The sequence below is a fragment of the Pleuronectes platessa genome, chromosome 12 (genome assembly GCF_947347685.1).
Source record: "Pleuronectes platessa chromosome 12, fPlePla1.1, whole genome shotgun sequence".
NCBI classification, from domain to species: Eukaryota; Metazoa; Chordata; class Actinopteri; order Pleuronectiformes; family Pleuronectidae; genus Pleuronectes; species Pleuronectes platessa.
The window spans coordinates 14,622,494-14,744,389 of NC_070637.1; the positions used below are offsets into that span (position 1 = coordinate 14,622,494).

Sequence of the window (121,896 nt, forward strand, 5' to 3'; positions counted from 1 at the left end):
CTAATGTGAGAAATTATTTGACACAGAATTATGATAGGTATGCTATTCCAGAAAACCAAAATCAACCCATCTTTAATACTAGTAGAGACAAAAGTATGTGCACGCAGGAAACAGGTCAGAGAAAACAATTTATGCCGGTTCCAAAAGGACGCGATATGCAAAGTCTCCAGCCACTACAAGTCACAACGACGATTGGAGATAATGTGCACAAATATGCATTATCTAATCCTGACAATGCAGCTGCATCCACCATCGCATTAAACCAAGTGAAGGATAAACAGTTGGCTGAGGTCAATGCTGGACAGGCCACAGCAGAAATCTCCAAAGTGGAGCTGGCAAAGGTTCAGCACCGGGCTCAAGTGGAGCCACCCAAAGCAGAGTCGGCCAGGTTAAATTTAGCAGGGCAGACTGGTTCAGAGAAAGTCAAAGCCCAACAGGCCAAAGCAGAGCTGACAGAGCGCGAGAGAGACAATCCGGCTAAAATGGAGGAGAAGAAAAAAGGAGAACAGAGAGAAAAACCAAGAGAAAAACATCCAGAGCATGCAAGGGAGGAGCAGAGGATGGCCAGAGAACAAAAGATAACAGAAGAGCCAAGAAATAAAAAAGAGGAAGCAGTGGCCATGCACATGAAAGAGGAGCAGGTCAAAGCTGATCAAGCCCGAGCAGAAAGGCTAAAAGAAGAACACATAAAAACTGAACTGGCACCGACAGAGCAATTAAGAATACAAAAAACTCCACAGGTCAGAAGAGAAGAGGCAGAACAGGTAAAAGCAGAACAAATTGAAAGAGAGCGGAGAGAGACCGAACGAACCAGAACAGAAACGATTAAAGGAGAACAAGCTAAATCCGAACAGGAGAAAATAAAGGTAGTTGAGTTGCAAAAGTTCAAAGCAGACCACATTAAAGTTAAGGATGTCAAACAAGAGAAATTGAAGATGGATTTGATTAAAGCTCGTGTAAATTCAGAACAAACGATCCCAGCGTTAAATAAGGCCAAAGAGCAAACAAAAGTAAAGCTAGCTAAAGCAGAGCCAACAAAAACAGAGGATCTGCAGGAAAGGCTAGTTAAACCTGGATCGAAACTAGCAGCGATACAAACAGTCAAAAGTGAGCCGGATAAAGTTGAAAAAGTTAAGACAGAGTTAGCGAAAGCCAAAGCAGAACTTGCCAAAATAACAGAGAAAATGAAAGGAGAACAAAAAGAGAAAGTCAGAAAAAATAACATCGTAATGGAAAAGGACATTGCAAGGAAAGATGTTGATTTAAACATTAATATGAATAAAAATGAGGATTATAAAAACCAGGATGGAGCAACACAAATGCATCAACTGAATGAAAACTCACTTGACAGAGGGGCTGATGATTTCAACAGTTTGAGAGGAAAATATGGTTTCACTAATGCACTTACAACAAACAGAAAAGAGGAGTTAACTGCAAAAAATTATTCTTCGAATGATGACAAAGAAACAACAACTATATCTCCTGCCACAGCTGAGACAGTGAATAACAACAAATCAAATGACAAACAGAGTCCTGCAAGTGTACTTGCAAAAGCTAACACAGAAAATAAGGACGAAAGCGAAAGCCTTAAATCAAAAGAGGAAACAGAGGGTCACTATGTTTACAGTGAGTCATCCAAAGAATTCAAATTATCCAGTTCTGATAACCTACCCACCCATGTAGATAACAGAGCAAATTGTGACACTGTTACGGATAAAGTGAAGGATGAAAGTGTTGAAACGTTGGAAAAATGTGAAGCTGCGAAACTCACTGATGTATCACATCAAAGAGATTCTGATTTGATGAAACTCCTGCCTCATGAACGGAAACCTAAGTCAGTTGAGAACAGTGTAGGTCCAGGTAAAGATGTGCATGTCACCCCTCCCAGAGCATTGACACATAAAGAGAGAGCACAGACCAAGCAGGAGATACTGACTTCCAGGATAAAAGCTCACGCTGAAAAAGAGATTTCAGCAATAAAAGAAAAGGGTTTTGCCATAAGAGATGGGTTTATATCCAAAAACCCTACGAAGCTATTAGTGGGTGGTCAGAGTCTTAACATACGACAAAGGCCGCCATCACAGGAAGTGTCTAAAAAGCATGAAATCACTATGTCCAGTAATATTACACCAAAGCACGAGATGGAGCAATCAGGAGTACAGACGGAGACAGTCAAGTCTGTGAAAACCCCCAGTTCTGCTACAATACCAGTAAAGTCTGCAGTAACCACTGGTCAGTCGGTAGACCATTTACAGAAGCAGGCTACCAAAGAACCAGTGAAAAGCAATGACAGTGTGCAAGAACCTACCAAAGATGCAAAACTGACAGGATGTGATCCTAAAATCACAAACAATGGCTTGATAGAAAAACAGAAGAAAGAAATTCAATCTGGAGTTAAATCACTTGTGCAAAGTGAAGAGCAGGCCCCTGTGGACAAGCGTGGAAAGCAGAAATCCAATCATGGAACCAGTCCCGGAAAACAGAAAGATGGGGTTAAAGACAATCTTGCCATAAGCACCGGCCAACAGAACAAGGAGAAAGAGGATCTATCAAAAGCTACATCTCTGGTCAAAGCCGAAAGCACAAAACCCATGACTTCAGAAAAACCAGAGGGTAAACATGAAGAACTTCATGAGGACTCAGCACCTTCAATAAATCCTTTCTCTCAAGAGCAGAACAAAAACCCTGTGGCTGATGACAGCTTGCAGATCATGGGAATCATGGTAATTGTACGAGAAAGAAAGCCATCCGAGAGTGATAACACCGACCAGGAGCAAATAAATACAAAAGACAAAGAACACAGTAATTCAGAGCTAGATAAATGCCATCCCAGCTCAAGTTTAGAAGTAAGTACAGGAAAGGATTCTCCCAAGGAAAATAGCATTGCAAAGGAAAAAGAGAGAGTTGCGCAGGAACTTCTTCCCACAGTTGGTGTGATTAATCATTCTGAAAATGTTTCTGAGAATGTCCCTGTAAAAAAGACTGATCTTCAGAAGAGTATTTCTATAGAAGCTAAACCTCAAAGGGAAATGCGACTTCAAGAACCACTGGCTGAAAAAGACGTGCCATCCACAGTCACTGCAAAAAATAAAGTATTGGCTGACACTCAACACCCTTCCGACAAGCAAGACATGAAAGACAAGGGACAGAATGACTACTCAAACAAAAAGCCCAAACAGAACCTGGCAAAGGACACGTGGAAAGATGAAGTAAAGAATAATATAGGAGAAACAAATGATCAAAAAACACCAACAACACATACCGATGACAACTTCAAGGCTAAAGTGGAAAACACAGGAGCCAAGAATGATTCCAACAAAGCTGATGCAGACACTCTGGTAAAACCTAATGTCCCGCAATCATCGACAGCAGATGATGGCGAGTGTGCGCCCCCAATGGAAGAAAAGAGAAATGACCCAACGCCACTCAAGCCATTCAACAACACCACTCCATCTCAGCATTTACCTGAAAACCAACTCAACCCTGTATCCCCAAGATTCGAGACACACGCTCAAGTGGAGGATGTTGTGCATATAGACAGCATTGCCATCAGAGTTGTCCCAACGTGTGCAGCAACTAAGAATGACAACCTGAATACAGCAGGAAAGAATGCTGCCACAGTTGTCCCAGCCGATGTGCTTGAATCTACTGAACAGAAAGAAGTTGCATCATCAAGTTCCACTTCAGTGAACACCTCAACCAACAAAGATAGAATCAAGGACCTCACTCCAGAAGACAAATTTGGAGTACAATACGTGTGTCCACTGTCTGATTCATTGAAAATCTGCAAACAACAGGACAGCATCAAGCTAACCACTGAAAGCCCTCAAGCTGAAAGTCAGAGGTTTGATGACGTAAAGACTAGTAGGAATTCAGTGGATAAATCACAGGAACAAGCCATGGAGGGAGACTACTTTCAATTGCAAGGGGTAGCAGACACAAATAATGACCTCCACAACAGTTCCAATGGTGGAAAGACGTTGGATGGTGTTTCAAACAAAAGAATACCTCCAGCGTCACTAAACAGGACTTCTGTCAATGAGGAAGTAAAAAATGACGCTTTTTCTTTGAATCAAAGTAAGAGGGAAACAATGGAATTGAGCACAGTAGAAGTCCGAAATGCAAATGTGGAAAAGAAAAACAGAGAAACAGAGACTTCGAAACAGAGCGATGGTCCCACAGAGAGACAGGAAGTAGGTCAAGCTAATCATTTGAGAAAATCCAGGTTATCAGCAAGGGAGAGACAGAGCTCAAGAAATGCATATCTAGCAAGGGACAATGCTGTCAAGGAAAAACCCGAAGTTCAACCAAAACCAAAGGAAAAAGTATCCACAATACCTGAAATATCTGCACTTGCAGACTATGCCAGACTAAAAGTAATTGTTTCAGAGGAGGAGGAAAACACCATTCAGGAATTCCCACCCAACAAAAAGGAAGGATTCTTCCCACTAATACAGTCTCGTCACAGCAGACGCCCAGTGTTCACTGATGACCCAAAAGATGTCGCTGTCAAAGAGAAACACATGCCAAATAAGACAGAGATGATTGCCAAAGTGAACAGAGAACCCAAGGCATTCGTATTTGCCATTACAGAGAAAGAACACCAAAGGACAGGGATGTTCAAACTGGGAGATAAAGACAAACAAGAGAAAATGGTCTTAGATGCCCCAGGTGCATCAGATGCTGGAGCAAAGAATACACCATACGTCAAACATGAAAATAAGTCGCTAACAACTCATCTCAAGAACCAGGCAGGAGAAGAGCAAGTTGCTGGAAGTGATACTCAAATAGAGCAAAGGGTTCCTCAGCCAGTCTATCCTCCGTTGCAAACAACAACCTCATCTTCTGCAGTCAACAGGCCAAGAAACACATCTGCACCCCAGCACCTGAAGTCTATTGTGAACTCTGATCCACATGAAAATCATGATGAAATCACAACTCAAACAAAAGAGGAGAAGTTAGAAAATAAAGTGGCTAAGATTGGGGAAGAAAGAAAAGTTGCAACTCAGCATGAAGAAACCACACCAAAACCATCACAGGAAGAACTAATGCCTAGAATAGAAGAAGAGAAACGAACAGAAGATATGAGAATAAAACACATCATGGAGGAGAGTAGAGCTTCTCTGGCTGAAGAAGAGAGGAGAGCCACTCAGAGGGAAGAGGAGAGGAGAGCAAAAGAGAGGGAGGCCATAGCTAGTAGGATCAAGGAGCGGCGGGAAAAACAGAGAGAAGCAGATAAAAAAGAAGAGAAAGAAAGAAAAGCAAATCAGACGAAAGATGACAGAGCACCTCGAACAGAAGAAGAAATAAGAGCCAAGCTAAGAGGAGGAGACAGGACAGAGGGAGAAATTGAGAGGTCAAAGAGTGAAGGCAGGAGAAGAGCCAAATTGAGAGGGGAGGCAGATTTGCTAAAAGACCATGAGGAGTGGAGGATGCCGAAACAGCAAGAGGAGGAAAGAGCTTCTCGAGAGGATCCGCAGAGGAAAGCTTCAGAAGAGGAGCAACAACGAAAAGGTGCACCAGAGGAGCAGCAGAGGGGAGCGGCTCTGATTGAGGAGCAGCAGAGAAGAACTACACCAGAGGAGCAGCAGAGAAGAGCTACACCAGAGGAGCAGCAGAGGAAAGCTGCACAAGAGAAGCAGCAGAGCAGAGCGGCTCTGATTGAGGAGCAGCAGAGAAGGGCTGCACAGGAGGAGCAGCAGAGGAGACCTGCACAAGAAGAGCAACAGAGGAGAGCTGCCCAAGAGGAGAAGCAGAAGAAAGCTGCACAAGAGGAGCAGCAGATGCAAGCTGCAAAAGAGGAACAGCAGAGAAGAGCTGCACAAGAGGAACAGCAGTGGAAAGCTGCAAAAGAGGAGCAGCAGAGCAGAGCGGCTCTGATTGAGGAGCAGCAGAGAAGGGCTGCACAGGAGGAGCAGCAGAGGAGACCTGCACAAGAAGAGCAACAGAGGAGAGCTGCCCATGAGGAGAAGCAGAAGCAAGCTGCACAAGAGGAGCAGCAGATACAAGCTGCAAAAGAGGAACAGCAGAGAAGAGCTGCACAAGAGGAACAGCAGTGGAAAGCTGCAAAAGAGGAGCAGCAGAGGAAAGCTGCAAAGGAAAAGCAGCAGAGGAGAGCAACTCTTATTGAGGAGCAGCAAAGGAAGGCTGCTCAAGAGGAGCAGCAGAGGGAAGCTGCACAAGAGGAGCAGCAGATGAAAGCTGCAAAAGAGGAGCAGCAGAGGAAAGCTGCACTAGAGGAACAGCAGTGGAAAGCTGCAAAGGAAAAGCAGCAGAGGAGAGCAACTCTTATTGAGGAGCAGCAAAGGAAGGCTGCTCAAGAGGAGCAGCAGAGGGAAGCTGCACAAGAGGAGCAGCAGAGGAGAGCTGTAAAAGAGGAACAACAGTGGAAAGCTGCAAAAGAGGAGCAGCAGAGGAGAGCGGGTCTGATTGACAAGCAGCAAAAGAAAGCTGCACAAGAGGAACAGCAGAGAAAAACTGCACAAGAAGAGAAGCAGAGGAAAGCTGCACTAGAGGAACAGCAGTGGAAAGCTGCAAAGGAAAAGCAGCAGAGGAGAGCAACTCTTATTGAGGAGCAGCAAAGGAAGGCTGCTCAAGAGGAGCAGCAGAGGGAAGCTGCACAAGAGGAGCAGCAGAGGAGAGCTGTAAAAGAGGAACAACAGTGGAAAGCTGCAAAAGAGGAGCAGCAGAGGAGAGCGGGTCTGATTGAGGAGCAGCAAAGGATAGCTGCACAAGAAGACCAGCAGAGGAAAGCTGCACAAGAGGAGAAGCAGAGGAAAGCTGCACAAGAGGAGCTGCAGAGGAGAGTTGCACAAGAGGAACAACAGTGGAAAGCTGCAAAAGAGGAGCAGCAGAGGAGAACGGGTCTGATTGAGGAGCAGCAAAGGAAAGCTGCACAAGAGGACCAGCAGAGGAAAGCTGCACAAGAGGAGAAGCAGAGGAAAGCTGCTCAAGAGGAGCAGCAGAGGACAGCTGCTCAAGAGGAGAAGCAGAGGAAAGCTGCACAAGAGGAGAAGCAGAGGAAAGCTGTCCAAGAGGACCAGCAGAGGAAAGCTGCACAAGAAGAGCAGCAAATAACTGCTGCTCTGATTGAGGAGAAGCAAAGAAAAGCTGCACAAGAGGAGCAGCAAAGGATAGCAAAACAGAGAGAGGAGAAGAGAGTCACTCAAATTGAGCAGGAAAATAGAAGAACACAGGGAGAGGAGGAGGACAGGAAAGCTGCTGAAAAAGAGAAACAAATTATGAAACTTAGAGTAGAAAAACAAGCCAAAGAAGAGAGGACTAGATCACTTGAGGAGAGCAAAGCAGAGGAGGGGAGGGGGGAAGCACAAGAACAGATAGCTCAAAGAGAGGATGAGATCATGGCTAAAAGGAGAGAAGAAGAAGAAATGCGTGTGTTTCAGAGAGAAAAAGAGAGAGCTGCTCAGATGGAGGAGCACAAAAGAGCAGCACAAATGAGGGATGCTCTCCAGTACTACGCCATATCCTCAGCAGAACCAGAGCGGAAATCCAAAGAAAGACAAGTACGCTCCCCTTTACCCTCCCAACAAAAACACCATCCATCAGTGCGTGAGTCAACTGAAGACTCAGGATACCCCACTCGGTCTTACAGGCCACCTGGCTCTGCATCTCCAGCTCCTTCTCTGCCCCGCTCCAACAACTCCTCTCCTGCTCTGGGAGGCAAGCTCTCGATGTTCAGGGTGAAGGATAACACGATCAGAAGTTCTCCTTTCACGAAGTCGGTCAAACCACGCTTCCATAAGAATTTTGGAGAGGACCTCCGTGTGGGTTCCCCCATGGAAAGGGTGTCAGAGAGAGAAGAGGAGCAGGGGATAATGAGACATAGTGTTGGAGTTCCCGTCCATTCTGACACAGGGTTAAACAGACATGCTGTTATCAAAGAATCTTCATCACAGGAATACTCTGCCCATCTCACACAACATAGGCCATACTCCAGGAGGAGCATTGTTCTGGATGACGATGACTCCCGCTCGGTCATGAGCAACATGTCAGAGGATGTGGAGAGTTTTGCTACCAGTGCTGCTGACATTGCAGATATACGAGCCTTGTATGACTTTGATAGGCCTGAATCAGCCTGTAGTTTCAGCAGTGATGTGTCTCGTTCAATGGGCAGGCCTCCAGTGGTTCCCCCAAAGAGCGACAAAGCCTTGCGCAGGGCAAAAAGGTTAACTACTCGGAGGATAAAGAAGGAGACGTGCAGAGCAGTAGAAGACGGCCCGGCTGGAGTTGGAAAGCCTCTTCAAGAAGTCCCTCGTCCGTCCTCCTCCACTGAGGTACACTCCTCCAACAAACATGCTGTGGCTTCTCCTCATTTTTCCTCTCCTGTGTCCCTTGCTCATGCTCCAGCAATGGAGTCTGGCTTGCCTTCTTCCCGCACAGAGCGCACATCATCTCACCACGCTGTCCACACTTCCCCTAATGCCTCTGGTCCTGGCTCCCTCCCAGTTGCCTCGCCTTTTGCTACTGCCTCTGTTATCCTCCCCGTTGCCTCACCTCATGCTAATGGCCCTGTGTCCCACACTGCTGCTCCTAAAACGGTTTCTCATGTTTTCTCTTCTCCCACTCTCCATCATGCCAACCATCCAGCTCCGGTGACACAGTACCATGTTGAGTCAAGCTATCCCCAGTCCTACCCACTGACTCAGCGCAAGGTGCTGCAAGACATCGGCTCTGGTCAGTATTTCGTAGTGGACGTACCTGTTCAAGTGAAAACAAAGACTTTCTTTGACCCACAGACGGGAAAGTATGTTCAGCTGAATGTGCGTGAATCTGGCAAGAGCACCTCCCAACCCCAGTCCCAGCAAAACTACTCTCAGCCCCAGCTGCAGACCCAGATGAAGTCGCAACAACAGACCATCTCCCAGGCCTCTCCCACTGGCAAGCCCCTTATGCTTTATCAAGGCTACCAAGGGTATTCCCAGGGATACCAACCAGCAGCGGTCAACTCCATGCCCCCCCACAGCTCATCAGCCCCCATGACTCACCAACAGAACCAACAGTCTGTCAGGGAGAACCACAGCTACGGATATCCAGTCCCTGAAATGAGACAGTACTCTGAAGAGCATCGCTACAGCCCGGAGAAGACACCATACATGGACACAGTTAATGATACAGAGAAAACATATAACACAGTTTACAACACACATGGCTCATATGAGGCGTTCCCAGAGTGTGACACAAACAGCCAGCTTGCAGGAAGCTCTGTGTGTGAAAATGAAAACTCAGCCCACTCACGATGTCAACCCAGAGATATTATACCTATCACTGAACTGGAAGACTTTATGGAAGTGTCTGACTGGTGAGAACACAGACTGATTAATTATGTACAAATAATGTAAAGCAAACAAGAAGCCAAATAAAGTATTTGATCATATAAAGATAAGCAGAAGAAATGAGTGAATGGATTGTTACATCCAGCATTTGAAGTGACTTTTTTTCAAATGAAGGAAGTATCTGAGTGAATAGTTTTTTTGAGATGCTGTTCAATTGCTGCTGTTCAATTGCTGCTGATGATTGTAGAGATTCATTGTCAAGCTATTTATTGTGTTACAGAGAAGTTCACCATTCCATTAACATGAACGTGAGAAGCTGAGATATGTGTATACAGTGTGATCAGTATCACGGAGCCTCGTAAACCTAGAAGGAGGTTCCCATACATTAAACAGCAGAAGAATGTCGACAGTGTTTAGTAGGTTGGAGAAATGTTGATCTCTGCTACAAACACTGACCTATTTAAGTTTCCCTTTTTTTGTTGTTGAAGAAATTCTTCTTTTGGAATTTTTGATGCATGAGATATAAAGATCTTCAGATGGTGTAAAGGATAATTTGTTTACTCAACCCTGTTATTAAGGTTTTGTTTCAGACAGTAGTCCATTTTGGAAAATTGGAAGTTTGAAGGAATGTTTCTGTGTTGCTGTGAAACAGAGTAGTGTGAAATAGACTTGTTCAGCCAATAAAAAACAATCTTAATTCAATGAAACAATTGTTCGTCACAATGACTGTCTAACAGAATCTGCCACGTAAAAGTTACAAATAAACAAAAAGGTAAAATAAAAGATAATTGCTGAGGGAAGATTTTATTTTACTACTCAAAGTCGGTAACAACAATAACTGCCACTGGCATCCTGCTCTTGAAAAGTACCTTAGGTCTGAATGACTCAAAATAAAGACTTGTTTTACTGAGTGCATAACACAATTACGAAGTGTTGTTCAGAGAGCACAATAATATGTCTTGAGAGATTCCAGGAACATAAAAAGGAGAAAATAACATTTTGGTGATGCCTTGTCTTTTATTTCCCTTGATTCACAAGCGCAGATTAAATGTTCATGACATTGCTGAGAAATGCTTGCATACACTCATGTGGTATTGTTGTCCCCCTGAGAAGCAATAGCTTGCTTTGACCACTGCAGGGCAGAGGAGAGTAATCTCTCCTTGGAAGACTTGAACTTCAGACTCGTGGAAAGGAAAACTTGAGGGAAACCCCAAGTGAAAGACACACTTAAGAAGATATATTACTTCTCCAATGACACCAGAATTATTATTTTGGCATTTTTACACATCACCCACAATTGATAAAACATGTACTGCGGCCTGAATTTAATCTGAATGTACAGTACAAATACTTTCTTTTCAAAACAAAGGATTTAGTCAAGGTTAGAAAACGACCGAACCACCTTATCAAAGCAGCCGCACATTTTCCACTGAATCCATCCATTCGACAGAGGTCATATGTAGGAAGGGTTAAATCTGTTGTGTAATTCCATTTGGCTTTGGCAGAGCTCAAAGCGCCAGCAGAAGCCCTGCCTCAGCAGTTTGGGCTGCCCAATAAAGCAGCAGGCTTCATACCACTGGGACAGTTTGACAACCACAGCAGGAGACAGGCCCATGCCACTCTGTCCAGCAACTAGACAGGGAGAGGTCCCAGCACGCACGCACGCACGCATGCACGCACGCACGCACACACGCACACACGCACACGCACACACACACACACATATCCAACTTAAGTATGCAAGCAGAAAAACAGCTTACATATATGAACACCAACATTTCCTCATTGTAAAGATTATTGGGAAATGCAAGATGAGTACTAGTTGATTGTGAGAGTAACTGGGGTAATGGAAATGCATTTTCAGCACTTTGTTGTGTATGCCCCTCAAAATGACACATAATGACAAGGGCATGCACACACACATACAAACATACACACACAAACACACAAGCCACAAGACTTGACCGTCGCTTTAGGAGCCCGGGGGTTTTGGGCCAGGGTCCAAGACTCCTCACAGAAACACAGGAAATGACATTTCCTACATTCTGCAGGACACACAGAAAGAGGGAGAGACGGGCAGAGCGAGAGAGAGAGAGAGAGGGAGAGAGAGAGAGAGCACTGGGAGAGTGAGTGGGAGTTTCTAAGTGGGAACAGAACATTTACTGTTTCATATTACACAAAAAGCAGAGAAAGAGGAGAAGAGTTAATGGTGGGTAAGGGGTAGTGGTGGGTCGTGCGGTCCGGCTCTGTTTTGAATGTAGCTGCTAGTTGAGGTGCTGTGCAGTTGTCTGGGTTTATGGATTCGCTGACTGTGGAAAATGTACTTCTCTATAGTGGTCCTTGTCCTGACTAAGGCTCTGTTCACAGGTAAGTTTACCTTGTCAACAACAATGTAAGAGACAGAGAGCGAGCATGCAAGTAAGAGAGTGTGTCTGATGTTCTAACCTGGTGATCTAACATAAACCACAGTGGAGCCATAATTGTTGCGTTTATTATGAAACTTTGGAATGTATATAATGTCAAAACATCTCCTGATAGTCACTGGTTCTATACAAAAGTTGTAAGCCATTCTTTCATTATGGGAAATATTGACGTAGCAATCACAGCAAATGTGGCTTTGATTAAAAGGAAAGCCGTTGCGGAGTTTGTTCTCTGTGAGAAAACCTCAGTGTAATAATAAGCATTCCATACACTTCCATAAAGTGGACTCACAACTCATATGCCCTGTAATCGTTTGCTTATTTTCAGTTCTCTGTATGTCATGTTAGTTTGAATCCCTTTATGTTGTCACATCAAGCAGCGTAGGAGCCTGAGGGAGATTCCCCACCTCACCCTGCAGGCAAAAAAACAAAAAACAGCAAGAATCCCAGATGGTCCCTGTTATCTTGTCGCTTTTCTCTTTGCTCTGTTTTGGAGAGTAAAGTTCTGAGGATGAATGTTTCCCACCTGTAGATTTTCTCCGCCCGTCTGATCACACATATTGTGTCCAGACCCAGTGTCTCTGCTAGAGACAGACCTGACCTCGCTGGCAGAGGAATCAAACACAACTACCTCCTCCAGGGTTTTTTGCTTTTCTCGCTCTCAGTCCTCATCGTTTCTCTTTGCTATTACCAACTAAATTCCCACTCAGTGACAGAATTACTTTAACTGTAAAAAAGGAGAACTCGAGATAATGTGAGCTGTATAAATCCAAGTGGCCATTGTGGGGGCGCATATAAACTTACTTGCCACAATTATGTGTAATTGAGAGGAAATTAAACATGTTGCAAAAAATGAACTTTTTCCGTGTGTGGCACGCTACCAACTTAAAACGCAGGGAGGAGTCCCTATTGTTTTGTAAAATAGTACTTTATAGTTTGTTTGATTGTATTGTGCCATAAAACATGCAACTTGCAAAAAATAAGGGTGATAAAGTGATAAAGTGGATAGCACGGTTTGCTAACAGCCAGAAGGTTCCCAGTTCGAATCCCTGTTGCTTTCCCTGGGCCTTTCTGTGTGGAGTTTGCCGTCTGTGGGTTTTCCTCCCAAAGTTATATTCTTTGTGTCTTTTGTCCACAGATGTATGTCACGCTCTCAATGTGACACTGACCCCAGGACCTGTTGTGATGGTAACAGAGAAAGACAACGTGACCCTGTCCTGCCTGGTATCTCAGAGGAAGAGGAGCAGCAGCGTTCTCATCCTTCGCTGGTTCTTCTCACCTCTTGCAGCTCCGACTCTCCTCCCTCCTCCATCCTCTCCATCCTCCTCCTCCCCCCCAGCCCTGGACCCCTCCCAATTTCTGATCGTGAAGATGGGCATAAAGAAAATGAAGCTGTACGGTAACTACACCCGTCATTTCCCCCAGCCAAAGTTTCGCCTGTACGAGGAGGCGGAGGGGGAGCTGTATCGGTTGCGGATCTTCAGCGTGGCAGGGGCGGATCAGGGGTTCTACACGTGCAAGGTTCAGGAGATCCGCAAATTCAGAAACACGTGGAGATCCTCGTCCAATGGTACCAGCACCACACAGCTCACAGGTAACTGCAAGTGTGCTGTTACACATCGTGCTCTTCATGTTGCCCGTGGAAAGCTGCAAGGCCACATTTTTGGCCGATGTTGGGGTGGAAATTGAGAGATAGAGGGTTGAGAGTTGACATCAGCTGCTGCTTTTCTATTTTCCTGCTCTTTAAATCAAACCAAGTGCTTGGAAGTCTTAGCCCCTTTCTCAGCAAGTATTCTACGTGTCCTTGAGCAAGACGTTGGATTCTGACTGTCTTCTGATGAAGGACAAGTTAGGCTGTGAAACATCAACACAAATTATGTTAGTATTTCCCAACTTCCAGCATAATTAGGGGTCAGATTGTAATAACCTTTTAGCCTTTTGTCAGATCAAATCCAAGAAAATGTATTAACTCACTTGATTCAAGCAGGACAGAAAAGAAAACGCATAAGACGCTGCATTGTATAACCCACTACACTTAAGATTTTTTCTTGCAACCCTTAGCACTGACAAGAGAGAATCAAAGGAAAAGGGGATTTCTGGTGTTATTACTTTGAACTGTTTTCCATGGAATACTCCTAGCTGTCCAAGGAATTCCCTCACAGCCACACACACACAGCGTGGAGGCTGGTGTCTCCATGCCGTCTGGCAACAGAAATGCCTGAATAAAGGAAGAGCAATAGTTTTTGTTAAAGGATAAAGGGCAAGAAGAAGTGTCTAGCGTGTATTCTTTGACTCTATAGTGCTGTTATTTGCTGTAAGTACAGCCTATATGTGTTTCAGCGTGACCCCAATCCTCTGGCATTTCCATCTCAAAACAATGAGCTCACACATCCAAACCACACTCAACAATATCTCTCTGTGTGTTTGAGTGAGCGTGAGGAGTAAAAGTGTTGCTGAGCTGGCTAAAAAGAAAAAGCTCTAAGAAGCAATAACCTGCTTTCTCTCAGAAAGTCCAAAACTCAGAAAAACATGACGTCAGCACTCTGGGTTCACTTTTATGCAAACCTCAGGAGAACGTTGACTTGAGGATTCAGTTGCACTGGAACTTATTTAAGTCTACATCAAATTTGGATAATAACTGACCTTAATCAGATGCAGTACAATCTTTTGAGATTTGACTGGATTCAATGCAGAGGACACATCTGTCAGTTTGGGATGCACAGGATTTAATAGAGATTAAGGACGGTGCTAGGTGGAGCTACGTTTGAATCATTTGCCCACTTTACCTTTCACTAGTTCTATGCCTGGCACTTTAAGTGAGACGGACCCATCTGGCAACGCCCTGCCCTACATTCAGGGCAACGTCCCTCTAAGGAAGCCACACGACCTCAGGCATCTCCGACATGCATCGACCACCGATCCAGAAAACACAAGAGCTGACATTATGAGGGTAAACAAAGAGAAAACCAAGTTGAACTGTCAGTAAGATCCAGGGAAGCCCTCGGTCTGCAGAGCTCAGAGCAGAAGTTACACCCCACTGAGATCTCTGCACCACTCTCACTACAAATGTGTTTCACAGCGGGAAGATGGTTTGTCCTCTCCCACATCTTTAAATCCCACCTTCGGACCTAATGATGTAACATATGATGGTTCAGGGCTCTTTAAAAAAAAACTGTACCTCTCTTTGTGCAACCGCCTGTGCAGACATCTGTATAATCTGGATGCTATTTAGATACCGACAGCCAACCTGTTCACCTCGGGCTGCACTCGCAGATCAGATGCAGATTTTCTTTGTGGTTACCCACACTGGGCAGATACGTGGTTTTCTCACAGTAACTGTTAACAGCTCACATGTCTGCTACTTAGGGCCTCTGAGTCATCAAATTAGACTCAGGCACAATTTGTATAATTAACATTTTTTTTTTTTTTAGGCTATTATTATTTCTCTTTAAACAGTGGATGGTCAAAACTCAGTAAAAATAGAATCAGTAGAGAGCATTCCTACGTCAAGGCCCAACAGGCTCCTTAAAATTCAATTTTTTGCTTGGATCTGCACAAAAATGAAAATGTTGAAAGCACTCTATCTGTAGATGTTAAAGAAATTTAAATAAAGAGTCTGGATTGGTATTGCTAAATAATAAAAATGCAGACAGAAACATCACCTCTTGGCAGAGATAATTATATATACATATATTTAACATGTTGCCCCCCCAAAAAGCACATAATCACAGGGCTCTCATATGTCATATATGTAAACACCCTGTCTTCTTCTGTAGGTTTTTATTTGGTTAGTGGGAGTCACATGAGCAGACTGGGCTCCATCAATTTTAGCTCACTGACATAAATGGGTGACAACCGCCTCCTGAAGAGGTTTAATAGGCCCCCAGCAGCCCGTACGTATGGGACAGATTGGGGTTAATAATCCCCATTTAATGGCCTGATAATTGCTTAGATTGCTTATATTGAATTGCACATTCGTCAATCTAGTCTTTTAACTCTTATCTCTGGCTGCTAGATACATATTTTAGATAAAAAAAAGGATTATAGTGAATAATACAATTATTGTAAGTCAATGTTTCTGATGTCTGGTCACAATACAAAAAACCTTGCTCCCTGACAATGTGCCGTCTGGAACAGGCCAGAAGTCAATTAGAGTTAATATCTTATCATTTCTTATTAATATGTTTATCAACCTGTGTTTTAAAAGACGTATTAAAATCTCATTAAGGGGAGCGGAGAGACACAGTAATTTATGTACACAGCTTCTCTCCTTGTTAAATAGCCCTGACCTATACACAGCCCATCATTCATCCGCACAAGCTGACGACTTCTTGTTCGCTCTCTTGTCACAGAGACACAGCAAACTGCAACGTTAAACAATAGTGCAGTGACCAACAGAAGGAAGTGGGTTTTCAAAGCAACAGGGAATCTCTAAAAATTCAAGAACAGCAGCATTGTGTGTGTGTGTGTGTGTGTGTGTGTGTGTGTGTGTGTGTGTGTGTGTTTGTGTGTGTGTGTGTGTGTGTGTGTGTGTGTGTGTGTATGTGTGTGTGTGTGTGTGTGTGTGTGTGGTGGGTTTGGCTGATGCTGCAGCAGACTCTCCCTTCTCGACAGCGGTTTTGATATTTCTGGAAACCACTGAGGCCGTCTGCTGTGTTGGGACAGTTCCCTCAGACAACAGCAATTTACAAAGATTTTTTCTTGTCTGGACTTGTCCTGTTTGCTGACTCTGTCTTTAACAATCGTTTCCCCAGTGCACTTCACTCTGGAGGACGGCAGCAATGAAGGACTGTGGCGTTTATTTGCAGGTACGGTTTTCATCTCTGGCTTTACTTCTATTTAGCGTTACAAAATAAAAGTCTGAAGATGCTGCTGATGATCCTTTTCTCACATGATCTCGTCACCTTTTGAAGATGTCTATCTGTGCGCTGTGCTGATCTGCTCACTGGGCCTGTTGTCCATCTTCCTGTTCACTCTGGTTCTCACGTGCCAGTACTTTCACAGACGACACAGGCTCAAAGGTAAATTTCCGTTAAAGTAACTTTATATTTCTATCTTTGTCTATTGTGCTATTAAGAAAACGTGATTTTTCTTCTGCTGTTTTCTCTGCAGCCAGTTACCTGCTGGTCAAGTGTCCAGAAAGCAGGTACATTATGCTCTTTATCATGTATTTCTGGTTAGAGCCAACATTATTAGACAAAGTCACCTTGGGCTTTGACATCTTGTTATGCCATTTTAATGGATCAAATTAATAATTAATGGCTCACAAAAATAATTAGAAGACACATTTGAAAGAAAAGTCCATTGTCAGGCCTATGTACCTTTGTCTTATTGATTAATTGCTAATGAAAGTGTGAGTTTCAGTTGAATTTAGTGGTAAACCTCTGCTCCGTGCAGCTCAGGAGAGACTGTGACCAGCTCCAGCAGCTCCTCCAGCTACTCCCCAAGAGCGCAGAGGAAAGACACCAGACGGAAACCTGACAGAAGAGTCACAGTAACACCACCTAAACTACCTGTAGAGCCTCTACCGCACATACCAGCCAAAGGTAACATGAATATTTGAGAGTAGGAGCCACGAGGTGAATTTTTTATTCCCTATAACCATTTACAAATTAAGTCAATGGTTCTCAAACTGGTAAGCTTGAGACCCAAATGCTATAGTTTCAGAGTGGATGAGAGTTTGGAGAAGTATGGAAGGTTTTTCCATCTAAGATTGTTTTATTTAAAGGATTTCAGGGCTGGGGAGGCAAAAAGGTCCTCAAGTTGGGAACGATTGGGGCTGTAAATATATTTTATGCAGCAAACTAAACAGATTTTATTCTAACATGTACCGGGAAACTATACAGTGGGCACTTTATTTGTTTTTACCAGGGGGGGGGGGGGGGGGTCGTTAACCTGAGTCTTGCCTGCCTGCCGAGGATGGTAAAGTCTTTACAGATGTTTTAACAGCCCCCGATACGGTATAGATAGATAGATGGATAGATTACTTCATTCATCCCCGAAGGGAAATTAAGTCGTCATAGCAGCAGGTATATTTGAATACAATAAAATACAATAGAATAAAATAAAAAATATTGAGGTAGAAAAAAAAAAAAAGAAAAAAAAAAAGACATTTCCCCGTGCTGCTGATGATCACTATATGGGGACAGACAATCAGTCGAAAGAAAATGAGTGAGAGCGCTCCTCCTGATCTTTTCAATGCCATTCAATTTCCACTTTATGAAAATAAACTGCGATTTAGTTACCAGCACTAACTATGAGATGGGCGACTGGCTGAGATGGGATGGCCGTATTGGAAAGGATTTTCCAAGAAATTAATTTTTGGTAATTTGGGTTTAAAGGGGATGGCATCTCCCCTCATCCCACCAACAAATCACCAACTTAATATGAAGGTCAGATGGTGGTTACCACGTATCATGGAGGAGACGGGTTCAGCTTCCAGTGCTTACATATTTTTGCGTTGACTTTCTCTCTCAGGTTCCTCACACACTGAAGGCATTAGAGTCCCATGGAGCTGAGGGAGGCTCCAGGCCCTGAGAAAAAGAAATTAGCGAATAAAGAAAACATGGATTAAATGAAGGTATCCAGCAAATGCAAAAGCAGAAAAGGATATCTTCCGCATAATTCTATTTCCATGACGAAAACATCAGCAGAGATTTGGGCAGAGAACAGACTGATAATAAAACTTAATACTCTGTTGGGGTAAAGTCCCACTGGGTGTATCGCCTGAGGTTAATTCAACACGGACAGAAACATTGAAAATGTCAGAATAAAGCTACTGCACCTCGACTATGTGAAGTATAACACGGCTGTGAAGGATGATTTCGATTTCCATCACACAGCCATATTTGTGAACTCATTCCCCCTGGCTGTTGTTTTGAGTCAATTAAGGTTGTCTCCGTTTTTTAGTGCCTGTTGCTGCAAAGAGACCTCAAAAGCCCAGAAGGTTAAAGACTCAGCCGAGGAGATCTGCCGCTGTAAGTCTCTTTATTATCACCCATCATTGGGGCTCACTTATTCCTATGTCCACCTCTGGCATGACTCTATTTATGAATATGTGCTATTATTTATTATTATTATATTTGTTAATATGTATTTATTAGCGTTTTAACGATTTTCTTTTCTCATTTACAGAGTTGTTATTGAGATTCGTACAAGAGGGAATTTGTCTCAAGACTGCATGATTGTCTACAGGAGTTTATTGCCATCGCTTCATTCAGTTATGAGCTTGATAATTCTATTTAGCTTTATTGCTTCTCAAACACAATTATTTATTTAGATTGCTTCATTGGTTTTATATCTACAATAAAAGTGTCAAACAAGTATATACAGAGGAAAACTGCTCAAACTAAGGATCATCCGCAGCTCCACCGTTGCCCTTCTTGTGATTTTGCATTGAAATCTTGCTACGGAGATGTGAGCATTTCTTCTGCACGCACATACTGATTGAATTAGTGCAACGAGAAGGATCTGGGGATGTTGGATAGGAATCCGGTCGAACCAAATGAGTAAACTGAATGTTCCAAGAGGTCCTGGGAAGCCTGTAAACACATATTTTCTGCAGCTAAGAAGCACCATGGAGATATTTACCACAGACAGTGAAACTATTTTACTGTTCTATGAGAAAGATGTAATGCAGAGAAGATGCATAGAGGGAAAATCAGGAAATGTTTATACTTTAAATACAACAGTTTCCAAGCCTGAGACCACTTTACCATTGAAGTTAATGGGAATGTTTGGACCCCACTGCATTTCAGATTCTATGGGTTTAAGCACCCACAATAATGCCTGGCACCCAGGTGTGCCAGCATATACAGTCCGGGAGTACATATGTATTGATTTTATAAACAGTTGGTGCTACACCTGAGCTCTTAACCCAAACTGCCACTTGGAGCGTCACTCCGGATGATCTAATCTACTACCATGAAGAAATAAAACAATGTAAAGAGAAAGCAAATTCAATTGAACTGGAAGGGCACTCAGGGAGTAACTTCTTCCGCAAAGGCCCAACAGTCCCCTTAAGACACCATGTTTTAATTCACTAGATGCAGATTTTTATTTGGCGGTTTTTAAAAACAAGATCTATAAATTAAATCAAACAAAATCAAATGAAAATGATGCAAAACTGCTGTTCTGGATGCGCACTAAAATGTAATGAGTTCTTTCTAGACTCAAAGTTTCATGGTAATCTTGCTTATTTACAGACAAACAAAACAAAAACATAACCTCCTTGGTGGAGGTAACTATTTAATAGTTCCTGTGGCCTATGGTTTAGGTTAGGGTTTGTGCAGGCAATGGCTCTTGCCTAAGGTTTAGTTGGGGCCCTGATGGTCGGGCATTCAACTGTTGAGACCACCCACTGGCAGTAACATAAGTCGACACCGCTGTAGAAGCAGTTTTTTCCTCTATTACATTATCGAGAGTTTCATTCCACTTCTCTTTTCCCTCCCTCCTTCAGCCCCGGGTATCACAGGAGGACAGTCTGACATATGCAGAACTGGAGCTGGTTCGACCGAGGCCGGAGCCCCAGGCCTCCTCCGGCACACCGGACCCCGACCCCTCAAGCCCGGACACTGTGTACGCTCAGATCTTCTTCCAGGAGAAGCAGCTGTAAACACAGCGGCTCGGTATCTCCTCCGGTGAAGGCAGAGATTTAGCTCTGACTGAGTGGCATCAAAAAGGACTATAGCCTATTTATGAACTATCAATATGGCAATTAGCTTTAGTTTTTTGGCTGCAAGTTCGCTACAGCTGCTGGTAAATGAGGCTTTTGTGTTTCCTCCCGGCAGTTTTTTGGGGTCTTATAATTCAGTTGTTTTGTTTGTTGGCATCGTTGGCCTGTGAGCCAGATGTTTATAAGAATGTTGTTACTGGTAACTATTCTGTATAAACTCAGGAGACTGTGTGGAGGTGTGTGGTGTCCATGCTCCACCTGCAGCGTCATGTCGCCGCGGCCACACTCAGCTTTTTAAATGCATTATAGCACTAATGAACAAAAATGAATAAATGTATGCCTGGGTCTGACATTCAGAGAGTTCCGCCTGTGATTCATACAAACGCTGTTTTAAATCATCTGTTCAAAGAGGTCTGGATTGCACTTTGTCAGATTTTATTTGATGTGACTGGGGTCACAAGCAAATCTGTTTTAGATGAGAGAAAAAAATGACAACATGATATGACAAACAGCTGCAGCTCGTTGTGCGTCTGACTAATGCAGCAGCACAGGCTGAGAAATGAGAAACCAATGACTTCTGTAATCGGTTAAAGAAGAAGAGAACATTTTGGGAAAAAATCTTTTGTTCTTTGGCAGAGTGTTAGATGAGAAGATCTCATTTCTAACTAACAAGTGGAACGCTGCAGGCCGGCGGCTGTTAGCCTAGCTTAGCCTTAAGAATGAAAGCAGTGGGAAACACCTAGCTTGGCTCGGCCTGAAAGTCTGTATATGTATATATAAATTCGTATAAATGTCAATATCGAACCCGTGTGAAAAATAACACACAAATGTATGGAACTTAAATATGCACAAATATATGTAAATACATAATATACTTAAATATATAAATAAAAGAAATGTATTATTTTTAAATGTAAACAGAAATATTTCCTTCACTAGTCTGTAAAATAAAAGTTTTAATTTTGGCAAACGTAAAGGCAGGTACTTCTTTGGCAGGTAAGGGCGGCTGTGGCTGAGGGGTAGAGTGGTCGTCCTCCAACCTGAAGGTCGGCGGTTCGATCCCCAGTCTGAACCATCTGCATGCCGAAGTGTCCTTGGGCAAGATGCTGAACCCTGAATGGCCCCCCATAGAATAACAAAAGTGCTGCAAGTAGATGCACTGTATGAATGTGTGTGTGAATGGGTGAATGTGAAACTGTAATGTAAAGCGCTTTGAGTGGTCATCAAGACTAGAAAAGCGCTATATAAATACAAAACCAAAACCATTACTTGTGTCCGTGAAAGTCTCATACTGATACATTTTCGTCAACCTACTGATAAATCAGTCAGGCTTTACTCCAAGCATAACAAAATGATCACTAGTAAACAAGTTCAATACATTTTTTTTTAAATACATTACAATACAGTAACATCTTTAAGTTGTGGTTTTTCAGGGGTTGACAAATGTCTAAATAAAATACGAGAAGGCACAGAAATGGCACGGGGAGCCTTCTGCTTTGGATTTCAAAGCCTCAGAGGCTCAGACATAAACAGCCAACATGAATCCTGGAAGCAGCAGGCATTACGCTCAAGTACCGGGAAAGGTGAGGGGTGTGGGCCATTTTGTGAAGGTCAGTGCGAGAGAGAAATTGATGAAGACCGAGACGCACACAGAAAGAATGATGCCCATCCACACCCTTCTCTCTGTGAGTGGGAGAGATGGAGAGAGAGACCATCATCCCCCATAGTTCAGACTCACTGACTAGGATGAACCCGCTAATGACTACATTTATTCAAATTAGACTAATTGTAATCATGGTTAATAATTAGCTTTACAGTGCATTATAATTGGGTTAGGCTACAAGATGGTTCTGCCTAGGTGCAATAATTTATTTGATTTAATTATTCTGAGGAACCCAATGGTTTGACATTTCATATCATAAAACCAGTGGTGTAGAGAGAATGGAGATGGCCGTTGCCTTTAGAGAAGGTCATTGCTCGCTCTCTGGGAAAATTATGAGGACTATTTTCCACTCTATTAAGCTACTCCACTTAGCACAATTAGCCGCACACACAAAGGTTAAAGAGAGAGACCTCCTTTATGATAGAGAAGAGTGGTGCATGTGCACAAGGGAGCGAGAGACGCAGAAAGAGAGCAAGCCTCCACATTCTAACATAATTTAAAATGGTAACTTATTTATTGGAACATCAGGGCACTGATGGTGCGTGCCAGCGTTGGACTTTTCCCCCCCGGAAGATTTAAATCAATGTTTAGAAAGTTTCAGTCTCTCTTCAGATGAGTCAGACTTATCCAAGAGTTGTGTTGTTACGGCCCTGCAGTGATTACACAGATTAAACCGTCTGATGTGGGGAAAAAGGCGTATTTGTTTGGCTCAGTTAACTGCAAACATGCGCATGAAAAAGCTGTGACAAGCAAAAAAATGATACAAGACACAAAGACATTTTACATCATCCGCAACACACACACATGACATGATCACAGTTCACATGTGGAGGATAATGACGGTTCACAAAACAGTGAAATACTCATAAATGTCACATAACACAGTAAATTATAAACATGTGGAGGAACTACAAAGGAAGAAACTACTCACAACGAACATCCTGAAGTCTTCACAACACAAAGCAAATTCAAGCATGTTAAATCATCCAGTATCTAAAATCCAAAAATATAACAGTAACTTTTAAGTAAGGCTGTCAAAAATATATGTAGTAAAGTAGAAAATACAATGTTTTTCTCTGAAATGTGTAACAAAAGCAGCATATAATGACACAGACACACACACACACTTATTTGTTCATCTTCTTCCTGTGCTTAGTTTCTCATGGGAATGAACAGGTAATCCAATCCTTACTGTTAATATGATGGTAGTGTGGCCTAGAGGGTAGAGTGGTCGTTCTCTAAAAAGAAAGTTGGTGGTTTAATCCCAACTCTTCCCCATCTGCATGCCGAAGTGTCCTTGGCCAGATACTGAACCCCTAAAATTGGTAGGACTTCAACCACCTATTAATTGCACAATATCTAACTCTATGTAAATAAAAAAAATAATTAAATGAATCATGCCCACAGTTCTCTTCTGCACAGGAAGTGCGCAATTAAATTAAAAACAAAAAAATTATAACTTTCAAATTTTCTACAAATTTAGGTAAGAATTTGAGCATGTTAAAGCCCTCAAAAAGCCAATTCATTTGCCTGAAAAATAATAATAATAATCCTTAAAATTTCAATAGGGCCTCACTGTCTGTCAGTGCCTGTCAGTGCTTGGGCCCTAATAACAAACGCTGACATGTGTTGATGCCACAGTTTAAAAAAACAAACAAAATCTGCGGTTTGATGTCAAATTTGTGAGAAAAAGAATTTACAGCTCTACTATTAGAAATATGTTCTCAGGGAACACTGAGCCAATTTAATCACAGGCTTCTGCTGCGACCCCTGGTTACCTGTGCTGGAGCCGCAAAGGTTAATTTAATTTTATTGAGGGATAGTCAAGCGTTTTTCATTATTTCCCCTCATCGAAATCCACCCAACTGTTCTGGTGATTTGTTCCTTTTATAAATCCCTGATGAAATATATATATTTTTAAATACAATAAAATAAAATAAAAATCCTTGGCTGTCATTGAAATCACTGAAACTCAAAGGATAGGTTTAGACAAATGTCAACAGTTTAATTCAAACAGGCTCAAATTCATTATATACAAAGAAAAATACAGAATTAAATACAAAGGTAGCAGGAACTTATTTTATACTGTCTGAGACTTGAACATGTGAATAATTGTAACACTGTTCTCAGCTTGTGTCAGACCTGAGACACTGATGAATACTCTGTGTCTCTGTCAGAGGAGGAAGCGGTGAAGTGAGATGGAGCCTGGACTCATGATTGTGCTCCAACGTTCCCATCACTCACTGGTCCAGGTGAAAACTCTGCCCCAGGCATCGCCTGCCAACAGAGTAGCATGGCTCCTATAGGAGAAAGTGATGCAAATGTATTTTGTTGTAAAGCATGACATAATACACACACACTCATGTTGGTGAGAATTCAGTAAAATTCTGTGGTGATTAATATCATACTTTTGGCTTTAAAAACACATTTGAATGAATTCTGAAGTGATTCGACACAGACTAATTCCTGCCTCTGAGGCAGTGAGTGGATGCAGGATAGTTACTGTACCTGGACATGGCCAGAGCTGTGATGGCCGGACTTTTTTTGTAGTGGCGTTGAGACACAGCCTGACTTCTGTTCAGCTCTTGACACGACACCAGATGTCTCTCCCAGCCTTTCACCGGACGCGAGCTACTCGCTGTGGACACAGAAAAGATCATCCTCCATCCATTACTCAATCCTGTCTGTGACTCTGGTCCCCTCAGAAAATGTACCTTTAAATTATCGCTGTGTCTATCTGTGGTTAGGATGTAAAAAGGGAGAAAAATCCCTCAAATATAAACGCTCCAGTGGTACGTAGACTTGTCTCAATGTAATTTGCAAAGTATAATACTCCTATGAGGTGATGCGAGGCTGTAGCCAACGTATGCCAAATTGGATCTGGGTATTATTGCTTTCTAAATTATACACGCGCACACACGTCAGCAGAATTACTCATCAGTGTTTACTGCCTCTATGTTTAATAACTTTATAACAACATAATTTCAGCTAGCCCTAACGCTAGTGAGGGATGGGCTGAGCATTACAGTCTCTCATCTGGAAACCACACTGTCTCGCTCTGAGATGAGCAGTTAAAAATGATCTAACACTTAAGGATTCATCTAATTAGATAAATATGATGGGATTCTTTTTGAAACATGCAGGTGCATCTCAGTCCATGTCACAGTTGTGCTACTGTCAGCCACTCCCATCGGCCGTTTTGTTACAAATACAACATGTAGAAGCACATCCGATCCCGCTGCCAGTAACATTACCGTCTCTCTCGGTCTGGTCTTGCCCTGGGGAAACAGGCTCTTCTGGAGGGCCAGGTAATTGTGTTCTGGTGTACTCCGTCTTCCATATCTGTATGAGAGACACATAACGAGTAGCAAAATCAGACATAATTCAACATAATAACAAAGCACACTCACATGCGCAGCTGCAGCACGCGCACACACCCCATAATTCAAGGTAATAATAAAGTAATAATAACGTTTGTGTGTGTGTGTTGTGCGTGTGGCATGGACACCAAGTGAAGCCTAATTTAGAGTATGCAGCTTTGATTGCATAGAGGCAGCATAAGCTTATATTAATCCTGAGCAAAAACAGTCTCACATATGCTGTTATTAATACCATGATGGACAGTGAGGCTAATGCCAAAGTAGTGACTGCCACAGTTGAATACTGTGTATTATACAGCATGAATCATACAAAGAATTACCAGACAGAGACTATACAGACAAAAATTCTCTCACAGATGCAGCAACAACCAGCCATTACCGTCGGGAAAAAACCCTCACCTGTATGATGCCATCTGCTAAGCCAGTAACAATGACATTCCTGGTGTCCCACTCGTGTCGCTGAGTGAAGCTCACGCACAGGATGTCTGCCTGGGGACCGCAGGAAGTGTCAGTGCAGGTCAGCAGCTGACCCTTCATGGTCCACAGGTAGAGCTGAGGTCCTGCACAAGACGCGATCTCACCCTTTGACAGAGAAACATGGTGTTGACACCCAAGTGCACACAAAGTAAATCTGAACACACACAAAGAGGATAAGAGGATATGCATGCTGTCAACTACGAGAATCCTCCCTTCCTCATGCCGTTAGCTGAACCAAGGGGAACAAAATGGCAACAGTGTGCCAAAAACTGCAGAACAAATGAAAAAGCTTTTAGAAGGAGGGTAAGTTGAGAAATACTAAGATGATGAAGAAGAAGATGGCCGTACGGTGAGGTCATTGATAGCCAGGGCAGAGATGCTGGTTGTGTGTCCTGCTAGCTGGGTGATGTAGCTTAACTCCTCCATATCCCACAGGATACAGGTAAGGTCGCTGGAGCCACTGACTATCAGGCTGTGGACCTCCGACACCGCCAGGCATGTCACTGCATCTGTGTGACCGTATAACGGCTATGAAGAGAAACTGGGTCAGTGTGGGTTTATACTGTACGTGAGTTCCAATACACTCTGGCTGTTACTGTCACAGACAAACTAACCTGTCTGAGTCTCATGTGAGTGAGTTTGTCCTTGGTGACTGCTACATCCCACACACACACCACTGTGCTGGTTCCTGCAGTGATGACGGTGGTGGGGTTTGGACAGGCCGCACACAACATCGTGCCCCAGTCACATGACCTCTCACACACTGCAAAGGTCTAGAGATGGACATACAAGAGAAAATCCTCATGACACAATTTGTGTGTGTTGGACCTCAGACACGATGACAAGTGAGTGAGTGTATGGATGGGATACTAGTTTGCTGATGCAGTTTGTGGATTTCCCCAGAACAAACTGAAATGCTTTAGATTTATGTTCAATTTGATTCATTCCACCACCATTGCACCATTTTGCTGCTGTTTAGGATATGTTTACTCAAAAGGTGTGCAACAGGCTTTGAGGTAAGTTTTGCTAGGTTTCGCCTGGGGTGAGATTGAATGTAAACAGGGATTTACTGTTTGACCCCCTGGCATACCTTCTCTGTGGCATAGTTTCCAAAGGCACAGCTGTTGTCAGGGAAGCCCCAGCTGAAGAAGCAGGACGACAGAGGCGACAGGAGGAGACGGTTTCTCTCCAGCACCAACACTTCTTTTTCCAGACACAGGATCTGACCCACTGGGCCCCTCGGCAGCTCTGTGGAATGGTTTTCAGTGGAGAGCGGTGCACCGTGAGTTAAGAGTTGTGAAAGAAAGCAAGGGAGTGATTCTTTGACAGAAGAAAATAAGTTAAACCATATGCACCCACATAAAAGTCATCGGGCTAAAGAAAAGAAAATGTGACCTCATTTTGCCTTTTTTGTACCTGAATAAACTTTCCTGGGCAAATAAAGGTAATGGCTGCTCAAAAACATCACATTAAAGAGTTTGGTATCTCAGTAAACTTTTTCATTAAATTGACCACAGAAAGCCGGGGCAATTAAAAGAGCTATTCCCAGGATACAACAAGCTGAGCAAACCTCTGTTCTACGGGGACACCTGCATGGTGGATAGAATAAGTTGTGCTTGCATGCGTTTGTGTGTGTTTGAGGCAGTAAGAGAGGCTGTAATTGTGCCTATAATTGACCTGTACATGCAGGGGCAGGCAGAAATCATTACATCCTTTCACCATTTCTGCTTTTAAAATCCCCAGGAAGATCTTGTGCCTGCATTAGTCTCAGCGTTCCTCCTCCTATTCATCTCTATCTGCTTATTGATCAGATCAGACACTCTTAGATTTAATATGAAATGTAATATGCAGGAATCTCTCCCTGAGCATTCGCAGATTCATCTCCTCTCCCTCAGTGGGCCTGTAGGGATATTCAGATTATTAAGTAGGGCTCAGCGGAAGAGTCATCTCCATATTGTAGCTCTAACAGATAGCTCCTTCTACCCTTCCACACTGTAAATTAATCTATGGACATTTTCGCTCGGTTTCAACCATTCCCTTGAGACCTGGGCACATCTTGTATATAATAATTGACATCAAACGTTGTAAAATAAAATAAAGGGGGAACAATGCACAGTAGTGCCAAATGCAGCTGACTCTAACTGATTGAGTTTAGTTTACTCAGCAGAAAATGGCTTTGTTGATTCAGTAGTTTGGAAATTTCTGTTGATTATGAAGCTAGATTATGATGCATTAATACTCCTACCTTGGCTAAGAGTATGCTAAATATGAAGCTACAGCCTGCAGCAAGTGAGCTTCGCTGAGCATAGAATAAAGACCAGGGATGTAGAGAGAGCTACAGCCTGGCCTTAAAAAAAAGCCAAAGAGGCGATGGTAGCCGGATTTTTTAACCTTTGGTAAAGCTGTGTGCCCCAGTCTTACTATAAGTTCATTGACCACAGGCTGTAGCTTCATATCTAGTACACAGACATGGGAATTTTATCAATCTTTCATCTAACATTTGTCATTGTCTAGCTGTACCTCTGAATGGTTGTGCAGTGGTCTTCAGTTTGTCAAGTTTGAAGAAAAATGGGGTTGGATGGTGTGTTGACAATCCCTCTTTCTTTGAGCCACAGCGGGGCGGATGTGGTTTGGAAAAAAGCTGCGGAAAAGACGTAAATAACTTACTAAATGATTATTTTCTAAGAATAGTATGATGCACCTACATGCTGGTAGTCATGTACTTTTTCTGCTTCACACACGTTATTTTTACCTGTTTGGGAACCTGGCCAAAGTTGCTAACGTATCCTAAGATCGTGCTCCTAATGAGGGGGTCCTTAGGATTCTGCCGGCCTCTCTGGATGTAGAAGTACGGATGGAACATGTTGACACTTTCTACTGCAGCTGGACCTTGTTGCCGAAACCCAAAAATGAGGTCGATCCACTGGTGGAGGTGGGAACTCACATAGTCGCTTTCCAAGGCCTAGGGCAAAAAAGGTGCAGGAGATTGTTACACAAACTAAGACAACCTATTCAAGTAACAATACAAAACAACATGTATTGTGCAGTGCTCATTGTTATTACGGTTAGACAAGACCATCAGTCAAATTGTTAATATGAGGGTTTAGAAACAAAAAAACTTCTAGGAGAATGCACAGCCAATCAAATTAGTATTATTCATTCTGTATGGTTTCTTCTGAAAGTCAATTTAAAAGTGCAGGAAGCTGCAGAGCTGGGTTATGAGCATATCTTCATGTGAGAAATAAAGAATGATTTCAGTATAATTACCCAGAGATTGGTTTTGAACAGTTAATAAGGAAAAGTGGGCATTATGACCAACCACATCCTTGCACCCAATCTTAATAAACCCATCCTGGAATAACCGAAAACTGAAAAAAGGTATCAAACAAGGAAATATTTTCCTTACGTTAATTTGTCTATGGAGGAAAAAACAATCTTCTGAAGTCACTAATTTTATCAGAATGCTTGGCAATATGAGTAGTTCAGTAGATTACAGAGTGATAACCATCAGAGTTGCCCCAGGAATGAAAAAAAAAATGGAGGGTCACACGATGAAAAAATAAGTCCAACAGAGAGAAAACAGCAGTTACACCCTAACCCAGAGAAAGTGAAGAGGGAGCTGAGAAAAGACGAGAATATTCAGCTCATTAACAGCAGGAAGAAACAAATGGCCCTATGGAGAAGAGAGCGTCTTGTGCCTTCCCTGAATAGCGTTGAATAGACTTGTTGTCCTTCGATGTCTCTCATCTGAACTCAGTTGCCTTTTCGTGCGTTTCCTTGACAAGTCAACAAGTGCTCTTTATATTGGGAAAACAGTCAGTACTAAAAGAACCAAACTCAATTAGACAAGATGGCCTTTAGTGAATGCATCGAATACGACATTTGCAGCTGTGAATAAGATCTGTCTCCTATACAGCAGTAGAAAAAAGGGAGACAAACAGAATGGCCGCACCTAAGTGTGTCAGTTGATACTTGTTTTAGATACTAAAACAGTGCATTTCCGTGTACGTGCAGCAAGCTCGGGGGTCACTGACCTCTCGATGGTTTCGAATGAACTCCTGGGAGTCACCTTTCGCCCATGGAGGCAGCTCCACATCCCCCAGCGCAGTACCATCCTCCATACAGCCTATACAGATATGGACAGTAGATACAGGATTATGGGTCACATCATATCACTGTGAGACATCCTTTCAAGGGGTGTAAAGACACTCCATGAAGGAGTTCTTTCTTTGCCCTCCTACACACTATGAAGTAATGTTTAGATAAGTATTCCCCTGCTCTGTTTCTCTGTCATTTGCATGAGGACACACATGCATTACCTCACACAATACTGGGGTGGAGATTTTTTTTTTAATCTGTGGTAAATCTAAAATATACTGTACCTAAAAGTATTTTTATATGTGGCACAAGGGTATAAACAAGGATTCAGGTAAATGTTTTCACCCCCAGAAAAGTCCCTGGTTGGGGGGGCAGTACTTTCAAAAGTAAGGTGACCTTAGGGATGAGGCTTGCAGTGCTAAACATACCTGACCGGTACAAGAGACAGACTTATATAATGCTGTGTGTTTGAGGACATAACAATTAAAATCGTTTATATAAAGAAAATACTTTAACGGGATATTCAAACTTGTATTCTTTCATTCACATGGGCAGAGGATGGTATATGAGTCTGACCCAGCTGCATGTTGTTGGAGTTCAGCAGGAAGTCAGACAGGTAGAAGAACTCTGGGATCAGCTCTCTGACGTCCCCCATGTTGTCTTTGGAGGCAGACTCCCACTCCTTCTTCACACTGTAAAACATCCGCTCTGCGATGTCAAATCCTCCCTGCGGGGCGACGAGGGACAACACACTTTCAGACCCCCGGCATTGTGTTGAATCAAAATTCCCAACAGGGATATTAATAAAGTAGTCTGATTCAGTGCAGTGAACCATATTTTATATTCTTCAGTGTACTGTGTAAGCAGGAAATATTTGTTACTGTTTGAAGGAAGCTTTTCATCTTTCTGTAAAATTCCATAATCTATGATGGAAATCTCATGAGAGAGAATGTAATTTAGAATAAAACAATTACTTCAATGGATGAAAATAGCAAATATACTGGTAAACTTGGTTAGAGATGTAAATCCAGTTATGGATATTACCACACACCCGTTACACGCTTCAGAAGACAAAAAGACGCTGTAATTCACCAGACTCACATCTTTATTGCTTTATTCTGACTATCAAACACATGCCTTTTCATCCTAATCAATTGGATGCTGCATTGTAAATTGGTTAACATCAGTGGTAATTTACATTGGCTTTCTTTTAGATGCGAATCTTTAATTATTTGCACCTATATTGAAATATCCCTTTAATCTGCTTTAATACTGAAGGCAGCACTGAAACAGGAAGGGAAAATGGCTTGTATTAGAGTCATATTATTAGCAAGATCATGTTTGAAAATAAAAAATAGACAGTAATGAATGTCAATGACTATCTGAAGCACTTAGTTTGCAGTTCAGTTTTTTTTCCTAACATCCTCAATCACACCCACTTGATGCAGTGAGCCATAGCATTTTATGTAATGCCAGCTCATCATTTTTAAGGACATAATATATAATAAAAATAAATTCTCATAAACTCACCTGCAGGGATTTGAAGGTGTGTGAAAACGGCTCTATCCTGACAAGGAAGGAGGCCACGATGATGGCTGAGGAGTAGTGGGTACAGTAGTGGCAACGTGCTGACAAATCTCCTACGGATTGAAACATTGCAATAAGGACATTCAGTGTATCGAATTAAATATGTAATGAATCCGAAAGGTGAGAAGAATGAAAAAGAAACAAGCTGAACCAATACCCTTACCCTCACTGTTCTCCAGTTCTTCGTATCTTTGGATAAACATTTGTTTTCGTTTCTCTGTCTGAGCTCCCATTGGTTTAGACAGATCACGGAAAGTTGCAGGATTTGACAAATCAAGTGTCTGTTGATGATAAAAGAGGATCAGATCATTTATCTATATAGATATAGAGATGTATAATCTATACAGTTTACAAGGGCTTTATTTAATATCCAGGTGTGAACTATGACAAAAGTTATCTCCTGAGATTCTACCTCCGAGTCGTAGTCAGCTAGGACCCAGGGAAACACCGGATACTGCATCAGGTCATTGTATGTCCTCCCAGCAATGGTGTTCAGATGCATCAAGTACTCAAAGTTACTTATTTCCCCTTTCTAAAGCAAAGACAAGAATAGAATAAAAACTGGGTTACTTTTAATGTTGTATCTATTCAAAGATTATTCATTACTTAAGTCAAAGTAAGAGTAAGCACTGAATCTGTAAACACAAACATATGGCATGAAGAGCACTGCTTATAACATTACCTGCCATTTGACAAGGGCTGCCTTCTCAAACACAGGAGCCTTTCTAAAACACAAGAAAAACAAATACCTTGAATTAGCAACAGTGGCTGATCAATGAGCGACCCAAAGTTTCTGCTTCCTGCTCTGTTGCCTGGCAACCACTGTTGGAAATACACACAGCAGTGTTTAGAACATGCTGCAGTTTGGAGGTGAGTGATTTGGGATTCAGAGATAGTGTCTACACAGCTGTAGGAGCAGTTAAAGGGTTGAGGTGAGCTCCAGTATGTGGCATAAATAGTGAGCAGAGCCGTGGAGGACGCAGCACATGGTGCCATCTGAAGGCTGCGAGGAAATATGCTTTGAGTAACTCGTGTGACGAGTCTCCATCAGACGGGTGAGCTAATATTCTGCTTGTACGGTGAGTTTTTAAATGACACTGTATGAGGTTAAGCCTATAAGGAGTAAAACAGGAAAATAGCTTTCCCTCTAGTTTCTGTGACCAGCTAAAAACACAGACCTCTGCTTCACAGCTAAAACAAGCGAGAGTTTCTTCTAGAGCCGTTTGTTCAAAGACTATTGTTAGGTTATATTTAAATAGGCAACCACTCAAATAGGGAAACAGGCTTGAAAGTTGCTCTTTAAACAAACTCCTGAGTACAAAAACTCCTCATTCTACATAGCTTGTTTTCAATTAATCTAGCGGACTGTGTGTTCAGCTAAACAAAACATCCAAACTAAATGACAATGTTACATAAACATTTTATTATGCATTTTTCTCATGGAACACCTTTCTAAACTTGTATAATTTGAATTGGCAAAGCATTCAACTGCTCCTGGAATCTCTTCTCCCTCCGTGGGCCAGTTACATGTCAATAAAGTCCTGGCGCCGAGCACCCCAGTTGCTAAGTAACGCTTTTAAACAAGGGGAACCTTGACTTTCTGTGTTTGGTGTAAGAGAGGCAGGGGAAGTGTGGATATACACTGTAACAGAAATTCATTGTGTATGTATGTCAGCTTGACCGTTCTCACTCTATTCAACCATGAACATGATACAAGCTGATTGCTCTGGCTGCAACTTCTCATTATTTTGGCTAAGATCCACACCCTGGGTTTTTTCTACAGGGGCGAGAGGCTTTGAGCTGAATGGCCAGTTTATACTTAAATTATACTTGATTAATTTCAATTTAGAAAATCAAGGACAAAATCTGCTGAGTGCATATTTTAATTTATGTTGAAAATGTAAAAGTGATTTTTAAACAAGAACACAAAATACAAAACTGAAAAGTGAGGTGCTACTTATAATTTAGTTTTATGACCAATAACTCCTCCCCTTTTCCAACAACTCCTGACCAAATTATTTTGTAAATCTACACTAAATCAATCATTGCATTTGGCCCAGTATATGTGTTATCTAATTGCAGGCAATAATTTCATGCAATAGCTTTCTATAGGAGGTTATAATGGGAACAAGCACCAGTGGATAACCTCTCTCATCCTGAGGATGATGAATGAGGCGAGAGAGGGCCTTGGGGTGTAACACAGACACAAACAGACACACACCTTGCTCTTTTAGACAGGGAGGGGAGCAGAGCGAGGCCCTCATCACACTTCCAAACTATCATTTATCAAAGTCCCGATTTGACTTTTTCTGAACATGTACATACAATGTAGTATAGCGAGTACATGTCTGTGGATGGCCTGTATACTCACACCTCGGCCGAAAGGAGCCAAACAGCTCAATCAGTTGAATGGTGAGGGAGAATCAACACTCATTTGTTTTTGCTGTATTATCCAGTGTTGCCTCTCTCCTATTGTTCCCCTGCATTAGCCTTAATTAGAGAGTCGTGCTCTTAAATACCCCCATGGGCAACACTGGGTGAGCACGCACTAGTGCAGACATAACACTGTGACACACGCACGCACACACACACACCGCTCAGGCTCTCATTCCTTTGAGAGTATGCTTTCCCTCCTGCCCGGGGCCATACATAAGCCCCTTGTCTCTAAATAAATCACATCAGCCTCACACACACACACAAGCACACACACACACACACACAAGCACACACACGATCACACAATCACACAATCACATGCACAGTTGCACGTAAACATACACACAACACATTTATTTATGACAGACTGTGTAGTGGTGTACATTATATAAATAATAGTAAATCAGCCTCTTGGGAGCAACTATCACAAGTGAAATCGAGCTGATATTTTAAACTGAGTTGTTCGGTAATTGTGTGTTACAGTATCATGCCCAAAGGAAAGGAAGCTAAAGGGACTAAGGTCACCCTCAGGGCGGCCAGAAAGGCGATACGGATGACACTAGATGGACGACGCAGACTGACCCTCAGCAACATGGGTATAACCATCTTCCCAAAGTGTCTCCTCAAGCTGACCAACGTAGATGAGTTGGACCTCAGCCGTAACCTGATAAGGAAACTCCCAGACAACTTTGGGAACTTCTCATCACTCAGATGGCTTGATCTGCACAGCAACAAACTGGAGTCTGTGCCAGAGTCAATTGGCAACCTGGTAGCGCTGACTCACCTCAACCTCTCTAACAACCTCCTAACCTCCGCGGGTTTACCCTCCACTCTGGGTTCTCTCACCAGTCTGACGTGTCTCAATCTGGGGATGAACAAGCTGGACAGCGTACCTCCCACTCTGGCGGCTCTAGAAAGTCTCCAAGAGTTAGGCCTGTTTGACAACCTCTTCATCAACCTACCAGACTTTCTGCAGGTCCTAAAACACCTCACCAAATTGAACATGAAACGAAATCCTCTATCGTACATTCAGGAGGATGGTGAGGAGACGCTACAGAGAAAAACTGCACCAGAGGAAGAAGTGCACCTAGTATCTGAGAACAAGCTGTGCAGGCCATGCTTAAGAAGAGTTAAAGACCAGAGGAAAAGGCTTACTGGCTTACTTGTATCAAGCCAACCAGCTGATACAAGTGATATGATTGAGGAGAAAAGGATAAAGACTTATGCAGGACTGATAGTGCCAAACTCAGTAGCTGCAGTCAATCAAGATGTGTGGAGAATCAGAGCGGTGAAGCAAGAGACAATTAAAGGACACAAAGAACTGTTGCAATAATCTTAATCTGAACAAATGGAACAGATTTCAGGAATTTGAAAAAACTTTAGAACATTTAGAATTTCAATAATATTTAGCTATTTGTCACGCAAATATTTTACAGTATTTTTCATTTGAGAAGATGAAATAAAAAGCAGGAATTATTGTTGTTGTGATTTAATGATTGTTCTGACCTGGCGTTAGCAATGATCTCAGTGACCCCTCTGCCTTTCAATGCCGACACCACCATGCACAACCTGGAGAGAGATGAGGTAGAATAAATGTCAGAATGCTGAATATGAAAACACTGACAGGTCCAGTCTAATTTAATGTACCTTTTATATGCAGCGACGTGGTCTTTATTCAGGAATACAAGGAAGGCTGAGTGTCCGTTTTTCATAAAGACCTCGATAGCATTGTCCTAAAAGGAACACTATTGTTACTCAGAGACAATAACATTTTGGTGTAATACATATTTTAATCTATCAAATCACCTTTTAAACCTAGACTTGTTGCCTAATGCCTTAATGTAAACAACGTCAAGAGCAACTAAAATATATTGGATATTGGCTGAATTTGTACTCAGAGACAAACATGTTGATCTAACGTGAATGCATTCAAATGAAATTCTGTACATTCACAATTTGGATATTATATGCATGTTGAATCAAGGCCTGTTTAAGAGCATTTGTTCTCTAACCTCCAAAAGGAAACGCATGAAGCGGGCCTCCCTGATGTCCTCATAGAGCCAGCATCTACAGCTGGCTGATGGCAGCTCTTTACTCAGCATGGTGGACAGGAAGGAATCCTTCACACTGACAGAGAAAGAAAGGGGCAAGAGGTGATGAGGTGACCCAACCGAGTACCTACATCTGTAACTACAGTCAACTGTATGGAATCACACAGGTGTACCTGCTGGGATGGTGATTCCTGCAACAAACATCTCCGGTGGGACTGAGAGTGAATCCCTCGCACAGGAACAGGCTTTCTTTGCCAAACAGCAGCACCCCCTCTGTCACTCTGAGGCCACTCACCATCACTACATACATCTTAGCCTTTACCTACAGTGAGAGATAGAAACAGAGGAAGATACCTTAAGCCCCATGTGAGAGGCATAATACATATCAGCACATTTCTCTCCCGGGACATGACATGGCAGCAACGCAGGCACTTCAGGCTTTACTTGATTGATCATTTTAATCACATATTTTAATCATTATTAAAAAGACACAGTTGAACACTTCATTATCAGAGCTGATTGATGGGGAGGAGAAGACCCGGCTGCTTCTTTTTTTTTTTTTGCAGTGTGACTGTGTTCCATCCAGCGCCAAAGTGGACCCACAAGCTGCTTTCAGCGCTGGTTGCAGCTAATGCTAAACGCATCGTGATAATGTGTAGCTAATTCTATTGTCTCCCCTCATTTCACAGTGAGTGTGTGCACCTGGCTGTCTCCCTGTGTTGGCCCCTCTGCAGGCCCTCTGGGACTTAGCGCCCAAAAACCATATGGGGCCCCAACATACCCGCAGGCCCCTCACAATTTATACTAATCAAATCAGACTCCCTACCCCCAGACACGGAGTCACACACTTGAGGGAGGAGGCGGCTCTGGCCTGACCATTATTAGGAGAATTAATCACTGCCACACACACAATAGGAAACCTGCTAAGTGATCAGAACCTCTTGTCTGAATGCACACAGAGACACACGCCATGATGGATCATATCGCTTGTCATGCGGAAGCAGTTAAAAAAAAGAGTCAAGGTGCGTGAGGCTCAGACACATGGTCTGAAATCTCACGTTGGGATATATCATGGTCTGATTTAGCGACTGTCTCCATCAGCGAGGAACTGGCATCAGGCCTAGAGTCCCAAACAATGACCAGATTTAAAAAAAAAAAAAAATAGTTGAATTTATTGTTATCAAAGATTAAATACATAACAATAAACTTGTTTCCTTATCTCTCTACTGTGCTCTGGACAGAAATGCTTTATCAGTCTGCGGGTGATTTAGCTGATGATGGTAAGAAGGAGAGAAAAGGAGGACTTTTATTGACTGAGAGCCTGATGTCAGGCCATTGATTTCTCCCCATACACATTACTGTCATAATCACACTATTGGCGCTGGCAAGCTAATTATGAGTGGGTCTCCCTTTGTGTGTAACTTTATATACATGTGTGTGTGTGTGTGTGTGTGTGTGTGTGTGTTTGTGCGTGCGCGTGCATTTTTCAGAGCTAATGACTGTGTTCATTTGACAGGAAGCTCAGCAGGACTCACACAATGAACCACTGCAAGACAACAGGACACACAAGCACACATCACACACTTACTAAGCAGATGTAAGACAGCTTGCATCACCTCCTACTGTTTTTATTAATACTTCTGTCAGAAACATTAAAAGCCGCGGCTGGTTGCCGGAGCTATGAGAGTCCCTGTCAACATGTTCTCTGCTTTCTTACTCACTGGAAGAATGAGAAGAGCCGAGCTGGGCCCCGACATTAAAACGTTGCACTAATGAGGAAAGATGAAATTCTGATAGCAGCACTGGGCTACTGGAATCCCTCAGTCTACATCAGATAATTATGATTGTGAATATTAGTAGGATGGAAGGGAGTTGCGCTTGTGTTGAGGCATGTTGTTTTTAGCACAGCACACAAACAAACCCTCTCGTGCTACAGTACCTCCTCTCCAGGGTGCAAGTCCTGCAGGATTATGCGTATGTCGGGGCATTCTTGTCTATGCGAGCAGGGTTCCAGGGTTGAAGGGTCAGGTGAACTCTCAGTGACAGCAGGCGTCTCATTTAGAACAGGGAAGAAGGTCAAGCAATCCTGTCCTCCCTCCTCTGCATCCTCTTTAGCCTCAGCGCCAACTTCAAACAGAATCTTGGGCTCTGTTACAAATCAAACACATTTTTTCACTGAGTTCACATCCAACACCCACATTCTGGTTAGAGTAAATTAAAAAAAATCAACACTTTTCTTAACCTGTGTCACCATCGGTTTTATTTTTGTTCTCCTCACATGTGCCAGTCCTTAAGCCCAGACACAGCGTTCCTTGCACCTGTTGTAACAACATATGGCACTGTTAAAGGTTAGACTGTGCATTATATAACATAACATATGACCCTGCACTGAACTGAAAGGCTGTACCCGTCTGGATCGCCTCAAACTCTTTCTGCGGATGCGAGATTTGGTGCGATTTGGTCCTTCGGCCGCATTTTGCACCCAGTTTCGCGTCAGCAGCACCCCTGGGCCAGGTCCAAATAAAGCTCTCTCCCTCAGCAACTCGGCTTCCACACGCAGCCACTTAGAGCTCGCTCGCTCCCACTCGCTGGCTTGTAACTGGATCGCAGCAAGCAGGCCCGGAATGGAAGGATTAGATGAGAGGGAAAGGGAAATTATTACAGACCTAATTTTGGCTTTTTAATAATATTTGTTTCAGAATATTCACTGTAACGTTTCAGTCAAACCTGTAAGTGGTTCGTCTTCATATTCTGAAACACGCTGTGGCCTCTGTGTCGATGTGACTCCATGCAGGTCAGAAACTCCTACAAGAGAAAGCACAGTAGCCTGATGGGTGCAAATGAAAAGAGCCAGTTGCACAATCACTCTTACTCTAGCCTATATTGTACACACACACAACACATTATGTTCACAGAGATTGTATATTCATAATGGTATTGTTGTTTCCTCATGCAATTACAATGCATTCATAAAATTACATCTGTTCTAAATTGCATTCACTGGGCAAAATAAGCTAGTGGCTACAGTGTTACAATAACCCTGTCTGGAAATGTAATAATTTGTTGGTGTGATCTGATTAAAATAAACATTAATATCACTGAGCCACGCCAGAGTCAAGGGCAAGGTAAGTGTGTGTGTGCATCTACGTTGTGTGCGGGCGAGTGTGCGCGAGTCGATTAAAAGAGAAAGGCGAAGAAAAAAATAGAAAAAGCACAAACAGAGCCGTGTTGACACTGCAGGATGCTCATGTTCAGCAGACACACTGGGATCATATTCTGACTGTTAACTGCTTCATTAAGCCCATCATCACAGCAGTGCTCGCTGAGAGACTAGTGAAACAACATGTGTCCATCCTTACAGCTGACCCAGGAAAACCATTTAATTGACTGAATGAACATGCAGTAACTCTTTATACCGAGTCTTATTTACAGATGTTTTAATTCTGCCTTTCGCAGTAAAACCCCCAAAAATGCAATAGATGATTTCAAGTAAAATAAAAAGGAAACATATTTGTCTCTGAGACGAGAGACTCAAAAATTTCCCATCATTTCAGAAAAGGAATGTGTGCATAAAAGTTGACGGCAAACTTTGACAAGCCCTTGAGAGAATGAAAACTATTTCTCTAAATGAGTGACTGCCTATTGGAATGAAAAGCTGTGAAGAGAAATAAATAAAGGAGTAATTTGAGGGCAGATTATTGAAATATTACAGACAGAAAAGAGAGTAATAATGAAGTTTGCAAGCTAGAGCCGTGTTTTGACAGATAAACAGAACGTCGGCGTCATCATCTCCTAATTTCATTCCTTCATTTGGACAAACATAAGTAATATATAGCATGAATTACCCTATTTAGCAGATAGGAACCTCATTGGCTTTTTAAATGTTGCATTAAATACATAACTCATCTCTTCCCACTGCAATTAACATCAGAACATCACACTCATTTCCATTTTAATGACTTCCCAACAATATGCCACCTTTGATGATAAGGAAACATAATGTCAACTTCATTCTGGGCTGGCAGTGAATGTGTAATGAACTTAACGTGATCATTAGTGCTGTTAATTATCTTTCTAATATGAGGACACAGATATGATTATGGAAACTGCAGTCGCTGATGAAATAAATCTCTGGGATTGTACTGAAGCTTGACTTAGGATGCAGGCTGCCTATCAGTCTCTATATTCTCATTCATTACCTACTGTCGGCTTTAAATTTCTGTTTTGTTCAGTAAAAGTAGATATCTGAGACCCAGAAAGTCTTCTCACTGCTCAGTAAAAATGCAATACTATGGATACAGTGACTGAAAAGACTCCACATAAGCTCATGACTTTCCAAATAAAGGTCATAAGTTGATGATCCAGAAATTAATGGATGACTCACTTGTTTGTTCATGAGGATGAATGGCTAAATGAGCGGACTGGCTGACCATTACTGAAGATCTGAGTATCATTTTTTGAACGCTCGCTGCATGCTGCAACCTACTCAGAGCAAAGTGGTGCAACACACTGCAGAGAGGGAGAAGGCAAATATCCCTCCCTCTTCTTCTCCACCTCTCAGATGGAGAAACAATTCATCACCCATTTTGATAGCCTGTCAAAGACTGATATGATAAAGAATAACATCAAATGAATAATGTTTTCATCAGATTGGTACCAATATAATTGCCAACCCGATTTCTGTGGGCAAGAGATGTGCACAAACAAGAACACACGCACACAGGCACTTTGTGGAGTTGAGACAGACACACAGACGCGGTAATTTCATGCCTGTGTGCCTGAGTAATATGTCCCCGCTTCCTGCTCCAGATGGCTCGACGTCTTAAGCGTTGTGGGGGAACTAATGATGTGGGCCACGTGTTTCGGGGGTAAAAACAACAATAAACGCGTCTTTAACCTTCAGCCGCAAACAGTGTGTTGAAGTGAGTGTTCCCATGGATAGGCCTAACAGATATCAATTACTATGCCCACTCAGGGGCAATCAGCTGTAATAATCCAAATCCATTTAAAGAAATAATCAAACACCCCCACAGGGCTGGACGGCCCATAGCACAAACACAGCAGTGACTTTGGGATTGAGCGTTTGGGTTCAGCGTTCTGGGACAGAGAAGAGCCTGGGAAAAGGTGACCCCACAGTCAACACATCGTCCTGTGTAAAAGAACCAAACACTGGTTTGTATTGTGTAGTATTGTGTTTACCTCGACTGTAACCGACGCTTTGCTTGGTCTGCCCAGAGCTGATCGAACTGCACTGCTGATCAAATCAAACGGATTCTGAGTGCTGCTGTCCAACTTCTTCTTCTGAGATTCTACAAGGATGAACAAAATTGAAATGTCAAGATCATGGGCCCATCATTCAGACATCGTCTCCATTTGCAATTATTAGGATAGTGAGCGCAAACCTATGTGTAGCAGCCAGGCTTTGCTTGCCGTCTCCTCCCAGAGAGGGCTGATATCAGTCATGCTGACAGACCCTTTCTCCGTCCTGTGCGTCGCTGAGATCTCTATCTTATACGTCTCTTCAAGCGTGCGTTGTCTCTCCGCCATGACCTTTGACCAGCAGGCCTCCGCTAAGGACACTAGTTCTCTGCCATCTGTACACACACACAAACCCACGCACGCACATTTGTTCAGAGCTTGTGACCGAGTCAATCTTCATAGAAAATCTACACAAATGGCAGGATAACAAAATGAAGTTAAACAAACCCTTGCAAACAAATGTTTGGTCATCATACCTGTGGAAGTGTCTGCTCGGTGGCTGAGGCCTGCAGAATGTCTTGCTTTGGTAGGAAACAGGTGAAATGATGACCTCCTCTTTTTAACTTTTTGCACAGAACATCCAAATCCATCAGGGTAGCTAAAACATAAGGGTGACTGTGTGAATTAAAAGTGAATGCTGGTTTCATCTGCATGTTTGTCTGTGTGCTTTCGATATTACCTGCCAGATCGTATCAGTAACAGACAATGAAGAAGGCATGTGATAAAGTTCACATTTGCGTTGTAAGTTGCCATGACAACATCCCAGACTTCCATGAAGGTCTGTAATGTCCTTATGACCGCTTGCTTTTCTTCTTGGGAATGACGCGGTTGAGACAAGAAATAAAGCAGGACTTCATTGGTACATGAGTAGAGAGCAGATACCGTCTTCTCTTTCTGAGTTTGGCCTTTCTCCAGAGCCTGGAAATATAAGGCAGAATGTCTGTTGTGAGTTACAACAGAGATGAGACTAATCATAGTTGTGACCTGTGGGCAGCCATTACATTTTCCAGATAATCTGGAGCTCCGATAAGTTAAAAAGGAACAAAGTCCAAATAAAAAAATTAACAGATAACTTTTAAAGTTGTTAACATTTTAAAGATTAACAGAAATTTGATCAAATTTTATGAATTTCCAATGAGAGACTTTTTGGTGAATATAATTTTTCCATATTAAGTTATTATATATAAATTAAGTATTTATATGAGGTGTTTCTAGGTCTGTGACTCACCACCACAATCTGGTCTGTGAGGAAGTTGAGCAAAGTGTCAGAATCTCCCAAGAATGTTCCACTGTAAAGTTTGTGCAGCAGCGTCTTAGTGAAGTGCACCACATTCTCCATCAACGTGCCCATCTGTCCTTCAGGGCTCTGACTCAAGTCTGTAAGATATAAAAACGTCATACATTCACATGAGATTTTAATGGTGGACAACTGGTCAGTTTCGGGTTTGAGGAAACATGCATCACAATCCGACCTTGTGAGTTGAGATGAGTGTTGTTTTCATCGTCTTGGCTGAGCATGTGAATGATGTCCATCATCAACTCCAGCAGCTCCGTCTGGAAAGTCTGCCTTTGTTCCAGCGATGCACCGTCAGGGCAAAACTGGAACATTTATATATATCACTGATTAGAAAACATAATGCAGCTAAAAACAACAAATGTTCATATGTGATGATGTTTTCCTCTATTACACCTGATTGTGAGGGAAACATATTTTTGAATGTCATCTCTAGTGTAGGTGCTGGTTGTTATGTGTGTGTGGCTAACTGAAAACACTGTTACAGAAACATGGATTTCTTTGCCTATCGCTGTTCTCTCCATAATATCGGTTGAATGAGCTCAACAGAACCTTGGCTCTGCCTTATTCTGTAACTGAGCAAAGAGTGGCACCTTCTGGAGAATGAGAGTTTTGCAGTATATCTAAGAGCCTTTTTTTTTTTCAATGGGTATGCACATTGGCAATAATACCTGGAGTTTTTATTGGTACAAATGCAGATATAAGTGAGGGATATCTATGAGCTATACATCATTAATGATTACTTGTGTCTATGTGCATATGGATTCACCTCAAGCAGCAGAAGAGGAGGATATGTGCTGGTGTTGGCAGAAACATTTAGGAGACTGTCCATGAGCAGTATTCGGATGAAGTCGCACACTGGCTTCCTGGATTGACAACTCTTGGATGTGTCCTGATCGTCACTTGTTAAGGAGTCCTCAGCAACACTCTGAAATACATGACCACACCAGTGAGTACGACTAGAAAGATTGAAACTATAAAAGGCTTCAGGAACAGAGGACATACAAACCTCTGAGCTGTCCAGAGGGTAAACAGTTCCAGCGAGTGCATGGAGGAACTCTGGAGATACCCACAGTGGGTCTCTTGGCCGAAGATTATGGAGGAGACAAAGAAACTGCATGACACTTGCTGGGAGCTGCAATTCCCATGATGCACCAGTGCTTGGGGTGTTCTTCATTGGAGTAACAGGCCGGAGAGGAAAATGTGTTACACATTATCAATTTGTAGTAAAAAAATACTGAGGAGATCAAGATTATTACATTCTTACCTGAGTAATGACAACTTTGACTAATTCCAGCAGAATTGTAGCAGCTTCAACACAGAACTGCTGAGCAGGAGCGTTTTCTTCACTGACAATCATTGACTGTAGGGTATCGTCCAAATGCACCTGTAGATGACATGTGATATGAAAATATTATAATTGAGATGACGCTGACAATTATTTTGATAAATTCCCCCCAAAAAACTCTCACCTTTCCATCAACAGTGTGACAGGTTTTCTTCTCTAAAAGCAAAGCAGCCAGAGCTTCATACACCTGAGGGAGGTGCGGGTGTCTGATCAGCAGCCCCTGGAGAAGATAAAACCCTCGACACGAGGTGCTGGGGCACTCGTATGACCATGAATGGGCTCGAAGGTTGTCTTGAGTCATAGCAAGAAAAAAACATATGGATTTTGGATGAATGTAGGACACACACAATTTCTAAAATCTTACAAGACTTTGAATTTAAGCTGTTCAGTAATACTAAAACCAATTATTAAAATATGATTTTAATTAATATACTTAAGGCTGATATTTATATATACAAAATCATATTCATTTACCATCTAACTCACTAAAAATAAATATTTCTTAAATCTTTAGAATTTGTTCTAACTCATTTAATCAAGTTACCAGCCAGGGTTATGTATCAAAATATAAAAATGACCTTAATAGCATGACAGTGGTTTCACTGAAAGTAGCAAAAGGATATCTAATAAATGTCCTGCTTCATTATGAGAACTTATCCGACTTTACCCATGACGGTAATGGGTTCCTTCATGCCTTCAATGAGGGCTCCTGGAAGGACGCTCTCCCGGAAGCTGCTCCGCTGGTCCGGATTGGACAGAAAGTGTGTGAGCAGGACGAGACCCAGTTTCAAGGTAGAAGGGTGAAGGTGGGGCTGAAGGAAGAGCAGGAACCAATCACTGCCCAGGGAATCAAACGCTTGTTTCTGCTGACTAGTGTGGAATAAAACATAACAGACTAATTCAGTTACTGCTTCTTGCATGGTATGATGGCACATCAAATACTGTGGAAAATGTGTTTTTGTTGCAGTTTAGAAACTAAACTGTGACAGAAGATACTCACTCTTTGGTTAGAAGGCTGTCTGAGTCGAGGATTTCACAAAGCGCCACTAACAGCTGGTTGCGGATCCAGATGAGGCTGGCCGGGCCAGTGCTCTGAGCTACAACACAGACAGGACATGTCATTCATGAGTCATGTGAGGCATTGTGTAAGTCGGGGTTGTGTGTGGTCTATCATGTGTGTACCTGGTGTTTCCAGGGAAAGATCACTGTCAAATAGCTCATTGTCTTCAGTCATGTCACTAAGTGGAGGGAGTGTGTAGACCAGGAAGAGCCCAAGTCTGACAAACAAAACGACAATTTTAAAAATAGTATAACAGGAGCACTTGGACACATACACACGGGATATATTCCCAGACTGTACCTGCTCATGTCCAGGGGGGTGAAGTGAACTTTTAGGAGGGATGAAATAACACTGGAAATGACCTTAACCTTCTGAAAGTTCACCTTGGAATCAGAAAGCTCAAAGAGCAGCTTAGGTAGCAGGCCTATAGAATGCATGACCGCAGCGCTCCTGCTGTCACTGTTGAGTATACAGACAAAAAAAACAGAGAGAGCATTAATATCAATCACAGTCTGTTCCCACAGACATATAATCTAATTCCGGAATCCATGCACATGTTCAGTCATGCTCCTCTCCTCAGCCTCTGTGACTGATTCTGTTGAACATTCCCTTGACTATTTGTGCTGCACATTTCTGTGATATTGATGGCAGACCGCTGCAGATTTTGACACAACAGTCGATAAAGTGTGTCGTCAATCCCGAACAAGGGCCTCTTTATTGTGTTACGCAACTTTTTAGCCATGTGAGTTAAAAATAAATTGGATTAAAGCTACAACATATTCTCGGTGAACTGTTCACACTCTGATCACTTTGGAATTTACCTTGAGGATTTCAGGATCTCAGTAAAGTGGTTCAGAACTGAAAGGTCCAAATTTTCAGATGTGTTCTGCCAAACCTGGAAACATGGAGCAATGAAAGATAAACAAAACTAACTATTGGCTTCCAAAAGCAATTAAAATCTTTCCAAATAAATACTGGCAGGACACGAATATCCAGTTCCTGAGTCCACTGAACGTTTCTGGTTGTAAAATGTTTCTTACCTCCAGGTCACACAGCAGTGCTTGGAAAGCAGGTGTGTTTTGTAGGCAACCACATTCAGAGCTCAGCTCCACTGAATTTGAAAGATACAGAACCAACTGAAGGGTTCTGTTGCTGACCAGACTTCTTTTCATCTTCAGCAGGAATGCTAACAGCTACAATGAGAGATAATTACAGGTAAAGAGCAGAGTTTGAAAGGTGTTGCCATGTGAAAGCCCTCCAGTGACTTAAAGCATGATTCAACCGACCTTGTATCCGTTGATGCGTTTCATTTCCTCTTTCATGGCAGAGTTGGTTTCAAGCACAGAAAGAAGAACTTTAGCAGCTGCATACAAAGAGCTGTCATCTGGAGCCATTGCAACAAGGGTAAGAACAACTGCAGGCCCCCCAACGTACAGGAAACCATTAGATGCACTGCTGGGAGTGAACGTACGCACACCTAGAAAGAAGAAGCCAGGAGCTCAGAAAATGTGCCTCTAAGAATCAACTCAAGCAGAAATAAGTTTTTTTTTTTATTATTACCAAAATGTCCAACCAGCGCTGCTCCTATGGTGCGAGCTGTGCCACTCAGGTGCTGGCAGATGTTTCGTGCAAGGAACACGGGCGTGGAGTTATCACGAGAAGTTATCCCCATCTGTAATTTGATACATTGATTGATTGCTGTGTGTGAAAACAACACGCACATCGGTTTTAAGTGTCACCTTACCTCTTTAGCGATCAGTCTGCAGTCTACCTCATTGTAATCCTCTCTTATCTGTACAACAGTCGTTAATGACGAAATTGCTGGGTTGATACCAAATGAAATCCTTTCCTCAGGAACCAGCCTGAGAAGGAGAGACTCTGGTTGATCACCTGGAAACAAATAGAGAGGTAAGAAAACCCAACACTTATCAGTAAAGTAGAACTTACACAAGATACAACAATGAGGCTAAAGAAGATCAATGTAAATAAATCAATGCGTCAACTAGAGAAAAGTTTCACGTCATTATATTTGACTGTCTCAGTTTGTGTACTGTGCTTCCATACTGAAGCTCTTTGTCTGTTCTGCAGAGTGACTAATGTGAGCATGCAAGGAGCACCGTGAAAACATAATTTCCTGCATGACACAGCATGGGGGAAGCCACAGTAAATAATACAAAGAATATCCATAAAGAATCTAAAGAAAATGTTTATCTTTTAACATAAACCGATCTTACAGATTATCGAAACCTCACAGGCCCTTATCCAGGATGAATTACTGAAAATAAGAGAAATACTCTGTACAAGATCTCCTCACCCACCTGTGTTGCGCGGAGCAAGGAAGTTGCCTAAATAGGCAGTTCCTTGTGTGTATATGACAGCCACTGCCTCGGGACTCAAAACCTCTTCAAAAAGGTAAGAAGGACCCACTCGCCACACAAGAGCAGCATGTTCCTTCCAGAGAGCTGGTGTTCCTATCAGTCCGTACACGTCAATCACAGCTGTCGGATCCATGGAGACATATTGACCCGGGAAAGGCTGAATATACTTCATCTGACAGAGAATGCACAGGCATTACTTTTTCTGATCATGATAGTTTGTATGATTCATGAATATGTAACTACCACATTACATCAGCTCCTCATACCTTTCCTGTCCCCAAAGTCTTGCCGTTGAAGTAGGCTGTGGTCATACAGCTCTTCTTCACATCTTTGGCCATGACCACAGCCAGATGGTGCCACTGACCTGGGACCAGCATGCTGGAGCAACGCAGCCTCAGTGATGCAGGCAGAGAAGTGGGAGTGCAAACGTCTGGCTCCATCATATCTAACATAACAGACATGAAGGAAGACAATCAAACATAATTTGGCCGTATAATCTACGCATTTAACCATTGTATTTTAAGAAATAGATAAATTAGTATATTTGCTCTATATAATAGAACAAAAGAATAACAAAAGTAGCTGATCTTTTAATTTCTTGATAATCAATAAATGTTATGCTATAGTCCCAATAGGCCAATACTAACCCAGGTATGTAAATGTATCCTCCTCTGTGGAAATGACCAAACAGCCGTCATAGGCTGAGAAGGAGATTGACAGGCAGATGTAGTGTTGTTCGGTCCGGGACATGTGGCGAACCACTGACAGCAGACGGATTGGGTGTGAATCACAGGCTGAACTGAACCTGTTGATCTGGAACCAGCAGGAAAATGAGAGACCAGCTGTGGGCGGAAAACCCCTGCAGTCTAAAACATGAAAGGGAGATGAAGTGATATTTTATTCAGATTTATTAACAAATATGAAAGTATCCCTCTTTTAGAATAATAACTTACCTCCTCCAATTCCACCTGTTGAAATTGAATCAGCAGTCACTCCTTTGACTGTGGCCAGAGAGGGCAGGAAGAGACAGCTGCGAAGCATACAATCACATACCAGCAAATTAGTGAATTATTGACATTCTTATATATACTAAGCATTACTCTTGATAAGCATTACTTATTGGTGCTAATTGCAGGGAAAAACAAGGGCCCAGTAAAACAAGACTCACCCATATCCACTCTCACTCATGTCGAACTCCACAAAGGCAGGTGAGGAGGAGACCCTGTGTGGTCTGAAGGTGCGCGGTGATGTCATGGATACCAGACTAATGATCTGATGGACGGGGATGGCAGAACCAACTGGAGATTCACTTTGAGCTTCAGACTTCAACAAGCTGAAGGCCCGCTTCAGAGTCCTTACTGAAGATCCTGCTGCAGCGTCTGTCTCTGTTTGAAAGAAAGACCACAATTAATGTGAATTCAATAAAATGTTACAAAGAACATAAATGTAGTCACTGTCACAAAACAATTATTTTACCATTCGATGCAGGAGCTGGCTGTGAATGCGTTGCTGTTTTGTCTGCCAAGCACATAAGAGGGTCTCCTAAACACAGGAACTTTCTGAGGAGGAATAAAGAGCACGTCAGATCTTGCCTGAGTAAATATTTAGAAGGGATTGCATTGAAATAAAGAAAATGCATGGGCTTGAACAGAGACAGTTTATGTCCGACCTGAAGTCTGAATGCTTGATGGACTGGGAGGAGAGCTTTTCCAAGATACGTGTAATAGGTAGATATAACGGGTGGTTTGGAATCAGCAACATGCTCTGACAATGGGCCAGGAGCGTGGAAACCAGCCCGCCCTCGCACATTATCTGCCGGTTCCGCTCAGGTTTGACCATGGCCTGGACATGATGAGCTAATGAAAACTGGATCTCCATAGAGAGCTGGGAAAGAGGTAAAGAAAAATGTCTCAATGTGTTGGCAATATTACGTAACATAAGCGACTGTAACATGTTCAGTCTAGAAATGTACCTGTGGGTCCTGGGGAGAAAACACTGCAGGAAGCAGAGTCATCATAACTCTGATTGCTCCTGGATGAAGAATAACATGATCACGAGTGAACCTACTGTTGGAAAAGCAAAAACAAAAAAGAAAGAAAAAGTATAGGTTGATATTTGTGAAATAACTTAGACTTTCCTTATAGACCCAACTCATAACCAAAATTTAGATTTGAGTGTCGAGAAAATGTATTTAATGTAACATGTAAAAAAATGTACATTCCATCCCCTCTAAATGGTTACACATATCCACCTGCAGGGAGACTCTGTGCAGACTGAAGAAATACTTGTTGCTGTGCTCCTGGATCCTCTCTGAGTGTCCACCACTGACTGTGGGCCTGACCCTACGATGGTAGGGGGGGACCCTGAACACACACCTTCATATCCTGCTGGTCCATCTAGATTATCTTTATCTACAGCAGACCCACTCTCAGGATGTAGCCCCAAGTTTAACTCCTGAGAAGAGTAGGCCCCTGCGGCAAACTGGTCAAGAAACGAAAGCAGCTTTATACATGTCCGAAGAGTAACAGGAAGATTATGCTGCAGTGTGGTGGATTGAGAGGAGGGGGCTTCAGCAGCCTCCGCTAAATCAATGAACTGGTGGAAACTCTTCCCAGGAGGCTGGCCATCCCGTGCAGTCTCAGGACAGGAGCCCTGCTCTGCATCCCACGTCTCTTTCCTGGGTTTTTCACTGTTGAAGCAGCCGAGCTGGAGCAGAGCATCTGCCAGCCTCTCATAAAAGCCGCCAGTCTCAAAATGGTGTGCATTCACTGTGTGAAGATGCACGGCCAAGGCGATGATGTGAACAGCGAGGAGGAGGAGGTCCAGCAGCTTTTGATGCCCCAAGGACTTCCACACTTCTCCTTGTGGAGGGTCAGCCAGAGCTCCCTCCATGTCCATCACCAGAGACAGCAGTCCGGTGAAGCCTCCTGCTCTCCTGAAGGCGTCCCAGCTGTTGGGGCTTTCCAGGACCTTCAGCACAGACTGAAATACATAAGAGAGCAGTCAGATCAACAGTGACATGTGTAATCACCAAATATGCTTAAACCAACCATACATGCGACAATTAAGATGATTTTTTACTATAGTTTAAAGTGAATGTACAGTATTACGATTTTTGATATGTTGATACTTTGCTTTGCTTCCAGCTTTTAAAAGCACCTCTCTAGTCAATTAAAACAATGTCATGAAAAATAGATGAAACACACAGATATATCATAAATCATTTCTGGTAACTAGTTTTTGGAGGTGAACAAAATAACATTAGGTTTATTCAATTTAAAGAGCTAATCCATCAGGTAGGTAATGTGTGAGGCAGAACGCAGAGGGAAATGTGATTAACTGAAACTGGAGTAATCACAATGGCTCTCAACACTTGCCAACCCAGGTCGTACCCAATCTGATTGCCACTTGCCTTAACCATGTTAGCACAAAGAACACAGACAAAGACACACACACGCACACGCACACGCACGCGCACGCACACACACACACACACCTGCTTCTGCATGCATGCACATTGCACAAACAAGCCCTCTCAAGCACTCACCCACATTGAATACACACAATATCTGCAAGTAAGTGCTCCTCTTGCTGCCATCTATAAAAACGGACACATACAGTAGGTGTGTAACTTAGTTAAGCTTAATCAGATCTCTGTCCCATTCACTGATCCGATAGAGGTGGTAATCTTCATAGTGCCACAGCACAAAGCTGCTGGCCTAATCAAATTGGCCTGGAGTTAACAGCTAAACCTGTTTTAGCAAATCAATCTGCATTTGTCTGTAATGTAATCAGGGTCCCACATGCTAAGAAAATAAATTCACTAGCTTATTATGTTTTAAGTGCATTACAATTGGTTATGGTTTGATGTAGAGTGGAGACTTCATTCTGAGTTCAGCTGAGATCACTTGTGTTTCTGGATGTTTGTATGCCGCTGTCTGTGACGTTGTACCTGCAAAAGGTCCCACTTCAACCTTAGTTCCTGCTGTGTTGAGGAGCAGATGGCTCCTATGGCTGTACTCATGAACTCCTCTGGGTTTATCTCAGCTAGCTGCTCCAAAATGCTCAGAGTGGGAGCTCGATACTGATCCTCATCCAAGAAGATCTTTATGTAGGGCACCATACCAAGGTCTCGAACTGAAACTGGAACAAAAATGCAGAACTTAAGGAGACAACAGTGGTTTCTTCTTCTTCTTAAGCTAAAGAGAGGTGGCAGGACAAGGACAATGGAGATGAAATTAAGTGCATTTACCTGTGTTTTTAATTGAACGCAAAGTAAGCGCAGACACAACTTGAAGCATACAGGTAGTGAGCAATCTTTCACGTCCTTCCACAGATGGCCCTTTCTGGGGATCTAAAGAGCACAAGAACATCAGAAGTAGTTTGTCAAAAACATTTGTCGAAAGGATTTTATTTAAAAAACTTCAAACCAAAAGTACTCAATCATCTTACGTTCAATTGAAAGATAAGTTGTTTGCAAACATTCACTCTGTGTTTATTAGTAGCTGAAAAATCGTGATAATGTTGATTCATACTTATTTTAGAGGGGGAGACAATTCCAGCCTTCCTGAGGATCTTAGCTCTCCTACGAAGTTCCCCGAGCAGCAGCTCCAGAAGACCCCAGTCACTCAACACTTCAGCGAGCATACCACTGTGCAATGTCATTCTACAGAGCGCAGGAGATAGATCTTATTCAACATACATCAAGGGACAAAATGGTATTATTAAAACCGCTTTCCAGTAAATACCACATGTGCTTTTTGTAAATCCGTTGCAGCACCATAGGGAGAAAGTTTTGTTTTTGGAGTAGAAGCAAGAGTATCCTCAAAACATGGCTCACCTATGAAAACATTTAAGAGCAACCACTCCAAACTCTGTTCCCTCTGCCCCTCCAGCCAGAGTCCCTGCCCAAATCTGCTTCAGCACACCCAGCAGTGCACGCAAGGTCTCATGGGGGATGTAGTTCAACTTAAATACCACCTGTCGAAAAGGAAAAAAGAAAGGTACCAAGCATTTTATCAGACGTCACACCCATGATATATCAAAGAAACAACAAACGCTGGAGCTTTACTGTCAACAGTAGAAATCATACCATCTCCAGCAGTGAAAAGTAAAGTTTTTGGGCAGGTGCTGGTTTACGCCACACACAGGCAGCCAACTGAGCCATCGACTGGACGGTCCACTCCAAGAGGAAGAAATTGGCCGTATCCCTCTCCCAAATTGTTTGCAGGGTTCGCAGGAGCTGGCAGCACAGCAGAGAATCATGGGAGCGCAGCAGTGAGGCCTGCAGCAGGTGGAAGGCCTGCAGGTTCTTTACTGTTAAACCTAGAGACAGAGGTTTCTGTTATTTAAAGTCAGATTGAACAAAATAATATCAGTATAGTTGTTCCTCAACTTCTGTAGTTGGTGGACGATGTACTCTTGTTCTCGTTCGCCACATAAAGCAAAACAATACCAGCTTGAGGTCAATTAAGCCATAAGATGTTTTGAATGTAAAGCTGGATTTTATCTGAATTTGCTCTGGCAAGGTCAGTCAGTCAATTTCAAAGAAAGGGGAAACCTTATAAATTACAAACAACCTTTAACACACAGCACATGCTGAATCCCATAAGCCAATTGAGTTACACATACATAGATAGATTGAACAAACATCATAACATGCATGAAAGGACAGAAGAAGAAGTAGTGTAATCTGCCTTGATAGAGTTTGTTTGCTGTATTGTCAAAACATTAAGTGAAGGTCTTAGATTTGAAAACCAAAACTCACTTGTGTTTGTAGTAAATATGAATATATACTTGGTTAGGAAAAGGATTAATTTACAACCTAATCAAAATTGCATCACTTTCAAATAAGATCAGTTCAAAACAATCCCTGGACCCTCGTCTGGAATAACATCTACTCCTCAGTGTGATAGATGCATCCTGAGTATGAATGTGTGTCTGTATGTTTGTTTGGATTGGTACGTATGTGTTTATTATGGACACTCTATTTATGAGTGTTGGATGGAGGTGTGTGTGCACCTATGATAGATGGCTGGTTGATGTAGGCCAGTGGTGAATGGATGTGGGGCATCCTAACAGAGTTAGAGGGGAAGCCTCCACTTCATCATCCCAGACATAATCACCTCAGCTTCCTGTTAACGTGAGGGGTGTTGTGCACTGCAGCAAGGTAGCGATGCGGGAGTGAGGAGTCGGGGTGTGTGGGAAATCAAGGAGAGGGAAAAGGGGGTGGTGCACTTTTAGGTGGTTTATATGAGGGCTAAAGTGCAAAGGAGGGATGAACTGTGTGGTCATTTGGGGGGCACATCCCCCTCCCTACGCCCCCATCTTTGCTGAGTGATGCAAAGATAATAATTAGATGGTTTGGAGTGTGCATTTGGAGGGGATGGTGGAGAGTTTATCCTCATGGTACAATAAACCGTTAGAGATAATTAGGGGGTAATAGCCTGAGAATAACAATGCAGAACTTGTTCTGTTTAAAACTTGACCTACCTTTGGTAAGTGGTGGATCAAACTTGAAGCCGGGAGGCTGGGGGTTGGTGACACAAAGAACCACTTTGAGCTCAGTTTTTCCGAGCAGGCTGAAAGATGCAATGAGAGCCAGCAACTCCTTCACAGGCTGGAAATGATCCTCGGGCACACCTTCCTCACATCTTATGATGGTGTCATGATAAAACACAAATAAGGTAAAGGTAAGTGATGTCTTTTTACTGACTACGAGCAAAAAACAATTAATTTATCAGAATGTCTATTTCCTTTAGCCTTTAAAAAGACCAAGTAGATTAAAATCAAATTCGTTTGATGTCTTTTCACATCTTTAAACAAGTTTGTCCCTTTTTTCATCTAATCCTGAACTCACATTGTGTTTTCATTATGTTTCGGTTCATGCCCGTTTGTCTTACCGTGTGAGGATGTTCTCAAGGGCCTGGTAGCCACTGTTAGTGTCAAACTCATTGAAGAGGGCAGGGTTGATGACATAAGTGTCTCTAATGAAGCTGAACACCGCCACAGCCACTTCAGCGAGCAGCGGTCCAGAGACATCAGCACTGATGTGCAACAGGTTCTGGATGCAGATACGGACACAGTTCTTGCCTAATTTGGAGGAGGCAGCATTCTTGGTAAGTTAAGATGTTATAGCTGTGAGATTTACAGCACATCAGAACAGAGTCAACACATTCAAAGTTTCCAATTCGAGCAATGGATCACCGCAAATAAGTAATGCCTGCCTTTTGAAAAAACCTGATAGGGAAAAATGAGAGTATGTATATTCATTCAATATGACTAATGTAGGAAGGAGCTAGAGTCATGAGAATAAAATATCACGCTGGAAAATGCTGATACATTTTTGATGTCCAAAATAAATCAAAGTAACAGAACATCTGAGTGAATCATTTGAGTGAATCATCTGTACTCACGGATGCATCATGTGAAACATACTTGCAGTGCATCTATTGCTGGGGTGTGTGATCATGCGTCTCTGTATAATCAACCACTGAAATAAAAATAGCTCCCTGACAAAAATAACTGTAAATGTAATCTAATTATCCACCTTCTACGAAAAATGTTTTGTATGTGTTCAGTTCCATTAGTGTCACAGAGTCTATTATAGCCCGGGTTCTCTGACTTTTTCTGCCATGCCGGCCTTCAGAAGCTCAATTATTAACAAAGATAAGGGAAACAACTAAATGATTCAAGTTAAATATAGAAAACCTCTGTTTGTTTGTTGTCTCTACATGAATCAATCAACTTAGTTTCTGGTCTGCACCCCCGTTTGAGAACCACAGTATTACAAGAAGCAGAAATGATACCTTATAGGTTTCACTCACTTTACCTTGCAAGCTTGGGACAGTGTTGCTTGTTGCGACAGCAGAGACTGCCTTAAGAAGGCGGGAGGCTTGGTGCCTCCAGGGGGCGCTGGTCTGATCCCATAGTGATGTGAGGCCATTGATAAGACAGTGCAGTTCTTGAGTTTCCACCAGTGCCTCCACATTGACTGGCTGTCTACAGAGCTGGAGGAGAACCTGGAAAAGAGCAGGGGGAAGAAGTGGATAGTGAAACCAAAATCCAATGTAGAAGAATTGAGGCAGTAGGGAGAGAATAGACAAGGAGAATATGCGTGATGTTGATGAAAAGAGTACAATGAAAATGTAAAATGAGGATATTGCCTCAAATGACCTGTGTTAGTGGCTCCTGAAATTTCTCTTCTACGTCTGTGTTCTCCTTTTTAGCTGGAAGGCACACCAGCAGGTACAGACATTTCACCAAAGCAACAGGGAGCCCTGGATTTATACAGGACAATATATCCTAAAAAAAAAAACACACACACAGACACACACAGTTTACATTGAAGCATTATAATTGTAAGTGAAATAAATTCAGGAGATAAAGTCTTTATCTTGAAAGGATACTTAACCTATAATACAAATAATAAGCCATGTTGTCCGAGTTTGGGGACTTCTGATTCAAAGGTTCAACAGTGATCAGCTGAAAATGTAGAGACCTAACATTGAAACCTGACTTGTTACTTATAACTCACTGAGCCGTCAGCTGTCAGCAGCATAAGGGACTTTAAAAGGAGCCAGCCCAGACTTTCTCCTATTTCACACTTTCTGTCCTCGTCCGGCCTCTGGAAGAACTGCACCACCTCTTCACGAGCCCCCTCTGAAAGCACAAAACACTCATTATTCACTGAGCCATGACTTCAGAAGACTGAGGGTCATAAACAAAAACAAAAAGACAGCAAGACCACAATATACTATGGCTGCTTCTCTTTATCTTCTACTGTCATAGAAACCATTAATATCTAAATACATATTTAAGTCAAGTAAACTAGTATTCAAACAGAAAGCATAATATGTATCTGAAATAATGAGGGTGGCTTAGTGTTCTTATTCATGTTTCAATTCTTTTCCAGATATGAACATTTGCATTGTGTTGCTATTTTGTCTGGTAAAGGCTACAAAACAGTTCCTGTACAGTAAATTATTTGAAATATTACATAGTGTGTACCTTAAAAAAGATCAGAAGTCGCAAGTCAAGATAAGGAGTATAAAATGGCCACTAGATGCACATTGTTAACACTTTATAGAACTTGGACCAATACTCGTCATAGTTCTCTCTAAAAACAAAGCAACAAAGTTTCTGCTTGAAAGCTCCAGATGAACTACCCTATTAACTATATAGAAAGACAACTGCACATAACAACAAGCAACATAGTGAGACAGGACAGCTACAAGAAATTAACCAGGTGTTTCCAAACTTCTGTGTAAGGATTCCGTGTGCTTTCCATTTTCCCACAAAAGACATGAATGACATGAAGAAAACACAGTGGAAAAGTACCACAGCACACAGAGGGGGAATAGAAAGTACCTCTGCATATATGGAAATAACCGTGCTGAATTTGCTTTTGTGAGTAGTTGGTACCTGCAGGCCTATCTCGGAGTCTGCTGTGGATGTTGAGGATGACCGTGTCAGTAGTGAGAGCCGCAAGTCCCTTGACATCCAGTCCTTCAAGTCTGCCACCATCCTCACAGACCTGGGATCAGAGGGGCGAGAGTCCATCAAGCAAAAGAAAAAAAAGTATTTTCTAAAAGGTTTATATAAACACAGATGTTGATAACTATGTTGAAAATCATTTTTACATTACATGAAACGTAATTGTTGCCCTTCCATGTATTAGGATATCTCTTCTGTACCTGATGTTTCAGTAGTTTACCCTGCAGGTACTACATCTGTGCATTATGATATTCAGTGTACCAATGTAACCACATTATGGTTTGAACTCAAGTGCTGTTGCTAATGCACTCCACTATAAATAATAGAAAGCAGTGAATACTATATGCTCTATTCAGTTCTATAAGAGGATATCGTATTTCACTGAGTTTGCTATTCTTAAGTGAGGCCCTATGTACTGGTCAAATCTCTGGTCATGAGGCTTATCCGTATAGACACACACACAGAACAGCACACAAACCAAAGAGTGATTACGTCTGCAGCTGTAAGCCTGATCAATGGTGTTACACACATACTCACAGATCAGTGATGGAATTTACACAGTATGTGTGCAAGGGGAGGTATCTTCATAGCTGTGAGGCAGTTCAGGCACTGAGAATAAAAGTGAGGCCTGGGGCTATGGGGCTGGAGCCCTTGGTATTTCATGTGATGGTCCATAAACTGTATAGATTTACTGAAAAACCGCATTCACAATTAATTCAGGGGACACAGCAGTGATGGGATCAGCTGAGAACCAAACATCTGACTGCAACTCATGGCTAATTTAATTGTTCATTCAAATAGATTTTCCAAAATCACAGTGCCCTGAGGCATCCATTTAACCTTTTCATGGTTGAGGCTTAATTAGAACTGTGGTTTCACTTCAAATTGAGATAATCAATTAATGTTTTGCTAGTTTATAGTCTCCATTTATTTGTTTCAAGACGTTTGCATAGAAAACTCATTCAGAATAGAAACTAAATAACTGCCTTTGTGTGGATGTACAATGAGTTAAGACCTTGTTCCAGTGGTCCGTACCTTTATGTAGAGAGGAAGGACTCTGACTAGCAGCTCCTCTCTTTGCTCTAAAGGAACATGGTCAGTTCTGTGGTCGGGGTTGGAGTATGTGTAAACTGCAAGTTCCTGTATTTGTTCTCTGAGCTCTTGTGGGAGTTGAAGGTTCCTACAGGAGCCATCTTCTTTCTGCTCCTTCAACTCCACAGAGGCAGATAACTCCCCTGAAGCACTCAGCTCGCCGGTTTCCTTGTTGATTCTCTCCCCTTTGGCAGTCTGGTCCTGGAGCAGAAAAAAAAGAGAGCTGGAAATTAAATTGTTTCATCTTGTTTTTGTTTTTTGACATCCTGAGTTTATATAATACACCCACTATCTTTTAATCATGTTTCTTTCTCACTTCCTCAGATACATTAGTCTCAAACCGAACCCGCTGCATTCTTCCTTTACCCACTGAGCACACCAAAACAGGTCACTGGAAGTCATGTGCAGCTCTCATTAGCCTCTGTGAGGTCCGTCAGTATAATTGAAGGCCAATTTTCAGTACTTGGAAGGACATGAAGCCAGTGAGTTTCATTTTTAAAAGTTGAAACCCCAAATGTCTTTTCAAGCTTCAAATCCTCCACTGCATGGAATCAATTTACCACATGTAGTTATACCATTTCCTATTGTCCAGTGCAGTATTAAGTTCATCCATCCATTATCTATACCAATTATTCTCAAAGATTTCCAGTTCCTCGCTGACATGTCGCCCTGGACAGGTCGCCAGTGTATGGCATAGGCCAACATATAGAGACAATGAACCAGTCACATCTACGGAGAATTTAGAGTGTCCCAATACATATACACATGTCAGAAAAAACCCATACCAGCGCTGACACAGGGGAGAACATGCATACGCCACACAAAAAACTGTTGCCATCAAAAGACACCAACACTAACTGGGAAGCAGCCCTCATACTTAAAACCAGCCAGTCACTTCAAAGAAGAGGAAATCCAAACAATAAATACGTAATTTGAGGAACACATTTGTAAAAGACGCCAAAATAGGATATTTTGCTTTTACTAAATCAAACAGATGTGAAACTGATAAAACCCTTTAATGTCCAGATCAGCTCAGTATTAATCCTAACATCTATATACAAAGCATTGAACACAATGACGTAATTCCTCTGTGGTTTGAAGTCATTCACATAGAAGGCTGCTAATGCAAGTATATGTCATTTCTCTGTAACTGTCAGACTAAAGCTTGTTTCCTAATTACAGTACAATTAGTTACTGTAGTAAAGTAACAGGAGGCAGAGTCAGTCTGTCCTGTGTGAAATGAGGGTGAGTGAGAGACTAGCAGCAAGAAGGCATGTAAGCATCACAAGCTATTCATTAGTTGTAAAGCAGCACATGTCTCTATTATGTCATGTAGTGATATACAGCCAATTATGTCAAAATGAAAGTGTATATTATCACCAGTACAGTAGCACTTAAACACTAAATTTCCAAAAGCAAATAGCTCATGTAGCTCACAGCTAAGTCTTCATATTCCTACCTGGACTTGTGTTAGAGCCATCTGGGAGTTTCCTCTCTCAGTTTCGTCACGTTGTCATCCGTGTTGTTTGGTTTCAACTGTCTCCACCATATCAGGAGGAAAAAGACAAGCAGAGACCTGCTAAGACATGACCAGCGTCAACAGTGCGGACACTTCTGTAAAAACTAACCCGCCTCTTACTAATCTGCTACCAGCAGACTGAACTTTGAACAAGCAGAGCAACTCACATCAGCTGGCTCGGGTCATGTGCTTCCTCACTTCCTTAGAGAAGCAGAAGTGAAAAGCTGTTGTTAAGCTGGCTGGATGGGGCCCTCCCACGACCGCTCAAAGAAGAAGCCCTAAGGCTGGCATGATATAAATCTCTGGGACTGGATCCAATGATTAAAAGAAACCAGAATAAATTAATTAATAAGAAGTAAATTAAATAATATAAGTTCTTGTAAATCATTTGGTTTTATTGTATAAGTAGGGTCTGATTCATAGCTTGTTTTTCTTTCCTCACATCTATTTCACGTGCTGGGCCTTCGATCATAAGGAATGTGTTGCTGTCGTTTGAATGAGTGCAGCAGCTGCATGGAGAATAGGAATCCACTGTTCGGAATGGTGACAGAAAATCACAGCAGTGCCAACATTACTTAGCTAAATAGCACCATCTTGTGGGGATGGATTGCAAAGTAATAGATGTTTAGTGTGAAGTTTCTTGGGATCGAGAATGTGTTTCCTCATAAACCGAAAACCTGAACTGATCCTTATCCAAAGTGGAACCACTGTGGAGGAGACACAATTAGACATCCGTGACCTGTTGAGCTAAAAACAGAGCATCTGCCAACATGTGATGACAGTCTCTTAAAGCTGTATTACTAAGCACATGCTTACTTTTATGTCTGTGGTAATAATAACGGTTCGTTTCCTGTAACCAAACAAATAACATTTCTGATAATACTTTTATTATGTCTAATGGCTCTTTTTATATTTGAATGCTAGACTGTTATTAACATGATTTATAGATGGGTTATATATGGAAAAATAAAGCAATCATCTTTGTGACTGCAATATTTTTACCTTATGCACTGCATTGTAATCTATCCAGTCCTTTTCACAAGATTATATATATTTAAGTTTTACTAATAAAGTCAAGTTTTCCCCTGAATGGCAACTTTTTGATACAACCTGTGACGGCTATTGAGATATTGAGGGCCAAAAATACTGCTTACAGGAAAAATAGGCTTTTTTATCTACTGGGAGTGTTATCGCATTAAAACAGCAGGTTTAACCATCAATGATGCAGCCATTGTTAATATTAGTCGTTGTTTGTAATCTGTGGTTTTCTCTGTTTCTCAGGCTCATTTGGAAACTGAATGATACAATCATCGTCCAATGTGAAGGAGGGATGGGCAATATGGACCAAAATGTCAGATAAAGTTCATTTCAGAGGATATTTAAGTTAAACAGACTGATTATTGCTCTTGAGTGAAGGTTTGAAACTCTTCTTTATCGGTAGATAATGATATACAGCAAGACATTTTTAAAAATTTGAGGTAAGACATTACAATTATATAAATTATACCTCCTCACTATGCTTGTACAATGCATACGAATTATATTGGTGTATGTTTATATGAACCTTGGAGTATTTATTGATATAATTGTATTGGCCAGTCCTAATATGAAGCCACACAAAATACAGTCAAAGGATTACACAGACTTTGACTCCAAATATATATATATTGTGTGTGTCACAAATGAATAGAGATACCTCCACCTGCTCGTTTCACCTTCTCTCTCACGACCTCCATGGCTATCCCTCCATTCTCAAGCCATGCTACTGTTCCCAGTTGTTGCCTCCGGTCGGGGGACGTTCCTCCTCACCTGTGTGCTTTGACTTTGTTTACACTCACACTTACAGCAGGTGTTAGCATGTGTTAGCATGTGTGGCTAACACGCTTACTCATCACCTCTGCGTCAAACCTGCGGGCGAGGGTCCGGACGAGTACAATCACAAAACATGACGCACTTTCCTTCAGACGGGAACAAGTCACTCCTTCTAGACATTCATGAGTTTACACCGCTCGTATCTCGTTGTATAAACAGTGAATTAATAATGGTTTGTTTGGTTGGTACGTCTCTTTTCACTGTGACACAGCTAATTGACGTTTTTCAGGTTTTTTGAAGGGACGTTTTGAAGGGACGTTTTTTTACGCGCCGACGTCACGGGTCACGCGTCCCCCTCTGGCCAATGGGCTTCCCAGGGCGTGGTCAGCCTCAATCAGTTTATCACAATGCAGGATCCCGTTACTTCGCTGCTCACTTGATATTAAGATGATGCCGTCGTCGTTGTTGTCCCCTGCGAGGAGCTGAGTGGTGTTCCCGCTTTCAGTCCGCTTCAGTCTGCAGCTCAGAGGATTCCGCAGCCGGTCGCCTTCCGTCCGAAGCGTCACGATGCACCCGATGCCCGTCAGCCCCTTCAGCGATGCAGACGTGTTCGACTGCATCCAGAAGGGGGATGTGGATCAGTGCGTGCTCTTCGTTCAAAACGATCGCTCAGTCCTCAGGCATAGAGGTAAAATAGAATAAATCGGGATTAGAAAGTCGGGTGTTCGTCTTGTGCATGCTGCTCTCGTATCTATAGCATGAATGTGTGAAACTGCAGGCCAGCACTCCCCCCCCCCCCCTGTGCTGCTGTCAAAATATGCATCGCTTGCATCGCCTGCAACTGTCACTGGTATTGATTTTAAAACCAGAAAACCACTGATAAATGCAGTTCATTAAGAAAATAAACCCACATAACCTATGTCATAGGTCTGTAATACTCATATTTTGAAACCTGCACACTATAACTAATTAATTATGCACATATTAAAGCACTAGAGTCAAGTGCGATATCACATTATTTCACAAGGAGCATTTCACCATGCTTCAGTGTCTCCTGACGTGACATTGTCCGATAGCTAAGAGGAAACCTGACCCTGCGGCAGCTCCTCCATGAGATGGTCACACAGATCCAGGAGGACAGATCCTGTGACAACATCGCACAAATAAGTCACACTGTTGCCAGAGCAGGGAACCCTAACCCCAACTCCAAAGGGTCTTAACCATCCACACGCAAACTCACTGTGCATCTGCGTCGTGCTGGTGTTGTTGGTCCCAGTGGCCCCAGATCAGCACCTCTGAACCTGACTGTGAATGTGTTGATCTTTGTCCAGGCTGGGGTGGTTTCACCCCGCTCCACTACGCCGCCCTCCATGGGAACCGCATCCTGGTCGACCTGTTCCTCAGTAACGGAGCTGACCCCAACATGACATGTGATGCTGGACAGACAGCCTTTCATTTTGCCTGCAGGTAAGAAGTAGGTCTATTATGTTCCTGGATTCAAGGGGTGAGGAAGTCGTTTTGACGTTTACTCTTGTTTTGATCATGTCTAATAACAGCTTGTGCTTTTCACACTTATCAGGCAAGGGAACATCTTTATCATACACCAAATGTTGCAGTATGGGGCTGATTTACGCCTCGTAGATGTACAGGGAAAGACGTCCCTGCATCACGCAGTCACTGGGGGCAGCATGTGAGTCTCGATGTGTTTTCTTGTCTTTGTGTGCACACACAGTCACACACATCCATATATAGTATGCACACTAATGGTTATCTCTCCCAGTATTTCAGTGCACTATTTGTGGGAGACGGGAATGTTTCGGTTCTCGGACACAGACATGTACCAGGTGACGCCCCTGCACCTGGCTGCATCCACAGGCAACATGGAGGTCGTCCGCTATTTGCTCAGAGACCAGGTATGATTTGGTTTTCACTCTCCAATGCACTCACACACTGTAGCTGAATTAAACATGACACATATCTGTCAACAGAGAAGATTCTCGGTACAGCTCGGTACAGCTCACATGCAAACAGCAAAACCAAAAAGCTCAGCGTACCAAGGAGCATTTCAATGATTTTACCTTATGAGAATGGAGCAAATAACAAGTCTGGGTTACTATAAGTCATGTTAAAGTTTCTCATTGTTCATAAACTTCTCGAGAGGGGAGCCTCTCTCCAAAGGCCAATCTTATCTGAACACCAGGGACATGATGGAAACTCCCAACACATAACATATAACATTGTAAACTAGAAGGCACTGAGGCATCTCAAGTCAACCCCATGTTAGCAAATGTAATTGGGGCTCCAAAGCTGCCTCAGAGATAACTATAGCTTAGAAATGGGACAAAAATCTGTGAAGGTGTTATACTTTCTTTTAAAGCAGCACCTGGTGCAGATGTGACTGATCTTTCATCAGTCATGCACTTCATCCCTGTGTTTTGTGTGCCAGAGATGTTCTGTGGATGCGGCTGACCAGCAGGGGGCGACAGCGCTTCACGTTGCAGCAGAGAGGGGTGGAGTGGAGGTGTGCTGGATGCTGCTGCAGAGAACAGGCTGCAGGATGCTCCATCTGAGGAACCATTGCGGCCAGACACCACTGGATCTGTGCAAACAGGGGAGAACGTTCAGGTGAATCAGAAATATCTGTTAAAAGAAACGACATTGACTCGCAGGACGCTGCATGTGACTGTAACACCCAGTACCTTGAAAATATACAGAATGTTTGCATTTCCAGATGACCTGTTTCTCTTGGGATCCGGTCGCGGATTAATACAAGGCTACACTGTTTCTTTTTCTCCAGACATCAGCAACTCTCCAAACTACTGCGTATGCAGATGAATGAGCCACTACACCACAAGCCCACAGAGTCTATAGGTAAATATTACTCCGTTGCAACAAAAACAAGGAGGAGGATGATCACAACAATGGAGATGATAACAGTGGCACTTACAAATTAAAAGTGGGTGTGTGTATCGTGAGTTTACCTGCTGGTGCATTTGTGTCATGTGTCTTTTCTCCACAGTTTTATATTACTGGACTCTGTTATTTCCATCTCTGAGTGGAGCTGTCATCCTGCTGATAGCAGCCATGTTGGGAGGCTATGGGGGTCTAATCTGCAGCTTGCTCTTCCCCTGGCTGGCCAGAAGCATCTTCACACAATTTCACCGCATGACCACTTACCAAAGGTTTGAGAGACATTCTGAAATGTGTTATTACGAATAAATCAAAGTACTTTGGTGTATGTGAGAACGCTTTGTTAAGACAACATCTCTCCTCATTCCAGGTTACCCAACCCGGTCTACCTAGGAACCCTCCTCGCTGGCTTAACCCATACTCTGCTCTGCTTCTTTGGAAGAATAACGCCCAATATCCATTTTTACTATTACGCATACTTTTATGTAATTCTACTTTTCTGTGTGGTTTGCAGTGTACCTTAAGGATCTCAGTGTTGGTTGATATCTTGGTCAAGTCTCACAGGCCTGTGTTGTCCTATATGCATCATAATCTATGATTTGTGTCTATAAAAATGACAAGGCTTAATCCTTAACATGTTGAATGTGTGTGGCCAGACAGTGCTCTTGTCCAGATGTCCATTATGCACTTTGCCCTGGTCCTCTGCCTATTCTGTAAGGTTCTGACTCAGGACCCTGGGACACTGGACAGGGCCGATGCAGACCCTCGGTTCTCCTGTATAGCTGACCTGGTGGAGAGCAACCAGAGCCCTCACATGTTCTGTCCGTACTGTGAGGTAAGACACTCCAACTGGTCCAAAGAGCACTGATATCTTTGAAAACACCCATATCTAAATATGTATCTGATAATCTAGCCATCTTGTTATTTGTATGTCTGTCTAGATCTAAAAAATGATGATGATGATGTTCTGGCCAACACACAATCTTACCCTTAATAAATGGCTGCTCAAATTTCAGATGTCGAAGTAGCTAGTTAATGTATGTTACAAAAACAATCAAATATTTTTGGTGATTTAGTTAATTTACCTATAGTGAAATTAATGGGTTAATACTGGATAATACTGATCCTCTGTAAATCAAACCATACTGTAATTGAGATGTATGACAGATTAGCAATCTGAGTCTATAGTTTAAAAATAGTTTCAAGTGGGGTAATCATGAAATTGGTGTTTATAGTATTATACAATTCACGAAATGGATAAACAGTCAAGTTAAAGAAGCACATTTTCTAGCTCTAGGAATAAATATTACAATATAGTTGGATTTGTCCTAACAACTTTGTTTCTGTCCATGTTTGTTTTCCTCGTAGCTGTTTCTACCCGACCACACCAAACACTGCAAGCTGTGTGAGGTGTGCATCAAAGACTATGACCACCACTGCCTTTTCCTCAACCGGTGCATCGGCCAAGGCAACCACCGCCTCTTCCTCTTCTTCATCCTCTCCATGGTGATGGCCCACTTGTTCTTTGTTGCCTCCGCGACGATTTACCTGTACGACAAGGTGCCCCCAGGCTTCCACAGTCTGTCGCTGTGGCTCGCACTGTTAGGGGAGGAGTTCTGGGTGGTGGTCATGATAGTTATGAATTTACTGACGCTCTTCTGGGAGGCCTGGCTGCTGACGGAGCAGTTCGATTCCATCGCCACGGGTACGACCACCTACTTCCGACATTGCGAGAGCTCGGCTCGCCTGAGGTCACCCAGACAACGCTGGGTTATCGTGCTGTCGTTTCTGATCGAGGGTCGGAGGCGGGTGGGCAGTGGACAAATGAAAGAGGACAAAACTTCTATAGACATTTAAAACGGTGGTTTCGTCTCATCTGCAGCTTTCTCCTCATCCCTCACTAATAAATATACATTGTCAGAGTAGAGTCTTCGGTGTGCTCTTGACTTTGCAATAACATCAGTTACTCTCTAATGCCATATAACACGTTGTACTTTAATGTAAAATGTAGTCATATTGTTTTATTCTATTTTAAATTATCATATACCTGTATGTGAGTAGAGTGGTTAGCAGGATAACTACCATTAATAGTTTTGTCAAATAGTTTTTAGGGACCTCACTGATTTGTTATTTATCTTGTTGCCTAGCGTTGCTCTGTGTGAAGTACTGGATATTTCCAAAAACTGTGTTTTAGCAGGAAACGCCTCTGATAACATGAATGCTCACATTCCCAACTGTGATTTTTTCTATTCCATGCCACTCATTTTTTAACAGTGTGTTTGTTTTTTGTTTTTCAATAAGAAATGTAAATAAAAACTGTGAAGCATAAGATATATAACTTGACCACCCACATACACTATCATTACTGAACCGACTCATTACAAATGTTGTTACTGCTCCCTGCATCTCTGTCAGACTTTTCCTTTTTGATAGATACTTTAATTACCTTACATTTCATTTAGCTGATGCTTTTATCCCAAGCGACCTAAAATAAGTGCTTTCAACCATGAGGGTACAAACCCAGAACAACAACAATCAAGTAATAATTTATGAAGTCCCTACATTTATTTTAGACACTTTCTTTTCTCATGAATGTTGTAAATATGACCTGACGTGCTCATTTACCTTATTTCACTTCTGTCTGTCCTGGAGGAGGGATGTCCTACTTGTGGCTCTCTGACGTTTCTATGATTTTCTTCCTGTTAAAGGGATTTATTTGGACAGGAATTTTCTCACTCTTGTTGATGGTTAAGGGCAGTGTTGTGCAAGTTCACACCTCTCATGAACTAGTTAAAAGTTCAGTTCATACAAGTAAACATGAAAGTTCACGTTCATAGTTCACCATTTAACTTCTGAACTAGTTCATAGTTCAGTTCAGTTCATAGTTTTAAGGTGGAAAGTGAGAATGAAAGACTTAACTTGTTAAAGAAAACCTTATCCATCACTACCCCTTGCCTTTACTGTCAGAATCTTTATCAGACAGTTTGTAAAAATCCCTCTCTGCTTTCTCTTGCCATCTGTATATGAGACCGAGAGCTTTTGTCTTGCAGGTATGGCCTGCCCCTTTAAGGAAAGTTTGTAGTGTGTGACGTAGTGCACCTGGGTATTGTGGGAAAAGACGCCAAAAGTGTGTGTATAATGAGAAGTGACGGACCACCTAGAGGTGATGCGAGTGTTGCTCCTGCTGTATATCCGAGAAATAAAGCGGCCGCATTCCAAGTAAACAAACATCTCCTCCTCCTTATACACGGAGCGGTCCGGACGGCTGGTTACCGGCCAGACAGCGAGCCAAGATAACCAGTGACAGGGGCGGCTCCTGGTACAGGCGACATAGGAGACTGATTTATCATGACGTGACACATGCAATGTAAAACAATACATTAACGTCACACCATCATCCTCTAACCCCGGGGACGCACCTGCGAAAAGCGCTCCGCCTCCTTTCCTCGCCCATGTTAAATACTTGGGCTGTTCGCACTGGCAGCGTAGTGCCGGGAAGTAAGGCGGCCACACACTAGCATATAGTCTCCTGTCGGGGGGTGGCGGCTACAGGCTTGCGTAGGTCAATCACCTTTGAAGACCAGCATCATTTACCCATGAACCAACGCGGAGAAATGATGATGATGATGAAAAATTAAATATAAAAAAATTAAATATAAAATTAAATATAAAAAAAATAAATTAAAAAAAACTGCGCGCGCACATCCTGCGCCGAACCAATCTGCGCACATCCTGCGCAGAAGCCCATTGCGCAGGATTTTTTTATTTATTTATATGAATATACATAGTGTAAGATATTTAGCAATTAATAGAATAATCCTGCAAATTTTAAGAATTCAATATATTGGCAGCTTGAAGATGGGATTCGAGCCCGGGAACCTCTTGTTGGAGAACTAATGCTCTACCGACTAGGCCTCACTACTTGATTGAGATGTGGAAATAAGCACAATAACGCCATGTTCACACCGGACGCGGAAGCGACGCTGAACCGCCGGGCAGCGCTAATAATATCCCCCTTTGATCCAGTAGTATTCAAGCATATTGCTCCAACATTAAGCGAAAAAAATAGACTCGACGCCGAAACGATCGCTGCACGGCGCTAGGCAGCCGCGGCGCAGCGCTGCGCTTCAGCCTCCGGTGTGACCAGCACAAAGGTTTAACATTGGAGTGGATGGGAGCCAGCTGTTTTTTAAGGCTTGGCGCTGTGCTTACGCCGCGCTTCGGCGTCGCTTCCGCGTCCGGTGTGAACCCGGCGTAAGAAGACGGACAAATAATCGTGTGCCCTTGTCATTTTATGCTGCTTTTGATAAACACTTCAAAATATTTTCTACTTTACTACATATATTTGACAGCCTTACTTAAAAGTTACTTTGACATTTTTGGCTGATTTAACATACTTTAAAAACCTATTGTTAGAGAATAACCCAGTACTTTTCCAACCTTCTCTTCGGAGGCCTTACAAGAATCACAGTCTGCTGTGATGTCCTGAGGCTGCCCCCTGCTGGCTGCTGGGTCATTAAGGGCAAATTTGGATTTGTGAATATGGGCTATACAAACATAATTAGGTTGATTTAGATTTAAATATATTTAGTACTGATTTGGAAAAGTACAAAATCATATTGTAAATTTTGTTAAAATGTTACAAAATTAGAAAACACATTATCATGACCCCTTATGAGAGTCAGCACATTGTCAAAAAACCTGCAGATATATAAATGTACTTGTAGATCAAATTTTTCAATTACCTAAAACCCATGAGTGAGGTCTGCGATCAGCCGGTAATAATGTTTAACAGCAAGTGCACTGCGAGTTTTTGTTCTTAGCATAATGTCATTGTACCTCGCTGACCTGCTCCCAGTCATTTGTACCATGACACTTCCTCTGCTCGCACTAATGGGACATGCTCTTTTCATGCCTTCAATTACACACACTCATTTCCTATGTGTCCCTCAGGACCATATTTCTAGATTATAGATGATGTTCCCCCACACACCCCACCCGGAGGCTGGCGTGTCTGGACTATGTGAGTGGGCCACGTCATGTGATATAATTTAGTGTTCACTGTACTGCGTGTTATGCATATGGAGGAGGTTTAGTTGAATGCATGTAAGCCTGTGAGTGCTTCCTCTACTGCAGCGCTCTGTTACCCGGATCAGTGTTCCTGTGTTTAACTGGAAGCCGCTTGTCGATTTGCTTGATGTAATTTATCTGTGGTGACACAGTTTCATCTGGTTTGCAAGATGATACCTCAGTTGTTCCATGATTTATGCTATAGGAAAAATATGTGCTATTAAACAAAATCACTGAAATCTGCCTTTTATTAGAATAAATAAGTATTCTCTTTTATCTCATTGGGCAGCTGCCGAGAAACATCTGAAAAGAGTTTTTCCAGATTCAAAGCGAGGGACCTTCCCTCTCCATTCACATAAGCAAATCACTCACAGTGCCAGCATCGCATTTTAGCAGAGAAAGTCAGTAATAACATTTAAAAGAGAAACTCATAATGTTGTCTTAGACAGCATCAGCAGTTTTCACTTCTCCATGTTGGCAGTTCACTTCCTGCGCCGCAGACTGACTGAATATTCAGATGAGGTGGACGGCAGGAGAGCATCGTGTACAGCTGTGTTTCATTTCTCTGTTAAGCTGCACCGATCACGACAGCTGCTGGGAACTGCCTGTGTTGCTTTGTGGAGCAGCACAAACAGAGAGAGTCTGACTTCGAGGCTCAGGCTCGTCTGGTCTGGTCCCATTACACAGCAAGTAATGCCTGCATGACTGTCTTGATTTCCTGTCTCTTCTATCAGAATCTGGTCACCTCAGCATTCCTCAGGCTCACGTCACTGGTGCGTTGATGGCAAGTATAGTGGTCCCCTCTCTTTGGGTGTGTGAATGTCATTGCGTCTGTTTCTTAGAGAACTGGAATTCCAGCCCTGGCATTGTTTAAACCCAGAGTGTCCCTGTGGTTGTAGAAATGGATCCTGTGGAGAAGGATCGCCTGTGCAGTGTGGAGTTGTGCTCAGCATGATACCATCAAGGTCCCCTCGCACCAGTCACGTACCGAGAGATCTGGCAGGTAATACTGTGTGTTTTTAGTTAGTTTTCCACACATAATTATGTATTTTCTTGCTTGTACAGTTTATCTGAGGTCTCATGTGAAGCTGCAAAGCACAGATTTTGTGATAACTACCTCTTCTTTTATCCAATTGAGGCTCTGCACAATTTCTTCATCACATCTCTGTTCAGTTCTTCTGTCTCTGTCAATGTCTCAGCTGTTTTATGAGGATTTAAAGAATCAAATAGCGAAAGTTGTGTTGCCAAAGCGCTGCTGCTCCCTTACAAAGCCTCCAAAGGCAGTGGGAAGCATTAACCATCTGTCTTTGATAGATAATGTGTGAGCTGAGTAGGTTATTTCTTACATATGAGAAGCCTCACACAGCTCTCCGCACTGCATTTGAATCTCATGCAGCCTCTTAAACTGCAGCAGTTATCTGCTTTATTGCATCGCTGCCAGACAGAATATGAATGAGACCATCACCCCCTTGTGTGGTCAGACCATAAATCTTAACCTAATTGAGTCCTGATCAAGTCAGTCACCAGCTCTGCCACATAAATCCTGCAACGAGGTGCAGACAATACGATGACATGTCCTTGCGCTACATTGTGTATTTCATGGTGACAAGGGTGTCGGTTTAATCAAACCTATTGATCTGAGGTTGCCACTCAGGTACGGGCCACAATCAAATATCTCCAGAGACAAACAGCTGGTGGGAATTGTGAAGCCTGTCGTGCAATGGAGGGGCCAATGCAAATTAATGAATGACAAGACAGAGGGCACACAGCCAGATGTATTTATAGACGTTGAGAAAATTGATACCAAAAGTGTGCAGTGGAAGAGAGAGAGAAAGAGAGAGAGAGAGAGAGAGAGAACGAGAGAGCGAGATGGCAGAGGACATAGTGAGGAAGAGGGAGAGAGAGAATGGGCAGGGCTCTAGGTATGTGAGAACAACAGCAAGCCGGACCAGTCAGACAGAGAGGAGGAGTGAGTTGAGAGGAAGGAGAGGAGGCAGAGGAGAGTGAGTGGTTAAGTGCTTGTTAGTGTGTGAGTGTGAGAGTGAGTGTGTATGTGTGTGTGTGTTTGTGTGTGAAATCAGATGGAGCCCAAGTGCAAGACAGTGAGCCAGGGGAGAGAGATGCTCAGAGGGGATGAGGAGTAACAGGGCGAGGCAGCAGCGCGAGGGGCAGAGTGTGTGTGGCTGAGGAGGAAGAGTGTGTGTGGCTGAGGAGGAAGAGTGTGTGTGGCTGAGGAGGAAGAGTGTGTGTGAACAGAGGGATGCAGTCATGTCTCTGTGAGAGGGAGCAGCACAGCAACGGTAACCATGCTCAGCCCCAAGATAAAACAGGCACGCCGGGGTAAGCGCACTCCCTCCTCCTCTCTTCTCCCATCCCTCCTCTACGCTCCATCTCTTTTCTCTCTTTCTTTGCTCCTCTCTCACTGTCTCTGCAGAGCTGTACCTGCTGTCTTTGTACTACAATAGTTACATCAGTATGGTTGCCGGTGCTTTCATTGATGATGACGTCAAAAGGTGTAACAATGCCAGACTGGTGAACACCACGTCACGTCATTCAGCGTCCCAGTGACCACTGCCATCCACCATTTGAGTGTTGTTGTTTTTTTGCATGATCTGAAGCACTGAGGCTTCATCTGCTGTGCTCACTGAGAGTTAAGCGGCACTACTACAGGGTGATGTAATCCCTCATGACTTGATTGTACCATCCTCAGTCCTAGAAGATTTCATCCTGGTGGAGATACAGTGGGTTGTAGTAAAAAATGGCCGCAGGAGGGATAACTCTCCCTGTAATAATGCCCTGACATGTTCACACCTGACAGCTTCCGTGTTTGCAGATGTAGATGATTTGAGCAGGTGACAGGGCGGTGAGGGTAACGCATGGCTCTTTGCTCAGACGTAGTTCCTCAAACGTGGGTAAAACCCCACGAAGTCAGGACGCCACATATGCCTCTCACATGACTGTGTGAAGATGAATATAGAATCTGTAAACTGCCGCTACAGCTCCTGAGATGATGATGATGATGCAGAGTATAGATACCCGCTGTGTTCTCCAGAGCAGGTGGTTGCTACAGTCAGTCGGCGGTGCTTCAGGTGGCTGCTGGGAGAGTTTTGACAATCCTAAATTATCTCAAGGAAATTGTTTTTTACACTGCTGTTTCAGTAGATGGCCACCCTAACAAGAAATAGAAGTCTATGAGGTTTTCTTAATCTCACACTTTTGCATAAAAAGGGCCACAAAAGAGTAAAATATCAGTTTCCGTTTGTTTGTGTGTTTGTTTGTGTGTAATCGTGTGTTTGTGTTGAAGCCGGGCTTCTTTTCTTTACTGGCTGTCATTGCCTTTTTCTACATCAGCCCTGAAAACAAGACCATAAAAGATGATGGGAAGGAGTTTGTTTCTCCTTAATGAACACAGTGCAGTGGCCACTTCCGTTTGCTGGCCACGTTTTGTGCACTTGCCATCTCTCATTTGCTCTAATGGTATTCTCCTGCCCCGCTCTCCTCTGCTCTCTCATTTTATTTGCGAGCAAATTCGGACACCGTCACAGTGCTGTGTTTGCACTTAGAAGCTTAGACACAGGAAGATGTCACTGATAAATCCCTGAGGGAATAATGGATTTATTGAACAAGATATGATCATTTTGAAACACTGTAGGGTCAAAATTACCACGAGGTTTTTATGCCATTGTATCATATCCTTAAGAGGACATCCATAAGACAATATCCAAACTGAAGAAATGTTGATGCTGTACCGTGTAAATTTTAAATGCTATCAAATTTTGTTATGGTTTAATCCATAGGTTATTACAAGTGGTAGCGGTGAGTACCATAGCGTATTCATTCCAGACACAATCCAAAAAATTACACTTACGGGAATAATGCATAATAATATAATAATATAACACACAGACTGGGGGCCATTTTCAATCACGATAAGTACATTTACCTGTGATACTCCTTTGCTAGAATGCAAATACGTAATTTTTACTGAGCTACTGTACGTAATTACAAATGAGTGGTATATAAATTGGCCAATATGAGCCTTAAATGTAAACGTATCAGTTCTGTTTCTCTATTATCAGTTTTCCTGTTATTTATTGATAATTATGATCAAGTTTAAAGTGAAACTCTATTTTAAGCCTCTTAATTACATCATTTTGTTTTTAGAGTTTTATAATAAATAATATAATAACATCTTCAGAATGATTGAAAAATTTTTCATCCATCTGCATTATTGAAGCTTGAATTTTAATTATCTAAATTGTTTTGTTTTAAATGAAGTAATGTAACTAATACTTCCTGTAAAATGCAGTCATTTGATTCTTGTATACCAACATTAGACAGAAAGTATATAAAAAAAACAGTTCCTCTCTAAAATTTCTTGCTGTTTATTTTTAAAGAAGTGCACAACGTGGCCACATCTGCTGTATTTATAGATCTTGCTCCGTCTGCTACTGCAGTCAGCATATACAGTTTTGTTAATGACTGCCTCACATGCTCTCCAGTCCTCTCCCTTCCCGACAATCGCGACTCTGCAAATGAAGGACATCCAGAGAGGGGAGAAATAAAATCCAGCAGACGGAGAGCTGATAAGTCAGAGAGAGAGAGAAACAGAGAGAGAGAGATTTCAGTCCTGGGCCTTTACAGATACCTTCCCTGCTGTCCTCAGCAGAAAGCGAGATGCAATTAACAGGAGAAAAGGCGCCATTGATTTCTCGCTCCTCTCTCTCTGCTTTCTGTTTATCTATCTCCCTCTTTCTCTCTCGCCCTGACTCCCAAGGGATATACTCTACTGTTGCTGTTTCTGCTCTAGACCTTTGGCATGAAGATGCTAATATCTAATCCATGCCTGTAATCAGCTTGAAGCAGTTAAAGCGCAACCTGATCCAAAGCAAAAGTCCTCTGTGTGAAAATGGGAATAATAAATACACTTAGTACTACTAAAACATATAATAAAAAGCACTGGAATAGATGGATGGGATTCATCTTATAGTAGAGCCTCTGTCATTGCTACAAAATGGAGGCTATGTCTTGGCAAATTGACTTAATAGGGAATCCGGATGCGTGGTCCGTCCTCTGAGCTCAGCTGCCCCCTTGAGAGGCTTCCATGAATCATGATTGTGGATCATCTTTGGGTGAAAATTCAGAATCATAGCAAAACAAAATAAAGAGAAACGACTTGTATCCTCTGTCTCAAAATGCAACTCTCTATTTCCTTATCCCTCTCTGTCTCCCTCTCGCTCTGACTCTCTTGAAAGCGCCCATTTGCTCACTTTATCTGTCTGTGCATCTCCATGCAGCGCGCTCCAAGAGCATGGTGCTCGGAGAGCTGTCCCGGGTGTCCAGGCCCTGCTCGCCTCTTGATCTGGAGAAAGCACTGAAGGTGGGCTGGCTGAAGAGGCAGCGCAGTATCATGAAGAACTGGCAGCTGCGTTGGTTCGTCCTGAGGGCTGAGGCTCTGTATTTCTACAAGGACCAGGATGAAACCAAGGCACAGGTGACGCTCACAAAACAACACAAATACAAGACAGTGTCACTTGTTGCTGCTTAACCTTATTTTTGGATTCCTTCTGTTTTAAAGCATGATACATATTCCACCTCCATGAATTCATCTATATTAGTAATTGTCCCGCAGGGCCAGTCGATCCAATGTGTGTTCTCTGACTCTGAAAATAGCTTATTGATTCCTTTAAATCAGGCTGACACAATACATTTTGTAGCCCTCAAGTTGAATAACGCACTGAAATAAGGGGCCGTGGTTTTTAGCCACCCACTCTATCTTTATATTGTTAGTGTCAAATTAGCTGGATAAATATCTAATCATCTTTCCTGCGAAAATCATCCATCCCCACAATGTCCATTAAAGCCAAGCAAGTGTGTTTCTGCCCTGACACACATACACAGATAATGTGGTAACTAGCTGCCCCGTGGTCTTGTTGTACTTAGTATATGATCTTTGACCCGCTCTATGCCTGATCGGAAATGCAAGCGCATCAGGAAGCGGCAGTGGGATAAAGAGATGAAGAGCTGTTACCCTGAGTCATCCCTGAGTCCATCATCATTACATCGCTCCCTTGGACTGATTCCCAGATCCCATAGTGCTCAGAAACTCTATAATGTTTCACATGCACTTCACGTCCAAGTTCAGAACCATTAATTGACTTGGTCCTTGAATGTTGTTGACATGGGTGTTTTCCTTGTGCCTGGCTGTCGGTCAATCTCAAGCCTTCCACAACTTTTCTTCCACAGGGTTGTATCCCTCTTCAGGGCAGCCAGGTCAATGAGCTGCCGGCCAATCCGGATGAGCCTGGTCGCCACCTTTTTGAAATTGTTCCAGGTGAGTTGGCGCGATGACAACTGGTGCTGCATGTGTACGAAATTCAACAAGTAAGTCTTGTTCAAAGGATGCTCAGCAAGCTGCTTAGCAATGACTGCGAATAAACACTGGGTTTGTTGTTTGTTTTTTTAGAAGAAAGCACATCTCATGTAATTTGCCTCCGCTAATAATAATATCAAGACATCAGTATGTTTCGCAGAAAATAGACATCAAGATCACAGCTGGACTCTGAGGCTCAGAATGACACAAGTCGCTAAACCTGGCTCGCAGACGTCTTTGGTGTTTAGACAGCGATCAAATCAGTGCATGTACCACAACAACAAAATATGCCAAGTTTGCAGTTAAGTACAGAAAGCATATGTGTGTTCCCTGAAACTGTGATCACACTTTACATACAGCACTTTGTTTCCTTTTACACTTTGTTGTAATTAAGGAAAAAACAGAAATAAGTGGAGGGGCGATGCATAGCTGCACTTGATGTTTATACATAAGGCAATGCTACCTTCTTATATTGTAATAATGACATTTCATAATGTAAATTGTGTCTCCATAATATTATAGTTTTTCATGATTTGTTCATGACATCGTACAATATAATGTATAAGAAGATAATATCTTATCAATTTAAGCATTGGATTGTCTGTGGAGCTTATTATTTGTAAGATATCTTAAAACTTATTATCTTAATAATCTGGAGAGATTCCCTCAAGAGTAAAATTACTGGCAAATATGGTGAAAATTTGTCCTTGCGTTGTGTGTGTACGCGCACAGACATGCGCACGGAGCAGTCAGCAATGTCATATAATATTGTTTCACAGCAAATGATTCACCGGCTGTAACACATGCTCGAAACAGGCAGAACAATAGAGAACAGCAGAAAGGATGAGAGGTCACAGCCATAGTGCCAACACCACAAGGGGTCAACAATGATTTCATTCCATTCTACATTTCTGCTCATAACAGCGAGTTTGGCTGTGGTGGGGGAACAGAGGAAAAGGACCTGGACACAGGGAAAGAGAATCCTGAACGGGATGCTGCAGTTACTCGAGTCCACAGGGACCACTCCTCTTTCTGGGTCATTTCTCTTGCACAAAACACACTGTACACCACAGTGCAGTGCTTAGTAGTGAATGCAAGTGCTGATATGGAGCACCTGCATTCACACCCCCACAAAATCCACTGACAAAAAACAACTCTTGCTTTCGAGTAGAGAAGTGAAAATGTTTTATGCATGGCAAACATGCTTTTAGAATTTTAAAAGAGCCTGCACCTCTGCAGATGCAAGAAAGTACAAAGTCAGATAAGGGGCGTCGATTCCACAATCAATCAAAGCTAAACTGAAATGTCAAACTGAAATGTCAAAGCGGGAGGCATCACGCTGTGTGTGGATGGAGAGGCAGAGCCGCGTCTTTGTACATTGCAGGGGAGCTTGAGCTGATAAGTTGATGCGGTTTATGTGATCAGCAGAGCAACTGTCCAAAGTGGTGTTTGTTCTGTCCCACCAATTTTAAAGCACTGTGTCATTTCATGCTGTTGAGCCAGGTCGTAATGAATGACGGTTGTGTTCTCAGGTGGGGCTGGAGAAAAGGATCGATCAGGTATAAGCCATGAATCATTCCTGCTGATGGCCAACTCTCAGAGTGACATGGAGGAATGGGTCAGAGCCATACGGAGAGGCATATGGGCTCCGCTTGGAGGAGGTGTGGTTCCTAAACATTACATACAGCCCTGTTTATCATGATGATTGCCTTAAAGAGCGGAGCTAATCCGGTTTGACACACGCAAGGAAACACTCTGAACTATTGATCATTTTCTGTATTGTTTGGTTACAGGAGTCTTTGGGCAGCACCTGGAGGAGACAATGTTGTGCGAGGCCCAGTGTGGCCCCCAGCGAGAGGTCCCTGTGCTGGTCGAACAGTGTGCGTGTTTCATACGTGAACATGGGCTTGAGGAGGAGGGCCTGTTCAGGTCCCCTGGACAGACCAATCATGTTCGAGAGCTGCAGGACGCGTGTGATCGTGGCGAGAAGCCGGTGTTTGACAGGTGAGGCAGCAGGAAGGGGTTCTTCGTGTTGTTGCAGAACACCAATCTATAAGCAGTACTCATCGTGTGCACTCTCATGTCTCTGACAGTACCACAGATGTCCACACAGTGGCATCGCTGCTAAAGCTGTTCATACGGGAGCTGCCTGAGCCTATTATCCCATTCTGCAAATACACACAGTTTCTTTCTTGTGCTCAGCTACTTACCAAGGATAAAGAACTGGTAATAAAGAAACACACAAACAAACAAATTGAAGATATATTTAAAACCTTGACCCCTTGATAGTTAACCGTTTTTTGCTGTTGTAGGGAATCATAGAGCTCGGGAAACAGGTGAAATCTCTTCCTCAGGTCAACTACAACCTCCTTAAATACATCTGCAGGTACGTAAACACTGTCCTGTTGTCTCCTGAATGCATCATTCGTTTGTTACGCTCACTGATGAGACTGTTAATGGGTTTCATTGTTGCTGCTGTTTCCCATTCACTGTGTGATGATTGAGGATTTGTCCGCCTGTCATACAAGGGAAACTACATTTGTTATGCCCACATCCTACTCACCAGGCGATGCGACATCACATTGATTTACTCTGACTGTGCGTAACTGCATGTCTCTTCCTACGCATCTATATAGACTGAGAGCTGAGCCCACAGACCATCCAGAGCTATGATTCACTCTCACATTTTATTAATTGCTATCAATGACTAAAAACAAGAGGGGGTTTAAAGTCTCCCTCTGGTGAAAAATCAAGACTAGGAGAATAGGAGAGACCATATTAAGTTACATTTTTGCAATTTTAGGCATTTAATTAACATTTCCTTAAATCATTAGATAATGAGATTTAATGTGAAAGTAAATGTTACGCTCACACACTGGTCACTGTCTGCTCAGGTTCCTGGATGAGGTTCAGTCTCACTCCAACGAGAACAAGATGAGTGTTCAGAACCTGGCCACTGTGTTTGGACCCAATATCCTTCGGCCCAGGGTGGAGGATCCAGTAACAATGATGGAGGGTTGGTGCTCATGTTAGCATGTGTCAATCTGCAACCAAATTTGTAGCAAAAACCTTATTTCCAATCAACATGCATGTCTGTCATTATAAACAGGAAGTACCCAGGTGCAGCATCTGATGACTTTGCTGATCAGTGAACACTCCCGACTTTACCAACACGATGAGCCAGAAACCGAAATCGAGATCCCTCCACAGCAACCTCAGAGTCTTGCCCAACGGTGCACGGTGGAATGGATGTCACACGAAGACACTGAACCCCCACCCTCCTCAGGTACAAGCGCCACAACACCCAAGGAGAAACTCCAATCTTCCACCCCATCTTCAGAGAGGAACCTTGAAGCCCCAAGCCCCATTACAGTGATAGAGACAGCCGAGGATGGTCAGGATGAAGGGAAGAGCATAAGTGGGCCAGAGGATAAAGTTGAGGAAAAAGCAGATTTCAAAACTGAATTGAAAAGTGGGGGTGAAGTCGCTGTTAGTCCCAGTAAACAGTCCAAAGCACTGCCGTCCTGGAGGAGCTCCTTCAAGGGCAGTGCAGCACCTGGGGGGCCAAGGGCAAAGATAGGGGGGTCGGCAGGGGATGTGTCAGCACCTGGTGGGAGCAACTGGCTGATGAATGGCCTGTCGTCCTTCCGAGCTCACCGCCGCACCACGTCATCTGGTGAGAGGCTGAAGGATTCAACTCTGTCTCTGAAGGACTCAACCCTCTCCCTTAAAGAGAGCACTCTCTCAATTAAGGACCCGCAGAGAGACTCAGATGACGAATCCGCTCGAACGCCCCTCGCTCACAGAGCCCTCCACCAATCGCACAGACTGTCCGCCTATGACAACGTTGCCCCGTCCAGTCTGAGCCTGCCTGCTGAATCCCCGATTTGGTCGTCCTTTGATATCTCGCTGGCCGAACCAGAGGCAAGCGATAGGGCAGTCAATGTAGCGCAGGGTCAAGAGAGACCCACAGAGGTGAGGGACAGTACAAATACTTCAGATCACAGTGCAAGTGGTGCTGAGGACGATCCGGCAGGAGAAGATGAAGGTCTCACCAACGTGCTGACCCATCTCAAGGAAGAGCTGAAGAAGCAGAGGACGAGTTATGAAGCCTCCATTCGCAAGTAAGAATGAGTCACTTCTCATTTCTGTCGAATTAATTAAAATAAGGATTCTGTGTTATTTATTTTAACCTCTTCTTTCGCTTGTCTTTTCCTCGAGGTTGGAGGAGTCCTGCTCTAAGTACCAGTCCCAGGTAAACCGCCTCAAGGAGGAGCTGGACCAGGAGAAGAAGAAGTTCCACATGCTGGAGATCCGACTCAGGAATTCAGAGCGAGCAAATAAAGACGCGGAGAACCGAAACCTCCTCCTCCAGCAAGAGATGGAGGACTTCTTCAAAACCCTCGGAGATCTGACGACAGGAGCAACACAGACCAACTAGATCTGACCAGGAGGGACGAGGAAGAGCTTAAATAACTGGGAAGACCAGCAAGTTCCAAAGCTTTGAAGACCAAATACCTCTAGTGCTACTTGCTATCATATCCTCTTTAGTATGGCGGTCTTGTGCCTACACTGAACAATGCCGGTGCCAAACGAGAGCTCTTCCGGATCAAGGACTTCTCATTTTACCACTCCAAAAATGTCCTCCCCATTATACTCCATTGTTCATGTAGATGATTATTTATTGACTAAATTCCTCTAGGAGATACTGGTTATGAGGTAGTTTTCCTGTAAACACTTTAAGGACTCTTGAAACTCAAAGGAAGAACAACTTGAGACATTAAAATTCAACTCGTTTATTTGCTGGAGTTGTACGTACTGTCGACAGTTTCCATTTTGAATGTATATAATTGGTCTGTTAGTGAGGCAATTTCAGATCCAAAGGCTAAAATCCACACATCCGGCCATATCACAACACACCACAACAGCCATCAGTATTTGGCCAAGTCATCAGAAGACTGCAGCATCATCCCCATAGTGCTCGACGGCTTTTCTTTCTTTCCTCTATGTACCTGCACTAGAACCAGATTTGCTAAGAGAAAACTCATGCGTCGTCTAGTCTAATTTCTCTATTTTTGAGAAGATGGAGGGGAGAGAGGAAAAAAATAAAACACAGGAAGAGGATGTCACAACAGTCATTTGAAATGTGGTCCAGAAAGGGTCAGGACATGCGTCACAATCCCCCAAAGAGCATTCTGGGAGCTGAATGCTAGGGGTAACTGCCTGAAGTGCCCAACAATGAAGAGGGCAAATTTTGAGCCATCAAGTACATCCAAAGGTTATCACCATGGCGGGTAACAAATACCTGTTTCCCGACTCTCGGAAAAAATACAAACATTAAATCTACATTAAAATGTACAGATCAATTTACCAAGTATCCTAATCTATGAATAAATATTGCACAGAAAACAAAGAAAAAATGAAAACAAAATGCATATAAATAGTACTTCTGAATGAAATGTACATTACAAACAATAGATGCCTCCTAGCTTGAAATAAATAAATAAATAACACAAATGCAGAAGAGAAAATCTTTTTTTCACATTTCTTTGTGAATGATGTGTTACATGAAAAACATACTGTATCTTCAAAAAATGTGTGTTTTAGTGTGTGTGTGTATGCACGTGAGAGGTAGAACTCAGAAAAGACGCACCGCAGAGGAGAGGAGCATCTTCCTCGGAGACGACGGAAAAATCACTGAACTGAGTTAAGGGCACTTAAAAACGAAATATCTTGAATATCCAACGGCTGTAAATAATGTCTGAGAAAACCTGCCAAAAGGGCAAAGTGGCTGATGTGACAGTTGCCCAAAATACACCTCACTCATATAACCAGTGGAGAGGCCTGTATGAAGTTGGTACAGCGCGAACAGCAATCATTGGCTCCTTACAATTCCACATTTCTATTGACTTTACATTCACCCTGTTCTTCCTCATACAACAGACCAAAACCTACGAATCCCACGTGAGTCAATAAATAAGTTACAATACAGTCAGTTTGCAGAATGCTATCGTAAAAAAGAAATGCAGAGTCAGGGCAACCGACCATTTGACTGCTTGTCCTGATACACACACACAATCAGAAGTGATAAAATACTAAGAAATAAGTTAACGTAGGATGCTTTCTACAAGAAAGATGAGGAGCTGTGTCAAAATAAAAGCATCTATTTGCATTAGAGAAGAAAAATGTGCTCTAGTCTACCTCTAAAGAAAGAATTCATTCAAATGTCCCAAAAAATTATCAAAAAAATGTCAAATGACCGATTCCAAAATATACCCAACGTAATATTGCAGTGCTCAACAGCAGCAGCTAAAAAAAGGAGAATCCCTCTCTTTCATAACACACACACCACAGATTCACATCAAAACATACTCTTGATTCTTTGCAGCAAAAATACAGTAATAATGATACAGTTTCAAACCACAGTCATGTACAGCAGTGTAGAGGGAGGGGGAAATAAAAAGAAACTGTACATTAAAAGCGCAGCTCTACAAACTAACATGAGAACTTTCATTGGCCAAAACAATTTTCCCATCACACACACTGATGAGACAACGGTTTTATGTGTGTGTGTGTGTGTGTGTGTGTGTGTGTGTGTGTGTGTGTGTGTGTGTGTGTGTGTGTGTGTAGTATGTGTCTGTTATCTGCAGCAGGCCAGCGCACCCAGAGAGGTATGGCTTTCCAAGCTGCTGTCTGTTTCAGAGGTCAAGGTGGGGTCGCTGCACGGGTCAGTGGGCTCCGTGGACATGGACGAGACGTCGTTGGCCGAGGAAGAGGAGGACGTGGGCTGGGGGGGGCTGTCGATCACTGCTGCACCTGTGCTGCGAAAAACACACGTGGACGCATAAGTTTTATTGAAATATGCCGGATTCAGCCATCGTGTGATGAGTCAGGCATCCACGTGGTAACGGTACGTCAAACTGTGAATCCCCAGTGAGCTCTGCATACAGACTTTTACGAGTTAAACTAAGGCATACGAGTGTGTCTGCTTCTGGTAAATAACCTCTCATGTGACTCTCACAGATAAAATTAGGATTGATTCACTGTAATTCCTCCTCTCCACCTCTTCTCATCGCCCACAGCTATAATGATTACTCACCTAAAGGAGGTGGCTGGCCTCTTATCACTCCATTTTTTGCCCACTCATCCCAATCACTCACTTCCTTATAAATTAGATCTGCAAAAGAAAGAAAAGTAGAAGGTTACGTGGGACAGGGAGGGGGGCAGAAGGAAATAATAGCGTGTGTGCACCATATGTGACGTACTCTTTATGTACAGTCGATGTTTTGCATACTGTACAGTCCAAACAGCATCATGGTTCTAATTCGGACAGGCTGTGCTAGTGTGACCCTTCTAAAAATGAGTGAGGGGTCATTATCACCTGGCAGGGTGTAGGATGAGCTCATCCTGCTGCTCAACTGAAAGTGATATTTACTCACATGTTTAAATCCCAGCCCTCTGCTGCACAGAAACAGGTTCATCACTCCCACAATAGAAAACATTAATTAATAAGGGGGGATGTCATGTGTCACCCTCTGGCAGCTTCAGTGGAGATACAGATCTCCTCGGGAAACGATGTCTGTCAACAACTGACTGCCTTTCCACACATTCACTGGCCGTGATGCTGGATTTCTTTACGCATGATTTATTTTTGTGCTTTTACAAATAGAAAATATTCTTGTCATCACTGATAAACATAGAATCTGACCAGATGACCATTCCTATATCAGCGTAATACTATTTGAATAACAAACTTTATGTTTATGCATATATATGACTGTATTGTAATATTAGACCACCACTATTAGACCAACCTAATGAAAAGGAACCTCCTTTAACAATCATTTCTTACAAAAGAATCTGTAACAAGCCTGATTATTTTCAAAAAGTTCCATGAATTATTCTCTGACAAATAAAAGAAGATATTGAAAAAAATCTGTCAAGTAGATTTTGTGCAATCCTGCTAACTGACAGACCAACAGACAGACAAAAAGACACAGATGAAAACATAACCGTCTTGGCAGAGGTAATGAGTCCTCCACGTCCTGGCGCTGTGGTAAGTTTCTGTGCTCCTCGGGAGCCAGAGTGCAAATTATCTGGCACTCTGGCTCCTGAGATCCCCCCACCTAAACTGACATTGAATAGTGAAGCGTTGAGTGTGGTGTTAATGGATCTAAGTCGTGCTGTCTGACCTTTCCACTCCTCCACGGTGTGCTCCCTCTCGTCCAATGCTTTCTCCGGAATCTTCGGAGGTGGCTGGAGAAAGAGAATACTGCTTACAAGACACATCGATGTGACAAGAGCGATGCAAACTTTCTTCTGAAGTGAAGTAATTAAAGTCTTCTTTGAGGATGGTGCAGTCCGATCAGTAATCCACTTACCGCTTCCACTTCTGCTGGGTCGTACCAAACATTGATGTAGGGGTGCTGCAGGGCCTCGTCTACAGTGATTCGTTTGGAGGAATCAATCACTAACATCTTGGCTAAGAGATCTCTGGCTTGGCTCGCTGAGGGATGACACAACAAACAGATAAGAAGCTGCGCTATTTATCCCAACGCTGCAAATGTGCTTTGATGAATGTGTTCTTAAGAGATATAACAAGGACACTACCTTTCAGTTTGTTGTGATCAGAGTCAGCAGGGAAGAGCACGTCTGGGAAGAGTTTCTCGAAGCTGTATCCAGCGTAGCGTGGCCTGTTTTCTACGTACGTTCTTACCGACTGATTCAGCTTCATGAGGAATTCCTGAGTTGGGGTGCCGAGCTGCTCAATGACCTTGTTCCACTGATCAATATCTGAAGGGAAAATGTTAAGGAAACAGGCCACAAACACACAAACACACACACACACACCAACAGCTTCACTTACATACACACACAAAACCTAAAGCGATGCATCCACTCACTCCTTTCCAATGCATTTCTGCTTTGTAGTTGCTATGTGAAATGTATGGTATGACTACTAAATTTCATCAAATAAAAGTAACCTATGTATTGCATGTTGCAGCTGAGTACCCCTCACTTCACCCTCACCTTCCAAACATGACAGAGAACCTGTCTTCAGATGTCATAAAAACTCAAAAAGGTGTTAAGTTTGTCCAGTTTGGGCTACTGTAAAAAACAAGGTGGCCTCCTTCATTAAGTATTTGAATATAAAGGGTCCTTTCTAGGGTGAAGACAACTACAATTTGTCCAATTTAGATGAAACACACTAGTGAAAACATCACTAGGATTATTTTATTTTCAATTTCTGCCAATAGATCCATTTCACCTATATCTTCTAGACTGGACCTTTAAAATAAATGATTGGCGTTGATCAGAGTACTTTTACTTTAAAACAGGCACAGGAATTGTTGCAAATATATATGTGTGACATTTATTATTATTATTATTATTCAACAGATATAGACATTGATATAGACACTGAAACCATGGTGAAAGATTATTATCACTGATATTTTTGCAGCTGATGCAGTGGCTCGGGCTCCGAAATGAAAAAGCAAGACATTCATTCATTGCACACATCCTCTCTCACAGCCACTGCCCTTTACTATCTGATGTTGCTTAACAGTAGGTTGGTGCTGAAGGGCAATGATGGAGGTGACATTTGTGGGCGGGAAAACTTGATAATGGACAGCAAAGTGACAGGAGGGAAACTCCCAGGATGGTGTTTGGATCTCTTCACACAGAATGAAGTGATGACGCAGTGAAGGATACGATCAGTGCCGGGGAACAACACGCTTCCCCTGATCATTTCAGCCACAATGCAGCCCACTGACCATACGTCCACTGGGAGGCGGACATTGAGATGACAGGGAGGTGGACATGCAAACAAAACCATGAGGAGAAGGGAACAAAACAGAAAAAACTGAAAAATAACACAAACTGAGAAGACAGCAAACAGGATGGCAGTGGTGGGATGATGAGTGGAAATAAAAAAATGGATTCCATGCAGCAACAGCCAGATACATGAGAGGAAGCAATGCAGTGTTTAGCAGATAGAAATTGAAGCTGATGCATAAGCAGCACGAGTTACAGTGGACTGTATTAACAATTCACCATCGCCTGGCACAATGTATTAATATTCAAACCAGTAAAAACATAAATAGTTTGCAAAGCCTGTTAAAATGAACAGTGTGAGGAGGCATTAGAAAAAACCCAAGGATACAGTCCCTTCCTGGGAAGAGGATTTTATGGCGAACCATTTCTGCCAGTATGCAGCCCACAGACCATATGTCCACTAGCCAAGTGGAACATGGTAATAAGCCAATAAAAAGGTGAGAGGAATGCATGACAACAGGTTAGTTACAGATAGGAGGCTAGTTAGTGAGCAACTACTTTTCACATAACACAAAAACAACACATTCATATTCAGCTCCTTGTATATGACCTATAACACGGCCGATCCACAAAGTATTTTAGGTTTTGTAGTGAAACTGCAGATGACTTTGAGGGGTTGAAACTAACCATTGGCTTGATATCCCATGCCCAGGATGACCTCAGGTGCTCTGTAGTAACGTGTCACCACGTACGGTGTCATCAGGAGGCCGGTGGCCGCCGTCCGAGCCAGGCCAAAGTCCAAGATCTTCAGTGTACAATCGGACTTGACGACTATGTTACTTGGCTTCAGATCCTACAGAGGAACACACAGCAAACTGTGATTTTAGTAATGTGTTAAAAATGTATCAATGAGAAGTGAGGACATTGTGAAACTATAGAGCGCATAACTCCGCCGAGGCCCAACAGTCCCCTTATGAAACCACATTTAAATTCACTAAATCAATTTTGGAATTTGATTTGAACCAAATTGCAAAAGCCCATAAATACCAGTCCCCTAACCATGCCTGATTATTTTCCGTCAAGAGACCTGAGTTATTATCTGGGAAATCAATGAAATTATATTAGAAAAACTCCCTAACTTAACAATGTTAAAGAAAGCGATATAAAGATTTAAGAAAAACCCTGGATACGTCCCCTGATCCAGATCCGCACCAAAATGTAATGGGTTTTTCCTTTCTTGGGTCATGTCCCAATCCTATACACAATTTCATGGCATACTATTGAGTAGTGTTTACATAATCCACCACACAAACAAACAAAACATATTTATTTGATTTATTTATTTGTATAGCACTGCACTGAAAAGACTGAACCTCACAAAATCCACAAAAAGTCATAACATATAAAGGTTGAGACTTTAGAATTAATAGAGAAACCCAACAGTTGAACAATGAGCAACAGAAACACTAGCCTCAGAGAAGAGCCCACATTACAACATTATGATCGCCTGTGTTGTATATTTCCAGATTAATTGCGTTGACCTTTCACAATAATAACTTTGTCACTATAGGCTGCGAAGGAAAATGTTTTCATGGAGATGAACAGATCCTTGCTCAGTACTTTTTTTGGGGCTATGAGCATCTCTCTTCATGATGAGGTTCAACTTAACTCACATTTGAAAATATACATTAACCAGCCCTATTTGAGAGACCTTAACACAAAATATTATCAATATTATTTCAGATGGTGTTGTTAGTAATTAAAGGACAACATTCATCCTCGGATAGTCAGACAGTTAACAGTTCCTCTTCCGGACACCGGCCTGGCGTTAGGTCTGCGTATTCCAGGCCGACCGATGCTTACCCTGTGAATGATGCCGGCAGCGTGGAGGTGTTTGATACCGCACAGCGTCTGATAGAGCAGATAAGACAGCCTCTCGTGGTCCAGCTCCATCTGAATGACCTGGCACAGGTTGGCGTCCATCAGCTCCATCACCAAGTAGCTGGCCGAGCAGGAACAGGATACATGTGTGGTCAGTTTTATGAGCGGCACATACATGTACCGTATGCTTTAAAATCAAATAACACACGCAGTACATCCACACATCAAGCTACTTACACATCTTGAAAATCTTGTAATGATTTTTGTGGTGTAAATACATTTAATAGGCCAATGATCTGTGGGCACAAAGTCACAAGCAATTACATTAAAGCATCATAACATACTTTACATATTTATGCATCTAGATAAGATTAACATTTTGTCTCAAGCAACATGTCCACTTTTAAAAAAACTTATCAGCAATGACACAGTTTTGCCAAAATGTGATATTTTTTTTGTAAGTATTGATGTTTTGTTTTGTTGTGGGAAAACGCCCGACTGGTTTGATAAAATAAACTAGTAAGACTGTAAACGGTATAGATGGAAAACAGAATCTTGGGCAAGATATCCACTGTCACCAGTAGCCTGTCACCAGTAGCCTAATGCCAGAGGCTAATTCATCCTCCGAGATTGCCCATGAAGTGAATAGGTGATGTAACTGAGTAGCTTTGCATACTTACATTTTTGTGATTGACACATTTCATTAGGACTAGCTCTCTGTACGCCCTCTTGGCATGGGTTTGATTTTGAAACGGCCGACTCAGCTTCTTGATGGCAACATTTCGTTCAAGCATTTGGTCGTAAGCAGAGCTGGAGGACAAAGTGTGAACAATGTTAAGAATGTGGTCACATATGTGGGAACACAGGGAGCAGAGATATGTCACTTCAATATTCTAGACATCTCAGCAAATAAAGAGCATGAAAACATTTGAAAATTACAGTTAACATTGATTTGTACTGTATAACTTCAGATGGGATAAAATAAAATGCTCCTTATTTCTCTTGAGCGTTCAAATCGGTGACAGATTTCTACGAGTAGCTGCTGACTGAATATGAATGAGGCTGAAACACTCACCACACTATCCCCTGCGCTCCTGAGCCGATGGGTCTTAGATTCTGGTATCGCTTCAGGACTGTGAACGTCGAGTCTCCCACATCGAGGCTGTAGAACTCCCTCTCTCGCTTGTTTTTGTTCATGGTGAAATCTTCAATTACTGCTCTCTGTGCATCAAAAAATGTCCTCTGTGAACACAAAAGAAACACACACACACACGAGCGGTTCAAATATTTCGAAGGGGCCAGGACTATACGGCAGAAACCATAAGAACTGCTGCACAAAAATTAGAAAGTCAAATGAAAAACCCCGTTCGCAAAGAGGCAGATTAGGAGCGAAGGGGAAGAGGCAGTGCTGAGTTTCACACTTGAGGCGAGCACTGCAGCTCCTTATCTCAGCGACTCAGCAAACACACCAGGATGGAAGATTTGATATCATCAGCAGGGAAGGCAGAGCAGCAGGCCACAGGGAGGTCTACTACTTCATCATATGAAACATGATTCCCTGAGTGACTGTCACATTGGAAAACCAAGCCCAGCGTTAACTCCTTTGAGTTTGGACCCTCGCCCAAGCAGGACGCCAGCCCAGTTCTACAAGCAGGTCTTCCACAGGCACAGGTTAACTGGGTCAAGTTGCACCAAGAGGCTGCTAACCCCCAGATAAGACACAACACAGAGATGCTAATTTTTTTGATGCAGGATGTTCCCAAATAAGCTTCATTTTGCATTCAAACAAAACCAGCCAAAATCTAAAGAAAAAAGGAGAAAACTGACGTCGACTTCCTTTTCATTTTCTTCCGTTCTTATGTAAGCGGCGTAACCACCCTCCCCATTCTCCGACTCTCCAGACACACAGGCCATATGAGGGATGTAATTGCCAGAATACAATGAGTCAGCTCTCCTTCTGCTCCTCCCACGTCACAGAGGCGTTCATGACATCCACCTCCCTCACAACATGAAAATAGACATGCTTCCTTTTATATTTTAGACCGGAAGCAATTATTCTCGTCTGAGCTGCGATGCCTTGAATGACGTCGCAGTCAGTGTGCAGGTGGTGTTATAATGTTCTGTTGCTCATCTGTTAGGTGATTATATATTGTAATATCACAAGGAGAGAGCAGGTCAGTTCGGTGCAGGGAGCCAATCGCACACTGAACGTTTCACTCTCATGATATTTTATGATCAAATGAATCCCTGTGTAGTTGTACACATGGTTAATATCAATGGGCCTGTTGTGAAATAACCATTATCGACGCTTGCAGCATAAACGCAGCATCAACAAATTCCTCTGAATCAATTACACACTATTAGACTGCAGTTATGTGGCAGCTGCAGTATTTATAAGGAATGCAGCAGCCACATCCGTCGTTTGATGCAGTGCTTAAAATGTCTGGGTGTTGTGATTGGGTTTTTGAGGCTGTAATACATCAGAGGCGCCTCGTGTGCTCGGCGAAGGCAGAAATGCAGCAGGGTCGTTCCTAGAGTGCACAATCTTCTAATGACTTAACCTTTGTTTTCTCTACAGGAGTATCTAACAGTCAAACCAACAGCTTCCAAAGCACTCACACATTTACAAAGGTCGAATTCAGATGCTGGAAATGGGCATTAACATGTATATATCATTGATTATGACACATAAATGCACATTATTAGAAGTCTGTGTCATGGTTTACCACATATTAACAGAATTCAATATTATACCGTTCAGCTATCTTGTCTCTAATATTATTTAGCATTAGGCAAACCCACATTACAGTAAAACACAAGCAGCCTATACTTGGAAGAATCACTAAACCATATTCACATTCCTCAATCCCCATCCCCAGCAGAGGACATACAATATAATCCCAGCCGTACATACATTTATAATAACCTACCCTATAGATACATAATTAATTGATATCATTTATAATATGGATACGATAACTCGGTCATTGGGAGATATTATCCTAATGCATCCTGCCTTAACCAATCCAGAGCTCTGAGTAGGGCGGAGGATCACAATACATCGTGTGGTTAAATGACAGAGACTGAGTGGAGGACCAGTATCGACGCACTATTTATTTTCATTCCATGTCAGTGTGGTGGGTGGCGGGTTAACCTTGGCCACACGACCCCTGCTCTCCCCCGGCGAACGTGGATAAATTACTCCACAGACAAAAGACTGGCGTCCATGCGACACGCTAAATAATCCGAACACTGCACAAGAAGACATGAGAAGGCAGAGATAATGTCAGCCAGTGTGGAGATATGACAGGGCCCGTTCGTGCAAACCCAGTGCGCAGTCCCGCGGTGCCACCCGCTGCTGTCTCGGCTCCATATGAGCGATCGGTGTGCAGCAAACTGAACCCACGCTCGGTGTAGTGTTCTTGGTAAGAAACTACAATGTACGACGCTTAAAACAAGGGCCCACACGGTATGAGGAGCGTGCAAACACACACACAAACACACACACACACACACACACACACACACACACACAGAGAGAGAGACATGCGACCCTCCCCCACGGCCAAACAATGAGCACGTCCGAGGAGCTGAGGTGCGGATCCTCATCTTACCTCCGTTCATCCAAACCGAGACTGTAGCGATCGCCCCGCGGTTCGATCGGCAGCGTAACGTGTCGGTGCGGCGGACCAGTTTGTTTGTGCCGCCGGTGGAGGACGATTTATTCCGTTGTGCGGCTTAAAAATACATGACCTCACCACATTCACTTGCCTACGTTTCCATCTGGCTGCTACTGACAGGCCAGGACGCGCAGTGCGCACGGGGCATGCGTCCCAGCAGCGCGTCACTCATCCGCTGAGACACACCCACCACCTCCTCCATCCATCCCTGCTTCCTTCCGCCTTTCTATCTATCTATCTATCTATCTATCTATCTATCTATCTATCTATATACTGTATATATGATCCATCTATCTATCTATCTATCTCTATCTTAATATATATATATGATCTATCTATCTATCTATCTATCTATCTATCTATCTATCTATCTACTGTATATATGATCCATCTATCCATCTATCTATCTATCTATATATCTATCCATCTATCTATCTATCTATCTATCTATCTATCTATCTATCTATCTATCTATCTATCTATCTATATACTGTATATATGATCCATCTATCTATCTATCTATCTATCTATCTATCTATCTATCTATCTATCTATCTATCTATCTATCTATCTATATACTGTATATATGATCCATCTATCTATCTATCTATCTATCTATCTATCTATGATTTTGATGTTATTTGTTGCCCAAAGAGCCCAGACAGGGATCAGCCTATTGGCCATATTTCTGTTTGACATTACACATGTTAAATGTAGTAAACATACACAGTAATGTTGGAAAGAAAAATAAAACGTTAGGCTGCATATTCCCCCCCACCCTCCTTTATATGTCCTAACATGTATTTCCTGGTGATAAAAAGAGAAGGACTGGCAGAATGGTTTATGAATCACTGAGTGCACTAGTAAACAAGTCTTTCACATCTTCTCTGTAAACCAACATACACTGAACATGATGCCTGTGCATGTCTCACCCACACACTGTGTCCTTGCTGAAAAATCCTTCACAGAGGGAAATGGAAGGACAGCCGAATGTCCACATAAAGGACACATGTAGTGAAGCACATTCATGGCTTCATGCAAACAGAGGTGGTACTGAAGGTGGACTCAAATTATCAATGTTTACTGTGTAATATGTTTCATATGATGGTGAAACAGGTCGATATCATTTGGTAAAGACACAATAACTTAAAATGTCCACCTCCAAGTCCTATACTACTACTACTGATACTAATGCTACTACTACTACTACTACTACTAATAATAATAATAATACTTATAATAATAATAATAATAATAGACATGTTATTATCATTATATTATAGTGAGACATTGAGTGGCATTGGTGGATATGTCAGTATACATGTGATTTACAATAAAACAAAACAGGGTTAATAATCCACAGTTAATAATCCATCACATTTAAAATGCTCTGTCCTTTTACAGTTAGTTTTCATACCTGGTCCATTGGGCAAAATAAATCATCCATGTTTGTTTTTTTGTCTGTTTCCAGGAAACACATTAACGCTGCAGTGATAATCTATAGATCTGTATTGATTAAGTATTAGTCTATAATTGCATGATCATTGTCACCGGAGCAATATTTGGCATCTCTGCCTCTTTACGTCCCCGGCCCGTATCGCACTGTGGGATCACTATTGGACTACGGCACTCGCTGGCTCTGCAGAAAACCACAGCGTAGTAGTTAGAGTAGCATCCAGAGTTGATCCATCATTTCCTATATGCGCGCTACAACACCGAGGGAATGGTCCGTGTGTCTGCGGAGCACATGCTCTGCGCGGGCATGTGACTGGACGAGGACAGGTAAAATTACGTTAACTTAGCGCTGAGTGGTTTACATTCTCTCCGCAGCCACCTGACAGCCCGGGATGCTTGTTATTTATCCGTGTCCCTGCGCAGATACCCCGGGGCCTGCGGGGACACGCTGCGCGCAATAGACGCGGGGAAGTGGCATGGATAAAACGTCCCGGCGCCGACTCCCGCAGCGACGCACGGCTACTACGGATCCTTACCCCTTGCTCGAAGAGAGACCGCAGTGTTATGATCATTGTTGCTGGTGGAGGAGGAGGGTGGGGGGAGCAGCCCGACTGCAGCAGGCTACTACTCCGCCGGGTTCGGCTTGGCTCGGCCGAGGTCGTTCGTCCTTCCAAGGCTTCTCCGTAGCGCACCCACCGCCGAGGCTCCACCGCACCTTCGGGCTTCAGACGGATTAGGCAAATCGGTGTACCTGATCTCACGCAACCCGCTATTGGTGGCTCTGACCTGTCGCTGTCAAACCGCCTGGCTAAATCCAATTAAGTGTTTAAAGGCGAGAAGCTAAGAATAGCGCCAATTACAGTCAAAAGTTTCAGATCCTCAGCGTGGTGCTGCTGGTGCTGCTGGTGCTGCTGGGGGTAATAGAGCAGATGAATGGGGCACCATGTATAGTTCATGTCACTGATGAATTACCTGCCCGAGAGGAGCTGCCTTCACTGAGAGGACGTCAATACAGCGATGCCATGATCACGAGGATTATTTTGGATCCGTGGAGGGAGCGCTGAAGATAAAACACAGGATCGGACACAGGTTACATATGGTACCAGGTAGTGTTTCTATTCTTTACCACCCTGCTCCTGTAGTCCTCTGTGACAGTTTGGTGGATCGAGGTGGGGTGTCTCCATGTTCAGATGCATTAATCCTGCAAACTAATTCACCTTTAACTCAAGCTTAACACTGACAGGGCTTTTGTAACGACATGTACCTTTAAGAGGCATAGGATGCATATGTAGTAGCCTTCCTATCCAGGCCTGTGAGGACATAAAAACCACCTTCCTGAAATGTGATGTTTTTAGGAGGCTGCTGGTTCTGTAGCTGCAGGAATTGGACCCTGGTGATAGTATTGAATCGTCTATTCAGTCATGCTTTGTATGTCAAGGTGGGAATTTGTTTTCACCTTGAAGTGAGAGAGAAGGTTGTAGGACAAGAGACCTAGATCCTGAAGAAGCTGTTGCCCCATATTTTCTAGAATATACGTACAGCACAGCTTCCTCTCTGTCTGTGTGTCCGTCATGTGATTGGATAAGAAACATGGTTTGTCTATAACTGGAGTTGTTAACTGGGGATTCACCGTGTGTTTGGCACTTTAGTCTGAGCCAAGGAGACGCAAACTGTGTTATATGCACTGGCAACATGTGATTATTAGATACTAAAAATAGGTGATGTAATATAGGAAGCAGGAGAGGTCAGACTGTGTCTAGCCAATCGACACATCCAAATGTACATATGGATATCACGCACATAGCAGCCCCTCCCATCAGAAATCCAGTAACACATGACAGACTGGTGTCAACGTAAGTGGTAACCAGTCGGCAGCTTGTTGGTTCCCTGCCGTATAATATGGCTTCATGACATGATATTACATTTTAAACCACTTTTCTTGAAGATTTGCTCAAAAGTAGATGGGTGGGCTGGATGGACGTTTTCTTTCTTCCTCAATCCTTTCTAACGTACCATCAAACCAGTGTTGAGGGATGCAGGATAGTGTCATCATCACTATCAGTTTAATTGGTTATTTAAATGGCCCTGTATAGGATTAACCATAACCTTGTAGTTTAAGAAGTTGTTGTTTTGTTTTGTAACACGTCTAATCTTCCGGGGCTTTGCTCGTGTTCGCCGGACAATCTGGGTGTCATGAGCTGAGGATAACATCAGGTTCAAGTGAAGGATTTAGTAAGGCCTAACGTAACTAAAGTAATTGGGTTGGTTTGTATCAACTGAGTGTTGCTACGTTCAGTATGGGCGTCACTGTGTTGGGCCGGCAGCGAGCAGCAACCTACTGTATTGTATTACTGAAAACACTCAGAGGAGAAAGAAGAAAAAGAGAAGAACAGATCCGGTGGAATGAAAAGCAGGACGGTTGGGTTTCTCGGGCTGTAACATCCACGGGAAACAGCCGCATTCTGTATTTTGTTTGTTTGAGAAAACTGAGGTGACCCAAAACCCAAAAGAAGACTTCTTTTACTAAAAGTCTTATCCTCATGTTGTCAAAACTTTAACCCAAGGTCGGAAATGCTGTAAAGGATTTCTCGGACTCAGTTATTTCTGCCGTCTGAGCCCTAACTTCCGTTAGTAGTTACCTCAAAGGTCCACAATAATAGTAATCCAGAAATCTTCCACAACGACAATAATTTGCTTTCAAGTCTCGGTGTTCATTGATAAAACAATGTACAGCATTGTTTAGAACAATAGTGGATGTGTTATCTCCTATTGCAATGATCTGAACCTGCGAAATCCATGCTTGTATCTCATCTAACATGTTTTCATAGTGAAATGAAAACCTACAGGCTCATCATTAAAGATGAGCTCATGATTGATTCATTTATATATAATATATCATGTGTATAAAACCATATACATATACGATTGATGCATCTATCCAAGAATCGTAATCGTTCTGTAAACTCAGTCCAGTCCCCCCCCCCCCCCCCCCACATTCTCGACTGGATATCGCCGGTGGTAATACACAGTATGTGACAACGAGCTAACATGGGATCATGACACGGTTGCTTTGGTGCCAGAAAGCGCTGCTCCCTCAGAACCACCCTCGGGTCAGATGAAAGCCTATTACGAAATGGGAGGGGCAGAGAAAGAGAGAGAGAGAGAGAAAGAGGCAGTAAGACTTATAGACTAAGATAATCTAATCAGGGTCCAGTGCAGAGAACTGTGTCTTCTTCCGTGAAGTTTGTCAAGAGTCGTCAAAACCATCTGTGAAGACAAAGTCGCAGCTGACATTAAGAGCAACAGTTTCACAGAGGTGTGACCAAGAGGTAGAAGTGTTAGATACACCCAGCAAAGAAACAGAGCTTAATATAGAAGAGGCCCATTTATTGTTTCCATATGAAAGTCATATAAGACATTTTCTCACGTACTTAGAAAAAGCCAGAAAAATGAAACCTCTCTTTCAGAATATTTGAATAATAAGTGATGTTTTGGGTTTGCACGTGTGTGTGTGTGTGTGTGTGTGCATGTATGTGTGTGTGTCTGTGTGTTTCCTCTGTGTGCAGGAATGTGTGCAGGATGAGCAGCACATTTGTCACATTAGCTGAGGTACTGGAGGCGCGAGGGGGACCTCTGCTGGAGGAGGAGGTCTGGTCCCTGCTGCTGGGCACTGCAGAGTCTTTAGTGGATGTCTCCTATAAGGGTAAAGAACTTTCGATATCCCTTTGTGTTGTGTACGCCATGTCTGAATGCTACCAGCATACCCCAGGCTTTTATTTCAATCTCAATACGCCATAAACATTCGTTCTGCATCCTGCAGTTCTTCAGTTTCCCTCAATGTGACTCCTCCACAGCACTGTATCAGCAGCATCATTATATATTATGGCCTTTCTTCTCTTCTTTTAGGCCACAACAATATGTGTAACATCATAAGCCCCACCTCCTTGCTGCTGTCAGCCACTGGTACCTTAGCGTTTAAGAACTGCGGCCTATCAGACGATGTGTCCACCTTCACCGCTCCGGAGATGCTGCAGGGCCGTGCCAGCTCAACCAAACCTGCCATAGAGAGGGTCAGTGCTCACATCCTCTTCCCTGTGCTGAGGCCTCACTTTAGAGTTGATCACAGACTTGTCAAACGTTTAAGAGCATCATATAACTCAGGCTTTTTTTTATGAGCAGTAACTCTAAACCCTGCAGCTACTCACATTGATTACAGGTCATTTCCTGATGTGTCTTATTCCTTGGTGTGTAAAATCTAAGGATGTCAGGAGTTGCAGACTAAAGGATAATTTCGCCATCTAGTGGCTGAGCAAAGGAAAATCTGCCCCTGATTCTGCACATCAGCAACCAAAGTTATGAAATCGAGTTGAAAAAATTCGGAAATAACTTATAAAAAGAACATAAGATTTGTCCATACAGGAAAGTAATCAAATGCTTTGTAATTATAAAATTAATTTATAATTGCAACATTTACCATTTATACAACCCAGAGATAGAGAAAAAAGGCTTTAAAAGCTGCAGCATATATCAACTTGTTTACAAAAAAAAGTTGACATTTGGATATATCAAGAATATTGTTGCCTTTACGTATACATATATATATTCTCTGAGAAATCAAAGACAATGTTGACACATATGACCCGTATCACATTCTTCAACCAAGTTTTGTGATAATCCGTCCATTGGTTTCTATGTTATCCTGTTAGTAACAGACAAAAAAACGAATGCAGACGTAAACAGAACCTTCTTGGTGGACATATTAAGCATCAATGTCTCATTTTAGCAATATTAGCACTGTGCTTAATCAGGTCATTTTGTTGCACAGATGCTGGTGTATTCACTGGGAATGACTCTCTACTGGTCAGTTGATTTTCACCTACCTCAAAATCAGGTGGGACGCCCGTAAATATTGCTGTAATATTTTATATACTGTCATCTGAGTCTCACCCCTCAGTTATACTTATTTCTCCACGTTCATTCACTTCAGCCAGTCCAGTTGAGTGACCATCTGAACAGCCTCCTCCTCAGCATGTGTGAGGACGTGGCTCACCGCAGGGTGAACCTCAACTCCATCCTGGAAGCCTGCGAATCTCAGCACAAAGCCTCCGTCCTGCCGTCGCCCACCAAAGTCATCCGACAGCTGGTGGAGGAGGTTTTTCATGAATCGGTGAGTCTAGATATCTGTGAGCGCCTCAGCTTGTTTGAAGCCGTACTGCATTAGATGCATTAGGAATGACAACAAAAAACAACTAAAGATGACTTAAACTAGTGGTGGTTTCCTCTCTTCCAGATGGACCATGGAGGCTCTTTGCCAGACAGTAACATCCCTTTGAGTGGCAGGAGCCAGATGATCAGAGAGAGACTTCACGGTGAGTCCAGTACAAGTGATATCACAAAAAGAAACAGGGACTATACTAGTGCAATTTCCACAGCTTCATCTCTTATCCTGGGATATTTGGCAACATAATAATAAACTTGTAATATATGTATTGCATGATATTATCCTGTTTTTCTCTATTATTTCTATTTAGTTACAAATCTGTAAAAATGAAACTATCACCTACATAAAATAGCTACCTTCATTGCCTTTTGACTCAAGATAGTGTACAGGTCAACAGGATTAAAATCTTAACCCAGAGCAAGCCCAGGATTAGGTTCCTGTGAGAGCCAATAATCAGCCACTGAGTGTGAATGTTCCAAGCTAAAGCCTCAGCTCCGTCCAAATGCCTCAGCATCTCAGTATAGCAACGAGACGGACACGAATCAAACATGGCTGTCATCTGTCATCTCTTACCTGCTTGACAGGGAAGAGGGGGCCATTTTCAGACGCCAGCGAGGGCAGTCCTGAAGGGAGAAGATACTCGACAGACTCTGACTCAAAGTCAGGTACGCAAAGGGAACAGACATTTGAAAGAAGGCCCAGAATGGTAGAAAGATGGCTGACATAATGATTTGTCTTGTGTATCTACTTAGTAAATTCCTAAACTATGATGTGGGATTTAATCCTGAGCTATTAAATGTAAATTTTTATACTTAATCTATTTGCCCCAACACGAATGTGCTTATTCTGACAACGTGCTCATTTTATGTGTGATTTAAGGGAGTTTATCTCAGAGACCTTGGAGACAAAGACCAAGGAGCTCTCCCACACCATTGTACCAATCCTCTTTGGACAGGTATCTCCTATATTTACACACTCATACACATTGACTATGGTTACATGGACAGCAATATTCCGACTGTTGACCTTATATTGAATAAGACAGTAGTTTGTATATTTATGATGTTAACATATGTTGCGGATAGAAGATTCCTTTGTTTACATGTCAGAGAGCACATGTTGCACTTGTTGTTTACATGTTGACGTCAAGCATTTTGAAGCTACTGAACATGTCGATGCTGCAAAATGCTGCGAAAACTCCATTAGGACGTTATAATACGATTAAGACATATACATATCCATATAATGCGACTTATATTATAATACCCCACTTCTTCATTTAGTTACTAGTTATTTTAAGTACGACCTTATTCAGGTTAATCATGCTGTTTACAAGGCAGAGTCTTATTCTATTGTCTTCATATGGTTAACATGGGAATATAGCTCTACATGTGGACATGGTAACTGTCAGTACTGTAGATAGAAGAGAATTCTCCAGCTTCAAAGTTATTGTATATATACATGTGCGTGTCAGCAGAGGCAACTCCAACCATTTTTCACGTTCCCCTCATTGTCCGTTCTAACTTTGAGGCGGACATGACATTGTCTCAGAGTTTAACTTTTCCAACTCACTTATCACTTCGTCCGTCCTTCTCCCACCTCCCTCTCCTCTCCTCTCCTCACCTCTCCTCCCCTCTCCTTTCCTCTCCTCTCCTCTCCTCTCCTCTCCTCTCCTCTCAGACTCCCTCGCGGGAGGGTTCGCCACAGGGACAGCAACAGCAGTTGGCTTGGTAGGAGCCCCCACCATGACGTCTCTCCCAAAATATCAGGCAGATCTCACAGTCCCTCTATCACCTTCAGCGAGTCCTCACTCAGCCTGAGCCAGAGGAAAGCTAAGGTAGGTGCAGAGATATATTAATGCTGTAACCGTGTGTGTTGTTGACCTGGATTGCAAGTATAGGGATGCTTTAATACAGTATTTTAGCTGAACAAGAGTGGAGATTTTCGTGAAGCATAAAGGTCGATTGTGTTGCTGCTTCTAACAATTTTATAATGAATGTTTATTTTGTCAGGCTTTGGGTCCTGAATTCGTAAGAATGCCAGACGAGCAACAAACTGTTCTTGAGCTTCCAGGATCCATTGTGGTAAATTCATGATTTCCTCTGCTTCTATCTGTTTTTGATCAGTTTTAATGTACAACTGTTTTTCACACAATTTTTAACTTTAACTGCATGCTAAACTACGTCTGTTCCCATAAATGCACGTGCAGTGTTTTATATATTCTGGTGCATGCATGTGAATGTTGTTAGGCGGTCTTTTCTATGTGCATGTGTGTCAGTGTGTTTGTGCTCGTACATCACAGTCCAGAAAGGGCCGTTCATGTTCGTCTCAGAGAGAGCTGACTGTGGTGCTGCCTAACGGACAGTGCGTGGTGGTCCGCTGTGACATTAAGTCCAAAGCAAGAGATGTGTTTGACATGGTGGTGGCTCATGCAAACTTGGTGGAGCACTTCTACTTTGGTCTTGCCTTCCTAGATGGTAAGGGACATACTACATGGAATCTATAACCTTGATCGCATTCGTTGCAATTCAAAAACCTGCAAATTATAAATCATTTCAAAATATTCAGAATCCAACAAAAAGTATGCCCTTTCAACCGGCCTGAAGGGTGAAAGCTTTAAGGCTTTTTCGCTGTTGTTTAGAAGTTTCCTCCTTTTTTATTCTGCAGATGATGAGTATTTCTTTTTGGACCATGAAACAAAAATCTCCAAAGTTGCACCAGACAGTTGGAAAAAAGGGCAGATATCCTCCTTTTCGGTGTATCTTCGTGTGAAATTTTTCGTTGATGACATTTCCTTCGTTTTGTAAGTACAGTCAAACCATTTGGAGTTCTACTATGCATTGTTCCGAAAGCCCTTTGCTGCTTTTCACTTCATCTTTTTCCCCACGTCGTAGGCACAGACTGACTCGGCACCAGTACTACTTACAGCTGCGTAAGGATATCATGGAGGACAGGCTTAACTGCAATGAGGAGACAGGCCTGTTCCTCGCCGCTCTCGCTCTGCAGGCGGAGTTTGGGGATTACATGTCAGAGGTACCAAGGATCAAAACGAAAAAGAACCTTCTATCTTTGAGTACCAGCATCATCTATGAGAGCGTGTCACAGCGGCGTGCTTGGTTCTTTTTCAGTTGTACGGCAAGAATTATTACCAGCCAGAGCACTATGTGTCCACGAGGATGCTGGAGAAGCTGGCCCTGCCAACTGTCAAGGAGGAGCTGCCAAGACTACATGCAAGTCATGCCCAGATGCTGCCCGAAGAGGCAGAAACAGAGTATCTAAAGGTAGCTAGACTGCAAATGCATCCTCTCACACAAAACAGATTCCATAATCGAGTGTCCCAATTTGTCCATTGCCAGTTTCTAAAAATGCCTAATTCATGAAATAGTAACTACTGTTTGCTTTGATTTTGACGGCTCTCCTATTGTTACACTCCCTGTAGTTTGGAAGTTTGCTAGGAGAAGCTACATTTTAAACTGTGTGCCTCTCAGATTGCCCAGCAGATACCTGAGTATGGGGTAATATTCCACCGTGTGGGGAGAGAGAAAAGGCCATTGGTGGGAGAGCTGGTGCTGGGCATCTGTGTCAAAGGAATCATTGTGTACGAGACGAGGAACCACATGCGCACCGTCATCAGGCGTTTCCTCTGGAGGGAAACTGACTCCGTATCCACTGGGGTAAAAGAATCAGTGGCATCTCATTCAGAGTTTGCTGTGTCTTATTCATTTTGTCATGAAGCTAAAAGTAAATGTACGATGTCTGTCTTCCAGCGGCGTAAACTGATAATCGAGTGCGGCGGGCCCAGTGGGAAAAAGCACAGTTTTATTACAGAGAGCACAAAAATAGCACAGTACCTCCTGAACCTTTGCTCGGCACAGCACAAGTTCCACAGCGAGATGACGTCACGACAACTTAACCACACCATGATACCAGGTGAGAACATTTTAGTGACTGTGTAGATTGGTATTGAAATGAGCACTCGAGGGTTACAGTCAAGATTCATCTTCTGTTTCTCCAGATGAACACTTGGACAAGTACATGTCCGTCTACGGGGGTAGTAACTTGAACCTGAAGCGGATATCCTGCTCGGAGGGCATGTTGAACCATGTAGGCATGAGCCCTGGTCAACCAGACCTCTCCAAGTCCTGTGACGACCTGACGGCCAAGCTGGAGGCTCGCCTCCGCCAGCAGAGAGAGATGAGGAGAGAGATGAGCAGAGAGCTGAACAAAGAGCCCCCTGAAACAGGAGAGCTCAGGGACATGAAGGATCCACAGTGTTGGAGGTAGCACTTGTTGATGTTAACATTCATGTTGTTATTACAGAAAAAGTAGAGACAGAGATTGGCTAAATGCCACTTTGCATGCGTTGCAGCGCTCCAGAGCCGAATCCCAGGAGGATGTCCAGTGTTTCGCTACAGAAGCAGGAATCTGACGCCTCTTTCTCCATACGAGGTGGATACATGAACTCATCTCCTTTCAGAAAACACACACAGAAATCTAGAGTGGCACACAGTAGAGAGCATACCTCCACAAAGGCCCATCAATCCCCTTGAATTCAACCAAACTGCACAATTGCACACAAGAAGAAACAGCAGTCGTCAAAAAATGCATTTCATTAAGATTCATGAAATATTCCCTGGGAAATCAGTGACAATGTAAAAAGAAGCCTGATTGCACAGCGTTAAAGAAAGAGAAAAGACAGGTCTTATACCACTGTCCAACACATAAGGAGTCAGGGATTTGGAATTCAAAGAATTTTTAAAAGTCTGAAAAGAATATAAACCACATAAGAATATACAGTATATAAATACATTTACAGTGGCCTATTTATCATTTGTCTTACATGTACTTTGCAGTGGATACACCAACCAGGACCCAACCAGAGAGAGAGATAGTCTGTGTGACACTGAAGAAAGATCCCAAACTGGGCTTCGGTGAGTTTATCAAACCGAACTGTGATGTAAAATGAATGAGCAGAGCGACACATATTCGGATTCTTTAACAGGAGACTTTTGTCTTCCTCTCTGGTCCGGTTTCAGGCTTTGTGATCGTGGGAGAGGACAACACGGGTAAACTTGACCTTGGGCTCTTCATAGCTTCCATTGTGCCTGACGGGCCTGCGGACAGAGATGGACGGATCAAACACGGTAAGGAGCCGCAGCATCACATGAGAACTGGCAACACAGATGCTGGCTTTTTTAAGCTTAACACGTGAACCGACAACAAGGATTTTATAATGATTGGTTTGTTTTTCTTTCAGGTGGACGTCTCATCTCTCTTAACAAGATTAGTTTGGAGGGAGTGACATTCAGTGACGCTGCTGCCATCTTACAAAACAGCCCTGAAGAGGTGGAGCTCATTGTGTCCCAGCCGAAACGTAAGATCTGCTCGTCGCTGCCTGCACTGTCTGAAAAGTTTAGTTATGTTAACATTCATGTGCATACCTCTGCCAAGGCCCAATAGTCTCCTTATATTAAGTCAAGCTCCACTCCCCTTATAACCCTGTTGTTTTTTTTATCAAGATTTATGAATTATTCCCTGGGAAATCAGTGAAGATGTAAAAAAAAACAAAAACAAAACGCCCTAGCTCGCAAAATCCTGGATCCGCACCGAATTTGTATGGCTTCTTCCCTGATCCATACTTCACCTTCTCTAAATTTCAACGTAATCTGTTTTTGCATAATTCTGCTTAGAAATCAACCAATAAACAGCTGAAAACGATCTTCTTGCTGGAAGTAATCAATTTCAATCATGTGACACACATACTGACGTCCAGCTGTTTTCCTATCAGAGACTCTGAGGGACCTTAGGAGTTCCTTGAGTCAGAGTACAATGGGTTTGGCTTTGGAGAAAGGCTTCGGGTCACAGACCACCCTGAGCGGCACAGAGTACCGCCAGGTCGTGGAGGAACTGGAGGAGGCCATCAGCCTGTCCACCATGGCGACCCCCAAGCAGAACAGGAGACTTCACATTCCTGTCGTGAGAATACACGACGCCCAGGTCAGAGCCAGCTCTCAGCTACAGCAACAGTTCCAGATACGTGACTTTGTTTCCACAGAACAATTCAACATGTGGTCAGAGCTCATAAGTCTTCAACCAGTGCTAATTGATAAATGGATTAAGAGCTCTGATTAATGTGATCAAGTTTGTTGTCATTGCCATGCATCAGAGTTGTCCTGAAAACAACTGCAATCTTCACCTCATTCATTTCTTTCTTCTTTTTCCTGTTTACCTCTTTCTTGCTCTTTTTCAGGATCTGTGTTCCAGGTCTCCCTCAGTCATTAGTCTGAGGAGCAGCGAGCAGATCATGGTGGAGCTGATGAAGAGCGGTGGCAGTCTCGGCATCAGCGTTGCTGTGAGTGATTCAGTGGAGTTTATGTCATTTCACCCTCTCTATAGGAGTTTAGGTTGTTTCTGATTGTTTTCTCTGCTCCTCGCTGTAACTAAACAAGCAGGGGAAGCGATTTGCGGGACTAACTGGGAAAGGCTAGTAGGTAACAAGTGAGGACGCTGGGCAACATGGATCATTCCCAATGGAGTCAGTGGTGCGGTTATTCGAGGCCGTTAGTGACGCTGACAACTGTTTGTAATCTTTCTTGCCAAAAGGGAGGAATAAACACCAACGTGCGATATGGAGGCATCTACATCAAGAGCCTGGTGCTAGGGGGCGCTGCAGAGCAGGACGGACGCATTCAGATTGGTATGATTATCTTTTTATTTTTCAAGTAAAAATGTTATCAGGTGGCTGCCAGAAACAAGCAGTCTTTTTGACGGTTTGATTTTGTGCAAAAATGTACTTATAAAGGAGTAGTCAGGCTGATCTCAAGGCTTTTTTTCTATAGTCATGCTTTGTTTATTCTGTCAGTTATTTGTATACGTCTGTTCCGGTGGAGCATTGATGTGTCTGTGTTCATGCTTCAATGAGCAGGAGCGACTGTTGAATTTGTTGACGTGCCCGTTGGCCAAACACACACACACACACACACACACACACGCACTTGCACATATAAAAAACGTTTATGTATTGATGTTGCTAATGATGATGAGATTTGCGTGTGTGCATATGACAGGTGACAGACTGCTGGAGGTTGACGGAGACAACCTGAGGGGCGTGAGTCACCATCATGCTGTCGAGTGCCTGAAGAGGACTGGGGAGGTATGCCCTCACACACACACACACACACACACTCATGCACATGGCCACAAACATATGCAAACATGAACATGGATTAAAAAACATTGACATGAAATATGATCGTGATAACATATGATTATTATCGGTACAGTGTGACTGTCATCTCCAGGAGAAACTGCTTTGAACAACATATCTTGTGCTGTGTATCCAAACAAAGAGTTCGCTGAGATTTATGGCTCAAGTCTCGTTCTGGTCCTATTTCCCATCCTCAGTAAATATAGATTTTCTGCGACCAGGAATCGATTCTTGAATAACCTCACTGAAGTAGTTTCAGTTACTCACCTACTGTAAATCATATATAAGACTGTACTGTAACTGTATCATTTTTGCAATACACTATTGTGTGTGTGTTTGCATCCTATTCCCCCGTAGGTGGTGAACCTGCTGCTGGAGAGGGAGCCCACGGTAATCTTGGAGCCCAGATTTGACTCACCCTGCCCCCAATTAGCCCACAGTCGCTCATACACACAGCCCCCCAGGACCGAGGTCTCCGTGGAAACGACCTTGAGTGGTCGAGCCAAGGACTACAGCTTTGTGACTGATGGTGAGAGGGGAGATGAAGGGGCAGATACACTCACAAAAAGAAAAAAAAAGAAAAGAGAAGATAGACAGCGGCATGCACACACACACACGCACACACACACACACACACACACACACACACACACACACACACAAACACACACAAACACTCGCACATATAGCCCAGAGGTGACTGTGAGTCATCTGACAGCTACATTGTGGTAGCTGTCAGAGTCTGACGATGCCTCAGTCCCCCGAGACAGCGTGTGCCGAAACCTTGAAGCTGCCTGTTCAGCTTAGAAAAAGGAATAGTTTCTTAATTCGTATACTATACTGGAGCTAGTACAAAGAAATGTGAAAAATGTACTTCTTAATAGAAGAAAATTCCACAAACGTAGTCTGTCTGTAAAAGGACTGCACATCAACCTGAACCGTTCATCTTATCGGCTTCACACTTGGCACGTGTTTTGTTAATTGACCAGGAAAGTGCAGTGCCATTGTTTATGTAATTTGGACATGCAATACGTTTTTTATCAATAAAATTTGAATAACCAGCGCCCTGTAGCAGTCAGTGGGGACTATCGTCAATAAAGTCTGTCCTGCCAGATCCTTTTGATAATTGTATTACTTGTATTTCACCATATCGCATTGACACAGACAAGTGTTGCGGGTACTGGTCTCCACCATGGCAGCAACGTTCATAGAATCACTTCCTCTTTAGCAAGTTCAAAGTAGTACTAGAACACTGCACTAGTTGTTTTTATTTAATCACAATGTCGCAAATCTGAACTCACATTTACAGAATAATGATGACACAACACACACATTAATGCCCCACATCGCCTCAACCTCTCTCCCCTTTCCCAGAAAACACACATGAAGTTGTGCTAAAGAAGAGCCTGTCCGGCCTCGGCTTCAGCTTTTACATCTCACAGCTTCACTCGGGGCAGGACCGAGCTAGCATCGTGCGCATCAAGCGCCTGTTCCCGGGTCAGCCGGCGCTGGAGAGTGGCCTGCTGCGAGAGGGGGACGTCATTTTGTCCGTCAACAGGGAGCCCCTGAAGGACCTCTCTTACCAGGTGGGATATTTTAGAATGATTGTTAATCCTTTACGTACTTCCACCTGTGAATTAACAACCACATTCATAAACAGTCCTGCTGTGGTTTTGGTTTTTTGCTAGATCGTATTTCTAACATTGAAGCATTGACTTAAAAAATCTGTCAAAAACTAGTAGCCTGGTTTACAAGGTGTTAACCACAACCTTAAAACCATTCAGTCTTTGGGCCCTGATGGCAGCACAGTAGGTGGTTTCATCTGTGGATAAATGATAATCATGGGTGAGCAGGGAGGTGTGCTAGCAACAGTTTGAACCCTGGTGTTTCTTAAGATCTTGGCCGTGTTATTTAGTGCACTAATCCTTTAATCCCATAGTACTGGAAATAGCACGCTGGTTGTGTCATAGCATTTGATGTGTCATTTAACCTTTCGTGCACTGCCAAGGAACTACAACAGAGCATTTAAAACGTACAGCAGTTAAATGGATTGGCACATTTTGAGTCTGCCTTGAGCTCAGATGGTGCCACAACATAACCAAATACCTTACTCTAACCATAAAAACAGGACTTCACCTTAAAGTTTTCATCATTGGGACTTGGTTTTGTCTCAATAAAGAATAAACGTTTGACTGTGTAAATAGATTTAGGTCCCAACAACGTGAGTAATACCTGGACCCACTTTTTTTTGTGCTGTTTCAGAGGGTTTTGTTCCTGCTGCGTGGAGCTCCGTCTGAAGTTCATCTGCTAATTTGTCGACCAGGTCCTGGAGTGCTATATGATGCAGAGGGCAATACACTGGTGAGCTCCGTGTACACACCTACTGTAAATGCACATATAAAAAACACTTAAGTTTGGCTGAGTGACCCTAATGTATTTTGGACTACTTGTCTGACTCTGTAGATTCCTGCATCCACCCGTGAGGCTCGATCCCACTCTCTGGATATCAGACTAGGAGAGGACTACAGCCAGCTCCTGAAGTTTCAGTATGAATTCAACAATCCCGTCCAGAAACAAGCCCCCACCGAGGACGAAGATGTGACCATTACAGAAGAGAAAAACCCAGAGCCTCTTGCAGCTCCAGCACCCCCGGAGAATCTGGACTGCGAAGTGCAGGTCAACCAAACTCCTCCATCAACTCCTCGCTTACCCCCATCACCCATGTCGCCTCCGTCCCCAGTCTCGCCAGCCTCACCGGCATCGCCCACCTCGCCTGCCTCACAAGCCTCTGGCTCTCCACCAGCTCCAACGGAGTCGCGACCGACCACTAGGAATCCAGATGAACAACAGGAAGTAGGAGGAAGGAAGAAGAGAAAGGACGAGGGAGAGGAGGTGGCAACAACTTCAAGTTCAACCGTGATACTCATGGACGTCTGTCCCAAGACTGCTTCAAACTCTGTGTATGCCAGGTACTGTATCACATGTAGAAAACTAACACATACTATTGCATTTCACATTTAAAAATCAGCAGTGGTCTGTTTGAAGTGTGCACACAGGGACATACAGATTGGAGTTAGGTGAATTGGAGACTCTAAATTGACCATAGGTGTAAATTGTTGGTCTCTATATGTTTTCCCTGTGATACTCTGGTGGAGGTATGTACTCTAATAACTGCCGATCTAGTTTAATTTGCAGTAATAATTATATTTCCTTGTTATGGGTTGAATTTATTATGCTTGTAAGAGGAATGTTATGGTAATTTGTATTCTAACTCCATGTAATTTCTCTCCTCATTTAATATTTATAGTTTCCATCACGTTTTGTCTCTAGTAGTAAGACGTTTGACAAATGTGAAAGGAAAAAATGTATAAAGTCTACTGGGATAGGCTGCATTGTTGTTGGTAGGGTGATGGGAAGATTCAATCATAGCTCCTGCTGCTCCTCCGTCACAAGCACACCATTTAAAATAAAGACAGGAATTACACTTTGCACTGTTTGTTTATCTGCAGTGGAGTCAGAGAGGAGGCAGATGGAAGTGTGACCTACTGCCTTGTTGGAAATGGGCTGACGATCATGGCAGACGAAGAGTACCTGACCATCAGCTCCACCCTGGAGCCTCCTCACAGCTTGCCCTCCGGTCTGGCCACTCACAACCCAACTACCAACCTAACAGGCTCTCAAAACTCCAACAGCTCATCAGGTTTCAGCTCTCAGAATCCAAACCTCTGCCCCCACGTCTCCGCCACCACCATCCCATCCCTCGGCCTCTCGGCTGACACCCCGACCACCTGCACACTGGCCCACCCATCTCAGCCACTCACAACGCAGCCGCCGAAAGCCAAGCATCACCCGATCCAGCAGGGAATCCTTCAGAGTCAGTACATAGCCTTTTCCGAGAGCAGCAGGCCTGTGGCGCCTCAACCCCAGCCTCCTGCTCCACCACAGACCCCCATTACAGCCCAGATCATCCCCTCTGTGCCTCACTGCGTCAGTCCGCTTGCCTCGACGCTGCCACCCACAGTGCTGCCTGCTCCTGCCCAGAGCCACATGCAGCTGAGGGGAGAGCCAGGGAAGAAAGAGAGGGAATACAAGAATGAGGATGATGAGCAGGATGAGGAAGAGGAAGAGAGTCGAAGAAAGGCAAGTGACATTTCTAAGCTTTCTCGTTCACTTTTTCAACTTTGCTAAGAAATTCTATAGATAGGCCTTTATCATTGTTGGTTCATTAACGTAACTTCTAACAAACACTGGCATAAAATGTAATATTTTGGTTTAGGGTCAAGGAAACTTCTGTAACTCGCAACAATCCAAATATGTAGAGACAGCGAGAATTTGACTGTGGACATAGGCAACCACAGTAGATAAATCTAAGTAATTATTCTTGTTGCATTGTTGTATATCTATGAATTGTGTCTGTGTCTTGACTGTTAGGGAAGGGTCAAAGAGTTTGAAATGACCGTGATTCTGACCAAGTCCAGGAGTGGAAGCTTTGGCTTCACCATTACCCGCAGCAAACTGGACAACTGCTACTACATACAGGAGATACTGGACAACCCAGCCAAGGCAGATGGACGACTCAGGGCAGGAGACAGGCTCGTCACCGTACGTGCAAACACACACATGCACCCAATCGTGCATTCTGGCATGTTAAAAAAACTAAAACATCCTCTTATTGTGAGTTGTATATTGATGCTTGGCTAGTTGACCGTGCGCCATGCCTTCCCTGTCATCTGTCTCCAGGTGAACGGGCATGATGTTACCCGTGTGGCAGACGATTATGCCATGACGATCCTCAGGTCATCTCCGCGAAGACTGAGTATGACCCTGGGGAGGGCGGTGACAAACCTGGTGGCCCCGCCTTCCTGCGACAACCTGCCCGACATTGTCCTGCACAAGACAACTTCTGGACAGCTCGGTGCGACACATGCTGTCTGGCATTTTAAACACACCGTAAATGAGGCTCTTGTCAATAATTTGCACTGAATGGGGTCTTTGTGTGCGCACCCCCCAGGTATAAAGCTGACTGGGGGCATTGGCAGCAAATGGCAGGGTATCTACTGTCTGGAGGTGGTGCCAGGCTCCCCAGCCAGTGAGGAGGGGAGCGTCCAACCCAATGACAAAATCATCTACATCTGTGGCAGGTGCACGCTGGGTATGACCCTCGAGGATGCGGTCAAAGCGTGCGAGATCGCGCCTCGTAAAGTCAAACTTAAGATCATCAGGTATGTGCCCTCACCGGCTAAAACACTGAGATGTGTGTTTAATTCTGTGAATGACTTCGATTGTTTGTGTCTGTTACAGAGAAGACCAGCCGGTGACCCCCAGGGCTAAGTGGAACGGTAAGCTCTGAAGGATTTATGCACGGCTGAGTTAACCCCAGGATAAACAGGACAGTTTGGTCGTTATATGCACTGAAGGATCACCTAGAAACCAGATACGTTTGTGCTCAACCATGAGAACAGAAGTTCAATCATTACCAGAAAGTATTAGAGCTCTGTGAAGACAGGAAATGACTTGTCTGTAGATGTATAAGGCCTGAAACAACTTTTTCATTTGTAGGCCTGTTTGACTGGAAAAAGGAAAGGAAGTCCCTCACTCGTTTTGAAGAACCCGTCTCTCCAGATCAAGACTCCCCCACTGAAGATGGTGGGTTTATTTTCTTTCTCTCCCTCTCTTTTCCCTCTCTCCATCTCCTCCGAACTCTCTCCATCAGCATGTTCTATCAGAAGCATAACTGGTTCCCTCTCTGTCGTTTGCTTGTTGTCCCATTGTCTGAGTGTAGCCGGAGCTCGGTGCTGAAGGATAGGTCTCTTTGCAGCTGTGTGTATGCGTGCGTGTGTGTGTGCGCATGCGTGTGTATTTGTGTGTGTGTGTGTGTGTATGTGTTTGTGTGTGTGGGAGATCTGAATGCTGACAGACAGATCCTGGGCTCTCACAACAGGATTAATAATTACCAAGCCTCTGGCCCCCCACTGGTGTATTGGACTGCACAGCTGAAGGCGTCGTGCCCACACACACACACACACACGCGCACACACACACACACACACACACTGACAGTGCCATACAGTTGGTGGTCTATAGGGCAGGTAGCTCAGTTGCCTGGTGACAGTGCATGCAGCGGTAAGGGACAGTAGAGAGGGTCACTTTGAAAAGGACCAACCTTGTTCACATGTCATACAAGAGACGCACCTATCAACACATCTCTTTCAAAATGGCCGAAGAGGTGGGAGGTTGGTGTGTGTTGTGTCTGTTTCAGAAATTGCCTCGGCTGTAAATGGATGCCAAGATGGAGATGGTACCGAAGAGAATTTTCATTTTTATCTAAGGACCGAACTGAAGGCTTTACCCGTTAATAACAATTACATCACTTTTCTAAGCTTGATCAATATTTTTTATATCGGATGCGACAACGGGAGTTGTTTAGTCTGCACTGGTCACTGACTCATTCTTACTCCTCTCGGTTTTTTTGCTTTGTTTTTTTACAGCTGAAGTTGTGTGTAGGACTACTGCTAAATTCCGATGTCTCTCTCTCAGCCAAGAACAAGACGTAAGTTTCTGAGCACATTATCAATCTTTGACCTTCTTTTTCGAGAACTCACTCGTTTTTATCGTCTATTTCCATTTCTATTTATTCTTTTCCTTTATCTGGACATCTTGTGAAGAGTCTGCTGAAACGTACACTGTAACATGAGTCTACTGTGTGTCAATCTGCAAATGCATTCATTGCTGGGGCGGTGGAGGTCACTGTCTGCATGTTTGTGTCAGGCTTTCTTTATACATGATTGTTTTAGGATATCTGTGGTATGGTATTTTTCTGCATAAGATGGTCCTGATCCGAGCTTATTTTCCTCTGTTGCTGAATCCTCAAAATTCTTGCCCTCTTTCCCTTTTCTGCCTCTGCTTCTTTGTTCCTGCAGAGTTGCATCATGCAAGTAGAGTTCTCAAAACCAGAAGGAGGAGGCTTTGGCTTTGCTTTGGTCGGAGGAACAAACGGCACCATGCTCAGAGTTAGGGAAATCTGCTCGGGTGGAGTGGCCGAGCAGGACGGCAGGCTGAGAGTGGGAGATATTTTATTAGAGGTAACCACCCATCATAACTTCTGACTGTTTTATAAACTGTTGTAGTGGAAAAACCCTGATCCTTACTGATTATGTTCCAGGTGAATGGTGTGATTGTTTCGGGCCTGAGCCACAGTAAGGTGGTGGACATCCTGCGTAAAGCCGAGGGCAGCGTGCAGCTCACCATCTGCAGAGACATCCTACCACTGACCTTCTCCGAGTCAACCCCACCGCCCAACCTGTCTTCTCAGACTGAGGCTATTTTAGCTGAGCAACCTGCCTCTGACACTCGCTCCTCACCCGACGTCATGGTGAAGAGGCCGGTTCAGCACCCGCCTGGTATGATCTCCTTGTTTTTCCTGTTATCTTGAATATTTGTGAGAATGGATGTTGAATACAAAGCTGTAGACTTCAAATAAAATCTATAAACCTTGTATTCATTATTACTCAGAGAATGCACCGAAAATGCGGTGTGAACCAGACTTTTACACTTGAATGTCACTCAATGGTGCAAACCTCTGCCAAAGACCCAACAGTCCCCTTGTGAAACCACATTCAACTTAACGAGATCCGGACGTTAATGTGGATCTGGACCAAATTGTACCCATTCATTAATATCAGTGCCCTTAACGTTCCTGATTTCAGCAAGATCTATCAATTATTCTCTAGGAAATCAAGAAAAAATTAGATATTAAAGAAAGAGAGAAAAAAAAAAAGAAGTGTATCCAACCCATGATCTGGATTTGCACCCAAATTGATTCCCTCCACTAAATTCTATCCTGGTAACTGTGCATATTTGCTGTTTCAGAGGTGACATCATCTCCTGTTGTTAAAGAAACACCTGTTGTCCTAACGTCACCACCGCCTCCACCGCGCCGACTCACTATTGTAACAGACGACCCTGAAATAATACCGGTAACATGCACAACATCAAGCATTCACTCGCACATAAATGAATAGAGTGATCATTTTGATGTACTCCTCTGTTTGATTCAATCACATCCCTCTTTACCTCTGTAATAACATCTACTACTAACATCTCGCTCCTCCTCCCGTCTGTTGCTGCTAGTCTGTGGATCAGGAGAGCTGTAACAGCACCCCCTCTCATCAAGCTTGCTGCCCGTCCCTCAATGTCACTGACATGTTGCATGGAGCTTCTGACAGGTAGTAACTTCCCAAACTACTCCTCTACTTGTTTTACCCTCATCCCCTTGCTATTCCTTTGGTTTGTTGGAGTTCCCCTCCTAACCACATGAAGGCAGCAGAGAGCAATAAATAAAACATACTGTTGCCAATGGAGAACCCCAATGAGACAAAAACTAGCGTGACAGTTAGGAAATATAATAGTAGCATTCTCTATAGCCTAAAAACAAGAAAAGTATTGAGTATCAAACAGATATTTTAGCCTCTTGTCTATACTGTATTTTAGGTGGAAAAGTCGCAGGGACAGGAAGCTCAGCCTTGCATGATTTCATCCCCTCCTACCGAAGAGTAAAAATGGTCTGGTCTCACCCCTGCCCCCTGACTCCCCCAGGAAACATATTGTGACTAAACTCTTGGACCAGTCCTGCAAAGACATCCGGAAACTCCAGTCAGATGGCTGGAGCAGCGAGGAAGAAGACGATGATGTATTTGACGCCAGCCAACAGGAAACAACCTCACCCCAAACAGGTGTCTGTCCCTTCATGCTGCTGTGCTAATGTGTTAAACTCTTAATCTATGCTGAGCCGCACAAACAAACCTCACCCTCCTCCATTTTCCTCTCTTCTATCCTCAGGCCCACCCATAGTGTCAGAGGAGGAACTGGCCAGTTTAGCTCTCATCAGCCCAGCAAGGAGCAGCCAGTATTCAGGGTCAAGAGTCAAAGCTCTTATCCAGATTCTGCAGCATCAAGTGGACCAGCAGGAACTGGTCAAAGAGTTCATGGTGTGTATGGTTCAAAAGAACCGAGGCTCACCAGGGCCCTGAAATCCAATCAAGCTGCATCATATAGCACAGACAATACCAGTGTCCGAAATGTTTTATGTTCCATCAAGATTCATGAATTATTCCCTTAGAAATCAGTTAAATTTCCCATTCCACATCCTTCCACCAAGCTGAAGCTGCACACACGACAGGCAGACACACACATAGATGCACAATCATTACTAAGACATTTTCTTATGGACAGACAATAACTAATAGTTGTATTTCAGGCTCTGGGACATCTGAAGCCCTCCGACAACTGTGTGGTGGGAAAAGCCCCTGAGAACAGAGATAAGAACCGCTACAGAGACATCCTGCCCTGTAAGTTTGAGAGACACTGTTCTTCTGGCAGAATCTTACCTTTTACTTTTTCCCTTTGTTCAAACCCCTGTGCCCCTAAAGGCTGGACACACACACACACACACACACACACACACACACACACACACACATACACACACACACACAATGTCAGTCTGTTTGTTGGCATGCTCCTCAGCTGCCCGCTTCAAGTTGACTGTAAGGCCTCTAATGATGGTAGAGGAGATATTTGTTTACAAGTTGCTTAGTCCTGCACAGCAAATCATAATATAAATTTTTCAGTGGTGCAGCACTTAAAATTTGCTTTGACTCAGCCAAGAACATAATAATGAAATAGATGTCATCTGTTACCCAGCCTGTAATTATGTGGGATTCATACTTTTAATAAATAAAGCAGGAGCAAATCATATTATAAGCTGTATAATCACCATGAATGTCGGGGGGGATAAATACAGAGAGACCGGATGAAAGGAAAAACTCTACAAAAGACTTGCATATGTGAGTTCAGTGATAGGGTGTAATGCTCGAATTGAGATAAGATAAGATAAGATAATCCTTTATTAGTTTAGGATTAAACTATTACAACAGCAAGAGTAAAAAAAATAGGCATCAGTTAGTAGTAATGAGTAAGATGCAATACTTAAGTGTGAGGAATAAAAAAATATAGAAAATTATTAAAGGAATAAAACTAATATACAGTGTAAAAACAAGAAAACTATGTGCAGTGTGAAACTATGTAGAGTGAATGATTTCCACATGAACTATAGAATTAACGCTGAATATTGTAAAAAACTAAAAAATTATTCTTTCAAACACTTGGAGATGTTCTTACACTGGGAAACGCGCAGATTAAAACACACATACTATAATCAGAATTTACGTCCAGTTCCGGCAGTGGGTTGAGGTGAAAAGAGTCGGATCAGAGATACATAAGTGCGATGAAAAGGATAGTGACCCCCAGTGGAATGTGGACACACATCAGTGTAGTACTCATCGCCTGCTGCCTGATACAAATGCTATTTGTGCAAGTGGTCCAGAAAAAAAGAACATGGTAGGATCAATTGCGTTTAACTATTTGATTTTGAAAGCCAGGTTTCCAGTCTCTGGCTTTCTTGACTTCACACGTAGGAGGTTGGGGGGAGTAACCCAAAACAACATTCCTAACAGCTTTTAGTCTATCACCCCTCTCATCACCAACAAACTTCTTCACAGCGCTTGTTTGTCGAACCTAATTCCAGACCTCAGAGCTGTTTACTTGGTGTTATTTACAGTACTCCAAGATCATGTGCTTTAGGCGAGAAACAAGGCGGCAGTGTTTGTTGTTGATGGTCAAGAAATCAATGGAGAAATTAAATGGAGAAAACACAGTGTTGGAGGGAGAATGCTTCTAGGAGTGCAGTTTGTTTCAATCCTGAATTCACGCAGTTTCTCTTCTCCCGTCATAGACGACAAAACACGTGTTGCCATTGGAGAGAACCAGGACTACATCAACGCCAGCTACATCCGCATGCAATTCCGCGACAAGGAGTTCTTCTACATCTCCTGCCAGGGCCCGCTGCCCTCCACAGTGTCAGCCTTCTGGCAGATGATCTGGGAAAACAAATCGGACGTCATCGCCATGATGACCCAGGAGCTGGAGCGGGGAAGGATTAAGTGTCACAAGTACTGGCCAGAGAAGCTGGGCGTGCCCCTGGACACCGGCAGGTACCAGCTGCACCTGGAGAACCGACAGCACCTGGAGTACTTCCACATTAAGGTCATCCGAATGGTGGACACAGAGGTAGGAGTGGAGTTCCTGCCTGTCTGGTCAATGACCTGCTGCAATATCGTTTTATACTCTGAACTTCACATGCAATGTTTTTTCAACTCGTTGTCATTTCAGACCAATGAGACACATTTTGTCAATCACCTGAAGTTCACGCACTGGCCTGACCACGGTGTGCCGCACTCCTCTGAGCAGCTGGTTCGCTTCATCCGCTACCTGAGGGCAGTGCATCATCAGGGGCCAGTGACGGCTCACTGCAGCGCCGGCATCGGACGCACGGGAGTTCTCATCTGTACCGACATTATCATCAGTCTCATTGAGAACGATTTACCTGTGAGTAGAAGCCAGTGTGGTGGCATAAGTTAGCAATCTCCTGACTTTAGACACTAGCACCTTCATCGGGTCAAATCTGTCATTTGTCCGATACTTTAGTTTAGCTTGAAAGAAAATAGCTTAAAACGCTCACTTTGTGTTGTATTTAGCATAAAATTTCAAATATTATGCTAACACGGTAAGTTAAGATGGTGAATATTTTGCAAGCATGAGTACAATCAGAGTGTATATAAAGACGGACGACATGACGGCTCGGGTTAAGGACATAAAACCTGCCTCCTCCATGTTATTGGATAGAACATGTACCAAACTACCGTTAAGTAATTTTACACTGATGTATGTAAGATTTTTTGGTATTAATTTGCTATAAAACGGCTGAGACTGACTCGTGATTGGTCGAGCGTGTGTATTGGCTCCATCTTCCAATCGCTACTGAGCATAGTCAGCCTCCAAATGATGTAACTGGCACAAGATGGCAGCGTTCTTATCCAATATATTTTGGCTTCATTTCTGGATAGTGGGAGGAAGTGGACAAACTTCTATGATACATCCTCATACAGTTGCTAGAATGATTATTTAACTTGGATAAGTGTCTACTCAATTAATTATTGATATAATTAAAAATAAACTAAAGCAGCATGTTCTAGTTGTTCCTAATCCTCTTCTTTCTCTGTCTTCAGATCGACGTGAGCGACATTGTAAAGGAGATGAGACTCCAGCGGCACGGAATGATTCAAACCAAGGTCAGTGCCAAAGTTCAAAGTTCAAGCTTTAAAAAAAAAAAAGACACTTCCCGAAACCTAGACGTGGTCTTTGTCTCTCTCTCGTTCCAGGAACAATACCTCTTCTGCTACAAAGTCTGGTTGGAGGTTTTACAGGGCATTTTACAACTTCACAGCAGCCAATGGCAGCCGGAGAGTCCCCGAGACATCAAATTGGTCTGAAATGTTTCCACTTCCGCCTCACCTGCCTGAGAAGCTCAGGCTGTATATGTGTAACCTTGTTCAGTCAATCACACCACAGACTGGTGGTGGACTTTTCTTTGGCTGTAGTTAGTTTAGTTAGCTAGAATATGAACCCTGTACTTCTCTGTTTTGATACTTTGTGTTGAGGCCTCTCGGTTAGTTACAATGACTTTTTCTTATACGTGCTCTCGGTGCTGTGATTTTGTCCGTTTCGTTTAGATCACTGGGGTTGTTTTGCCTTTTCAGGCTTAGTGATTTGCCTTCTGTCTCTAGCATGTTTTTTTTTTTTTATTTGTGTGTCACTATTTGAATGTATTATTTATTTTTTCTCTAAACCTTTCAATTTGCATATTGCATATATTTTATTAACAGTCATATTGCATGGAGCTTAAAAAAAGGGAATAATATCCACATCTTTAAACTTGGCAGTAGTGTCACTAATGTCATCGAAGTGCACAACTTTAAAAACCATCGTACCAATGCTGGTATCCGTCTGAAACCCTGATGAGTAGCGCTTGAGTGTGCGACGTGTTATCATTTCATTAAGTGCATTTCTAACCCTGGAGAAAAAGGGCATTAGCAAAATGAGTGGTATTGATTTTTCAGTTCATCGTGTACGGTAATGAAAAGCATCAAGTGCCTTGGAATGACTCACTCGGTCGCTCCACGCTGACCAGAAGTCACTTGTCACAAGAGGTCGGGGGGGCCCAAAGGCAGGCGCCTCGACGGTGGTTAGACTGAATGTAAAGCTTTCAGTTTGTGGTTTGAGGTGGAGCGGTCCAAACCAGAGGAGGGTTACATCTCACTTTTTGGTTACTTTGAACAATGTGAGGTTCGCACACCCGCCTGTAAATCTTTTTCTCTTTCTTTGTGGGCCCATTTTATACAAACACAGAATCACAATGAAAGTCTTACTACACATAACACAACTTGCACATCCCAATACAGATAAAGAATGATTTGACCTGACAAATGTTTATAGATGAATTAATTTTTTCGTCTAAAATGTGGAGGAGGCTTTTTTTTTGGACTGATTTAAATGTAAATTAAATAATGTGTTGCTGGGAGGATTTGTCATGTGACATCATCCTGTATCTGTATTCCATAGCTATTTTAATACAAACTCAGCCAAAAATGCAAAAAATATGACAAGGTTTACAAACTTTCCATTTTGCCACTTTAGAGGCGTCCAATGTACAAAGCAACAGAGCTGCATCTCCGAGTCAAGAGGATTTTTAGCTGCTGGTTTGAACCTCAACCTTTGGATGTAAATGCTTGTAAGCTGTATTCTTTTAGCTGCTATCACACACACAAACACACACACACACACAAACGCACGCACACACACACACACCAGCTCTTGCATTGCATGTAGACTCTTTAAATAGAGACGTCTGAGCCTGGTGTCTGAACTGCTGAATGACTTGAACGTGAGCTAAATTTGGAATGTAATGAAGCAATACTCTTCACGAGACGAGGAGAGGAGATGGAAATTGCGAGCTCTTTCCCTGTAACGTCTTCCAGACTGTTTGGAGCATGTTGGTGAGACATATGCAGTACTGTACCTTTGCCGTGTGGATGGCCATGCAGAGCCATCGGCCTCTGTATGCAATATCTTTTCACTCAGTGCTGGTCGGTCGGTTTCCCCGCGCTCTGCTAACGTGCAAGTTCACGATCTCTCTGTGAGACGCCGTCGCTATATTTTCTCCCTCGGATCCTGAAAAAAAAATTCAAAAGATTATTCTTTAAAGAACAAAACGAAAGCACATTTTGCGTACATATGTGAAAATGCACCTTGTACAGTCAAGCAAGTGCTTCCGCGGTAGCATTGTGAAATGTAATAACCCTTGATTGCACAACTGCTTATTTATGCTAAATTGATATCTTGTCACTGTACCAGCCACTATGTAACCGTTAACTGAGAACAATGTAATACCTCTCTCTTTAATTAAAAACTATTCCAAAACTTGTTTGTGTGTCGTGCAGCGCATTTAGACCCCCCCCCCCTTCCCCAGAATTGAGGCACAACATAACTCAGCTTGAACAACGGAACAAGAGCAGAGGAGTGGGTTTTCCCTGACGGCACACACAGAACAGAGAGCCGGAGGCAGCTCTAAATCTAATTCCGCCCTCTCCACTTTTACTGCTGGGTATACTCCCTCTCGGGTTTTACTGCAGGGTAAATACGCTGGTCTCACAGGGGTCTTTGTGACAGTATGGAAACCCCTGGAAACACACTGCACGCTCCGCACACATATAAACCTGATGCCGGGGGGGAAGCCACGGAGCAGATTTACTCCCCCACTTTCTCCCTACCTCTCCCCTTTCTCTGTGTGTACTCCCACTGCCCCTGTGCACTATCTCTGAAACCAGCCCAATTACACACACACACACATGAACACACACATGCACCAACCTCCTCCCTCCTCTTTCCCCTCGCTCCCCACCTCAGGCCTTGTTATTGCTATAAGTTATGGCAGCAGCAAAAGCAACTTAGTGATTCAAGGCCCATTCCCATTTAGACAAGTATCAGTGTGTTAAACAGTTGTCCCTTAAATTTCAGAACACATGACACAGGAAGAATTACTGACTCGAAAGTGATCTTGAAATGTAGTGAAGGTGATTATTGAAAATCTGTAGAGCCCCAAACTTGGCTGCATTAAGATGAATACACAAGCAAGGATCAGGGGTGGATTAGACACCATGTCTGATAATGAAGCAAACAGGAAGATGTGTGGAGCTCTGTGGTAAAGTCATTAGCAGGAGGCCGTCCAGTGAGTGTGAGGCTGATTTAAAGGCCTGAGGAACGTGTAGAAATGCCCTCGTGTGCTCTCAGTAAATCCTCCTTCTCACCGCTGCCCCTCACAGTCCAACACACACACACACACACACACGTACTAGCCTGTTTTCTTTTTCCTCTGTGTACTGATTAAAAATAGCACACAAATTAGGTGCTGCCACAAACACCCTCCACACACACACCTGCCCCCCCCCCCCCCAGCCTTGTGATGTGTGTCCCATCCTCCTTCCCTGCCCTCGCTTGTCAAATATCACCTTGAATTTCTAGAACGCCTGCAAATCTACTTGCAAAGCAACCACGTCAACTTTTCTGTTTCCTCCGATCTGAATAGATTTAAAGTTGCATGAACTTGTTTTTCTCTCAGATATAAGCTGCTTTCAGACATGACCTGAACTCCACACAAATTCCTGGAATCTTCTGGAGGGGCTGTATGTGAGAATGCAAATGTCCCAGATCATTGCTCCAGACTTTTTGCAGAACTGTTCCTGCCAGCCCCACCTGTACAATTTCTGGAAAATGTCAGAGTGAGCCAATGTAAAAATACTAAATGGAAAATGACCGCAGAATTCAAAGCAAGCTAGTGGGCGTGTTAATGGAATTTCTAACACACGACAGATGTGCAACAGAGAAAACAAAAAAGAATACAAATTAAAGATGAATAAGAGGTTCCATACATGTGGAAGACACAGACAAAGACGTAAATTTGGAAAAACAACGATATTCAAGAGCTTTTTGCAAAAAGATCAATGACAGTGTTTATGTGTTAAACAAAAACACTTATTTCCTCCATGGAAGTTATACGACATTGTCCTGCCTCCTGCATGATCTACCCAGCCCCCCCCCCCCCCCCCCCCCCCCCCCCCCCACCTGAATGTAAGGAGATTTTCCTGTCGTCAACGTGTCTGACCCGACCAATCTCCTGTTGCGTTCTTCATATGAGAAAGGCAAACTGCAAATGTGACTCAATTATCCAGATAGCTTCTGGAGAGAACGACTTGACACCAGTAAATTCATCACTAAACTCGCCTGCAGTAAAATATTCTGACCCAAACATTTTATGGCTGAAACATTAGATTAAAGTTCCCGATGATCTCATGTATCACCTAACGCACACGTTCCTGCTTTACAGCCTGCCATTATACAGACTTTGGGATCATGACTGGAATTCAGGATGAAATTTCTCCAGGTTAACACCAGGTTTGAGTGCACACCACGCTTTTGCAGTAACGATTCCCTGGAAGGGTCTTTTTGGGTTGAAGAGGTTAAGTACAACCCCGGTTATACAGCCAGGCTCAGGATGACCGAGAATTATTACCCAGCAGGATTCTTGCAAAATAGGCCCAGTCATAGACCATTTGGGTTCTCAGAAAAAACACGGGTGCATTCCTTCAGCTTGTGTTTGCTGATCAGGCAGCGAGATTAAACTTGTGCTGATAAACGAGAGCGATCGGTGACCAGGGAAGCTGGAAGATGAAGTGGGCCTGAGTGGGGATTGAGGCAACAAAGACATTCATCATTTATAAAAAAGAAACAAAAGCACCAATTGCTCTTGTAAAAAAAGGAAATGTGTAATATATAGAGGTTTTTTCAGATCCCTATATGAAGGGGGAAGCATCATTTATTTTAGGCTCATTGTGAAGGGGCGGGATATTTCAGATGTTTTAAACCAGAATTGCAAATTTTCAAACCTTAGGTTCAGAAGGGAATTTTCTCAACCAACAAAAGGTATCGAGTTCTTAAAAAGTAAATGAGCAAGGTTGGAATTCGAGATATATC

General features: G+C 43.0%; 7 protein-coding genes across 21 annotated transcripts; 5 read left to right on the forward strand and 2 right to left on the reverse strand.

The window, feature by feature from the left end:
- The first annotated feature begins 11,322 nt into the window (after positions 1-11,322).
- vstm4a (V-set and transmembrane domain containing 4a) lies at positions 11,323-20,739 on the forward strand. Of its 3 annotated transcripts, XR_008341464.1 has the most exons (9): positions 11,326-11,660; positions 12,852-13,307; positions 16,468-16,521; positions 16,627-16,734; positions 16,826-16,859; positions 17,111-17,259; positions 18,623-18,690; positions 18,848-18,932; positions 20,172-20,291. XR_008341464.1 is itself a non-coding variant. In XM_053435624.1 (8 exons), the coding sequence occupies exons 1-8, from the start codon at positions 11,612-11,614 to the stop codon at positions 20,325-20,327; spliced, it is 1,074 nt and encodes a 357-aa protein (XP_053291599.1). In that variant the 5' UTR covers positions 11,323-11,611; the 3' UTR covers positions 20,328-20,739. The 3 variants fall into 3 exon arrangements, 2 of the variants coding, with proteins under 2 accessions (XP_053291599.1, XP_053291601.1); XM_053435624.1 differs by lacking the exon at positions 18,848-18,932 and having other exon boundaries at positions 11,323-11,660; positions 20,172-20,739; XM_053435626.1 differs by having other exon boundaries at positions 18,848-20,314.
- Positions 20,740-24,030: 3,291 nt separating this feature from the next.
- Positions 24,031-61,626, reverse strand: wdfy4 (WDFY family member 4). 8 transcript variants are annotated; one of them, XM_053435629.1, is made up of 65 exons: positions 61,240-61,626; positions 59,465-59,832; positions 57,949-58,206; positions 56,842-56,953; positions 55,955-56,079; positions 55,594-55,722; positions 55,250-55,439; positions 54,321-54,510; positions 53,911-54,071; positions 52,511-52,743; positions 52,259-52,398; positions 51,954-52,084; positions 51,671-51,772; positions 51,371-51,561; positions 49,670-50,400; positions 49,391-49,484; positions 49,088-49,302; positions 48,895-48,977; positions 48,587-48,803; positions 48,372-48,448; positions 48,066-48,284; positions 47,685-47,863; positions 47,359-47,590; positions 46,785-46,930; positions 46,601-46,712; positions 46,327-46,517; positions 46,081-46,233; positions 45,862-45,935; positions 45,341-45,499; positions 45,163-45,257; positions 44,981-45,077; positions 44,648-44,850; positions 44,105-44,271; positions 43,900-44,019; positions 43,642-43,803; positions 43,402-43,560; positions 42,811-42,937; positions 42,567-42,715; positions 42,018-42,256; positions 41,815-41,936; positions 41,482-41,673; positions 41,279-41,388; positions 38,807-38,884; positions 38,487-38,678; positions 38,322-38,397; positions 38,019-38,227; positions 36,253-36,401; positions 36,041-36,155; positions 35,676-35,761; positions 35,535-35,597; positions 32,275-32,317; positions 32,005-32,124; positions 31,756-31,873; positions 31,536-31,645; positions 30,582-30,732; positions 29,942-30,033; positions 28,660-28,869; positions 28,428-28,548; positions 26,998-27,155; positions 26,522-26,680; positions 26,256-26,435; positions 25,830-26,012; positions 25,305-25,392; positions 24,559-24,688; positions 24,031-24,350 (listed from the first exon to the last, which is right to left on the reverse strand). In XM_053435629.1, the coding sequence occupies exons 2-65, from the start codon at positions 59,483-59,485 to the stop codon at positions 24,287-24,289; spliced, it is 9,702 nt and encodes a 3,233-aa protein (XP_053291604.1). In that variant the 5' UTR covers positions 59,486-59,832; positions 61,240-61,626; the 3' UTR covers positions 24,031-24,286. The 8 variants fall into 8 exon arrangements, with proteins under 8 accessions (XP_053291604.1, XP_053291603.1, XP_053291605.1 ...); XM_053435628.1 differs by having other exon boundaries at positions 61,227-61,626; XM_053435630.1 differs by having other exon boundaries at positions 49,391-49,481; positions 61,221-61,626.
- On the forward strand, positions 32,423-35,500 carry lrrc18a (leucine rich repeat containing 18a). 2 transcript variants are annotated; one of them, XM_053435636.1, is made up of 2 exons: positions 32,423-32,671; positions 34,512-35,500. In XM_053435636.1, the coding sequence occupies exon 2, from the start codon at positions 34,516-34,518 to the stop codon at positions 35,359-35,361; it is 846 nt and encodes a 281-aa protein (XP_053291611.1). In that variant the 5' UTR covers positions 32,423-32,671; positions 34,512-34,515; the 3' UTR covers positions 35,362-35,500. The 2 variants fall into 2 exon arrangements, with proteins under 2 accessions (XP_053291611.1, XP_053291612.1); XM_053435637.1 differs by having other exon boundaries at positions 32,423-32,647.
- Positions 61,627-61,730: 104 nt separating the features above from the next.
- Positions 61,731-66,575, forward strand: si:ch211-223a10.1 (palmitoyltransferase ZDHHC13). The gene is made up of 10 exons (XM_053436577.1): positions 61,731-62,024; positions 62,668-62,803; positions 62,916-63,026; positions 63,117-63,249; positions 63,783-63,961; positions 64,134-64,207; positions 64,356-64,518; positions 64,617-64,699; positions 64,891-65,081; positions 65,615-66,575. Exons 1-10 carry the CDS (start codon positions 61,904-61,906, stop codon positions 66,101-66,103), a joined length of 1,680 nt encoding a protein of 559 aa, XP_053292552.1. The 5' UTR covers positions 61,731-61,903; the 3' UTR covers positions 66,104-66,575.
- A 3,232-nt stretch (positions 66,576-69,807) lies between these two features.
- Positions 69,808-81,003, forward strand: arhgap22 (Rho GTPase activating protein 22). Of its 2 annotated transcripts, XM_053436248.1 has the most exons (11): positions 69,808-70,100; positions 70,216-70,319; positions 74,614-74,810; positions 75,563-75,650; positions 77,222-77,350; positions 77,483-77,693; positions 77,783-77,915; positions 78,002-78,075; positions 78,584-78,705; positions 78,799-79,813; positions 79,911-81,003. In XM_053436248.1, the coding sequence occupies exons 2-11, from the start codon at positions 70,268-70,270 to the stop codon at positions 80,128-80,130; spliced, it is 2,241 nt and encodes a 746-aa protein (XP_053292223.1). In that variant the 5' UTR covers positions 69,808-70,100; positions 70,216-70,267; the 3' UTR covers positions 80,131-81,003. The 2 variants fall into 2 exon arrangements, with proteins under 2 accessions (XP_053292223.1, XP_053292224.1); XM_053436249.1 differs by lacking the exons at positions 69,808-70,100; positions 70,216-70,319 and adding an exon at positions 70,986-71,656.
- On the reverse strand, positions 80,470-91,147 carry mapk8a (mitogen-activated protein kinase 8a). Of its 4 annotated transcripts, none has more exons than XM_053436252.1 (12): positions 90,962-91,147; positions 88,423-88,589; positions 88,028-88,157; positions 87,585-87,643; positions 87,330-87,468; positions 86,154-86,319; positions 85,404-85,475; positions 84,300-84,482; positions 84,071-84,195; positions 83,882-83,945; positions 82,789-82,866; positions 80,470-82,505 (listed from the first exon to the last, which is right to left on the reverse strand). In XM_053436252.1, exons 2-12 carry the CDS (start codon positions 88,542-88,544, stop codon positions 82,330-82,332), a joined length of 1,314 nt encoding a protein of 437 aa, XP_053292227.1. In that variant the 5' UTR covers positions 88,545-88,589; positions 90,962-91,147; the 3' UTR covers positions 80,470-82,329. The 4 variants fall into 4 exon arrangements, with proteins under 4 accessions (XP_053292227.1, XP_053292225.1, XP_053292226.1 ...); XM_053436250.1 differs by lacking the exon at positions 90,962-91,147 and adding an exon at positions 89,175-89,271; XM_053436251.1 differs by lacking the exons at positions 85,404-85,475; positions 90,962-91,147 and adding exons at positions 85,855-85,926; positions 89,175-89,271.
- A 1,550-nt stretch (positions 91,148-92,697) lies between these two features.
- On the forward strand, positions 92,698-118,976 carry ptpn20 (protein tyrosine phosphatase non-receptor type 20). The gene is made up of 47 exons (XM_053436254.1): positions 92,698-92,809; positions 96,049-96,185; positions 96,389-96,552; positions 97,308-97,373; positions 97,470-97,649; positions 97,773-97,851; positions 98,288-98,368; positions 98,583-98,658; positions 99,384-99,540; positions 99,716-99,787; positions 100,006-100,180; positions 100,371-100,506; positions 100,598-100,736; positions 100,832-100,984; positions 101,192-101,377; positions 101,471-101,633; positions 101,719-101,983; positions 102,073-102,152; positions 102,557-102,634; positions 102,740-102,847; positions 102,961-103,077; positions 103,492-103,700; positions 103,954-104,055; positions 104,307-104,400; positions 104,771-104,856; positions 105,268-105,439; positions 106,285-106,496; positions 107,173-107,271; positions 107,374-107,879; positions 108,420-109,050; positions 109,342-109,512; positions 109,651-109,825; positions 109,922-110,132; positions 110,212-110,249; positions 110,470-110,556; positions 111,399-111,460; positions 111,831-111,992; positions 112,073-112,310; positions 112,780-112,886; positions 113,041-113,135; positions 113,506-113,642; positions 113,749-113,897; positions 114,167-114,257; positions 115,703-116,037; positions 116,140-116,355; positions 117,036-117,098; positions 117,189-118,976. The coding sequence occupies exons 2-47, from the start codon at positions 96,062-96,064 to the stop codon at positions 117,297-117,299; spliced, it is 7,158 nt and encodes a 2,385-aa protein (XP_053292229.1). The 5' UTR covers positions 92,698-92,809; positions 96,049-96,061; the 3' UTR covers positions 117,300-118,976.
- Positions 118,977-121,896: the final 2,920 nt, after the last annotated feature.

Bases quoted from the DNA above. Each gene is read 5' to 3' on its own strand.
- lrrc18a (XM_053435636.1), top strand. From the start codon at position 34,516: ATGCCCAAAGGAAAGGAAGCTAAAGGGACTAAGGTCACCCTCAGGGCG.
- si:ch211-223a10.1 (XM_053436577.1), top strand. From the start codon at position 61,904: ATGCACCCGATGCCCGTCAGCCCCTTCAGCGATGCAGACGTGTTCGAC. The intron at 62,025-62,667 runs GTAAAATAGAAT...ATCTTTGTCCAG, and splicing joins CTCAGTCCTCAGGCATAGAG to GCTGGGGTGGTTTCACCCCG. The intron at 63,962-64,133 runs GTGAATCAGAAA...CTTTTTCTCCAG, and splicing joins AAACAGGGGAGAACGTTCAG to ACATCAGCAACTCTCCAAAC.
- mapk8a (XM_053436250.1), bottom strand. From the start codon at position 89,261: ATGGCCTGTGTGTCTGGAGAGTCGGAGAATGGGGAGGGTGGTTACGCC. The intron at 86,320-87,329 runs GTAAGCATCGGT...GTTCCTCTGTAG, and splicing joins CTGCCGGCATCATTCACAGG to GATCTGAAGCCAAGTAACAT. The intron at 84,196-84,299 runs GTAGTGTCCTTG...GTCATCCCTCAG, and splicing joins TGATCACAACAAACTGAAAG to CGAGCCAAGCCAGAGATCTC.
- wdfy4 (XM_053435629.1), bottom strand. From the start codon at position 59,485: ATGGCTCTAACACAAGTCCAG. The intron at 45,078-45,162 runs GTACACACATGA...TCTGTGTTGTAG, and splicing joins TCTTTCCCTGGAAACACCAG to CTCAGAGCACTGGCCCGGCC. The intron at 38,398-38,486 runs GTACAGCCTTTC...TTGTTACAACAG, and splicing joins GTTTGAGGCGATCCAGACGG to GTGCAAGGAACGCTGTGTCT.
- arhgap22 (XM_053436248.1), top strand. From the start codon at position 70,268: ATGATACCATCAAGGTCCCCTCGCACCAGTCACGTACCGAGAGATCTG. The intron at 70,320-74,613 runs GTAATACTGTGT...ATCTCCATGCAG, and splicing joins CGTACCGAGAGATCTGGCAG to CGCGCTCCAAGAGCATGGTG. The intron at 78,076-78,583 runs GTACGTAAACAC...CTGTCTGCTCAG, and splicing joins CTCCTTAAATACATCTGCAG to GTTCCTGGATGAGGTTCAGT.
- vstm4a (XM_053435624.1), top strand. From the start codon at position 11,612: ATGTACTTCTCTATAGTGGTCCTTGTCCTGACTAAGGCTCTGTTCACA. The intron at 11,661-12,851 runs GTAAGTTTACCT...TTTTGTCCACAG, and splicing joins GACTAAGGCTCTGTTCACAG to ATGTATGTCACGCTCTCAAT. The intron at 13,308-16,467 runs GTAACTGCAAGT...TCGTTTCCCCAG, and splicing joins CAGCACCACACAGCTCACAG to TGCACTTCACTCTGGAGGAC.
- ptpn20 (XM_053436254.1), top strand. From the start codon at position 96,062: ATGAGCAGCACATTTGTCACATTAGCTGAGGTACTGGAGGCGCGAGGG. The intron at 99,541-99,715 runs GTAGGTGCAGAG...TTATTTTGTCAG, and splicing joins TGAGCCAGAGGAAAGCTAAG to GCTTTGGGTCCTGAATTCGT. The intron at 105,440-106,284 runs GTGAGAGGGGAG...CCCCTTTCCCAG, and splicing joins CTACAGCTTTGTGACTGATG to AAAACACACATGAAGTTGTG.